This window comes from Castor canadensis, chromosome 2 (assembly GCF_047511655.1).
Source record: "Castor canadensis chromosome 2, mCasCan1.hap1v2, whole genome shotgun sequence".
Taxonomy (NCBI): domain Eukaryota; kingdom Metazoa; phylum Chordata; class Mammalia; order Rodentia; family Castoridae; genus Castor; species Castor canadensis.
Genome location: NC_133387.1, coordinates 175647834 through 175773896, shown reverse-complemented (window position 1 = coordinate 175773896; position 126063 = coordinate 175647834). Strand labels below are relative to the sequence as shown.

General features: G+C 37.0%; 3 protein-coding genes and 2 pseudogenes across 22 annotated transcripts; 2 read left to right on the top strand and 3 right to left on the bottom strand.

The window, feature by feature from the left end:
- Positions 1 to 21587: 21587 nt before the first annotated feature.
- LOC109678184 (olfactory receptor 8C8-like) lies at positions 21588 to 22544 on the bottom strand. Its single transcript, XM_020153833.2, has one exon. It carries the CDS (start codon positions 22527 to 22529, stop codon positions 21588 to 21590), a length of 942 nt encoding a protein of 313 aa, XP_020009422.1. The 5' UTR covers positions 22530 to 22544.
- Positions 22545 to 29018: 6474 nt separating this feature from the next.
- LOC109678172 (sperm motility kinase 2B-like) lies at positions 29019 to 30578 on the top strand. Its single transcript, XM_074059286.1, has one exon. It carries the CDS (start codon positions 29019 to 29021, stop codon positions 30576 to 30578), a length of 1560 nt encoding a protein of 519 aa, XP_073915387.1.
- A 3272-nt stretch (positions 30579 to 33850) lies between these two features.
- Positions 33851 to 89389, top strand: LOC109678242 (intermembrane lipid transfer protein VPS13C-like). 20 transcript variants are annotated; one of them, XM_074066469.1, is made up of 14 exons: positions 33856 to 34246; positions 44212 to 44306; positions 45707 to 45808; positions 50538 to 50607; positions 55195 to 55259; positions 55533 to 55626; positions 75336 to 75484; positions 76600 to 76729; positions 77156 to 77249; positions 81677 to 81818; positions 83210 to 83323; positions 83935 to 84068; positions 84985 to 85122; positions 86629 to 89389. In XM_074066469.1, the coding sequence occupies exon 14, from the start codon at positions 86663 to 86665 to the stop codon at positions 87146 to 87148; it is 486 nt and encodes a 161-aa protein (XP_073922570.1). In that variant the 5' UTR covers positions 33856 to 34246; positions 44212 to 44306; positions 45707 to 45808; positions 50538 to 50607; positions 55195 to 55259; positions 55533 to 55626; positions 75336 to 75484; positions 76600 to 76729; positions 77156 to 77249; positions 81677 to 81818; positions 83210 to 83323; positions 83935 to 84068; positions 84985 to 85122; positions 86629 to 86662; the 3' UTR covers positions 87149 to 89389. The 20 variants fall into 20 exon arrangements, with proteins under 20 accessions (XP_073922585.1, XP_073922587.1, XP_073922588.1 ...); XM_074066473.1 differs by lacking the exon at positions 50538 to 50607; XM_074066484.1 differs by lacking the exons at positions 55195 to 55259; positions 55533 to 55626 and having other exon boundaries at positions 33851 to 34246.
- Positions 66164 to 67065, bottom strand: LOC141416878 (caspase-8 pseudogene; annotated as a pseudogene).
- On the bottom strand, positions 67154 to 67705 carry LOC109678241 (caspase-8 pseudogene; annotated as a pseudogene).
- Positions 89390 to 126063: the final 36674 nt, after the last annotated feature.

The window sequence follows — 126063 nt, the reverse complement described above, 5'->3', positions numbered from 1 at the left end:
TGTTAACTCTTCCCTACCATGTGTCTCCCTCTTACTTTTCCCAATAGTTCTCCTGTATGCCATGCCTCCGGTCCACCTCTGAAAAAGCGCAGAAAAATGCATTTAGAGTGAGGTCATTTTTCTGACACTTCCAATGTAGATTTTACATAGTTCTGTGATCCACATAGATGTGTGAGGCCTGTATCCAAGCTTTGGGATTGGCAAATTATTGCTGTCTGTAAGCAGTTGTTAATTCAATTTTCTGGTGTTTAATGAGGCAATATATTCTAGCATTTTGCTGATGTGATTCTTCTTCAAAGTTCTTGATTTATGGAGGTATAGAGCTGAGTGCTCAAAGATCATTCTATAATCATTTAGGAGCAAATATTAGGAATGCTAGAACAACAATTAGGAACAACTACAATTTAGTGGCAAGTTCAATTAAAGTTCAAAAAGTAAGTTTGTGAGGAAATGGGGGGGAAAAGACGAGAGTCAAAAACATTATACACTATTGATTATTATGTGAGCAATCAGGAAAGATTCTGGACATCTTTGGTAGAGAATAATAGATTTCCAGAAATATTTAATATTTAATGAATGTCTGCTATGAACTGTGTACTGTCATTATCACCAAGAACAAAGTAATAAAAAAGAAAGAAATTTATGTTGTAAACTTATATACCATTTATACAAAAATATGTTATAAAATTTAAAGTTTTCAGAGTAACACATGAATTGAAAAGTTTATTTTTATGATGGACCATTACCAGAAATGTTCGGAACATAAATATGGATAGCCTCCAATTTGCAAAAACCTACAATTTTGACTTTACAACACTGTGAAAGTTACACACACTTAGTAGATACTATCTTTTGATTTGAATTTTGATGTTTTCCTTTGATAGTAACAAGTGGACTGATACACTTGTGGTAGCCAAATGGTTTTTCTAAGTACTGTGAGTACACATTTTTAAGGCAGAGGAGGACAAGCTGTGATATTTGATCAATGAGTTGTATTGAATGCATTTTTAGTTTACATAATTTTCAACTTACACTGAATTAATCTAGACATAATCACTTCATATGTCCAATGGCCCCTGTACTTACAGCAGACATATGACAGTTTCCCTTACACAGTCCATTATTTGAGCCATCTTTCTTATCTTTTTCATTTAAATGTCGCTACTTCCAATGAAATGTATGCTATTTTTACCATTTCTACTTACAAAGATAAACCTGGGCACAGAGGTGTTAAATAACTTGTCCGAGGTATAATAGTTAGGAAAGGTAGGGTGAAGATTTTAAAACATGATTTCTAAGTCTATAACCCCATTCATTTCTATGAGTTTAGAAATTACTAACCTCAACACTGAAGTGTTATATTTAAGGGGTAGTAAGATATTCAAAAATTACCAATAAATGTTAAAAAACACTTTAATATCTATGTAGTGCATTTGGAGTGATATTGTAGATTTATCAGATGAGAAAAGTCCTGAAATGAGTTACAGCACTCCTTGCAAATGTAAGTAAAGATACAAGAAAACCAGGAATTAGCCTCAGTGGAACATTACGAGTAAAGTTGTGGGAACAAAGAAAAAAAGAACCACAACAAGAGATTCCCCTTTAGAGGGCAAGGTGATGGTGAGATGAGAGTTCAATATTGGCTCAAGCCCGTAGGATGTACAATCCTCAAGGACAATGAAATGGCCAAGTGAAATATTGAGTCCCCAAAGGACTTAAGATATACCACGGTTTAGTATGTAAACATAATTGCCTTGTTTCCTTTTTATACGTGGCGTATGTTCCCTGAGGTGAAACAGAGAAAAGCTCTACCTGTTTATATGGCTCTGTAGAGTAATGTGGAGTACTGTAGTTACCCCTTGCAGTTTATAAAACTTTGGTAAAAGTACAGCCCCTGATGATTTATGGTGTTTGGAAAAAGACAGTGAAAGCACAGTGGACTCATTTATACAAGATGAAGAAGATAAAGGACAACTTCAAGAGGCAAATAGTGAGCAGAAGTTAAAACTCAAGCTAAGAAGAAGGACTTTAAAAATAAACTAATGAGAAAATGGAAGGTCTTGCTTGTCCTTCTCTGTTATGGGAGGGCACTAGGAGTATTTAGGCAGTAAAGGATTTCTCTGTGTATGTTATTTGATACTGAAGAAAGGTTGAGCCTAGAAAGCAGGAGGACTTGGTAACAATTAAATCCGTTCACCTATCCTTGGCATTCAAATGCTGTTTCCACATGGGATTTGAGGTATTAAAACCTCATTTTAGCAGGATGTGGGCGCACCCTACTGTACTTTGGAGGTGGAGCAAATCAATCACAAGTTTGAGGCCAACCTGAGCAAAAGTTAAGAAGACCCTATCTCAAAACATGAATGCAAATATTAAGGTTGGGGCATGGCAGCAGTGGAAGAGCAGTTACCTTGCTTGTGCAAGGCCTTTTGTTCAATCCCCTTTACTACAAAATGTAAAATATAAAACTTCATGTTGTAGCTAAGAGAGCAACAAAAATTTGAAAGTTGTACTTTCTAAAGAAAGCAAAATATGTAAAGGTCACTTTGAGATTTGTAAGACAGTTAATTTTGTTTTGAGAAAATATGCAAAAAGTTGCCTATGATTTTGATCTGATACCAAATGACAATCTAAATATTTTCTAAAGTAATAATATATGCTATTTTTTTTTTGCATTTTTCCTACTATCCATTCAATGAAATTTAGCATAAATAGTTTGCTGGCAAGTTTGCTTGTTTTTTGGATGTACACAATTACTAAATGTTTTATATGGTTTGACGTGTTCACTTCTTCTGTAGTCAATAGCTCCAAAATCAACATGCAATTTACTCAATAAGTTCAACTTATATAAAGAGTTAACTTCAGTTAAATCTCTACTTTTCATTTTTGCTTTATGTATTGTTTCTTTTGGTAAAATGTCTTTTTCTTGCTGAATAAATTTTATTTCGATAAGAAAATCATATCTATACTATTTGGTACCCTTTGTAGGTAATGAAGAGTTGGGTTCACTCAAAAATTTCATAACTATTTGAAATAGTCAAGTGTGAACTAAACCTGATTACTAATCTTTCATTCAAGAAGCTCAAAATATAAATAAAATTGTTTCCTTCTCAGAAGGAATATCTTTTACATTTTAATCATACTTTTATCTTATTCTTAAATTTCATTTAAAAATTAAATGTACTATGTAAAAATTCAGGGCAGCAAAATATGAAAAGAGGTAGCAAAATATGCAATTGTTAGCAACATAACCTCTATAAATCTTTTTGGAATTTTTTATTATAAAGGACTAAGTCTGGATGTTTACATATGCCACATAGAGTTACTCATGTTTTTGTTTGGTTTGGTTTGGTTCTGTGAATGGCACTAAAGAAATGATGACAAGAAACAGAATTCTAATGATTGAGAAAGAAAGTTTCCTGATTATACCATGAACTATTTAACAGAAAATTTCTTTAAGCAAGTTGTCATTTTTGCTCAGGATTAGTTTTGGAATGACCTAGATTGGGTGCTATCAGGTTGAAGACAGATAAAGTCTAAAGTAAAGGAGGCTCTGAGTTCTAGTTCTGTTTTCTCAAACTTCTCCCTTCCCAGTATTCATTAAACCTCTCTCTACACTCATCTTTATTCTGAATTTCAATAGTACAACACACACACAAACACACAACCACACATATACACACATACATGCACACATACACAGACTTCCTCTCTTGTGTTTTATGACATGATTACTTAACATCAATTATATTGGAAGGGGCCCTGCTACTCTTCTGAGCAAACTCTTTCTGGCACATGTTTCCAGCTTTCATCACCTGGAAAACAGGACTCAGCAGGAAGTATTTTTGAAATCAGTAAGAAAAAATGTACACAGATTAAATTATTTACTTCTTCAAACAAACACATGCAAAGGCCTTTAGACAGGCATAGGCGTACACTGAATACCCAAGTGTTCTGTAACAGTTAAGTGGGTAGTAACTTGTGGCAATATCCTATAATTCACTAATGCAAGTAAGTAACAGAGGTAGATTTCATAATGTCACATACTAAGAGTTAGGTCCTACATGAGATAAATTCTAAATAGTCTTATAAGCAAATTTACTGTAAATATGAATTTTGTTGTCATAAAATCTGATGAGGACAGATATGGAATTTTTCCATAAGTTCAACATAGTTGGCTTTAGTCTCTACCATTGGGACATTTCACTGTTAATTAAGCTGATCACAATATGAAGGTAATGGTTCATCTCCTGGCCTTGGTTGTATAAAATATTCTCTTTTAAACATTGAAATCTTACACAGTGTGGGAACATTTTACCTTCTGGGGACAGAGCATCAGTCTGCCTCAATAAGTACAAGACTGGTGGAATTACCTGTAATCTCTAAACTCTCCTCTGACATAGGATTGAGTTAGCCAACATCAGCCATTAGTGTAACAATACACAATGAGTATTGTTCTCTGTGAGTAGGTGCTAGCTCAAACATCTGTGGGGATGTTGAAGACAGAGCTTATATACTGCCAACATGCTAATGCCATTCTTCCTGAAAAATTCTTCAGCTATGGAAGAAAAAAGCCCTGTATTCAGAGCTTATTCCAGCACCACGTAGATCACTAAAACAGTGAATATGAGGAAATGCTAGAATATCAGTTAAGAGCCATTACAGTTTTGTATTGAGTTTAGGTAAAACTTGCAAGAACCTGATCTTGTATGAGGGTTTAGGAAAGGATGGAAGTCATTGTATCACATACCCTATTGTTTATCATGTGAGAAATGAGGAAAGAGTTCAGACGCCTTTAGATAGGGAATAATTTGATGAGTGGCCATGCGTTCCTGAGGGCCATGAAGGCCCTCAATCACTTATATTATTTGACTATGGTGCTTGTGAGGCTGAAATAGGACTATCCTACAATAAGGATAAGTATTTAATGAATATTCCTGATGTGGTCTGTACAGTACTTGCCACCAGGAACAAAGTAGTAGGCAAGACAGAGCAATGTATGTTATGAACTATGCACCATTTAAAAAGAAATATAAATTTAGAATTCAGACTTTACAGTGGAACACATACATTAAAATGTGAAAAACTTCTCTTGATTTTCATAATGGAACATACAGTATAAATGATCAGAACACAGATTCAGATGGTCTGAAAACATACAGTGATTCAACGTATTTCACTTTATCTCAGTGTAAAAGTAATGACTATTTAAAAGAAACTACTTTGACTATGAGCTTATCCTTGGTGTGTAAAAAGTAGTCTGATGATTTTATATGACCAACTATAGGTTCATGTAAAATACTGTGAGCACATGTAAGGTAGCCTAGGCTAATATATACTGTTTTTGATAGGTTAGGTATAATAAGTGCATTTTCAATTTAGGCCATTTTCAATTTACCATGAATGAATCTGGACTTGACCCTTTCATAAATTGCAGAGCACCTGTACTCTCAACTATTAGACTATTTAACATACACAGTTCCTTATTTAAACCAACCTTTTTATTGTCTTTCATGTAGCTGCAGGATAGTGCAAAAAACAAGTGAGAGTTTTACCATCCTTATTTTACAAAGGTGTGACACACAGAGATATTAAGTAACTTGTCCAGGTTATTATAATTGGAAAGTATAGGGGGGATTCAAACACAGACCCTGTCATCTATAGCCCTGTTCTTTTCTAAAGGAGTTTATAAATTGCTGACCTCATCACTGAAGTGTTACAATTCAGGACTCAGCAAGATATTCAGACAGTAGTTTGAAGCAACTATTAAGAAAAACGTCAGTAGAAATGCAACCCAATAGAAGTGATTTCAGAGATATCTTAGGTGAAAAATTTCCTGAAGTGAGTTGCAGCACTACTAAGAAAATTTTAAATAAACAGAAAAGGAAGTAAGACCATAGCCTCTGTAAAATATTGCCATTAAAAATATAGGAACAAAGTGCAGAAGATACATCATAGATTTCCCTCAGGAGATCAAACTGGCTGGGATTCACTATTAGCTCAATTATGACAATGTACAATCCTTAAAGAGAATGGAATACCTGAGTAAAATGTTGATTCCTAAAGAACAGAAAGCTCATAATGGTCTACTATGTAAATGCAATCACCTCATTTCCTTTTAATACCTTGATACTGTTGCCAAGGGTAAGCAAGATTCTAGTTTTCTTATAACCAAGAACTTTTTGTCATTAAACCTATAAAAAACACATCTTGGGTTTCATCAAGTGACATATGAAATTATATGGACTATTTATTTTTCCTGCTGCTTTAGAAGACTAAAGTTCTAATTGTAAATAGGATCAGTAGCTCAGAAAAATTTTCTTGGAATATAAATCATTAGATTTGTGCTACCCCTTCTTAGATCTTCATATTGCCCTATCTACCAGGACCACAGGTATAAATCACACTGATAAAGAAGCACCAAAGATTTCTCTCCAAAGGAGGGTAAGTTTTGAAATCTATTTATATTAATGTCTTACATTTTATTTAACACATTAATATATTATTTACATGTAAAAGGCTATATATATGGCAAATAATTTGTTGTTCTGACCAATATATACATTATGAAGTGAGTCAACAATGAAGTTAATTAATAAATCAATCATGTATACATAGTTAAACTCATGTCTCCTTTTGGTATTTGTGTATATAAACAGTGAGAAGGTAATTTAAGTTGTATCTTGTTAGCAAATTCTAGGTACAGCGTTGTTAACTGTTGTTTACCTATTTTATATTAGATGTCCTAAACCTCATCACAGTGCATAAAAGACACTTTTATCCTTTGGAAGCATCACTTGATTTTGTCTCTTACTGGCCCTTCCAACCAATGTTCTTTTCTCTGCTTATGCTCTAGTTTGCACATAGGAGTGTTGTGCAGAATTTCTTTTCTATTGTTTTGCTTATTATGCTTAGCCTATTGTTCTCATATGTTGAGATGAAGTGCAGAACCCTAGAAAGGTGCCATTTTCTTTACTTGTCGAAAAATGCTAATATTCAACTGAATTTGGTAGGAGAATCTCATTGATAGGAAAGCCAAGAATGTCAAGAAAGATGGTGGACATAGGGGCTGCAGTGTCTTAATCAGTAAGTTAACTCTCCAGGGACAAATCTCACACACTCTTATTTGTGCATTTCCTGTGATGTTTGGCACTTATTTAAACATTTCTAGGCTTGGTTTGGTTTCTTTTATTTTAGATTTTAAAAAGTGTTCATAGATCTAGCCTGACCAGAGTTTGATCTGTATTGGAGGTAAGCAGCAGGGGCCAAGGTTTCTACCTGTAATTTCAACATTTAAGGAAGAGATGAAACAGTGAGGAAATGATGAGGTGAGAAGACAAAACTATCCTGTTCCAGTCTCTTCTGCCATCTTCCTTAGTTTTTCTAATATTCATGTGTCTGTAGGATAGCCTGGATGTAGCTCTGAATCTTAAATTCATGATGCCCTTTACTGTACTAATTTTAGGACACTAAGGAGAAAGCGTTGTCACTTGATCTAAAAGTATGAAAGGCTGATTCTCTGGCTGAGACTAGTTAGTTTCAGAAGTTCTTACCGACCCTCATCCTCATGGATACATGTATATTGGGATATTTGGGATATTCTCTCATGTCACCCTTTTGTCTGTGTCTACAAATCTGATTACAGAAGAATGGCTCTTTTGGGACTGAATTCCTTCTGGAAGGCTTAACATATCAGTCTGACCCTCAAATACCTTGTTCTTCCTATTTCTTGTAATATATGCAGCCACTGCACTGGGAAATTTGGGCTTAATAATTCTAGTTTTGCTGAATTCACACCTTCACACCCCTATGTATTTTTTCCTTTGGAATTTGTCTTTCATAGACCTCTGTTATTCTTCTGTGCTTACACCAAAAATGCTCATGAACTTTATATTAAGGAGGAATGTTATCTCTGACATGGGCTATATGACTCAGCTCTGCTTGTTTTGCTTTTTTGTCATTTCCGAATGCTTATGTGTTGACAACAATGGCCTAAGATCGCTATGTGGCCATCTGCAAGCCACTTTTGTGTAACACTGCCATGACTCCTAAAGTGTGTTCCTACCTCCTCCTTGGTTCCTACTTGATGGCATTTTGTGATGCCATGATCCACACTGGGTGCATCTGAGACTGACCTTCTGCAATGGAAATACCATCAAGCACTCATCCCTTTGCTCCAGCTCTCCTGCACCAACACCTTTGTTAATGAAGTGGAGATTTTCACAGTGGGGGGAAAAGACATCACTGTGCCCAGTATCATTGTCTTCATCTCATATGGTTTCATCCTTTCCTCAAAATAAGGTCTACTGAGGGCAGGTCCAAAGCCTTCAGCACTGTAGTTCTCACATAATTGCCATTTCTCTGTTCTTTGGATCATGTGCACTTATGTATCTCAAATCCTCTTCGACTGGGTCTATGGAGATGGAAAAAGCTCATCCGTGTTTTATGTCATTGTGGTTCCCGTGTTGAACCCATTTATCTATAGTTTGAGGAACAAAGATGTCAAAGTGGCCTTGTAAAAAACCCTGAGCAGGAGAAGGTTTTGATCAGAAACTTTCTGTGCCTGTAGTTAGAATGCAGACAGGTACTTTGTGTTTAATTAGTGTATTTTGAGGCAGCTTTCTTATCTCATTTCTTTCTTTCCAAGAACAGAGAATTTGGCATTTGTGTTATTGTAAGATTCTGTTAGTAGTTTTTCTTTATTGCCCCACCTTTTGCAAAATTTCTCAAGTCAGCATTTTATCTTATTAAGAATATCATTAAAGAAGTAATTTATTTTTTTATTTCATTTTCATTATGGACTTTATCCTAAAAATATGAGTGGTCTGCCAGTGTTCAAAAACAGTAACACTAGTTTGTCAGTATGCCACTGTGCAAGGGGAGTTCTTCTTTGCCACTTTGGATGAAGTATAAGTCAGAAAGGCCATCTCGGTTCTTTCCATTAAACCTTTCAATACACAGGAATTGTCATTTTCAGCTTCCAGTCTTTCACAATACAGACATTTCAGCTTAAGTTATTAAATCTATCACACACTGCAGCGGTAAATACTATGCTTTTTCTGTGAGATGTGTTATAATTTCTTTGTGAAGAATAACTAGTACATCCTAAACTGGTAACACATATTTATTGCATTAACATGAGATTAATAATTTACTTCAAGTCACAAAACTCCTTAAATAAAATGTTTAAAAATGCTGCTAATCTCTTGATTTCAAGTCTATTCCCTTTCTAGGATGCCTTTGGCCTACTTTATTGCATTAATTACTTCATTTATGTAATATTTCTACTTTGGAATTTAACCATGCTCTGTCCTAGGTTGGAACGTAGAATAATCTAAGTATTTTTGTTGTAATATTTTTGTTCAGGAAAACCATTAGGTAAGAGGAAGCCTGTTGGACCAATGTAGATGGGAGATGATGAACTCAAGTTTGATTTATTTTTGAAAAATAATTTGAACTGTTTTCAAGGTATTTATTTGAGAGACCAGAAATTTGGGAGAGGACAAAACTCACATACCAGCCCCCTACAAATACAGACCCTAAAAACAAGAAATCTCATTGAGAGAACAATCTTCAAAATTTTAGTGACGTTTTAATCCAAATTTGTGTTCTGTTAGAGTACTTCCACTGGTCATAAAGCTTTGGTAAAACTCTAAGTTAATAATGTTTTCAGGAATGACACTGAAAATTCTGCAGAAACATTTGTGGGCAATGAAGAAAGCAGAGTACTTCAGGAAATTATTTAAGAGAGGTTGAAAAAACAATGGGACTTTGTGATAGTTCTGCTCTTTGGGGGAAGGCCTTCAAAATATGAGATTTATAGGATTCTCCTGTATGACATTGGTTTATGTAATTCTATCTAAAGAAATAAACCCAAAATAGAGTAGGACTTTGAAACAACTAAGTCCATCCTGTTTTCCTCAGTTTCAAAGCTTTTCTTCTATGGAATCTAAAGGACTGAAACCTCAGATTTCAACTGGAAAAGCAGTGAGAATTTGAAAGGTGTATTTGGTGACTCAGACCAATTGTGACAAAGTCTTTTTGAGAGTAGGAGTATTAACTAGTTTTTTCTTTGAGAAAACAGGAAAAATGATGAGTATTGTGAATATTGTTGATTTAATATCAAGTGACACTTAAAATGTTTTCTAAAGTAAATGTAATATTATCTATCATTTCCTTATTTCCCATTTTCCATTCAATATTTAGGTACCGTGAAACTTAGCAAAAATTGTATACCGACTCATTTACTTGTGTTTGAACTTGGTTGTAAGTTTCTTTCTATTTGCTTTAATGTAATGTCCTTGCTGAAATTTTTTTCCTTTTTGAAGACAAATTTATTCAATTAAGAAAGTAATATCTGAACTTGTTGTTATCTTTTGTAGGAATTTCAGGGGTGTGTACATTCCTTATTGATTTCATTAATTATTGAAGTCACCACAACTGTGTTAAAACATACTCTAATCTTTCAATTGAAGAACCACATCATAAAAGAAAGTCTGTTTCCTTTTCATAGATCAACTTCCTTTAAAGTTTAGTTTTATGGTTTCTGTCTTTTTTGTAATATTCCTTTTAATGTGAATTGTAAGGGCAACGAAGTGTGAAAGAGGTAGTTTAATGGCTTTAGTTCACACCACAAACGCTATGTGTCTGTTTGAATTTCTTTTTCAAAGGAAGGATAACCAAGTCTGGCTGTTTACCTGCACTATTTAGTTACCCTTTGGTTTGTTTCATTTTCGTAATGTGAACAGTAGTAAAGAAATTGTTAGAGGAAATTCTACTGAAGTCATAGATGAGAGTAAATTGGAATATATGGGATTCAATTTTCACAGTTTACTAGGTTGGGAAGTTTACACAGAAGTGGGAAAACTTGGGTTTTTTGTTCTGAAACAGAAAATAATCCTCCTAAATAATGATGGGAAAGAAAGTTCCTTGAATATACACTGAATTTGTTTAACAGAGACTTGCTGTAAGCAGGCTGCTATTGCTACTCAGGATTAGTTTTGGAATGCCCATGACCAAGTGCACTATATTTGAAGGCTGATGAAGTCAGAAGTAAAAGGAACATTTTTTCTATACCTTTCATTTCTTCAACCCCTACTCATATTGAATCATCTCTTACCTCTCCTATACTGTTCAGTTCCTGCCCCATTTCTCCTCCACACACAGAAATCCAACTCTGGCATTTTATGTTTATCTCAATGGACCTTGATCATTACATGGCCATTGTAGTCCTTTGCTATAGAAGGTCATGGTGCTCCATCAGATCTGTTCTGTACTATGTGGTGGAAACCTCTGCCCACAAAGCTGCATGTTTATACTCTACAATGCCAATGTCATCAACCATTAATTGCACATCTGTCCACAAGGTAGCAGTTCTCATTGTCATGGCACTAATAATACACTCAAGGAAGATCAAAACTCTTTACTACCTGTAATTCATATATAATTGCTATTTTTATTTTGGGGAATCACCATTTATCTAAAATAAGAACCGAGGAAGTTTCTTCAGTTTTCTACGCTAATGTGGTAGCCACTCTCAATTCTCTGATCTACAGTTTGAGGGACAAGATGTTAAATTTGTACCAAGTACACTTGTGTTTAAAGTTCATGACAGAGACACACTCTAATTAGAAGCAGTACTGAAAAAGGCAAATAAAGAGCCTTAATTATTCCTGGTGTTTTTTATGAAGAGATTTTGTGACTCATATGACTTTTATAATGATGTGTGTCAGTTTATAGACTTGTGCTACCACTTCTCTTATGGCCGATATTGCCTTGTTTCTTGTTTCTATATTTTTGTTACCTCCCAAATGAATCCAAATAAATAAAGTCACGTTCATTAAGAATCACACACTAATGTTTTTCATTACTGTTTTTCAGTCCTTCTTTCTCCTGGGCCATTCCTAATCTGCAACTCTGGTAATTTTTATAGATTGTAAAAAGTTAAAATTCCTGCTTTCTTACACAAACACAGAAGTACCAATTATACAAAAAGCATTTTCATTATTGTCAATATTGTTGCTAGTACAGCTCTTAGTATTTAATGAAACATCATCATTACAAGCTGTATACAGCCTACATGAGAAGCAGAGATCCTTAATCTTCCAACTTGTTTTGTTTTTATTACTCCATTTGTTTCTATTAGCATGATTTTTCTCATTCATTTTAACTCATGGCAGAATGTTTATTAAAAGACAGCAGCTTCTGAGAATCAATCTCAGCCCATTTAACACTGAAGAAAATATATAAAACTCTACCTCCTGTTGATGAAAAGAGGATAATGATAAAATAACATTGATGTGTCCCAGGATTCTTTGAGGGGAATAGTAGCACATGCAATAATTATCTTAAATAACACTAATATTGAGAAAAACATTAAGTTTTAACTGTAATTGTTAGTTTTATTTTTATACTAGTAAGAGGAATTCATTCACACTACATTAGTGAAAATATTTTAGCTGTGTTTTACTCATCCAATGTGGTTGGTAATGAAAAATCAGTGTATACAAGAACAATAAACTGTCATCTCAGAAATGTTGTAGCATATGTCACATTTAGCACATTTGTACACATTTAACATAGAGGCTGTTTCACATAATTTCTCTACTCCTAAATGCTTTTCCTAGCTGCATATTTGAATGTTAAATACATTTGAGATTAAGAAACACCCCTTGAATTGGAGTAGCTTGTTTGGATAATACTAATACAAATTTACTATTATAAACAAAAAATATAAAAAATGATAACATCACTAATAATTTTAAAAAGAAGTTTGGGAGTTAGTTCATGTTTTGGAGTGGACCATGGCTAGCAGAACAAAGCACAGTTCTTGGAAGTCTGAAGCTAATACTTCTTTTGGTACACCAAGTGTTCAGAAAGAGCCAATGTTTTCTCTGAGACTTTGCAGGCAATGACTGAGCATGGTGTGTGGGTCCACTTGAATTTGCAAATTTCTGCCTAATAAAGATTTCTCCTGATAGGCATTATTGTCTTAGAGACTTTCTATAGTCTTGGCCAAGACCTGTCATAACTTTACTCTGATGTCTGAGTTTTTCTCTCTCAATTTTTCCATTTATTATTCCTTTATGAGGTGTCAGACCTCCCTCCTAGTCTAAAGCCTTCATCACTGACTCTTTATGGCTCCCATTTTATCCTTCACAAACATGAACAATAATAGGTATTATGTAAATATCACCATTTATTGTATTCATCTTTCTAAGGGGAACTTCAGTGGCAGAGAGGACATATGTGTAAGTGGTTTTAGAATTAAAGTGATGAGATAATAATCAAGAGAGTTTGCTTTTGTGATCAAGATACCCAAATCCATCAAATGAAATAGAAGACTTGGAAACAGATCCTAATTCATGCAGTCATTGACTTTTAACAATTCAACAAAGTAATTCCATTGGGAAAGGAAAAAAATTGTGTAATTGACGTTACAATACTACACATCCATCAAGAAAACAGTCAAGTTTGACCTTTATCTCCTATCAGGTACTACAATTCTTCTAAAATGGATGAAAACCATGTACAATAACTAAAAGTATAAATCTTCTACATGTAAATATAGTAATCTACTATGATAATGCTGGCTTAGAGTTCTCAGTTATATCCTAGAAAGCATTAGAGCAGGAAAAATAGACTTCACTAAAATGAGAACATTCAATCAATGAAATATTTTTGATAAACCACAGACCAGAAGAATGTTTGCAATTCATATTCCAGATAAAGTTACTGTGAATAGATAACAACTCACTGATATAATGACATGCCAATCATAAAAAGACCACTTAAGTTGACAAATTATTTAAAAGAGATCCTGAAGGGAGGCAATCAAATGTCCAATGTGCACATGAAAGTTTGCTTAAGTTGCTGCAGCCCCTTATTGTATAGACAGTAGTTGAACTCCAGGATCCAGCTCTGGGGGAGTCTCACCCTTCAGTTACTCCAAGCACTAATCCTACCAAGCTCCTCCTGTGGGATTCTATAATCTGGTTATTGCTTCCTTTTCTGATTTTCCCCAATTCCTGGAAATGGCAGCTGCTTTCTCTATTTTATAAAACTTCATAATTTTAAATTTTTGACTTTTCCTTCTTCCCTTCTTCAATATCTGTATAACTATTTCTGTTTTAAACATCTTCTGCTGGAAATACACAGCATGATAGTTGTATTTTGACTGGACCTTACTGTTACAGGGATCATATTTTATGTGATGTTGACAGACTGTCCTCATGTTACAGTTATTTTCTTCTCAATTAACACTTGCATAACCCTGATAAAAAGGATTCATTAGAAATATGTGACTGTATGTCATATGCCCAAATTCTTTTTTAATGTCTTATTTTTCTCTCTGAAGTGAGAATTAAGTCTGAGTATTCTAGTGATCTTATTCAGTATTTGGAAGAGCCAATCTGAGATTAAAACTAGGTAGAACCAATTTGATCAGATATGCAAAAGCAGACACAGCTAAAAACATGACTTGCCCCCATATAGCATATAGGAGCCACTTACATCCTTGAATCATCAGTGTCACACTCCCTTTTGACATAGGGTGCTTTATCTAAGTGTGTTTGACTGGCATGCCTGTCTTTTACTTTGAGGATTTTAACGAACCATATTTGTCTTGATGATTTCCCTTCAAAACTAAGAGTATAAGCTATGGGTTCTGAAAAGCATGTCTAATTTACTGTTCTTTTCAGTTAAAATCCGTAGTGAAAACTTAGGAGAAGGGAAGAAATGATCTACAGAGACACTGGGAATACTATCATTATACATTCTTTCTAGATACAGACAGAAATCACATGTGGGAAAAAGAAAGAATGAAGATTCTTTAGATATCAACATGGAGAGGGCTGGTCTTTGGATGTCATGCTAGGTGTCTTCAGACAGCCCTGAGCTTGGACACCAGACTCTGGCCCTCTTTCTGGCATTAAAGAGGGAAGGCTCATCCTACAGAAAATACCTGTGAAACAAATGACTGGAAAATGATTCTTCAGTGATGTAATTTATTCTTATTGAATTAAGAAACAAACCTGAGCTCCAGCTACCCTTCTTTCTCCTGATCTTTCTCTGAACTACGTAGTCACTGTGGTGGGAAACTTTAGCTTAATGAATCTAATTTCCTTGAATTCACAATTTAATTCATTCGATAGTTTCATTGTTGTCTGTATCTCTGCTATGTGTAAGATCCTGTATATTCTGCAGTGCTGCTTTAGTGGGCATGAATTGCTTTGCTTTTTGTTATTGTGGAATGTTGTTATTTATCCTCATGAAGGATTCCTTTTTGGATATTGTAATAGAGGTTGGCAGCTATTTTCTTTTAGGGCTTGAAACACATTATTTTATGTCTTACTTGCTTTTAAACTTTTGATTGAGAAATTTGCTATTATTCTGATGGATTTGCATTTATAGGTGACTTGAATCTTTACTCTTAAAGCTTTAAATATTCTTTCCTTGTTCTGTGTGCCTACTATTTTAAGGATAGTATAATGTGGGAAGTTATTTTTCTGCATAGAGACCAAAGAGCTTTGTAGATAACAACTTCTTAAGATCTGAGGAATTTTCTGCTGTTATCTTATTGAATATGTTTTCTATGCTGTTAGATTACATCTATTCTCCCTTTAGCCCATGTTCCCAGGTTTGGTCTTTAATGGTGTCTCAGAGGTCTTGCATGTCTCATTCATACTTCCTTATTTTTTTTTCTATTTTTATCTATATCCTCTAATTCATCTACCTTATCTTCAAGCCTTGATATTCTGAATTCACTCTACAGAAAGAGACTATCAACTGTGTTTTTATATCCTACTTGTTGAGATTTTGATTTCTATAATCTCAATTTGCTTCTTTTTCAGAATTTCTGGATCTTTATCATTGTCTTTTTATTTTATTCAGCTTTTCATTCGAACTCCTTAGAAATCATTTATGTATCTACTTGTGTCCTCTTTAAATTCATTGATCATTCTCATGATCATTTTTTATTTCTTTGTCTGATGTATTAAACACTTCACTATCATTAGTGTTTGTTATTTTGGAGTTGAGTTTTAGAGGAGTAATGTTGCTTTTTGTCATATTTCTTGTGTTTCTAACTTAGGATTTGCACATATGAGGCCAAGGAGTTTGGTGGAAATTTTTAAAATAATTTTTTAATTAAAAAAATTTAAAACATTTTGGTGGTATTCAGGGTTGTACTCAGGGACTTTCACTTGTTTTGCAGAAACTGTACCACTGAAGTCATATTACCCAGTCCTTTTTCCTCTTATCATTGGGATAGGGTTCATGTTTATCCCTGGTCTCAGGCTGTAATCTTATTTATCCTTTCTGCATAGCTTAGATGACAGACATGTACCACTCTGCTCAGCTATTTGTTGAAATGGGATTTTACTGACTTTATGGCCCAGGCTGGCCTTAAACCACAACTTTCCTTCACCTCCCATGTAACTGAAATTACATGTATGAGGAACCATGTCCAGCTGGGGGAAGTTTTTTAATCATCTGTGGTCTTTTAGATGAAATATTCCCCATGTTCACACAGGACAGTGTAATGGTGGATTGAGGCACTTTCTTCCCACCAGACTGGGTTATGGCTCAGTAATCCAGCATTGTTCCTCAAGTGAAAGACAACAGACCTAATTCCCAGCACTACTCAGATAAACAAAACTCTCAGAGAAGTGTTGGTTGCTCATTTCTGAACTACTTTCACTCTAGAAGCTTCCCTCCTTCGTGGACTAGGGGAACTTGCTGGATGCAGGGAGATTTATGGCCTCTGGGATGGGCTGTTTCCCATTGTTTTACAAGGCCCTCAGCTTGTGTCTCCAGGAGCATCAAGTATCAAAACCTCATGGTGACAACCAATGTGTGTCAGAGTGGAGGAGCAAACAGAGCACGTATCTCTGCACTGACTTGCTAGTTGCTCTGCCTGCTGATCTGTAAGCTTTCACACATTGTCCAGCAGTTCATCTCCCTGTGCTGAGGAGGATGTTGTGGGAGTCTCATGATCCAGAAGGTCTGGACTCTAGGCTTGGGAGTTTAGTCCTGCCTGGCAACAAACCCATACTGATTTTCAGTTTCTGGAGGCACGACTCATGATTTTATACCCTGTCCTACGGTTCTCCTGCCAGTGTGTGGGAGGAGGTTGTAGAAGTCCTGTGATTTAGAGTGTCTAACCTTGAGGCCTCAGACCACCCTGTCCACTGACATACATTCCTGGATGCCATTTGTAGGGGTAGGATTCAGTACTTTCAGAATCTGCCCAGCCTTTTAGCTCCATTGTGCAGTATGGAGACTGCAGATGAGTCAAAAAGCCTGGGATCTGGGTACTCAGACTCTTCTGGCAGCAAAGAGACACTGGGATGCAGTCATGGTGCTAGTCCTCAGTATTTTCAGACACTGCCCAGAAGTTTGCATACTTCTGACATGGTAGGAAGCAATGGAAATCATGTTATTTGGCTAGCCTGGGGTGAGAGACCCTCTGACCAACTTGGTAGTCAAAACAAGTACCAGGAGGCAGGACATGGAAGCTGAATTTTATGCCAGACACAGGATTGGTGTTTTGTTACCAATGACAATAGTACTCATTTCTCAACACAGAAGATAGAGCCTCTTAGCATCATGCTTTTTGTCACCTGAGTTCCTTACAAGATTACATCAGATACTCTCCTGCTCCATGAACAACTCTTGTGAAAGTCTCCCACCCAGACAATGTGGCACAGTGTCCCAAGACTCATAAGTCATGATTTTTTCTGCTATTCAAGCCCTCACCATAATTCAGAGCCAAACAAAAGGTCTTCTTTCTTTCAAGATGATGTTGTTCTCCAAGAAAAGAAGAATGACAAAATTTCTTCCTTCACTTAGGTTAGTCTTTCACACTGGAGTAGCCAGTGTTTCAACAAATCCCCATATTGGGTTTAATGCTTGTGAAAAGTGTGGACTTAATCTTTCAGCTAGAATTGACAGTGTATTGCCAAGGCCATCTGCTATAACTTACAATTGCATCTTTGACTTCTCTTCCCCCTTCCCAGGGAGTCTGGGACATAATTGGAAATGTTTGTTGCTTTTCTCTGTCTCTTCAGTTTTTCTATGCTGTTCTATTGTTTTACTACCAACTTTGGGATTCCCAATGTTCTTCCTTTCTTTTTCTCTTCAGAGTGTAGTATGTCTCTCCTATATTGTCTGACTCTTCTCATTCATGGAATCAAAATGATGTATGGTCCTAATCCTCTTTTTTGCCCTGCATTCCTTTTAATGGCTTACTGTTCTGATATTTTTACATTTAGACTCCTACACGAACTTTCATTGAGTGCCTTGCTCAGTCAACATTGAGGTTATCAATTTCTTTCATCATAAAAAAGAGTAGAGGCTGTGGTGTAGGAAGGCCTCTTAATCCCTCTTTGTCACTGTGCTTACTAGCTCTAATATTCTCCATGCTTCATGTTCATAAAAATCCACAATACAGAGAGTAATAAAAGCATCTCTTCCTTTGAGTTATTATAACAATTAAAAGAGATATTATAAGTTGAATGTTTAAAACCATTCCTGCAACAAGGTACATAGTTAATAAATGACAGCTGTCATTATGTATTTTTCTTAACTTCTGGTACATTCTCCATCATAACATCCATCAGAGTTTTTTTCTTCTTTTGCTCCTGTATTCCCCTGAAAATTGTAAGTTCTATAAGGACAAAGGTCATGGTTGTTTATTTATTACTTTTGCTCCTGGTGCTAAATACAATAACCACTACATGGTAGGGTCTCTTTAGATATTTATGGAACTTCTCTGGTGAAATCTCAGAACTTTTCAACATTTCTCACATACTTAGAAATAGAGAATAGAATCACAATGACTTCCATCCCTTTCTCCTTCCTACAAACACAGTCATGCACATCTTGTGGTAAATTTCCAAAATAGTTAAATCTTTATACAGGAATAAACTGGTTTCTGCCTAGGTTTTAACTGAACTTTTTTACTAAGCTTTACATTCCAAAAAGAGACCCACACATTTGAAGTCAATTGAGCTCAACAATGATGCATAGGTAATTTAAAATAGAAATTGTCAAGCAATGTGGATGGAAAAATAATATAGCCAAAAACTAATCTCAATCCCTGCATAAAATCATTATTAAAATTTTTCAGAAAATGAATCATAGATGAAAACATTAAACTTCAAGACTTTTAGAAGATGATGCATCTGACTCATGTTTCACTTTTTGTATAAGTACCAAATGTTTACAGAAATGGATGCAAATCCTTTTCTAAACAATATTTAGTGCTATTAAGGAAATAGTGACATGTCTTACAAGAAGGATTGACTCATGATCTTAAGCATTCCCAAAGAATGATCACTATTAGAAGCAGGTCAGGATGAAACATTTCTTTGTAGTCCACACTGTTAGCCCTACTTAAAATTCAGACTTTACAGAGGCATGGGCATTCTTCTAGTTGGGCATCAAAGACTTTGTGAAATCAGAATTTGAAAATAAGAGGTCTCTTAAAGGATTTGTTGAAGTCTAACAGATGCTAGCCAAAGGTAGTAGGACTACTCTTAGGATAAATTCCCTAAGCTGCAAGCAGCACAGTTAGATAAGAGTTGGAAAAAATGTCCATCCTATCCAAGGAGTCAGGAAGTTTTGCAATGAAAATTTGGAGACAAGAAAGTTTATGTCACTTATCCTGAAGCCACATGGTTATAAGTGACAGGGGCAGGACAATGTGTGCAGTGGGAAAAGTCCTGGGATAGGAGGATAGGTCATAAATAGAAGGGTTTTTTGTTTTGCTTTGTTTTGTTTGGCACTGGGGTTTGAACTTGTGGTTTTGCGCTTGCTAGGCAGGTGCTGTAACATGTAAGCAACACTGCCAGCTCTTTTGGATCTAGTTATTTTACAAATAGGGTCTCTCTTTTATTCCTGGGTAAACTTGGACCATGATCTTCCTACTTACACTTCCACAGATGGGATAATAGCATAAGCCATCACACCCAGCTAAAGAGAAAGTTTTGCTAATTCTTGGTTGTTTGGCTGGTTGGTTATAAATTCAAAATGGATGCTATATGGATGCCTAATCTTTAACATACAGAAAAGGATTGTAGAGCATTTTATTACTTTTTCTTTGTTGATTTATGTTGAAGCTATAGTCAAACTCTGTTATCTCTCTTCCCTCTCTTCATTCTGCAGTAGTTTTCACTTAGTTCAGGACATCTCAGAACTCTTTCCTTATCACCTTGTTAATGATATCTGTGCTGTAGGCATCTTGGCTGAGGCCATCATTCCCAAATAATTTCCACTTTTGAACACTTTCCAAAACAAATCTCCTAAAGTTCTCTCTGTTTCTCCAAATTTCTCCTTTCTTTCCTCACATTTCTTCATAGAATGCACCATGCTTCAAAAACCGGGCTCTGCATTAACGATGTATTCTTCAGGAAGACACATTTCCTCACTCAGAGAAAAGGATAAGGAGATAGATATTTAACAGGATTTATAACAAGTGCAGCACATTTGTTATAAATGTGAGATTATTCTTCTAAGAGGAAAAAAGAGAGAAGGAAAATTTACAGATCGAAAGAGGAAATCCCAATTGGACACGATTCATATTATATGTTTTAGTTAATGTTTGTAACCTTCATTTATTTTTGTTTACTAGAGACTGAACCAAAGGTGGTGTACATGTTAGTCAAGTATTGGCCCATTGAGATAACTCCTAAGCATCTTACATGAGATTTTAAAGAAAGAAAATAAACCTTGCTTTGAAAAAGAGAATGCTTTATTTGCAGCTGTAGAAACAAAAAACCTTGACATTACTTGTGACATTTTGCTCTATAGCCAGAAATAAAACTGTGTAGTTTAGAAATGCAATTTTGGCAAACAACCCACAGATACAGGAAGAAATATCTCTATTTATTACCAAAAATCCAAACCAAAACAAACAAAAACGAATTGACCAATGAATTCCTTTTTCAGGTTGAGTTTGGAAAAGTAGGCAGAACTGTAGCTCTCATGTGTCCTCACATGCCCATAAGAATGGAACCTAGTTTCTAAACAATACACAATTTCATTACAAATGGAAGGCTAAATATCTCAGAAAAAAAGGCTGAAAGAAACCCATAACTCTGGACATTTTTTATAGCTTTGTCATTTCCCTAATTTTTATCATCACTTCTGTTTTAAGATAGTTATAAATAATACATTACTTGAAATAAGAAACCTCGTAAAATATTTCACAAAAGCAGAGAATAAATAAACTTATCTGAAAGCACCCACATCCTACTGTTTTATTGAAGATAAAAAAAAAAAAAAACATAAGTAGTGTTATCTTCAGGCAGGAAAAGATAACAGTCCAGGGACTCCAGAAGGCACAGAGAACAAAAGCTAGTTTGCAGTCACTGAGGGACTAAACATAAGCTTGAAGACCAAAAATAGGCCGGCAGTTATATTCCATAGAGAGAGAACACAAGATACCACGGGAGAAATAATGCCAGGATATAAGAAGAAATATGGAGAGAAGATAAGTATAGAATAAAAAGATGATGAGGAAATCAAGAAGGAGAGAAAAGGACTGATGAATGTGGAAAGATACTAAGGTACATCCACTGCTTCACTCAGGTTGTGATTCTCCTCAGAGTTCTCTTCAGAGCAAGTTTGATGTCTTTGTTCCTGAGGCTATAAATGAGGGGGTTTAGCATAGGGACCACAAGAGTATGAAACACTGAGAAAAATTTCCCCTGCCCCACAGACTCTGTAGATGTTGGTTTCACATAAGTGAGTATCCCAGACCCGTAGAAGAGACCAACAGTTATTATGTGGGAACCACAGGTGCCAATGGCTTTGGACCAACTCTTACCTGATGACATATGGATGATATTAAAAAGAATCAAAGCATATGACATTAAGATAATTAGGCTGGATAAAATGACAATTGTACCAACAACAGCAGAAGTCACTAGCTCATTGACGTAGGTGCTGCTGCAGGAGAGCTGCAGGAGGGGGAAGATGTCACACATGTAGTGGTTGATGGTGTTGGCATCACAAAAGATGAGTCTGATCATACACCCTGTGTGGACCATGGCACCAGCAAACCCCATCAAATGTGAACCAAGCATCAGCAGAGAACAGGTCTTAGGGGACATGATGACTGTGTACAGCAGGGGCTGACAGATAGCCACATAGCGATCATAGGCCATGGCTGTCAGCACATAACACTCAGAGTTGACAAAAAAGCAGAAGAAAAATAGCTGAGTCATGCATCCACTATAGGAGATGATGTTCCTCTCCAAAAGAAAGCCCATCAGCATTTTGGGGGTAAAGACAAATGAATAACAGAAATCAAGGAAGGACAGATTGAAGAGAAAAAAGTACATGGGGGTGTGAAGGTGTGAATTCAGACAAATTAGATTCATGAAGCTCAAATTTCCCACCACAGTGACTATGTAGTTCACCAAAAAGAAGAAAAACAGGGGCAGTTGGAGCTCACTTTGGTCTGTTAATCCCATAAGAATAAACTCTGTCACTGAAGAATCATTTTCCATAGCTATTTGCTTCATAGGTGGGATCTGTAAGAACAGTGGTAGAAGGTGACATTAATGCTGCCCCTCCATTTTGACTTCAGAGGAAGAGATGAGTTGCTGGTTACCAAGTTCAGTGTTCTCAGGATATGCACAGCAGAGAGAAAGAGTTTTCATATTGATTCCTGAAAAATCCCCATTTGCTTTTTTCCCACCCATTGTGAGTGTCTCTCTCCAGAAACAATGTTCATGTTATTCCCATTGTCTCTGAATATCATTTTTTCCCTTCTCCTATGTCTTTACTAAGATTTAGAACTGAAAATAATAAGTTAGTAGTGTTCTCTATAACCTATAGCTTACATTATTTTAGCTCTGAACAGAAATTATAAAGACTAAGATTGTTCAATGCTCACCTTTCTTCCTCTAAAGGCCTCATTGCTTCAGGACTTCAAAGCAATTCATCCTCACTATTCTGAGGGGTTCAAATTTCTGATGACTAAGGACGTAATAGCAATCAGCACAGATCTGCCTCTGATCTGCGAGAAGAGGAATAATGGGAAACATATCATGGTTTCCATTCAGTATCTTCAGAAAGTTCACTTCACTTGCAGGAAGGAAAGAAACAATTTATATGAGCCCTGAGAACATCACCTCACTCAAATGAGAGTCTATTTCATGTCCCATAAGTATGGGAAAATGAATTAGATGCCAGAAACTTATTCTGTCCTTTATGATTTCCTCCCAGCTTGGCTGAAAGTTCTCAAATCAATGACCTAATGATACATCTCAAACTCCTAGAAAAACAAGATCAAGCAAATCCCAAAACAAATAGAAGGAGAGATATAATAAAAATAAGAGCTGAAATCAATGAAATAGAAACCAAAAAAACCATACAAAGAATTAATGAAACAAAAAGTTGGTTCTTTGAAAAAATAAACAATATCAATAGACCCCTGGCAAACATGACTAAAATGAGGAGAGAAAAAACCCAAATTAGTAGAATTAGGAATGCAAAAGGGGAGATAACAACAAACACCATGAAAGTCCAGGAAATCATCAGAGACTACTTTGAGAACCTATATTCAAATAAATTTGAAAATCTTAATGAAATGGACAGATTTCTAGATACATATGATCATCCAAAACTGAACCAAGAGGAAATTAATCACCTGAATAGACCTATAACACAAAATGAAATTGAAGCAGCAATCAAGAGTCTCCCCAAAAAGAAAAGTCCAGGACATGATGGATTCTCTGCTGAATTCTATCAGACCTTTAAAGAAGAATTGATACCAACCCTCCTTAAACTGTTCCATGAAATAGAAAGGGAAGGAAAACTGCCAAACACCTTTTATGAAGCCACTATTACACTTATCCCAAAACCAGGCAAAGACACCTTCAAAAAGGAGAACTATAGGCCAATATCCTTAATGAACATTGACGCAAAAATCTTCAACAAAATAATGGCAAACCGAATTCAACAACACATCAAAAAGATTATTCACCATGACCAGGTAGGCTTCATCCCAGGGATGCAGGTGTGGTTCAACATACGAAAATCAATAAATGTAACAAACCACATTCACAGAAGCAAAGAGAAAAACCACTTGATCATCTCAATAGATGAAGAAAAAGCCTTTGATAAGATCCAACATCATTTCATGATAAAAGCTCCAAGAAAACAGGGAATAGAAGGAAAGTACCTCAACATTATAAAAGCTATAGATGACAAACCTACAGCCAGCATTATACTTAATGGAGAAAAACTGAAACCATTCCCTCTGAAGTCAGGAACCAGACAAGGATGCCCACTATCTCCACTCCTATTCAACATAGTACTGGAATTCCTAGCCAGAGCAATTAGGCAAGAAGAAGGAATAAAAGGAATACAAATAGGTAAAGAAACTGTCAAAATATCCCTATTTGCAGATGACATGATCCTGTACCTTAAAGACCCAAAAAACTCTACTCAGAAGCTTCTAGACATCATCAATAGCTATAGCAAGGTAGCAGGATATAAAATCAACATAGAAAAATCATTAGCATTTCTATACACTAACAATGAGCAAATGGAAAAAGAATGTATGAAAACAATTCCATTTACAATAGCCTCAAACAAAATCAAATACCTAGGTGTAAACCTAACAAATGATGTGAAAGACCTCTGTAAGGAAAACTATGCACTTCTGAAGAAAGAGATTGAGGAAGACTATAAAAAGTGGAGAGATCTCCTATGCTCATGGATTGGTAGAATGAACATAGTAAAAATGTCCATACTCCCCAAAGTAATCTACATGTTTAATGCAATTCCCATCAAAATTCCAATGACATTCATTAAAGAGATTGAAAAATCTACCATTAAATTTATATGGAAACAGAAGAGGCCTCGAATAGCCAAGGCAATACTCAGTCAAAAGAACAATGCTAGAGGTATCACAATACCTGACTTCAAACTATATTACAAAGCAATAACAATAAAATCAGCATGGTACTGGCACAAAAACAGACATGAAAACTGCTGGAACAGAATAGAGGACCCAGATATGAAGCCACACAACTATAACCAACTTGTCTTTGACAAAGGAGCTAAAAATATACGATGGAGAAATAGCAGCCTCTTCAACAAAAACTGCTGGAAAAACTGGTTAGCAGTCTGCAAAAAACTGAAACTAGATCTATGTATATCATCCTGTACCAATATTTACTCAAAATGGATCAAGGATCTTAATATCAGACCACAAACTCTAAAGTTGATACAGGAAAGAGTAGGAAATATTCTGGAGTTAGTAGATATAGGTAAGAACTTTCTCAACGAAACCCCAGCAGCACAGCAACTAAGAGATAGCATAGATAAATGGGACCTCATAAAGCTAAAAAGCTTCTGTTCATCAAAAGAAATGGTCTTTAAACTTAATAGAACACCCACAGAGTGGGAGAATATATTTGCCAGCTATACATCAGACAAAGGACTGATAAGCAGAATATATAGGGAACTTAAAAAATAAATTCTCCCAAAACTAATGAACCAATAAAGAAATGGGCAAGTGAACTTAACAGAACTTTCTCAAAAGAAGAAATTCAAATGCCCAAAAAACACATGAAAAAATGCTCACCATCTCTAGCAATAAAGGAAATGCAAATTAAAACCACACTAAGATTCCACCTCACCCCTGTTAGAATAGCCATCATTAGCAACACCACCAACAACAGGAGTTGGCGAGGATGCGGGGAAAAAGGAACCCTCTTACACTGTTGGTGGGAATGTAAACTAGTACAACCACTCTGGAAAAAAATTTGGAGGCTACTCAAAAAGCTAGACATTGATCTACCATTTGATCCAGCAATACCACTCTTGGGGATATGCCCAAAAGCCTGTGACACAGGTTACTCCAGAGGCACCTGCACACCCATGTTTATTGCAGCACTATTCACAATAGCCAAGTTATGGAAACAGCCAAGATGCCCCACCACTGATGAATTGATTAAGAAAATGTGGTATCTATACACAATGGAATTTTATGCAGCCATGAAGAAGAACGAAATGTTATCATTTGCTGGTAAGTGGATGGAATTGGAGAACATCATTCTGAGTGAGGTTAGCCTGGCCCAAAAGACCAAAAATTGTATGTTCTCCCTCATTTGTGGACATTATTTCAAGGGCAAACACAACAAGGGTATTGGACTTTGAGCACATGATAAAAGCGAGAGCACACAAGGGAGGGGTGAGGATAGGTAAGACACCTAAAAAACTAGCTAGCATTTGTTGCCCTTAATGCAGAGAAACTAAAGCAGATACCTTAAAGCAACTGAGGCCAATAGGAAAAGGAGACCAGGAACTAGAGAAAAGGTTAGATTAAAAAGAATTAACCTAGAAGGTAACACAGGAAATTAATGTGACTCAACTCCCTGTATAGCTATCTTAATCTCAACCAGCAAAAACCCTTGTTCCTTCCTATTATTGCTTATACTCTCTGTACAACAAAATTAGAAATAAGGGCAAAATAGTTTCTGCTGGGTATTGAGGGGGTGGGGGGAGAGGGAGGGAGAAGAGTGGGTGGTAAGGGAGGGGGTGGGGGCAGGGGGGAGAAATGACCCAAGCCTTTTATGCACATATGAATAATAAAAAAAAAAAAGAAAATTGGGTCTGAAATCATGTCTGATCTTGATTTCAGAATGGTAGCTTACTGTGAGCAAGTTCCTTAATCTTTCTGAGGGTCAAATGTAACACTGGTAATAATATCCACTCATCAGTTTGTTATAGGATAAAACAAGATAGTGCTTATGAAGTGGTTAGCATAGAAGCAGATGTGAATAATGTCAAATATTATACTTATTGTTATTATGAAAGACAACAAAAGCTCATTAGTTCATTCATTCATTCATTCAAAAGCAGTACATTTGAATCTTCCTGGATTCCAGTCACCATGCTTGGCAGGTGGTCTAAGATGTTCTTGCCCATCAAAAGAGGAAGGAAATGAAGATGACATATTTGAGTTCCACATGGCTGAGGCAGGAGTAAGAAAAGACTTCTGAACCCTATTTTAAATTTGATTTGGCACGCAAGATTGGAGAGTGTCCCTGGGTTTAAAATGACCATGACTAGCTTGTTTTGTTGATGTTGCTGTAGTTGTAGTACTGAGGTTTGAACTCAAAGCCTCACACTTGCTGCGAGGCAGGTGCACTACCACTTGAGCTGCATGCACAGACACGCTTCTTTATGAGTGGGCCTGGTCCTAATCCTCCTATTTAAGTTTCTGTGTAGCTAGGATGACAGGCATGAGTCCTCAGTCCTCACTTATTGGTTGAGATGGGTTCTGGCTAACTTTTTTGCCCTGAATATTCTGGAACTGTGATCTTCCAAATCTCTGCCTCTTGAGTAGCTAGAGTTACAGGCATGAGCCACTATGCCTGGCTCAGCTTCTTTACTTGATATCACACCTATTCCTAAATCTGTGGGAGAAAAATTACCAAATTACCCACTTGAAGGCCATGTGCATGTGCTCTGACTCAACTTTTCTCAAGAGACAAGATGACTTAGCTATGTGAGAGCAGAAAGACCTTGGTTAAAATGATGAGGAGCAAATCAGCGATCACACTGAGAAGTTGTTACTCTGGTTCACTAGCTTGTGTGAGTCCATTGTTAAATGAACATAGTATAGTAATATACACCATACAGAACACTTGTGGTACTTAAAAAGATAAGTGGGATCTGGCAGAGTGGCTCAAGTGGTAGAGTGCCTGCCTAGTATTTGTGAGGTCCTGAGTTCTAACCCCAGTAACACAGACACACAGACACACACAGACACACACGCACAAGAGATGTAGGAACATGCTGAGCAGGTAGCAAGTTCTGGCTCACAGATAGCTGTTATTAATAATACTGGGTGAGGTGTTTTGTTTTGTTTTGTTTTAGATCAAGAATTTAGGGCCAGCCAGGGATATTCCCAAAGAAAATTTTCCAAAGAAGGATGAAGAAGAGGAGGAGGAGAAGGAGGAAAGATCTGCAGTAAATAAAATAAACTCTCACTTGTTAAATTGGGATGGTAGGTGCAAGTATGTCTGGTATATTGTGTTCTTTTGAACACATTAGCCCTTCAACTGTGTGAAGACACAGTCAAAGCCTAGTACATTAGAAGAAGAAATCAAGTCCTTTTCACACACTGAATTTCCTGGGGCCTGATCTTGAGCTTTCAAGCCTCCAAACTTTGAGAAATAAAGTTCTGCTGTTTATACATGACCTCATCTAGGTATTTTGTTATAGCAGCACAAATGGACCTCCCCCCCACAGAAATGCCTTCATCTTTCCCTTCTATCAAAACGATGTTTTCTCTGTATATGGGAGTCTTGGCTGATGGTTTATCATTTTGCATATATCAACCACTGCCTTCTGGGTGCAAGACTTCTGATGAGAAATCAGAGGAGAACCTTTTGAGAAAATGACAGTGAAGCCCTCTTTCTCCCAGGCTCACGTATGTTAATAATATGCCCATGGTGTCTTAGGGACAAAGCATTTTGGTATGGTATCACCATGTGCATAAAGGGTACCATTGTTTGGACACTAATCCAATCATTCTGGGTTTTAAGAGAAAGAAATTGAATATCCTGAGTGTAGATAGAATGAGATGTATAAAATTACATTTTTAAGAAATTTTCAGATTTGCAATGAGAAGCCACTGAATCATGATACTGACTTTAATTTTTTGTGAGTAAATGAGAGTCTCTATTACCAAGCTATGGCAAGAACTTTTGGAGTCTCCTAAAATTAAAAAGCAAAAGCTATTTGCTGCCCAACCGCTGTTCTGTGTACCCAGTTCTGATTGGTCGATTTCTTGCTCTGACCTCAGAAGGACCCATTGTGATGGAATAATAACTGCATGTATATAAGGAGGTGGCCTGGGCTGGATTTTTGCTCATATTATGCAGGGAGCTGGTTTGGTGACCTGCTAGAGTGTGTTCACAGTCTTAGCGTTGGTGTTTGTTCATTGTTCTTTGTTGTGGTGGTTTTGTGTTTTAGTTAGCTTTGTTCCAATGAGTGGTGACTGTCCTAAGGGGCTGACTGGCCTCTTGGTTAGCTCCACTAAGGATGTCCTGACCTCTCGCTATCAGGTCACAAGGAACATCGGTAGAGGCAGCTTCGGGCTTGTAAAATTAGCCTTTCATCGTGACACAGGGACTGATGTCGCTGTGAAAGTGCTGAAGAAAGGAACATTTAATGCTTCCATCAAAAGTGAGGTGTCCATTTTGAAGACGCTGCAGCATCCCAACATTGCTCGTCTCATCGAGGTGAAGGAAACAGTCGAGAGGGTTTATCTCATCCTTGAATACGCAAGTCGGGGGACCCTGCTACGGTATGTTCGAAAGTCCCACCACCTGCAGGAGACCCAGGCCCGTGAATTTTTCAGACAAATTTGTTGGGGATTGGCTTATTGTCACCAGCAGGGTGTCGCACACCTCGACATTAAGCCCAATAACATTTTATTGGATTCCACCTACACAATCAAAATCTGTGATTTCGGAATGAGCACCAGGTTCACGGTAGGAGAGCAGCTGTGTCAGGCAGGCGGCGCTTGGTCACACCGTGCGCCTGAAATGTTTCTTTATTGTAAGTACCATGGCCCCAAGGCCGATGCCTGGAGCTTGGGAGTAGTACTGTACTTCATGACTGTGGGAGGTTTCCCCTTTCAGGGCAGAAACTTTCAGGAGCTTCGCAAGAATATCCTGTGTGCAAAGTACCACCTTCCAAGGCGTGTTTCTGCTGAGTTAAAAAACATCCTAGGTCGTCTGTTGACCCGTGACTCCAGCCAGAGGGCCACGGTGGAGGAGATCCTGGAGCATGCCTGGGCCCACCAAGATGCTCCCAGTCCTCCTGTCCAGACCCTGGCTGCATCCCTGAACCCTGCCATATTATCGGCTATGGTTGCCATAGGCTATGACGCTAGAGAAATTGTACGATCACTACAAAATAGAGAAATAAATGACACCACTGCCATGTACCTTTTGTTTGAACAGCGGGCACGCCAGGATTCTAATTGCCCTATGGAACTTGATTCTATACAACCAGTAGTTCCACCTTGCCCGTCTCCTGCAAGTCTTTCCACCCGTCCCGAGACACTAAGGAGGAGAGCCAGCGCACCTGCAAGCCTTAGCTCTTTCTCCTTCTCAATCCTAACATGGAAATTGAATCTGCCCCAGAATGACCACAACTCAGGAAAGAATGGCAGCAAAAGAATCTTCCTGACCACCAGTCCCCTCTTCACCCCGCAGAGGAGAAGCCCAAACGCCAGCAGAGTCCCCCCACATGCTTGCGTGGAACTCAAAGGAGGCAAGTCATCTGAGCATAAGTGCTCTGCACAAAATGCCCTTCCAGTTGGGCAGCCCCAGGAGGTGATCAGAGGTGCTGAACGCAACAGGAGCAGGGGCTGGAGAGGAGCCGCCAGGAGGATAGTCACCACCCTTCTCAGAATGTGCTGTTTTCCTTCCTGTTCAAACGAATGCCACCGAGGAGGGCAAGCGGATGGTAATGGAGAGCAAGAGGACCTTACCACAGCCTTGAGGAGGGGGATCCCTCCTAGGTGTGGACTGAAATAGTGACAATTGGAGGGGCTGGACAGAAGTTCAGCTAGCCGGTGTCCAGCAAGCCCCAGAACTCACACACTCCGGCGCCAGGTATGCCCAGCAAAGGCATCCAACCCACCTGGGGAAAACTGCAGAAACGAAAAAGGTAGGTGCCCCAAAGTGAGACACCCACTGTACGGGGACCCAACCCTGATGGTCCATTTTGTTCTGTGACCTCAGAAGGAGTCACTGTAAAGGAGTGTATAATGAAGTGGCCTTGGTTCCATTTTTGTTCACATGGTGCAGGAAGCTCTTGCTTGGTGACCTACTAGACACACAGAGCTAGTGTGTTTGTGCTTTTGGTGTTTGGCTTTTAGTTTTGCTTATTTTTCTTGGTTATTTTATGTTTTGTTGTTTGATTTGTTTTTGTTTTTTTTTTGTTTTTTCCGTTTTTTAGTTAGCTTGAATCCTCGACTCCACACTCTGATTTCTGCAAATATCACAGGAATTTCAAAATCATAATGAAAAGCATTTTGCGGTTTCCCAAAAAGGAACCTCACGAAAGTGAAACTCGCAAAGTGGTTTTCTGGCTAGTATTTATTTAGCAAAACAGAATAAAGTAGGGAGGAAAAATAGAATTGGAAAGAGGGGAAGGTCCTGCTGATATGCAGGATTTGGGAGCAGAGAAGTTCCAATAGTATTCTCATCATGCTTTTTTGCTTGGCCAAGGACTAGCTGATTCACACAGTGGTCCTTTAAAAACATTTCTTCTCCCATCCATGCAAAACAGATTTGCTTTTGTTTTAATAAAAACACCTCAGAAGCATTTCCTGTATAATATTCCTTCAAAAGAGTTGAGATGTTCTGTGGCATCTCTGGTGTCCTGAGATCAAAATAAGCGTCATGTCTTACTTAACACAGAAGCATCAGCCACCCAGTCCTGGGAAGACGGTATTCCAGGGCCAGGCCGAGTGCCTGGACTTCACAAATCTACTCAGAGGACGACTGTGGTAGCCATAGGAACATCCAGTAGTGAAGATGCAAATGATTCTGTGAAGTGAACTGAGATTACATTTTGAGGCTGGGAGGTGCTCTCAGAATTAAAGGAAATTGAACACTGGGAAGCAGACTTATTGGGAAGGAAGACTGGAGAAAGCTAGATGATGGGTTCAATGTTTGAAAGAAGCATAAGTTCTAGTGTTCTAGGGTACTGTAAGGCAAATGTAACTATCATGCATGCATTGTAGATCAAATTATCTAGAAGAGAGCACTCTGAATACTTATCACAGAATGATAAATGTTGAAGGTGATGGATACGGTAATTACCTGAGTAAATCCTTATCCAATGTATACATGAATCAAAACCTCACACTTTATTGTACCTAGTTTAAATGTAAAATTATTATGTTTCGGTCAAAAAATAAGAAAAAAGATTTACAAAGTAATACGTTGGAGGGTGAGTGTCAAGAAAAGAAGAGAGTTTACAAGGAATGAATACAACACCAATGTTCTGAATTACATTTCTCATTCAATCCAATTGAGTGTGGTGTATTAGAAAACACAGACCAGGGTGTCAGGTCATTTGTATTTTAGCCCTGTGACTAATTTGAAGGCAAGTCCCTTAGTGCTTTTAGGTATTTAGTGTTTCCTTCTGTCAAATGAGGGAGCTGGGTTAACCAGTTGCTCTGTAAGCTTCCCTGTGCCACTAATACTGTGCTATCCACTTCTGTCTCTTACTTAACTTTCCTTAGTTTTCATACATTTCATGGTCTTATGGCTTATACCTAGCTTTCTCCAGTTGAGTAACGGTGTGTTATGTGGGGGTGCTGGGCATAGTGGGTCACTCTTGTAATCCCAGCTACTCAGGAGGCAGTCCAATGCTGGCCCAGGCAAAAGCTCAGGTCCTTATCTGAAAAAAGAAAAAGAAAAAAAAAAAAGGCAAAAAGGATAGTGGTGTGGTTCAAATTGTAGAGTGCTTCCCATCAAGCATGAGGCCCTGAGTTCAATCCCAGTATTACCAAAAAAATGAAAAGAATTTAAAATTTTTAAAGAATTGTTATTTTTTTAAAAAAAGTCTACTAATTTCTACTTTTTTCTTTTTTGACAGTACTGGGGTTTGAATTCGGGGCTTTGCACTTGATAGACCCTCTAGCACTTGAGCTACTTTACATATCCTTGAGTTGTTTTTAATAGAAATATTTTGCTCAACCATTTATATTGTCCTATCACTCGTTGAAATGTAGTTTTTTCATTGGTTTTGTTGTCCTTTCCCTTGTTCTTAAGCCAGAATGAAGTTAAAAATGATAACTTTTTTTTTCCGAGGCACTGGAGTTTGAACCCAGCACCTTACATGTGCTAGGCAGGTGCTCTACCATTTGAGCTATTCTACCAACCATTTTTCATGATGGGTGTTTTCAAAAAAGCACCTCAAGAACTATTTGCCAGGGGCTGCCTTTGAAATGTGATGTTCCCAATCTCTGCCTCCTGACTTGCTAGGATTAGAGGCATGAGCCACCTTGCAGGCAAGAATGAGAATTTGTAAAATGTTCATTAGTAGTTAGCCTATGCACTTGATGTCTTTCCCATATAGAGCTGTAATTTAGGGTGCTATTAGTGTTTGTGACTATAAGTAACCTTAGCATGTCTCACATGGTCTTATTTGTCAACAGCTTTTGAAACATGTTTAGGAAAATATATCTTAGAAAAGAAAGCCTTCAGTTCTGTAAAGAGAGAATTGGTTTGTCAGCGGGAGGTTCAATTTCACCAGCCTTAAAAGCTCTGATTTGAATGCCCTGCCAGGCAGACAGATGAGGGACAGCGTGCCACGGTCATATAGAAAGAAGAGGTAACTCGCTGTTCATGACAAAAAGGTTGGCCGTTATTTTCATAATGGGTAGAAGATGAAAAGTGGTTTATGAATTAACTAAGAGTGATGTCAGAGGCGGGAGAAACTTTGCGTTTCCAAGGCATCGCATATTGGGGTCCTCTTCTACCTGCCATCTTGAGTGGACTTCCCCCCACCCCGGCGCTTTTCAATGATCGAAGTGTCTTTCTGAGCAGCAGCTTCTGGAACCAGCGGCTTCGTGGCAGGCGGAGTGGGACCCCCGGCAAGGCGGCCAAGTCCAGGTACGTGGGTGGTTGCGCTCTTTTCTCCCGGTGTTGTGAGGGCCACTGCGACAGACCGTGGTTCCGCTGTCATTGGCAGCCAGGGCGGGGTGGGCGGGGTCGGCCGCCCCACGCGCCTGAGCACTGGTGACGTCACGCGCGCGCCAGCCGCGAAGTGTGGTGGGCGGGGCGGCGCCGAGTGATGTGGTTCGCGGGGCGGGTCTCGGCGCTCAGCTACTTGGCTGTTCCGGCCCCTCCCCCTTCTCGCCGTCGCCTGGGTCCCGCCAAAATGCGGGAGTAGGTGGCAGCGGACCTGCGGACCCGGTTCCTGGGGGACTCTGTGGAGAACCTGAACAAGTCCCAGCTGAAGATGGGCATCTGGGGCGGGAAGCGCGAGGGCGCGGGGCCGCCGACACCCGGCCCGCCAGGCCGTCCGGTGACAGCCACGGGCTCCGGAGGAGGCGGGAGCGCGCCCGCGCCACCTCGTCCTCTCCCCGCGTCTCTCCCCACCCGCGATCGGCGCTCAGTAAAGCGGCTCTCAAGAAAAGGAAAGGAAATGGCCTTTCTCACTCATCTTCGCCAGCATCTTACAGCAGGTAGGACCTGGCTTCCTCTTCTGAAGGGCCTGGGAGGGACAGGCAGGGAAGATATCTTAAAAAGTACCGAAGTGGCTCTGTTTTTTTCGCAGTTTCACTCTATGCGAATGGACGAGGGCGTGACTTTTGGGTGTTGGTTGCCTCTGTTTTTAGTCGCAGTTTTGGATTAAGCTTTTTGTGTTCTGTTAAGAACATTGACCCAGGGAGTCAGGAGACGCGGGTTTTATTAGAACTGTCACAAAGTAGTTGTAGCACCTTGGACAAACCACCTCATCACTTTAGACTTCATTTCCTTGTATAAAGTGAGGGAAGGTTAGATTGAAGATCTGTATGGTGCCCAGTGGTGGTAAAATGCACCTTCTGAGTTTCTTTTCTGTTTTGAAAAGAGTAGATTTTTAAAGTCCTGAAATGACCATTTTGCAGTGCCATCTCTTGCATATGTTTTCCCCTGCAGCACTGTCCTTCCTTCTGGTAGTGCTCCTGACATAAGCCCTTGACGCTGCTTTCCTTTTTGCTTAGGCCTGTGTTGTGCTAATTTTAGAAACCCTTTCATTTTTGGATTTTTTTTTCTACATCTCTTAAAATACAGAGATCAAAAGTGGAATCTACAAATACACAGGCCACTCAAGGCTGGTTCTGATTCTTCTTTGCTATTGGTATTTTAATCCCCAAAGGAAGTAAATTTACTGAGTTTAAGTCCTGTACCCTTTCTGTTCTGCTGTTTGGAAGAGAGTGTGATGTTCTGAATACAGCATCGAGCATTGAGGATTGGAGTGCTGACTCTGCCACTTACTAGGTCGCCATAGTATTCTTAGGCCAGTCATTTAACCTCATTAAGTCTCAGTTTCTCTTTTGTAGTAAAGATGTCCTTGCTGCTGCCCAAGAGGCTGTGAGAATCTAGTCATGTAATAGAGCTGAAAATGTTTTCTAAAATACAAGTTTATTTTTATTTACTTTTTGCTGGAGAGTATGCTAGGCAAGACCTCTCCCACTTGAACTATGTCCCCAACCGTTTTGGGTTTTTTTTTGTTTTTGTTTTTTGAGATAGGGTCTCCCTAACTTTGCCAGGGCAAGCCTCAAATTTTTGTTCCTACCTCCCAGGTAGGATCCTGTCTCCCAAGTAGCTGGGATTATAGGTGTGCATACAACACTTGGCCTAAGTTTACATTCTTATTGTAGTTGCTTCCACTCCACTCCAGCATTAAATGCATTCTAAATCAGTTAAGTCATATTGATTGAGTACCTGCTATGAGGAAAAGAAGTAAGGAGTTCACGGTGAGGTTGGGGATATATACAAGGTTAAGTGATAAGTACTGGTAAAGGTACAGCATAAACTGCTGTGGAAATTTGAAGAGATTATTTCTCGTGGGAGGTGTTTGACATCACTACATTTCTTGTGTTCGTTTTGGAGGTTCTTGTTTAAAAGGCATTCTTGGACTTAGGCAGCCATGTTACATGTCAGTTCCATTTGATACATAAATACATTAACTTGTTTGTTTTCTGTGAGTTAGAAACTATTACTTTCTCCTTTTTTCTTTTTAAGATGATTCTAACCCTTGTTGATTCTAACCCTTGTTGTCATTTTGTAATTTAATGGGATTTACAATCATTTCCAACTTCTGGCTTATTAACACAGATTATCAGGTAAATTTTTTTTTTTTTTTGATGGGACTGGGATTTGAACACGGCTTCATCCTGCAAAGCAGACCCTCCTTGAGCCACCCCTCCAGTCCATTTTGTTCTGGTTATTTTAGGAATGGAGTCTTGTGAACTGTTTGCCTAGACTGACTTGAACCACGATCTTCCTGATCTCAGCCTCCCAAGTAGCTAGGATTATGGGCGTGAGCCACCAGTTGGGTTTACCCTTTCAGGGGTATTTCTTAAGTTATCCTTTAAGATCGATGTTATGTGTCACTTTTCAGCAGCGTGTGCTCATCTAAAATGTTTGATCATTATATTGGGGCTTCTGTAAAGCAAGACTATACCTGTAGCTTTCCTTATTCTTAAGGCCTGCCATTCCTGCTCAGGAGACCACAGAGCTTTCCTTCCTGTCCCATACCTTGGTCTCTTTGGACTTTATGAGGTTGAGAGCCACCTGATGGTGGGATTGGCTGTTGTTTCCTTGTTGGCAGTCAGGTGTATCCATCTCCCATCATTAGTCATGTTGACCTCCCCTTTTTTTCTTAAAAGATTAGACACAAATATTTGCTTTTCTGTTTTTTGTAGAAAGTTCCTGTGGCCTTTGTGTAGCTATAACAGTAAAGTTGCTTGTATGTGTATGCAATTCCTATTTTTCCTTGAAGGAAATCTCCTTTTCATACTTGGTTAAATGCAAACCTGTGATCAGTCCCAGCATGGTGGAAGCTGAGGCAGGAGAATGATGAGTTGAGTCCAATCTGGGGTACATAGCCAGACCCTGGTCTCCCTCCCCCCTCAGAAAGGAATTTTGGTATTCATGGGATATGTAAAGAAATTGATGCGTCCGTGTTTGTGAGAATAATTTGTGGTGGAGTGGGAAATACTTGCTTTAGAAGTGCCTTCTAGCTGGGGCATTCATCTGTGAAGTAATGAATGCACTTTAACCTCTTTCCCTGGGTTGGCATTAATCTGAAAGCTGTTGCTATTCCTCCCTTCTCTTTGTATTAGGACTCATGGCTCCTCTTTCAGTGCAAATAATTATAGAATGAGATTGCTGTAGTTACTGTTTGTTAGATCATGTTCACTGTTTTCAGAGAGGAAGTATGCATTTGTTAGACTGTGAGTAGCAGAAATCTTTGTTATTCTTGTGTATGTGTAGGTAAGGTAGATAATAGGTCTAGGAAGAATTTACATAAAAATATTGAGTTCATATTGACTTTACTATTTCCCTTCATTTTATTTTTCCATTTCCCTTATAATTTGTAGCATAATTCCTCATAACAGTTAATATCTGAGACGGGGCATGGTGATGCTTGTCTATATTCCCAGCTACTCAGGAAGTGGAGATCAGAAGTATTGTGGTTTCAGGCTAGCCCAGGCAAAAAGCTATTGAAACCTTATGTCAAGAAACAATCTCGGCATGGTAGTTCATGCCTGTAATGATTTGAACTGGGCCCTGGGGAAAAATGGGACACACTTATCTGAAAACTAACTAAAGCAAAAAGGGCTGGAGGTATGGCTCAGGAGGTAGAATGCCTGCCTAGAAAGCATAAGGCTCTGAGTTCAAACTTCAGTACTGCCCAAAAAGTAGTATATATTATAAAAACTAGAAAATACTGAAAGCCATTAATAAAAAAGCCATTCTCAATCCTGCCACCCAGTGACAGTCACTTGTAATCTCCCTGTAGGTTTTTCTAAATATTCTTCTTTAATATTTTAGCCATGTTGGTAATATTCAGTATTCAATGTATCAAATATCACCTGTTCTTCAAAGAACAAAAGGTCAGTGCAATTGAAACAGCCCTCTTTGTGTAAGGGCATTCCTGATTTGATACTGCACATGTTTGTATTACTTCCTTACCAGCTATTATGCAGATAACTCCTGAGCACTCCTGGCGAACTTGACCCACCAGTTGAGAGTTTCTTGGAGGAAGAGTCAGGACTCATGCATAGGTTTGCAAGTCTCCATATGGACCTTAGGCCTTGTTAACTATTTGAATGGCTTCAAATAGGTATCACCAGCTGTGCAGATCTCTTTTGATATCTTGAACAGAGGTCTCGATTGTAATTTTGTTCAATTCGTTGTGCAATAGAGTCAAACCGGAAATATTTGTCTAATTTTTATAATATTAGAGCATGTAATACTTAAGAATTTTACCCCAAGTGCTGAGCACATGTCAGTCTTCCATGATTACTTTAGTACCCTGACATCTGGGCAGTGATGACATCTGTCAGTTCTGCCTCCCAGATCATTCTGGTTTTTTTTGGTGGGACTGGAGTTTGAACTCAGGGCTTAGCACTTACAAAGCAGGCATTCTACTGCTTGAGCCATACCTCCATCTCCTAGATCATTGTTTACTTTGACCCTGAGCCGCCTTTTAGGTTTTAATTTCTTTTCAGAGTGTTATAGAAGCTGCCAGATTGCATTTTTTACTTTCTCTCTTATCATAATGTTGTTGTGTTTTTTGCCCATTTGTGAGGCTTCTTACCTGCTTTTCTTCCTTTATTGCAGCTTTGAACAACTTATTTTATAAAATTAGAAAATTTCATATTCTCAGAAAACAGCTTTTTGAGCATTATGATGTCTCATCTTACATGTTTTTGTTGATGCTGTGGACACACAAACCCCTTTAATACTGTATAACTCTAGGTGTTCTGTGAATGTTTACCCTTGTCTTTCTACGTTTTTTTGCTCTGAAATATAGGTGTATTATGAAGTCTGCCTTCTCCCTGTACATTTAGTTTTCAGGCCCTTCCTTCACCATGTGTTCTTAGCTCTTAGAATTGTTTTTATAGTATTTGATACTACATTAATGACAGATAAATGGTGTATTAGTGCTGTATTTTTCCTCTTTTTTACAGATAATGTGGCTTTACATAATCTACAAATAAAAGAAAATGCTCTGGCAAGTTTTTTTTCCTAAGTTACACTAAAAATTCAGTTAACTTGGTAAGCTCTTAGAAACCACTGGTTACTAGGCATCTGGTATCAGAAGCCAGATAAAGTGATTGAATCCCTAAGGGAGGGATTATTTAACTATTTGCCATAGGAAAATCTGAGATTAAAGATTCAGAATTTTTTCCTAATGATCAAAATAGTATGTTTTTGAAAATGGAATGTTTTTCTATGACCTAATTTGACTATGTATCTTTGTAATGTGCATTCTTCTGAGAGAAATTTTTTTCAAAATTATCCTTACATGTTTTTCAGGTAAATAAGACCTTTATATTAACAAGCTATCTAATAAATACTTGTACTTTTGGAAATAATGTATGGATAGTCTAACCTTAGAGTATTGTGGCAATATTAAGAGGTAAAACAGAACTTTTTACTCCCACTTCAGTAAGTCATTTCATCCCTTACTACTGAGCTGAAAGCAAAACCACACCCCTCCCCCAGTTAGGTTTACATTTATGCTATTGTGCTTATCTTTATTTAATTTAGTGATGTAAGAAGTCTTTTCATTAAGGTTTCAAGTTTCTGAAAATGAAGGAAATTAAAAATACTGAGAAATTTCCAGTTTCTTAATATTCTTGAGCATCAGTGTAATCATCCTAGAGTAGACTATGCAGCAGCAGTGCATCTGTGACTTTGTGGCTAGACTAATATGACAAGGAGTGCCTGGCACACAGCAGCACTCAAAGTAGTTAACCATTCTTTCCCTCTCTTTGCATGGCATGCCACAGTGTAAAAATTTATCTAAAAATTTAGAAATCTTGCTAGAGATTGGAATAAAGCTCATTTTTCTCAATTTATGATAATTTATAAAAACGTATGAATAGAATTGTAGGGGAAGATATGTATGTGTGTGTGTTTGTGTGTGTGTATGTATGTATGTATGTGTATATATATATTTATATATTTTTTATATGTAACATAGTTAGATGAGAAATTGAACCTTGTACTAGCCAAATTAGAATTTTGGTCATAAAATGTTTCATAATTTATATTCTCCATTCCCCATTTTGCCAGATTGTTGAGATTTTACTTTGATATGTGTTCTTTACATTTATTTGGTGTGGAAAAATTCTTCAGGAGAATAAAAATGAGAATGAGACCAGTGATTTAGAAATAAGCAGTTTCTGGTTTGTCTCCTGTTTTAGGTGAATTCTTTTATATTTATTTTTTCTGCTCTGGGTGGGCAGAGCTGATTTCTTGTTGCGGTTTGCAAAAGACTTTGCCAACAACTATCATTAATTTCTTCCATTCCTGTTCACCTAGAATGCAGGAGTGATCGGATGATTGGGCATACTGATTATTTTAACTAATTGTAACCTAACGCACTACATTTCAGTGGCCAGATTTCCAGAGTGCTCATATACATTAAGGCAGCAGCTAGTAGAAAGTTTACTGACTGGCTAAACTTCTAATAATTCTGAAGACTTAGCTGATCATAGCAAGTACCAGTTACTGTTTAGTACTCTGAATAAAAAGTCACTTGAACTTTCTGGTAGTTTGGAACCTACCTGAGTGAATCTTTTTTGTTGTTGTCCTGTGTCTGTAAGCTAACTAAATGAAATGCTCATTTAGTAAATAACGTGTTGGGAATCGATCTTTTCTTGTTTAACTGATTTATTTGTTCATTTACCAAATATTTTATTTGTGAGGGAATTGTTCAGTTAACTGTTTTCAACTAGTTTGTGTGAAGGACTATTTGTTCTAATGTTTGAGACAGAGTACTTCAGTTCTTGAACTTATGTTTTGATTCAATTTATTACAAGTAATTGTTTTATCTAATAATTTTCTTCACAGATGTTTTTCTTATTTATAATTTTACTTGTGAATTGTTTGTTGCAGAGTCAAAGTTTAATAAAAACAGTTTTAGCTATAAAACATCCTGTATTAGTTATTCAAATACAGACAACGTGTTTTTTGTTCTTCTTTAGAGGTATATTTAAATGATGAATAAAAGTAAGTTTTTGGAGTACTTAATAATTTAAGTTGTCTTTTAAATGTTTTCCTCCTTTTGAAGAGTGAATTAGATGTTCCTTTTAAAGTCAAGGTTGGCTAAATTGGTTAAGTACTTTACTCTTCATTTGAATTTTCCTCAGTCCTTTTAGTTTTTTATTTTACGTGTGCTATTTAATCTAAGAAATCTTTATTCATTTGACCAAAAGTGTGAAAGATTTTTAGGCTATGTTAATTTCAGAGTTTTTAACCTAATATAAATTATATATATTACCTACATACTTCAAATTTTTAAACAAAAGATTAGAAAATTATTCTGTAAAATGAAAGGACATTTGAATCACCGTCATATTCTTCAGGCTTTTTTGTACCACTGCACAAATTAAGTCTTCATTTTCAAAACTGATAACCAAATTTTGTATGCTTTTTCTTTATATCTGAAAGTAGTATAACTTACAAATTTTGTTAACTAATCTTTAAATTAAGCTGATTTCCCTCATGTTTTGTTCAACAACCATTTTCACTTGATATATTATGCAGCAATGTGGTAGGAAGGAAATGTAAGTATAGAGTATTTGCAGCTGAACCCTAAACACTAAGACCATTCCTAACTAAGCATGTATCTTTGCTAGAGAAATTTTTCAATAGGAAATTTAATCTACAAAGTTCTCCTGACTAGTCCATAATACCTGATTTTTTTACTTAAAAAAAGTAGATAGAAAAATTGCAACCCTAGATACCTTATTCTAATGTTGGAGTTTCACTTAGGTCACCTACTTCCTCCTGTCTCCAACACAATTTTTTGGAATTTTATGAGGACTTTCACTAATAATTACATGGATATAACTGTTTAGGTCTATTTTATATTTGTTATGAAGGAATATTTTCATGTTTTTATCACATGAAGTAGAAGACGTTGCCTGAAATTAAAGCATCTCTATCAGATGTGCTCACTGTAGTCACGTGAGCAGTGCTCTAGAAGTATTGTTATTGCCCCACATGCTTAATTGACAGCCTACAACATAGAAGTTACTACCATTCATTCATTGTTTTAGGTCTGAAATATTTATAAGCACATGCCATGTGAAAGACTGTGCAAGTTGCTGTGGGAGAGGCAAGGGCGAATATGATATCTTTGTCTTCCAGAAACTTGTGAAGATTTAAAATTAGGACATAGATTGAAATTCTGTTTCCAGTGTACTGGATGAGTGATAGTAACTAAAGAAATTTTGTATTACACACTGTATTCTTACAAGGAGGTTTATTAATGGCTCAAAATTTGTTCTTTTTGTTTTTAAAGTATCAAAAGGATTTATTAGCTTCTCCAGGTTTACTCACTGAGTTACAAGAGACCCATATCATATAAGGTTGCAAGCATGTTTTTCTTTTTTTTGCCTTTTTTTTTTTAGGAGCATTATATTAGTCATTAGATTTCTGCTGAGGCTGAAATATTATTCTTCACCTGTAGAGTCATTTTGTCTAAGTAAGCTAAGTATGGTTTCATTTTCTAAGTGCTAGCTATATTTAAGGGTGTCCCTGAGTTATCCTTTTACTTAAATTTAAGAAATAGTTCCTGATCTATAAAAGGAGACAGTAATCTAACTAACTTAATTCCCAGACCTTTTTGAGATCTGAGACATAATGAGTTACAGTAAAAGGAACAAAGACAGATGTAGAAGTGTTCTTTTTTTAAAGGAGCATTTCATACTTTTTTAGTCTTATCACTAAAAAAGCCATCAAATAAATTTTGTTAGGCGATGACTACAAATAATATCCACTACAAATAATATCCCATAAGTATGGGTGTTACTCAATGTAAAATCATCAGACTTAGAGGTGACTCTGAAGTATCCTGGTATTACTTCCAGATTTCCCCTGACCTCAGAACCATTTAAGAAACTCAGCAGGTTTATAAGCCAAAGAGAAATTATTGTTATTATTATTATTATTGGTGCTACTGGGGTTTGAACTTGGCCTTACACTTGTTAGGCAGGTACTCTAACACTTGAGCCACTCCCCCAGCTCTGTTTTGTGTTGAACATTTTCAAAATAGGGTCTCACAAAGTATTTTCCCAGGCTGGCTTTGAACTGAGATCCTCCTGATCTCTACCTCAGAGTAGCTTGGATTACAGATATGAGCCATCAGTGCGTAGCTTCCATTCATAAGGGAGAAATAATTTGGTGTTTTAACCCTGGAATAAATTCACAGGTAGCACTGGCTTGGTTATATCGCTATTCAGGTGATCAAAATATCCTCCCTTACATAACATTATTTCTTCTTCAGCTTGGTGTACTATAAATTATGAATTTTGAGGATCTTCATTTAAAAATGCTAGAGATTCTAGTGTGTCTCAGTCCTTCACAAATGAGTTTAATCAGATTATTTTCTCCTAAACATTTTGATCAGCAGCACCAAGAAAACCAAAGCATTAAAAGCATCATTATTTAAAAAAATTATGAGGAAGGGTGGTATTTTAGTTTTGGAACATGGAAAACTTTAGTTGTAGGTAAGGTTTGGGCAGAATTGCTCTAGCATTATTTAGGGCAAACTGGGCCATTAGCTGCCTAGAGACCTAAAAAGGTCACTAAAGATTGGGAAGAGGATAAAGAAAGAAATATCAGAAGAAACCCAAGGCAGATTTTACACATTTCAAAATTGAGTTGTCTTCTCTCTTCTGTCCTGTATTGTCTTTTCTCCCGTTTAATAATATTTGGGCCTTAGTTTATCTATGTTGTGTGTGAAAGTTTTTGTCGGCTCATCTCTGAAGGACCTGACATTAATTCTGTTATTTCTAAGGGGAAAAATGTGTTCTGCTTCCAAGTGATTTATAAATATAACTGACCTGAGTTGCATAACATTATTTACATGACATATATAACATGACAGTACTTGATAGTACATGATGCAAAACAGTATTCTTGCCTTTAGGCTGGCCATTTGCAATTGTGGCAATTTGACTTACTGTCCAAATTCTGGTACTTGAGAATTGGCTTGAATTCCTGGGATCTTGCACAGATATTTACAGGTCATCTCTAAGGTTTTTGTTGGTGGAGGTAGAAGAGCATGTGCAGTAGTGAGGTGTCATGCACTGAGTTCTGGTTCCAGCATCCTCACTGACTTAGTTTTCCTTTTTTTTTTTTCAAAATTGAAATAACAGATATTTTATTTATCTTACAGTTTGGGAATATTAAATGAAGTAATAACTATCAAAAAATTTCAAAATATAACGTGAATATTTATTGTTGACAGTAATGTTCAAAGATCTTTGTAAACTTATTTTAGTTCCTTAATTTTTTTCTGAGTGATACACCTAATGTATTCGTGGAGAGTCTTGTTACACTTTTACTGGAAAGTGAGAAATTTGTAGCCTCTTGAGCAGTAAAATAAGGATATAAAATTCAAATTATGTTTCTTTAGATAAATGAACTTTGAAAATTCCTTGGAAAAACCTTTATGAAGAAGCAGGTGTTGCTACCCTACATGGATTATAGCTGAGATTGTCCCTGGAACAAGTATGTATGTTGCTGTTTTGTTAATCAGTCCTACATCACAGTGAAATTAATTTGTTATCTGGGATAATATTCTAATATATTTAGTAAGAGATGATAATATAAATAAATAAATATACATATATGGAACACATATATATGCATTTTATGTATGTATTCACATATGTTACTATAGCTGCATATAAAAGTTTTTATGGTATTGAAAAGAATAAATTCAACCTATTTTAAATTTATTCTCTATGAGTAATTACTTTGCATCTGAAACTTGCTTTTGAGATGCATTATCAGATTTACTATTAAGGAATGAAAAATAAAGTTTTAAGAATGTACTGATGATGTGGTAAGTTACAGATTTTACTTGGAAAATTAATTTTTTCCTCCTTTTGTTCTGATTTTAAATGAATGTTTCTGTTCAAAAATATGTGTGACATATTTTTTGATGGAAATGATAGTATTTTAATTTAAATGAGTATTTAAAAATATTAAAGTAGTAGCTTCTGTTTTTAATGTTCTTTTCAGTTAGGTGTATTTATCTAACTGATAGGAAAAATTTGGATGTTTTAGGGAAAATTACTTTTAATTTTTCCACTACAATGCAAATATAATTTTTAGTTTTGCATTTTGCTTACCAGTCTTTAGCATTTAAAAAATATATAAAGTAATAGTTACCATATTATATATACATTGATCTGGCTTTATCAAATAATGTATACACTTTTTATATGTTTCACAGTTTCCATGTTGAAGTGACAATTTTATATGGCTATCTGATACTCCACTAAGGGCTACCTACTGTTTTCTGTAGTTAGCAAACCCAGTAAATATCTCCTCTTTGTAGACAATTTTTAGTTGTTTGCATTATTTCCTTAGTATACATTATCAGACATAAGAAAATTAGAGAAAAAAGATTTTATATCTATATTATATATATATATGTACATATATAGCTGATTTATGTGCCTGAACTACTTTCTTAAAGGTTTTTTTTGTCGATGTACATTGATACCAGGTAGTATTCGATGTTACATCATTTTTATACTTAATAAAAATGTCACTACTGAGGTATAATAGCTGTCAATATTCTTGTACATTTTTGTCTTCTTTGTTTCTTGCTTTTAACTGTCTATGTAACCTTCTCCCTCCTTTCTTTTTTCCTGTCTCCAGTTCTCCTTGTAATTTCTTTCCCTTCATTTTTTCCTTTTTGATATAAGCTTCATAAATAAATAGGAATCATTTATTTTTAAGCTTTTTCAAAACTAGTCTAAATAGTGCAGAAGAGTTTTTGGACTGACAGGTAATAACTTATGTTACATGTACATTCTTGTAATGAGGCTAAATTTTTCCCTTCATTTATTTATGTATAATTCTATTTCCTTTTGTGTAAATTAATTATATATTTTTAGGTATTGAAAATGATGCTGAGAAAGAAGAAAAATCCTTACACGATATTAAACAGAAAGAGCTTTCTGGAATTGAAGATGCCCTTCAAAAAGCAGCAGAGAAAGGTAAATAAGTTAGTATTTTGGATTACTTGGATATACCTATATTTTATATCTGTTTAATGTGACTGAAAGATGGTACTTTCATAGGCCTTCTTAAGCTACTAAAGACAGAATCTTTTAAAATCCTCTCTGAAAATATTGATTGTAAATATTTTAGTGACTCATTGCCTTTTTTCTGTGATTGATTTATTTCACTGCCAGTTTGATACTCTCTTTTCAGTTAAATAGCACAGTAAAACTGCTACTTTAGGAGACTTCAAATTCTGTAAGTTCCTGCAGGCCTCTTTGTTTTGGTCAAAAGTTAAGACATTCCTTGTGTGCATTCTTGTGCTTTTGCAAGATAAGAGGTTAAGATATTATTACAGTGAAATGATGTTTGGAGAAAGTGTTGCTGTAACTTTTGTTCTACCTGTTTCTTCCTGTTGTGTAGGATATCTAAAAAATCTTACTACTTTTAGGGCTCAAACGTTTCAGCATCTTCAAGTTTTAAATTTTGTTTTTTATCTAAACATAAATGTGGTGGCTTATTAGTTGAAATTTGATTTTGGTGAGGACAGAATTAGGCATTTGGACTTTTTCTACGATAGGTAAGACTAGGTCATTACTGGTTATTTTAAGAACCCCAAGGACATCAGAATGAAATAGCAGTTGTCAGATTCTTTTAACAGTGTCTTCACTTTTGCTTTAACATCTAACAAAGGATTTATTTTCTCATTTCAAATACATTAAATATTCTGAGTGACGTAAGTCAGTCATTTGCCTAATCTTTCAAAGGAAAAGTTGTTTTGTGCAAATACTGTACCTATGCTTAGTCTAAGTTTGCATGGTGTATGCTTCAGTGTTAATAAATGGTGAACTTGGTTTCTGAAATTAAACTTTTTATTTGTAATTTTCTGAATTTTAAAAAAAACTTTTGGTTGAGAAAGCAAGAACAGGATGAGATGAAAAACAGTAGTCTATAGAGTGATAAGGTGAAGGACTTTCCCAATGTCTGATCTGTTTATCTCTTTTAAGTCAAATCATATCCCAGTTGCTGATTGGAATACAAGAGTTATTGGTATTTGCATCATTTTTGGGTCATTTGTTGGCATGTTAACGTACACCGCTGACTTAGTTGAATTTTTCCCAAGAGAGGATCTCTTTGTGTAGCTGAGGCTGGCCTGGAACTTGAGATTCTCATGCCTCAGCTTCCTGAATGCTTGGATTACAAGTGTGTTCCACTATGCCCACCTCAGAAATCTCTTTTCAAAGTAGTTTCTCAACTCAGTGTGGTGGTGGTAGTTCTAGCTACTTGGAAGGCTGAATTTGAGCCCAAGAATTCACAGCCACCTGGGCAACAAACAGTGCCCTTTATTAAAGTTCTTTAGCACTGATATAAATCCTTTCTGTACCAAGTATATTTGTCTTATGCAGAAATACTCTTTTACAAAAAGTTACTATTCAAAAGCAAAGAGGCTAAAAAAATGGAAGAAATATTTTAAAAGCCTGAACATTTTTTTCCTTTCATTTTTACACTTAAGAATATTTTATTTTTCTACTGAAACTTAAATATCTACATTTTTAGGAAAACAGTTTCTCTGTGCTGCTTTTGTATGCAAAATGAAGCAAGCTGCAGATTTTTTTTAATGGCAACTCATTGTTTTCTATTTGTCTTCATTCAGTTGTGGTTACTATATGTAGAAGGAGGAGCACTGTAGAAATGAGAAAGACTTGGAGAGCAGTAGAATTTTATGTCTTGAAAATCTTCAGATTAAATATATTGCCTCTACATATAATTTTATATATTTATGAGTAGGCATAATGACATATATATGTTGATAAAACAGACATTTATAATTCATATAGTTTACATTCTTTTGATATTAAGTCTGAAAGTCATTTTTTACTTTTTTTGATGAAAATAATTTGTTATTAGAAAATATTTTAGTGGAATGGATGGATGCCAGTGGCTCACACTGTAGTCCTGGCTACTCAGGAGGCAGAGATCAGGAGGATGGTGGTTCAAAGCCAGCCTGGGCAAATAGTTTGTGACACCCTATCTTGAAAAACCCTTCACAAGAAAGGGCTGATGGAGTGGCTCAAAGTTTAGGCCCTGAGTTCAAACCTCAGTTAGTGTTTGAGTTTCTAGTGATTTGTAAGAAAGGAATGGTACAGTTTCATCTGCTTTAATAGTTGTCAGTTTAATTGGCAAAATGATAAGTTGGTATACATTTTGTACTGAATACCTATGAAAATTTTGTTCCCAGGTCTTTAATGCTTGCATTAAGTTAAAACTAACATTCTCATGTTGATCTGCTCTAAAAAATGGATTTATTTTAATTTGTTCCACTCGCTAAAACACGAATTCTGGCCATTAAACTTTGGAACAAATATTGAGATATAAGTATAATTTCATTTCTAGAGAGTTTGCTTAACTGAAAATGTACTCAGATCTCCTTTTTTCATTGGAGTGAGGTTCCCCCCACCCATGAAGGCTATCATAAAATAAAGGGGAATAATAATTCTCTAGTAAGGCCAAAAGATTTCCAAATGCTTGTTTCTGTGCTTAAAATGTTAAGTTTACTAAAGTGATAAAGATGCACACCTCAAAATCAGATAGTTTTGCAGAAGAACCTCTTCTGATGGAAAGTAGAAGTCCCCTGTTGCATACTTTGTACTCTTGGGACCCCCTTGTTAGAGGGAATTGCATTCTGTCATCATCTGGTTCCCTGACCTAAGGCATTCTCTAGGAATTCTTATTATGCTAGGTAAGGACTTTACATCTCTTACTATATCCTTTAATTCTTAATCCCCTCCTGGTTTTTAGCCAATTACTAGTCAATTTTTATATTGCTATGCCAGTATAATTACTGCTCACTGTACAGGTCAGATGATATACTATGGTTATATTTTCTTTAGTATGCAATGATTTGCTTTTCTTGAATTATAAATACGTCTTTTGGCTTAGTTTTTTTTGTAAATTAACTTACCTTTGTTTTTTTTCATGTACTACATGCATTTTGCCTGTTATGCAAGTATTGCTGTTATTTTACTGTTACCATAATCCATCTATTGTTCTTCTTTACTAATCTGTTGTTTTCCTTGGAGTTCTGTCTTTGAACTGTTTTGTTTCATTTTTGCAGTGCTGTGGAAATAAACCCAGGCCACACATGCTAGGCAAGAGAGATCTACAACTGAACTTTTTTTTTAATTAACTGTTCTCTGTGTCCCTTGCTTTTTTTTTTTTGCCCCCCTCCCTCTAGTTTTCCTTTTTTGCTAGATAAAGGATACAGTGAGTAGCTTCAATCATAATTCTGAAAATTCCTCCATGGCTGAATGCCTTGTATTTTACTTCTAGAATTGCTTTGTCTGGCATATACTACTAGGTTTATAATTAGGATTTTGAAGACAATGTCTTCTAGCTTCTAGGGGCTTTTGAAATTTCAAATGTCAGTCTGCTGTGTACATCCTTGGAACAGAAAAATTAGAATATCCTTGAACAGTGTTGTCAAACCCTTCACATTTGAATTGGGCAAGTGAATTGCTTAAGGATAAGCAGGAAAAATTGTTGAGTCCTGTGAAAGAGGTATACAGTATGGGAGCTCAGAATGAACATACTGTGTTCAGCCAAAGAAATCAGGATAGACAATGTGAAGTTACGTATTTCAGCGGGGTGTAAAGAATGCAGAAAGGAGAGGGCATTCTAGGTAGAGGGTACTGTAAAGGAGGAGAAGTGTAGAGCATCTATGGGGAACAGGTGATGACTTGGTAGGTGATAGAGTGTAGTTGGATATAAAGTTAGGAAGCCAAGTTTAGGTCAATTTAAAGAGATTTGAGTGGTTTAATGATGAAGATAATGATAATGACAATGACAGCTGACATTTCTTGAACATTTACTAATGCAAGTCACTGTTCAGAATGCCGTATGTGAATTAACTCATATCACAGTTAGCACCCTATAATATCAGTGCTGTTATTTCTCTTTTACGGTTGAAGAAGCTGTGAATGTCAAATAAGTTGTCCTAGGTCACATAGCTAGAACATGGTAGAACCAGAAATTATATTCAGTCTGGCTCTAGATCCTGTATTGTTAACCCTGTGCTATAGTGCATTTAGTCTGTAGCTGTTGGGGGGTCAGAAAGTTTTCCTTTTTCTTTCGTTGTAATCCAGGGAGTGGCTGATCAGAGCTGTGTTGTATGGAGGTTAAACTCTTAGTGATGTCTAGCTAAGCTAGATTTGGGGAGGGAAATTGTACTTGGTGCTTCTCGTAGTCATTAACAGAAAGGATAGAAAGGTTTCAGACAGTCTGTCTAAAAGGAACAGATCACTCTAAAGTAAGGTGAGATCATTTCAGCCGACTCCAAAATTAGTGTCAAATATCACAGTCAGTTTCTGTAAATGGGCCAAATGACAGGCAAAAAGAGAACCAAAATAGCAGATTTTTGTTCTGTTTGAAAATTTTTCAAAAGATTTTGATGTGTTATTAGCCATAATTGTTTTTGTGCTTTGCTTCATTTGAAATGATTGTTAGAGTTTTAACTCAGAATTTTTGTTTTATGAACTCATATGCTAAAAGAATGGAAATGGAGTCACTGTGAATATTTCATTAGAAATTACTGGTTTTGGCCTCATTGAATTTCAGCTGCATAATATGTCATTTCTAATTCTTTGACATTCAGTTCAGGCATAGTTCACATGTGAAATTGAAGATGTCTTTTAAATGCTTTGCATTTTGGTTACTGCTGCCATGCAGACTGCAGGCGCACATTCCAGGGAGTTCATATATGGTTTGGAAAACTTTGTCTACAAGGACATCAAGCCTGGTGGGTACACATGGTTAATTAAATTCCACTGCATAAATATTACATGCTTGCCTATGCTTGTGCTTTTAGTGGAGTCTATTTGATGTTGTGCTGTCCTTTTGAAAAATATGGAAATGTATTTCATATTTTCCACCTTGACCATCATTTCCTTTTCCCTACCTTCTATAGCCATTTATTCATTCACTAAATGTTTGAGTCTCTTCCTGTGGAAGCACTGTGCTGGGTGCATGCTGTTCTTGGGTACACAAAAATAACTCACTGGCTTTTTGAAGCTCCCAGTTTGATCCATAGATATTTGTGAAGTTTGTACTGCCTTTGGACTTTACTGGTTTTCGAGCACACTAGTAGTTTTTCAAGTAAGCACTTCTTCTCTCCTATATAGCAGTGGTACTGAAACTTGTGTAAAGTAATAATGTGGAATTGTTTTTGGCCAAGCTTTCTTTAGAACTTGATGGGGTACCCGTCTTCATTTCTTCTCATATCTCTGATTCACTCTGTAGCAGCTCTGTAGGCACCTCTAGACCACTATCCTGTATAGCATACTGTGATTTGAAACTTCATAAAGGCAAATTGTAGGCTGTTTGCTTTAGGATTTACAGCAGGATTCTTTTATATGCTAGGAAGTCTACCAAACACAGTAATAACTTTTAATATTATAAATAAGTTTGATTTATTAAATTTTATCCTTTGTATAATTCTTCAGAGCTTGTTATTACTTTAATCACAGTCAGCATTAATTCTGTTAGAGTTATTTCTGATTTTTTTTTTTGTGTGGAACTGGGGTTTGAACTCAGGACCTTGTGGTTGCTAGGCAAGTGCTCTTCCACTTGAGCCATGCCTCCAGTCCTGTTAGAGTTACTTCTGAAGGTAGAAATTTCTTTAGTATGAAAGTTCATATGACAAGTAGAAGAAAAATTTGCATGTCAGATTCCAAGCATTAAGTGGTTATCCTGAAAACAAGTTCTTTTTTTAACAAATCTACCCCTTTAGTAAGTGTGGCTGACTATGTTGATTTGTTACTTTGTTTAATATAAAAGATAGTATCTGGATTCTTATGGGTTACTGTCCAATTTTGGGTGTTGTATTTGAACCAATTTTCTGTTTTTTGGCCAATGGCAATGTTTTCTGTTCCTTTTAACCTACCTCTAAGATACAAATGCATTCCAGTGGCCCATTGGAATATTGCAAAACCACCAAGTCTTATTTTTTCAAGCAGCAGGCTATGGTCACTATAAAGAACAAAATTGATTCAGTTTCCTTTTTTCTTAATGATAATAGTTCTTTCTGTTAATGATATCTTCATTCACTTGGCGAGGAATTAATGTGTCATATTTCCTTTTTTTAGTTTCTGAGAATATCTTCTTTCCTATTTGATGTCAGGTTTTTTTTGTTTGTTTCTGTTTTTTTATTCTTAAGCAGTGGTTCTCAAAAAGTTGTAATAATTGATTCTTCACTGAGTTGACATTTGTGCTGTTGGTGTAAAAGCAGTGGTTTGTGAACTTGCTGGCTACCTTAGTGTGATTCAGTGCAGAGCACCTCAGGGTACCAGTAGTCATTGTTTTCCTCACTACTCTGCACTCAAACAGAAAAGAAAACACAACAATATACAGCAGTTCTATTGAAAATTTTCTTGATGAAGTACTAAATATGAAGTTTTAATAGAGCACCTCAAGTGTATCTCTTTAATATTCTGTGCAACAAAAGACAAAGTATGTATGAAGCATTTGTACATAATGAAGTGTGTTGACTGTCTCACGGAAAATATGCAGTTCGAATTTTGAGGTGAACACATTCTTTTTTGTTTTTTTAATGGAAAATCATCTTTGCTTAAAGAATGATACATTGTCATCATTCAGATTTAGGTGGGTGGTAGATTCTTCATTGAAACAAAGTAAAAGTAGCTATCAGTATTGGGTGTGAATGGTAAAATTTGACCTTGTGAAAAAAATTAGAATTTTAGAAAACTTCTTTTTGCTCCCAAGTACTTAAAGAATTTTCTGATAACATGGGTGGCAATGTTAACAAATGTGACTTTTGATGTTAAATGATGAGATATAACATTTGGGAAATTTTCATAATTCAGTGAAGCAATATTTCCATTTTACCAATGAATGCTTAAAAGATCATGTATGTGTGCAAGGTTTATTTAAAGTGCAGGGGGGACCAACTGATTTTAATTTGGATGAAAAATTTAATAAGATTTCACATTCCATCATGCAACTACTTTATGAAACTCCCAATTGCTGAATCAGGTGTGAATGTTCACAATTCCATGAAAAGGCCATGAAAGTACTCTTCCCTTTTTCAATTGCATATCTGCAGTGAGATCATATTTTCAGAATACACTTTAATTCTAACAGCACATCCCAAAAGAGTGAAGGCAGAAACATTAATGCAGCTGTCTTTTAGGCTAGACATTAAAGGAATTTGTAAGAATGCAAAAACATGTGACTCTTCCTACTACAATTTTTGTTTTGAGCTATATATTTAATTTTCATAAGCATATGCTATGTATATAGTCATATAAGTTTTTAAATTAATTAATAAAAGTTCTTAAAGAATTATCAGTTTTGAATCCCAGATCAATACCAATAGTTATAACCCACATCAATAAAAAGCTCCTTAGAATCCTCAAGCTTTAAATGTGTGAAAGGGTCCGATGCCAAATCTTTGAGAACTGTTTTGGAGTGCAATCGAGAATCAGAAAAACTACGTAAATCTGAAACTGGAGATGTTTGTCATGGTGCATCTAACATTGAGATCAAAGGTAGGACATGGGGCTAGAACAGCTGGAAAATAACAGGTGAGATATGAAGAGAATCTACATCATTCTGAATGCTGTTCTAGCAGCTAGTCTGACTTTATTTCATTCAAATGGTATTTTTTTTTTTGAAAACATAGTCCTTTTGTATGTTTTTAATTTTTTAATGAAATAGGGTCAAGGGCTGTTGCCGTGGCAAGTAACACTAGTATCTGTGCATTGCTAACACAGTTATATATTTACTAAGTGCTTTCTTCTTGAAACTCAGAATTGTATTCTGGTAATCAGAATAGTGTTCCTAATTTTGTAGTAGAACAGTTTGCATATAATGAGCAGATTAGAAATTTCAAGTTAAATTTCACATACATTCTTTTAAATACATATAACATTGAGTTTACATATTTTGTTACAAGATTCAAATGTGGATTTTTTGATTCATTCAAACAGGTAAGTATTGTGTACTTTGTGCCCATAGATTAGTCCTTGTTCTAAGGGAAGGCTCCTGCCAGATAAAACCTCCTGCCTGATGAAAAGAGAATTTCTCTAACACTAAAAATACAGTGTAACCACTGCTAATTGAAATTCTCCATTGGGTTTAGTCCATGGTGCTGCTTAAAGGAGTAAAAAGCAATTATAGAAGCTGTAGTCCTTGTCTTGAGATTGAAAGCCCCTAGAAATTTGCCAGGTAAAGAACTTCATTCACTGAGGGCAACCAAAGGTTAGGGAATGACCTGTATAGAGAAGCTTTAGGCCTTACTTAGAATGTATGTCCTGTTCTGAAATGACAAAGAACATTTCTGTACTTTTCAGTGTAAGGAGATAGAGGAGAACAGGTAGGACCTTCTGTGTCATGCAGACACATTTTGATTTTCTCTGGCATGCTGCACAGCACCTTTAAATAATTGTGAATAGGGGATTAGCAGACTCAGTGTTTTAGAAGACACCAATCTGGTAGTGGTATAGAAGGACTGTTAGTAGGAGATGAGGTTCAGAGGCAAGAGGACTGTGCAGAGACTACTCAAAGTTTGGGCTTGAGGTGATGCCTAATAGGCAGTTAGATTTAAAAATTGCAAAGTTTGGGTAAGAAAGGTGTTGGTTAATGACAAAATGTATTGAGAGAATACCAAATAAAGAGGATGAAGCTTTAAAAGAATTACTGGACTAATTGAATGTACAGTCCAGTGTCCATTTTGTGCTCCTCTTATTTATATACTTAACTCATCAAATGATTTTGTTTGTTTTTTCAAACCCTGGGGTTTGAACTCAGGGTCTTACGCCTGAAGGGCAGGTGCTCCTACCTCTTGAGCCACTCCAGCAGCTCATCAAATGATTTTGTGAGTTGTATCATCAAGTGGACTTCATCTGTCAGCATTTTATCCATTCATTTTATTTGTTCTTATGTACCACACATTTATCAAAACCTTTTCCTGAAAATTTTGTATTGTCATTATTTTATTTCCAATACTTTGGTAGCATTGATGTTAAAGTGAAACTTTGGATTGTAAAGTCATAAATATTATAAAGGACATTGTTTTCAATGTCCTTTTATTCTTTATGCAGAAATTTGCAGATATTTTATGCAGAAAATAATTGCACCCATCAAGTTGTTTTCTAGATTTAAGAAGGTTATTCTTTACTGAAGATTGTTAGTCTAGACTAAACAATATTTGTGACCTTGTGTTTGTATGGAAATAATAGGCCAGGTTAGGGTAACAGTGAACTGAATGAAGATTTGTTGTCAGGAAGAATTCTTATTTTCTTTTCTGTCCTCTTGTCTACTAACTTGAATTTTATTCTTTTCTCACTAAAATGCTTCCACTGAAAAGGGCATAAGTGTAAAAAGCAGAAAAATATTTTAAGAAAAAATTTAAAGGTCTTGATCATTCAACAGGTAAGTGAAAGTAGTTTTTATGCCATGTGTTTTTATACACATTGCCACTTGATTTCCCTCTTGGAAGGTAAAATGAATGTTAGATTACAATTTAACTGCATAAATAAATTTTAAGTTGGAAATGCATACCATAGTCTGAAATAAATCTTTCAAAAAAAAGACAAGAATAGGTGTAATTTCTATTAAGTTAGTACCTCAGCTCTCCTTTGGTCTTTGGTTAAGAGTTATGTGAGAATTTCAGCCCCTGAGCTTTTATTTTTCTACTTTTTGTAGATAAGACAAAAAGGATACATTTTTGGAAAAATTGGCAATTCAAGTAATAAAAAATGTACAAGTAAAAGACATTCATATTAAATATGAAGATGATGTAAGTCATTTTAGTTTCTTTAAGTTAGTAATTAAATGTGTATTTTATGATACTGTTGATTTGTCTATATATGGATTACCTGTACCCAATTTAAATCTAAGGTTAGTGTTGTTTCTTTTCTTTTTTTGATGAGTGCATTACCATATCTCCTTTCCTGTGTTAGGCATCTACAAATGTAACTATAGCATAAAACCACCACATGGATTGTTCTCTTACTCTTTTGAATTTTGCTGTGTGTTAAGGCACAACTTTAAGGAACTAGTTTCCTTTTATATTGACAAAGAGGGACAGTAAACTTCTTGTTACCTGGGTGTAGCCCATGGAGTTGGAATGAATCACCCATAAGTTTTCACAGAGTATTTAGCAACCAAACATCTCTTACAACCACAAGTTTAAACCAGTTGAAGTGTTTTTTTTTTTTGGAATATTAAGAATAGTTTATTATTCAGTTTGTCATGAAATTGATGCAAAAATATTCAATTCAAATTACATTGTCTATGATTTGTGAAATTATAGATGCTTTGCTCCTAATTAACTGAAGATAGTAACATTATACTGTTTTCTTTTTACCTGATTCATTGCCATTAGCAATGTTCCCTCCAACCATTTAAAAGAGTTTAGAATGTCAGTTGTTCAAAATTACTTTCGTTAAAGTTAAAATGTACTTACAGTAACTTATAATGTAAAAAATCAGCAAGGTGATAATATAATTGTTATAATAAAATGAATTATAATAATTATAACAAGTTTATGTGGGGGAAATAAACACTCATGCCTGCACCTATAAAGATAACAGTCTATCAGAGTATGATCCTTGAATGCAGGACTTTGTAGCATTTTTTTTTTTCATTTTTCTTTTATTATTCATATGTGCATACAAGGCTTGGTTCATTTCTCCCCCCTGCCCCCACCCCCTCCCTTACCACCCACTCCACCCCCTCCCGCTCCCACCCCTCAATACCCAGCAGAAACTATTTTGCCCTTATCTCTAATTTTGTTGTAGAGAGAGTATAAGCAATAATAGGAAGGAACAAGGGGTTTTGCTGGTTGAGATAAGGATAGCTATACAGGGCATTGACTCACATTGATTTCCTGTGCGTGGGTGTTACCTTCTAGGTTAATTCTTTTTGATCTAACCTTTTCTCTAGTTCCTGGTCCCCTTTTCCTATTGGCCTCAGTTGCTTTAAGGTATCTGCTTTAGTTTCTCTGCATTAAGGGCAACAAATGCTAGCTAGTTTTTTAGGTGTCTTACCTATCCTCACCCCTCCCTTGTGTGCTCTCGCTTTTATCATGTGCTCAAAGTCCAATCCACTTGTTGTGTTTGCCCTTGATCTAATGTCCACATATGAGGGAAAACATACGATTTTTGGTCTTTTGAGCCAGGCTAACCTCACTCAGAATGATGTTCTCCAATTCCATCCATTTACCAGCGAATGATAACATTTCATTCTTCTTCATGGCTGCATAAAATTCCATTGTGTATAGATACCACATTTTCTTAATCCATTCGTCAGTGGTGGGGCATCTTGGCTGTTTCCATAACTTGGCTATTGTGAATAGTGCCGCAATAAACATGGATGTGCAGGTGCCTCTGGAGTAACAGTCTTTTGGGTATATCCCCAAGAGTTAAACCAGTTGAAGTGTTTAACTCAGTTAATATTGTAGCTTGAGATTAAGATATGTTGTTTAAAACTTTGAAGAATATGTAAGAAAACTTGAATTTTATCATTTACTCAGGGAATTGGAAATATTTTTCCATCTCTTCTACTAATGTATTTGCATTCTATTTTAATTTTCATTTGCCTAAAGTTTGAGCTGAATTAAAGCAATAAGGAAACAGATTTTTCCTTTCCTAAGTTCTGCATGTAACTTAATATTCAGTAGCACATACTTACAGTTTTTAAAAAATATTCCATTTTATGCTGACTTTATCTTTTGGGTTTATAGAGTTACTAATGTGAATTTTAACTAGCAAATAAATGTCCTAAAAAATCTAAGTTATAAATGTCCACATTTATAAAAAACTCAGGAAAATAAAGTGTACTCAACATATGGATTTGAAAAAAATGTTAAAAACTATGTGGAGAAATGGGAACAGTTGCACACTGTAGGTGGGAATGTGAATTACTATAGCTATTTTAGAAAACTGTGGAGTTGCTCTAAAAAACTTGAAATGAAATTAGTATAGGTTCCAGCAATCCCACTTCTGGGTAAATAGTCAAAGAGATCAAAATTAGTATTTTGAAATACATGACATGCAGTCATGTATTCATTGCAGCATTATTCACAGTAGCTAAGAGATGGAAACAGCAGAAGTATCTATCAGCAGATGAATGGATAATGAAAATATATGTATGCAAAATTAAATTCTGTCCAGTCTTAAAAAAAGGAGGAACTTCTCTCATTTTCAACAACATGGATGAAAGTGGAGATCGTTATGTTAAGTGAAATAAGCCAGGCACTGAAAAAAAATTTTTAATGATCTTACTTGTATGTGGTGTCTAAAACAATCAAACACATAGAAATAGAAACTAGAATGATTATAGAAATTGGGGCAGGAAGGAGAGGAAGAAAGTGTCAGACAGGAGCAATTTATTGTGCAGCATTGTCACTATAGGTAATAATAATGTGTATTTCAAAATTGCCGTGAGTTTAGATTTTAAATGTACTCACCATAAGAAAATGATAAGCTTATGAGGTGATGAGTATGTTTTTACTTTGATTTGATTTTCCACAGTTGTTTCCACATACAGAAACATCACATTATGCTAGGTAAATAGATGCAAATGTTATTCACGTCAACTAAATCAGTAAAAACTCACTAATGACATGTGACTGAATGAGAACCTCAGTTTGAGCCTAACTAAGCTTTTTACTGATTAAATACAGTTAGAAAGGCACCTTATTTCTCTTCATTTAATATAAAATAAGAGCCATACAGGAGTGGGATAAATAACCTCAACCATATTTAAATTGATATCAGTGATAAAATAATCTAAAAGAAAGAAAATAAAAAAGTATAGATTCTTGTATCATGTCTTTTTCAATTTGATTATCTTATTTGTATCTAGGATTTGAGAAACAGATTTTATATGGGTAAAGTAATAATTTACCGTAAAAATATTCCTTGGATAATTGCAGTAATTTGGAATTGTGTTTTGTTAAAGATTCTTTTGAAATAGTTACAAATTATTTTAACTACTTGTTTGTAGGTATAAAAGAGATCCATATAGGATAAAAGGAAGTTGTTTTGCCATAAATTATTATATATGATATTAGTTAAAAATAAGGCCCACAACCCTATGTGTGCTTTTCAACTACTCTAGAGCATGCATACGTATACTTCCTGTTTGCGAGTGGTTCATGTTACAAAACTATGGAGTTCCTCTGGATGATTTAGGATATTAGCGTTCCCTCTCCTGAGTTTCCTAGTTTCTGTCATGGCCAGACAATTCTGTAAGACATTTGAACATCTCTAGGATGTCCTAGTCAATGATACTGTGCACATTGTTGAGTAGTTTAAGCTCAGTGTATAAACACAACTTAGGTACTGAAAGTCAGAAGTAGAACAACAGTTTGTCATTGATAGATTTTGGGAAACGAGACTGAGGAAATGAACTATTAAGAATCTGTAGTCAGTGGGGTGGGCTTAGTGCATAAGAATGTGTAGTTTTCGCGGCGAATGCCTTTTGATTCTCTGTATGTTTGCTTAGACTCTTCATTCTGCTTTTTTTCAGTATTACTTTTTACTTTGTCTTCCTGGTAGTTATATTCAGGTTTTCATGCGTATATGAGATATTACTTTTTTTCTCTCATCCTTCTTTTTACTTCCCTTATAGGATTTACCATTCCCTCTTCTGTGTTCTACATTATATTTTATCAAAGACTTGCATGTTTTATTTACCATGTTGATGCTTCTATTTAACTACATTTATTCCTTTGTAGAGAGCTACCTACCTTTTAATGCTTTTGTGATGATTCAATGAGTTAGTCTGGTTAAAGTCCTTGACATACTGTTTGGCTCAATTACTTCTTACTTCAGCTGCTAGAGTGGCTGTTATTACTAAGGACAGTAACAGGAAACCACCTGTCTCTTTTGTGTCTCCACTGTTCTTCCGTCTTTGTGGTTAAAAGCCAACACTTGGAGCTACAGTACTCTTCCACCTCTGATCAGGCTCTTGTTTGCACCTCCCCAGCTTCCTCCCGTTTCCTTCCTTCATCAGTTTCCTTCTCTACCTAAATCTTCACCCCCCTTGCCCTCCTTCTCCCTGTCCTTTTCCCGTTCTCTCCTTTCCTCCTTCCATCCTTCCCTTTCACCTCCTTACAAGCTTTTAAACACTTTTTTAAAATTACTGAATTTGAACCCAGGGCTTCACTCTACTGTTTGAGCCACTCTGCCAGCTCCTTCACCACATTCTGTCTCCCCTTTATAACAAACTTAAAAAGGCTCTTCTTTCCTGTCCCACACCCGACTCAGACTCCATTACTGCTGCCTTTCTCCTTTCCAACCAGACTTGTGAGTTTTCTTTCTTCCCATGCTGTCTGCCTTTTTTCACCTCCTGCTGATTCCCACCCACTGTACTCTGACTGTCCTCCCTCTGAAACTTCTCCAGTAGTTCATCAGTAATGCCCTTGGTGTTAAGTAAGTTTAGTATTTGGCTTGCTGACATGGTAGAGCTATGATTTCCATGCTCTCCTGGTTTTCATCCTACTTTACAGTAACATTTCTTAAGATCTTGTACCCTCTTCAGTAGAGAATATGCTGGCTGGCTGTCTTTAGATAACTAAAAACAGAATTCCTTCCACAGTTCAGACACATAGAAGCCCAATAATTTTCTGAATGAGGGAACTCAGTTTTTCATTGTTCCTTTGTTTATGCCATATAAATATGTAAAGAAACAAGTAGCTGACATTAGCTAGATGTCTTTTATTTTTTTTATTATTTTGCTCCTGTTTAAAAATTTTACAGCACTGTTATGTGAAATTTAGAGCATATTTCAGTTATTCTCCTTAGTTTCTTTTAGACTACAAATGATCACTGGACTCCCTGCATATTAAATGAAGCAGAAAAAATTATATACAAGGTATTATATTTTAGTAGAGTGAAAATTCTGGCTCTTTCCTGGTACAAATACTTAATATACCTTCTTGAAGAAGTGGTGAAGCAGAATGTGCCATTGGTGTGAATTACAAGTCAGAATTTTTGTATTTTTTAAAAACCAACTTGCTCTATATAAAGTTTCCAAATTTCTTTTGTGTAGGTCAATTTTTACGCTTGCATATATATGAAATGTCTGGGGTTAGCCAGGTTAAAGTCAGAATTGAATAGTGAAAGTCGGAATACAATGACCAGAATACCATAGGAACCTCTTGTCTAGTTCTGCCTTGCCCTGAATGTATCATCAATGTGTAGTTTGAGTATTAACTCTGCAGAAGTGTATAGATAGATGTTATTTAAGGCTAACCCAAAATCAATACATCAGAGCTTCAAAAACTTTGGGAAATGGTGATATTAAGTACAAGCTTATAGTAAATGAACTGATTTTTGTTAACTGCTTTGACTATGTAAAATGCTGATATTCATAGGAAACCTGGCCACCTTTGTGTTAGGATAAGTGTCAGGTGTAATGCCAGAAGATAAAGTCTGTTTCAAAGAAGATAGTCTGTCTCAAAAGTGACAAGACACTTATTTTTACTTTTTAAAAATTTAAATATGTTTTAATTTTTAATTGATATGCAGTAATTGTACATACATATGGGGTACAGTATGACATTTCAATACAGGTAAACAATGTTTAATGATCAGAGTAGGGTGACTGGCATATTTAATCACTTCAGACATAAAAAATTTCTTTGGGTTAGTAACATTTAAAATCCTTTTTACTAGCTATTTTGAAATTTAATTCATTCTACTGTGCTAAATAACATTAGAAGGTTTTCCTTCTATCCACCTGCATCCCCGTAGCCATTAACCATTCTGTCTCTTACTCACCCTCCATCTTCCCAGGCTCTGCCCACCACTATTGTATTTTCCAGTCTTTGAGATCAACCTATAGCCTCTGTGTATAAGTAAGAACTTGGCTTTCTATGCCTGACTTATTTCACTAGTGTTCTCTAGTTCCATACATGTTGCTGCAAATGACATAATTTCATTTGTTATGGCTGAATAATATTCTATTGTATATTTACACCCTGTTTCTATCCATCAGTTGATGGACTCTTAGGTTGTTTCCATTTCTTAGGTATTGTGAGTAGGGCTTCGATAAACATGGGAGTGCAGATGTCTCTTTAGCATATTTATTCCCTAGTAGTAGGATTGCTGGATCACATGAAAGTTTTGTTTTTAGTTTTTGTTGCCAGTATTGCAGTTTGAACTCAAGGCCTCATACTTGCTACACAAGTGCTCTACACTTGATGCATGTCCCCTGCCCTTTTTGCTTTAGCTTATTTTTCACATAGGGTCTTATCCTTTTGCCTGGGCCAGCAGACTGTGATCTTCCTCTGCCTCTGAGTCTCTGGGATTACAGGTGTGAGCCATTATGTATGTCCCTGTTTCTGTTTTTTTGAGGATCCTCCATAGTGTTTTCCATAATGACAAGCCCATCTTTTTGCAGTTTCCTTGTGATACTGAGGCTGGAACTCAGCAAACCACAATTCTCTGGTAGCAGCTCCTTTTTATTAGATTCTGCCAATAAGGGGCTCTCAAGGTAGGACCTGGAAAGCAGTCAGAGAATGAAAAGACTTCTTCCTGTTGCTTCCTTTGAACTTGATGCTTGTGGCTCTGGCGATTGCCACACCTTTACTTTTGCAGCAGCAACTTCTTACCAAAGTGGCCCCTAAATCCATTTTTCAACATTTGCAGGACTAGCTTCATTGCCTCAACCCCTCTTCTTCCCATCAGATAAACAAGTATGACCAGTTGCTGATTGGAGCTCATTCTCTGAGATTTGTCTGGTACTTGGCCATGGAGCCCTCCTGTGAGCTGAGAGATATTAGGACCAGTGGATTAGAGGCTATCTTGTGAGAAGTTTCAGCTGTATAGGGCTCTTTATCCAAGAGTTAAATTTTAATAATTCTAACCTTTTTCCTTTTCTTCCTTGACCTGACTTATTTTTCAATGGTCACTGTCAATAAAAATCGATCAATGGTGGATAAAACATTTTGACTTGGCTTCTTCCTGGGGGTCTTTGTAATTACTACCTACTTGGTTTCTTAACTGATTGAGTGAAGAAACTAGATAAAATTAATATTTCCCAGTGGTATTTATGTAGCATTAGGTAATTGAGATACTGTTAGTTATTATAGAAAAAAATATTTTCTCATCAAGTAAGATTGCTTATTAAAGCATTAATTTTAAAAACTGTAGGATTTCACAATACTCTTAACTATGCTTATAAATACCATGAATCTGTAATGGTTATTTATTTAGTATGTAGCTATCCCCACTTTGTTTAACTATAGGTTCCTCTCCATCCCTCTTTTGGAAACAGCCCTTGGTATCTGCTTGGAGCATCATGTCTTTCCTTACCCAGTAAAACATTTACTGGGTCTGTTAATGGCTAAATTCTTTATAAACATTTGATAGTTGAATGAATGAATCTCTTAGAAATTGTGTTCCTGGAAGTACAATTTAGCAAATGCTAAATTTAATATTAAAGCCTTATGAATATATTTTTCTTCACTTTTGCATTATTTTCTTTCCTTTGAAAATTCAGAGTGGCAGTTGGGTAAATTGGGAATATGAGAATAATCTTTTAATGTTGATAATACAGTTTCAATGGGTTTATTGCTTCAACTGCTTTCATTTTTCTTTTGTAGCTGATAAGACTTGACAGTCATAGTGCCTACTGGAATGTAAACTGCTTTATGTTTTACAGGGGATCAAGGGGCCAGATTTTGTTAATTTCAGTTTGTACCTGAAAGAGCTAACTACATTCCGTCAGTGTGCTTGTTAAGACAGGTCCATGACAAGGATAGGATTTTAGACATTTGCTAACCTGTATAGCACTAAATCAGAAGTATCAAATCTGTTGTTTGATTTCAGAGATCTTTATGAATCATTCACTAGTGACATGAGAATCTATTAAAATTTCACTTATAGTCTTTCATACTCATTTTGATGGCGTTCTTGTTAAATTGGGTTATTTTGTAGGAGAATGATTCAGAGTACTATAAGGAAAGATGATACATTTCAGATCTACAGCATTTATCTTTGGCAAATATTTTATTCATGATGTAAATAATGTTCTGTGCATTTTTCTTATGCACTAGTGGTTACAAAGAGTAATAAAGATATTGATATAAGAAGCAAGGTTTTTTGGGGTTTTTTTTTGTAAATGTGGCTGATTATGTGTGTGCGTTTTCTTTTTCATGCTCATATAATTCAAAAATCATTTTTTTAAATTTAGGATCAATTGTAAATTGAAATTCCTTTCTTTTTGTTTTTGGTAAATGGAGTTTATTAAGAGTTAAGAAAGGGAAACACAGAGGGGAGCATGTGGGGCTCAGGGGGAGAGAGAGGGAGAGAGAGAAAGAGAGAGAGAGAGAGAAAGTGAGGGAGCTTCTCTTTCTGAGGTACTTTTAAAACTTACACCAATCTATGGGAAAGGAGGAACCAGGTGATTCCTATCTAATAATCAATGAATGGGGAGGGTAGTGGGCAGTTCCTAGCCAGGTGAGGTGGTATGGGCCGGCCCTGGGCAACTTACATATGTGTCCTGAACTTTCCCTATTTCTTGCATGCCTCAAGTCTATTGTGATAGATCTTTCCTTTGTTTTTATAACCAAAGGATAATTGCCAAGAATGAAGAAGTTTATGAAGGAAGAACTGAAAGGTCGACTTCTGTTATTGTGAGTCTGAGTGTGAATCTGATTTTGTAGAAGATGATAGCTACAAAAGACAAACATAAACAAAAGTTGTTGTCCATAGCTGAAGAGGGTAGGAAACACCATCGCTGTAGGCCCAGGGAACTCCTGAGAAGTTTTCTTGAGAAATGCTTGTGCTGAGTTGAGTTCTTAGGTTACTCTAACTCTATTTTTGTCTTTTCACAGTTTGCTTTGTTCTGAGTGGCTGGGAAATTTTGAATTCTTAAGTCAATTGCATATTTTATCATGACTGTTCATTGATAACTGATGTTCTCTGTGCCTGAAGCTTGGTACACTCTAGATTGCATAGTATTTCTCTTCCACTTTTACAGATTTTATTCGCAAGAGACTTGTTTGTATTGATTGTATTTTGAGCTCTACCTTTTGTCCCCCTAGGGAATTTAGCTAGCAAGACAGATAATTTATTGATTTAATGCCACAACCCTTTTCTCTCATATTTCTCCACCTTCCAATGATGTTCCCTAATCTTTGATTTAGGAAAGTGTCTAATGCTTCCTATTGCCTTCTCTTACCCATCACCAGAATTCAGATGCCCATGGAGCAGGCAATATAATCAAGTGAAGTGGACAGCACCGTCATAAAAGGTCATGGGAGAAGCCTCATTACAGCAGGTTGTGTGGATATAGGGGAGCCAAAGAGAGAAATGGTGAACTCAGAGTCACACTTCATTGATGAAGGCAATTCCCAGACTCATCCAGTTGTTTCAGTTCAGCTGCATGGAGTCAGTGTTGTTGGACATTCTGATTTTTCACAAAAAAATATTCTGGGTTTTATGTGGTAGTTCTCAGTTTTTAAATGTTAACAACAAATGTCAAAAATACAACTGTGGGGGCTGGTGGAATGGTTCAAGTGGTATAGCACCTGCCTAGCAAATATTGAGGACCTGATTCAAACTCCAGCACCACCAAAAATAAATAAATAAATAATACTACTGTGAGAGCCAGCATTGGGTCCCAAGTATGTTATTGTATAAAAATAATTAGCATTTAAAAGATACTTAATTCCTAAAGATTTAGAATGAACTACTCACAGAAAGAAAAAACGGGGAGAGAGAGAGAAAGAAAAGGAAAGATAAGAGTAGTGTTGTTAATGGCAAATAGTGTTTTCAGAAAACCCTGGTTCTTGTGTTCCAGCATGGAAGAATCCAAGCAGAACATGTGTGTGTAAATGGGGTTTATTAAAAGTTAGGGAAAGGGAAATACAAAGGGAGCATGGTGGAATGCAGGTGGAGTCTGCCAGCAGAAAGAGTGTGCTTTTCTGCCAGCAGAGAGAGTGTGCTTTTCTTTTTCAGGTGCTTTAAAACCTACATTGACCTAGGGCAGACCCAGGAGATTCCCACCCAATAATAAATGAGTGGTGGGGGGGCATGGGCAGTTCCCAGCCAGGTGGAGGTGGTCTGGGCCATCGTTGGGAAACCTACATGAAACTCAAACTTTTCCAACTTCTAGCCTGCTTCAGTGTGGTGGATGGTGTGAAGAAGGACCGTGAATAACTTACTAATTTTTAAATATTAAGTTATATTTTTTCATCAAAAGTACAACTAAACTAATATCATTTGTGTAAATGTCTATTAGTAACTGGTATTGCAAAGCCAGAGATTTAGACTTTAATTAATAAAATAATTGAGTGCTCTGACTTCTATTTTCTCTTCCTACCATCCAAAAAAAGGTGCAAAACAGTAACAGATTAGTAAATAATAAATATAGTGTTGTACATGTGGAAAGTAGCATCCTTTAAGAGGGAAGAGTTTTTTCCTTAGTGTGAAGGTAGGCTGTGGCATCTGTCTCCCCATGTTCTTCCTGTTATCTTTATTGCTCACTTCATAGTTTACTTCAGTTAGGATGGTGAGAATTTCATCACCTCGAGGACATCTTTTCTCAGGCTCTGGCAAAGTGATTGGATATACCAGGTTCCCCTCAAGGGGTCTTGGTAGGAAACACAGTTGGCCACAGTGGCCATCCCCAGAAGAAAGTTGGCCTCTTCTGGGATAAACCTCTTTTGAGAAGATGAGTCCATTTATAAAAAGGAGTTCTTCTGCACTGAGTCAGTGTCAACAGGTATAGCTTTATGATAGTTATCCCCTTGACAAACCTAAATAAAAAAGACTTTTGGTTTTCTAGCCAGAGAAGGGCACTTAGAACCAGGGAAATAAGATGTCAGTTCATAGATGGAGGCCTGCTCTCCATGATTGCCATAGACAGTGCCCTTATCTCCATGGGAGAGGATATAGCAGATGAAGCAGTCTTTTGTTATTGTGGCCCGTACTTTGATAGGATTGTAGAACCTCATAGATTTCCTTCACTGTGTAGTTTTTTAAGGTATTATCTCAGAATGAAGCTTCTTAAAGGTTTGGCACAAAATGTCTGCATCCAAGTTTGTTCCTTTCCTATTTTTGATATTGTGATATTTAGGTATTTTTTTTTTTTGTGCCCTACTGTTGAAGATCAAACAGTATCCTCTGGGTTTGTTTTGTTTGGTAAGCTTTATTGGATATCTGATCTGTGACTCCCTGTTCTTGTTCTCTTGGAGAGTCCAACGTTGCCAGCGCTCTGAGAGAACCCTCCCTATTTGAAAATGAATCTGAACATCCTTGAGTGCTCATTTTCTCTCTGTTAGGTTGTCTTTACCTCTGCTCAATTCTTCAGTCATTGATCTTTTCCAGCAGGCTCTTATTGGTTTGTTCACAGATTTTTTTTTTAGGGTGTCTAAGATTGTTTCACCTAGGAGGATTCTCTTCTCCATCTCCATGAAAATATCAAGCAGACTCATGTTATTATCCAGTTTACACTGGGGATCTCATTGTTCAAAAAAAAAAACTTAAAAGGCTTCAATTCTAGCTTGCTTATATCTTCTGAAATTTGAAAAAGCATGACTCTGTAGGCAGAAATCTGGACTTTGCCTGGAATCTGGAGCTCCTTTTCCATCTCTTCCCTGGTTGTGACCAGAAAATTGTTCAGAAGATCCAGTCTATTAATTTGGAAAAGCAGCAACTTCAAGAAGAACAGATTGCCTTCCTCCAACATTCCCTTCTCCTGCAGTCTCTGGAATAACATCAAAGTATCCTTGATGGGCTCTTGTTTCTTTTGTGGGATATAGTCTAGGCTCAGGAATTTGAGAGAGGCCAGCTCATCACTGTCAAGTTCCTCCCCAATTTGTAAAGACACTTACTGAAATCCATTGTAGGCACAAATTAGAAGAGTAGTTATAACCTGCTCCACCCTTTCCCTGCACCATCACAGTCACCAAGTTCCCCTGGAGAACTGAGCCCGAGAACTGAGCCTCATTCCTTGGGCTCAGTTCTCAAGTTTCTCCACTAGAGAAAATCTCTGAAACAAAGATGACTTGCCTCCAGGAGGGAGCTTTCTTTTACTTTGGATCTTTCTGTCATTCCACCGGCTCTTGTGCTGCCTTCAGCTGTCACTTCCTGTTTCTCTCTACCCTGTTGAGAATTTACTCATGCATTCATGAAACCGGGCTTTTTAAAATAACAGGAAATAAAGGAAGGAGAGGCTGTGAAATCACTGTCTTTCAGCAGAAGGGCAGAGTCTGGTCTTCAGCAAGAGAGAAAGAACAAGAGACTAAACTTTTATCTGTAAATTGAAATTCTAACAAGTGCAACTATATTCCCAAACCATAAGTACAGTAAGTACTAGTGAAAGTTGATTTCATGTTATAAAAGGAAACATGGAAGTAAATATTTTAACATGGGTTTTCTAATAAAATTACTGTAGCTTATAGAACACATTAATTTTGTCCCTTAGCTTAATGATATAACATATTTGGATTACAACTAATTATTTAGGACTAGATCATAAACATAGACCAATGTGGGGAATGAGAGAGAAGGGCAGTATAGCTAAGGTCCTTTCCTATAGCTGACTTCCTTTGACATCCATGTTTTCTTCACATCTTGTTACTGCATTTTGTTTTAGGACTTAGATTTTCTTCATTTTTTTCCTTTCATTCTTTTGAAATCTCTGACATCTTGATATTCAGGCTACCCTACCACGTCACTATTGCAGTGTTAAGATAAACCAACCACTCAGACTTTTTTTTAAAGTGATGAATTTTTTAATTTAATGTCTTTATTAACATATATTAGTTGTATGGGGTGAGGAATTTCATTATGACATTTCCATACATGCTCGTAATATACCTTGGTTAGGTTCAACCCCACCATCACTCTCCCTTATCCTCCTCCCCCCCTACTTAAAACAATTTCACAGGTTTCATTGTTCTATTTTCATTGGCCATATTCACCTTCCTTTGCCCCTTCCATTCCTCCTCCTCCTCTCACTAATATTTGCCCCCTAGCAGAACCTGTTTTATAATCCTGTCCTTCATTTTTAAGTGTATATTCATTGTTCAAGGGGGTTTCATCAGGGTATTTCACCTATGAATATACTGTATTTCAATCAGATACCCCCTTTATTTTTCTTCCTTACCGCTTTCCTCTTGTTCTCTTATTATTCACCAGCTTTCAGTGTGTTTGATTATGTTTTCTTCCTATATACTTGTAAATTATTTCATATTGTTCACTCCTTTATCATTCTCTTTTCCCCTCCCTCTCCCCTAGTCTCCACAAACAGTCCTATTATTAGGACTCTTCATACACAAACACACACACACACACACACACACACACACACGTATATATATTATCATGTTTGTATTTGTGTATATGCTTATCTTTTGGATATTCCATATATGAGGAACATGAAACCTTTGTCTTTCTGAACCTGGTTTACTTCACTTAACATCATGATCTGCAGTTTTATCTGTATTATCACATTTTCTTACTCTGTTGATCAGTTGTAGGGCATCTGAGCTGCATAACTTGGCTCTTGTGAATAGTGCTGCAATAAACATGGATGTGCAAGTGTCTGTATTGTAGAACATTTTCTTGGCACCATCTTTTTTTAAAAATAGATCCTAACAAAGCCATCTGCTTATTTATCTGCTTTCTCAGTTTCAGTTTCATTCTAAAGACGTTATCAGCTGTTATTTGTGTCCCCCTTTATAACTGTCCTTGGCTTTCATACCCATGTCCCTCCTTTTCTCATGTTGCTCTTGCTCACAGTTTTTTCCTTCCTATTCCAGTAGGTATTTGCCACTGGGTAATGGTAATTTCTCCTAGGGTCATAGACGCCTCTGTTTAATGATGACAGAGTTTTAAAGTGCTCCCAGTTTGTGAAAGAACTAATTCAGAAAAATCTACCACTTCATTCTTAGGCATTTATGAGTAACCTGTAATCGGTTAAAAATTTTGTACAATCTTATGCAAATTTTAATTATCATAAGGTGTCATTATTTACATAGTTTTAAGACTGTTGACAAAGTTTATCACCTTACTTTACACTATCATCTTCCCTAGTATGCCATTTTTACACTACTCAACCTCAAGAATATGTTCTTTAATTGATTTAAGTTTATATGTCTAATTAGTTTGGAAAACATAAAGTGCTGAGTAATTTTTTCCTGGGATAATTTTATATATAATTCCGTTACTGTATTCTGCCAATGATTAAGTGAGAGGCAATAATTAGATTTCATTTCTTTCCTTGTACTAGTATATTTAATGAATAAGGAAGTTATTAAATGTTGTTCAGCAAGGAACAAGTACATTGTCTCATTATTTCTATATCTTTTAAGTAATTAGAAGTATAAATTTCAAATTAAATAAAATTCATAATATAAAAAGTTAGAAAATATGGTTCAAAGAAGAAAATAGAAATATTCATCTCATATACTCTACTACTTTCACTACTGTTTTAAGTAATTAGAGCAGAAATTTCAAATTATATGAAATTCATAATAACTATAAGGTAGAAAACTAATTATAGACATATAATCTTAGAGTCAATTAAAGAAAATATTCTTGAGGTTGAGTAGTAGTAGTAGTATAAAAAATAGAAAGTCATCTCACATACTCTTTACCTCTCTCAATACTGTTCTTATCTTTCTTCATTCCCTGTAGTCATTTTTATAGTTATATATCTCAACACACACACTTTACTTTATGGTAGTGCTGGAGATCCATCAAACCCAGAGCCTTGCACATGCTAGGAAAGTGCTCTGTCGCTGAGTTATCCTCACAGTCCATATTCATTTTTAAATGCAGTTAAAGCACATACACTTACATTTTATTTCGTGAATACTCATTGAGCTCCTGTCATTTTAGGTTATGGTTAAATGTGTGCCTTGAGGATCCAGTGAATATGGCTGCTAATCCCAGTTTTGCCATCTAGTAATTGTGTACTTTGAGTCTAGGTATTTAGTCTCCTTGTGCTTCATTTTCCTCATTTGTAAAATGGAATTTACTATATCATACGGTTAATGTGAGGAGTACATGATTATCCATTTAAAGCACTTAGATTATTATGTGTCTGGCCCTTTGTAATTACTAAAGAAGTGATGTTTTGCTCCTCATTATTAACATTGGTATTAGCATACAGAACTGAAAAGAAGACCAAGATCCCTTATTTAAATGGTAGTAGGAGAGGATAATATATAATTAATTAAAAATAAAATAGGCAGGAGAGTCCTAGGGCTAGGCAGTGATGATAATTGAGGTTGCAGTTTTATGCTGGGGGGGTCAGTGAAAGCTTCACTATGAAGTAGACATTTGACATTTGAGGGAGTCAGCCAGAAAGATGTGTTAGGGTAAAGTTTAACCAGGCAGAAAAAACAAAGTATAACTAGCTCAGCAGTTTTCACAACGAGAGTTGTATGGGTGGCCAATGTGGTCAGAGAATAAGGAAGTAGAGAGTTGTGGGAGGGATGCTGATGGGATTTGGGAAGATACCAGATTTGGTAGAATCTTATAAGTTATGGTGTGGATTTTGGCCTTTATTTTTGAATTGGAATTCCATTAATAGGATTTGAGAACAGGATTATATGATCTGGTTTGATTATATGGTAGCAAAGGCAAGAATAGAGGTAAGTTAGGATGCTATTGAAATAATTGAGGAAAGACGTCATTGACTGAAAATGGTTGCAATGGAGGTGATGAAAAGGGTCAGATCTGGATACATTTTGAAAACTGAGCCAGTATTTGCTGACTGGTTAGATGTAAGAGAGAGTCAAAGACACTTGGAGGATTTTGGCCTAAAGAAAGTGGAAAGATAGAGTTGCCATCAAATGAGATGGAGAAGACTGGATGGAACAAGCTTGGATGAGGTGGGAGAAGATCAGGAGTTCCTGATTGGATATAGGAGTGTAAATATGGAGTTCAGAAGAGAAGTCTGTGCTGTCTGTGCACATTTAGGAGTAGTCAGCCCATACATGACATTTATAGGCATGAGATTGGATGAAATCACTGAAGGAATTAGAGTAGCTAGAGAAAAGGATCATTCCAAAGTCCAAAGCATTCTGTTGTAACAGTCAGATAAATTGGAAAGATCCAGCAAAGGTGACCATAAAGGAGTTGCCAGAGATGATGAAGGGAAGCTGTATGAATACCTTTGGCGAAAGAATTTCAAGAAGAGGTGATCACCTGTAACAGATGCATCTGTTTGGTCACTTGTGAACTGATCTTTAAATTTACCAAATTTGGGATGTTTTTAGGCATTAGTTTTTCAAATAATTTTTTGGCCCTAATTTCTTTTTCTTTCTTCTCTCCTTCTTAGACTCTTAATTTTATGCACACACACATTATTTATTATATAAAATACATATATGCACATATCTCAATGTATACATATACTATAACTATATATGTATAAATGATGTCTATACATGTATCTATAATATGCACATTATATTTTTGAAGACATGGGTGAAGCTATCATATATGTTATATTTGCATATGTATATTATATATGACATACATGTTTATTAGACTTTCTGATATTGTGCCATAGGTCACTGAACCCTGTTCATTTTTTTTTTATTTCCCAGTCTTTAATCTCTATGCTTTTTAGGTTAGTAATTTCTGTTGATACATCCTCAGGTTCACTCTTTATTCTGTCATCTCCCATCCTAGGAGTTTTAAATTTCAGATTCTGTATTTTTAAAAGGGACAATTCATTTTGAATTTTTTTTAATAGTTTGCATTTCTTTGTTAAAATTCCAATTTAAAAAAAAATTCCAATTTTTTAGCAACTGCACATGTATTTTCCCTTACCTCACATCACACACTTAAAGTGGCTCATTGTTGGCATTTGTTGATATTCTTTTCCATGAAAATCAGTCGTATTTTTCTCATTTTTTAAAATTTGTTTTTGTCTTTCTGTGTTAAATAATTTTGGATTGTATTCTTGACATTACAACTGTTAGAGTATTTAGTCTCTGGGTCCTATTATATAATCCTCTAGATATTTTTCGTATTTTGTGTTAGTACACAGCCTGTTTAGATTCTGATCCTGAGTTGTGTTTTGCCTTGTGTGGGATGGTTCAAGTCTCAATTCAGTCCCAAGTCTTTCTTTTGTAGCTTTGGATCTGTTCTGCACATGAATTTTATAGGGCTTAGTTGGAGACTTGTACAGATGGTTTGTCTTTCAGTTCAGGTCTCTGAATCTTAGCTGCTTTGGTTTGGGTCAGTTTCATAGATGCGAGTTTTGAGTTAGCCAGAGATTTGGATAACTTCCTACACAGAATTGAGAGATTCCCCACCTCTGGTCTTTTCTCTTTGGGATTTCTCCCTATGCCCTCTGCTTCACTGGCCACAAATAGAGTTTTTCTCAGGGTTTTAGCTCCTTGTATAGCTGTCTTTCAAATGCTCCTGTATTCTCCCATGGTGTGGTACTTTTCTATGGCCATGTAGGAAACTTAAGGCTTACAACAATACACTTGTTACCTGAGAGTTTCTGCAGATCTGAGCCTTCTGCTTACAAGCCTCAGCTATTGCAAGATGTTGGCTGGGACCATCATACTCTCCGAAGCATGGCTGACAGAGGCTCCAATTGCTTTTGTAGAAGTTAGCTCCTTGTGGCTTTGGGATGGAAGACCAGAGTTTTGTTGACTAGAAGCTACTTCAACTCCTAATGTATCATCTTTTGTTCCTTTCCATTGGGCCTCCCTACATAGACTGTCCGTGACATGGCAGTTTGCTTGTTCATAGGGAGAAAGAGAGTCCATCAAGAGGACTGCTGCAAACTTACCCACTTAATAAAATGTAGCTCATTACCTATGCCACCTTTTGTTGGTTAAAAGAAATCATAGGTCTGAAGGGAAGACTGAAGGGAAGGAGTAGGAGATCATAGGGCACACCATGTGAGAAAAACTAAAGACATAAGAAACTTATTCCTGTGCAGATTACTTCTCCAGTTTTTACTCCTTTCCACCATCTACTGCTTTACCCACTTTTCAGAGTTTCAGGTAAATACTTTGTATTTTGTCCAGAAGTTTTATTTGTAATTAGTAGAAAGGAAGGACTAAAGAAGACTTTATGTCACTATGGAATGGAAACATTATCTATGAGTGGACTTAGTAATAAAGAGTAATTTTAATCGAGTAGTGGGCAGAAACATGATAGTTATTAGAGAGAATGAAAAATTAGAAACTGGAGACTGTAAGGGGAGCAGATAAATGGAGTGGCAACTGGTGGGGGATGTGGGGCCAAAAGAAGGTGTGTAACTTGTTTTCCTTTCTGTTTAAAAAAATATTGTAATGTTTCATTTCCAATGTCAGTTGAGTTATTTTTACATCATTTTAAACAACCGAATAGTATTCCATTCTGTGTACATACCAGAATTTATTTCATTGTGTCTCACTGTTAAGTATAAGTGATATTATAATAAATAGCTTTTGATGCACATTTTCAGAAGTATCTCTTATGTGCGTAAGGACAAATTGGTCAAGTACAGTTGTTGTATCCAGGAACATGAATATTTTAAAAGGTGTTTGCTACTGCTGTTGATTGTTATCATGAAATAGGGATGAATTGGTGGAGGAAACATGGCTTAATCCCCTTTAAGTAGTTTCAGTTTAATTCTGTGGGTTTTTTTTTTTTTTGGTGGGGGAGGGCACTGGGAATTGAACCCAGGGCCTTATACATTCCATGCAAACAGACACCTAACCACTGAGCTACATCCCCAACCCTTAATTCTGTGTTCTTAAAACCAGTTACAGTTGCTTAAACATTGGCGGAGGATTAATTATTGGACAAAGTGGGCAAACAAGCAAGGATGTAGGAGAAGAGAAAACAATTAGATTCCTCAAAGATTGGCATTTGTTCATTGTGATAGATAGTACATAGGGCTAGAGAGTTTTAAATACAGACTGAGGACTCAAAATATTTGTCATGGACTCTCACCTGGTCATGGAAGGAAATGAAGGCAACAGAGGATTATTTGGGAAAAAGCGAAAGTGTTTTTCATCCATCTTCCTGTTGTTTTAAATGTGTATTTTAATGTAGTTTTGGTCATACATAGGTAAAATATATATATTTTTACTTTGAAATAATTACTATTTCATAGAAAGTATCAAAGATACTTCACAGAAGTCCTGTGTATCCCTCACCCTCTTTCCCCAGTGATTACATCTTACATAATTTATTTTAGTATCGTATCAAAACCAAGAATTTGGTAATATTTTAGTGTATAATTTATGACAGGTCTCATTTCAAATGGTAATTCTTGAATTTTTTAGTGATTGTTGCAAACATATAGAAAAGCTTTAAAAATATTTTTATTTTATTTTCTTCATACACTTTGTCATTGTTTGAAATTATTATCTTTAATTGTGCTTTCATATTCACTTCTGCCTTTTCTCTATTAAGTCTAAGTTTTGAGTTTACTTTGAAATTTCTTGAAATTCGTAACATGTTGATCACACCTTGAATCAAGATTTTAGTGCTAATAGTGGCCTTTTCTTCTTTTTAGGTTTTTTAGATTGCAGCCTTGATTGCACTTTTGTTAAAAGAACTGGTAGTATTCACAGCCTTAAAAGCTCAAGTGGTGTGCGTTTAGTTGAATGTTCCAACAGAGCTCAGTTTCTTCTACTTGTGGCTGTTGAAGCAGGCAGACCCCTGGTATGATGCTCTCTGTTGCTGAAAGAAACTCCTTTGTTGCTATCTCAGGGTACTGAACCATGGCTGCAATTAGAAACCACCTGGGGAATGTTCCTTCACAAAATGCTGAAACCTGGAACCCTGGAGATGGGATTTAAGTGCTATGTACTGGGGCTTTGGCATTTGTGGGGTTTTTTGTTTCCCTTTCAAAGCCTAGTGATGATTCTTATGCACAGCAAAGATTAAACAACACTAAGCTGTGGTATTCATTGTAGTAGATCTGTCCTTCAGTTTCAATTTGCAAATTCAAGAGCTCGAATGTGTGCATTCCTGTGTGGCTTGTGACAAAATGTTAACATTTTCCCCATGCTTACTCTTTACATTCACTAATCAAACCTGTTTTCTCTACTACCGAATTTAATATTTTCTTTTACTTCTCTTTGGGATTGTTTCATTTCTTATTACACACAAAGATTTACAACATATTATTAATTTGCTATCAATTGAAAATACCTGACTTTCTGAGTGGGAACATTAATTGAAGTTTACTTTTTCAGGGAATGAGAACATAAAGTCTAAATTACTTCTCTCCTTTATTTTCTTTATTCCTCTGTTGTTTGCTTTTTGGTTCCTCATCTGAAAAGTAGGCATTGAGAAGGAGCAGTATATAAACAAGTTAGGACTTGAGGAAAGAACTATTCTGTTTTTATCTGTATCTCTTCTTCCCTGCCATGTCCTTTCATTAGTAAGGCAGCAATATCTATGAATTCTAAAATAATGATTGCTTTAAGCTAGTATGTTTTGGATGTGGAAGCATCTTCCAGTTTTGTATCTTTTCATTCTATTAACCAGAAGTTGTAATGGTTCTTAAAAATCTGTGAGTCACAATGCTCAGAAAAATTTTACTTGAAACCTTAACTGCATTGCTGATAAAATGAAGCCTACTCAAAATGCTATCATTACATGTAGTGCATAAATTTTATATATCTTGACCATCATTTCAGGAGGAATTGGCTTCCTTGCCTATTTTACTCTTACTAGTGATTCAAAAAACAAAAAATTGAACATGGCTACACCTGAAAATGAACATAGCACTTAGTCTTGATGCAATTTTTAATTTTTGAAAAAATTTTTAGGTGATTCAGTCTGGACCAAAAAATTAAGGAAAAAGTCTGCTGACACAGGAGGGAAATGTGCCAGGCTGATTTAGTAGGTTTTGGAGAAAGGATTCAAGAAAAAAAGATGAAGAATCATTCATTCCTGAAAGTAAGTACCAAGTCAGGTAATTTGTTGCTTATTGATAAGAAAAAACTGCAGATTATTTCTTAGTCTGCTCAGATATAAGCATATATGGCAAAATTTTCTTTGGGAAAATTTTTTTTGTGCAAAATTTGAAATGTTCTCATCATTTAGCATTCCGTATTATTAACGTTTATGTGAATATTTAATGACAGTTGAGTTTTGACATTTGTAGGGAATTTTAAAATCCTTATGTGTAAACTGAATTTGCTTCATAGTAAACAGGCAAATACAGGATGTGTGAAGTGTATTAGTGGAAACTGCCTAGTGGATTTTGCTTTAGCATTTGTATATTTTGATTTTAGGATACTTGTTACTTTGGTTTGAGTTATTTATATTGTCTCCATAAAGATGAAGAAAATAATTTCTTAAGTTACTGCTTTTTCTTTACAGCTACAGCTGACCTTATGACTCCAGAGGAAAAAGATAAACTCTTTCCTGCTATTGGTTATAGTGAGAACACTTTAACTTAACTTTACCCAAGCAGGTAATTATTAGGGTGGCTTAACAGGCATTTTGATTCATTTTATTGTATTTTGATTGAAGTAAATTTTTGACTTTTAAATGACTAAAGGAAATATTTTATCATTAGTTTCTGCTTTGGCATTTAATTGATGCTTTCAGTCAGGCCTTACCAATTAAAATTCTCTCTTCAACTTTAGATTTAATTACCTTAGTGAATGTGAATCTAACCAAGCAAAAAGTACTTAGAGTGTTAAATCAATTCTTTAAAATTTTTTATTGCAAAGTTTAACTGATATGTAAAAGAGTGACTAAAACTAAAATGTCTTGCTTATTTGATTGATTAAAAATGGAACATTTTGTAATATGTAATTAGTCCTGTGGACGAGCTGCCTAAGTCCTTCAGCTCTGGTCTTCTTTATGATTGCATTATCTCTTCTTGGCTCTTCAAACTTCATTAAGTTTTAGAATCAGCTGGTCAGTTTCTACGAAAAGAATTAAGATTTTCATTGGGTGTTTATTGAGTGTATAAATTAATTTGAGGGAGAATTGATATTTTTATGTCTTTTAATCTGTAAATATAGCATACGCCTCTCTTTATTTGCCTCTTCCATTCCTCTTGGTGAAGTTTTATGGTTTTCTCTAATGTCTTTTTTCATTGTGCTATAAATGTCTTTAAAGTTTGATTGAAGTAGAATTTACAAGCCATAAAGATCACTGATCTGGAGGCAAATTTTGGAAAAGAACATTTCCATCCTCCCCAAAAATTCCCTGCTAACTTTTTCCAGTCATTTTTCTTAACTTGTTTTTAAAAGCAACCACTTTATCACTTCGTCAGCATTGCAACTTTTTCCTGCTCATACTTAGTTTGTTTCTAAGATAATGTATTGGATATTCATCCATGTTTTTTGTGCTTTGTTAGATACTTCCTTTTAATTCTTGAATCATATCTCATTGCATAAATATACCATAATATTCCACCCATGTACTGTATATATTTTTGCTGTTGGCTGTTAATAACACTGTTGTTAACATTCTTGTATAACTTTTTCATGTTTATTAGCATATATTAATTGTACAGGGGGGATTTATGTTGATAATTCCCAATTCTGAATAGCCTTACATTGTATATTGATTAGATGACCCCCACCATTCCTCCTCAACCCCTGCCCCATCCCACTTAAAGCAGTTGCAAGAGATTTTATTGTTCTATTTCACAAGTGTCTTGTATAAGTTTTTTGGGTACATATATTTCCATTTCTGTTTCATAAATACCTAGAAACAGAATTGCTGAGTCATAGGGTAGGTATATGTGTCACTTTTTAAGAAGATGGCAAGTAATTCTCCAAAACTGGTTATAGTGTTTTATATTCCTACCACTCATTCCAGTTCCCCACTTCCTTGCTGCATTTGGTATTTTCAAGCTGTTTACTTTTAGCCATTCTGTTGGGGACGACATGGAACTCTACCATAGCTTTCATTTTCATTCTCCTGATGACAAACAGAGTGCCTTTCTTCATGTCTTACTGACATCTGTCTATGTTCACTTGTGGAATGTCTAGTACAGTGTTTGTTGCCCACTTAAAAACAGAGTTGTTTTCCTTTTATTTTTGTGGAAATTCTTTCCCTATTCTGCTTACAAGTCTTGTCGTATGTACATGTAGAGTTACGTGACATTGTAATTTGTGCGCATATTTCTCAGTGTGTGCCTTGCCTGTTGATTTTCTTAATTGTGGTTATTTATGAGAAAACTGTGTTTTGATGTTTTTCTTTTGGTTGGTACTAACATTAGATCTGTTCAGTAAATCTTTGCTTACCTCAGAATCACAAAGATACTGTCCTGTGTTTTCTTTCTAGAAATGTTATGCTGTTCTGGGTTTTATATTTAGTCTTGTATCCATCTAAAATGACTTTTAGTGTTTAGAGTGGCACCAAGGTCAAGGTTAAGGTTTATTTTTTCCCTATGCCCAGTCAGGTCTTTGAACAGTATTTGCAAGGCTTTTGTGTTTTTCTTGTTGAATCGCATTAGCCCTTTGCTTGGAAATAGTTTGCCTCCATGTATGTGGGTGTGTTGTGGGATTCTCTTTAATTGAACTCTTTTCTACGCTCACACTAATGTCTCCCTTACCCCACCTAGATTATTATAGTTTCTAGTAAGACCATCAACTTGGTTTTCTTTCCAGTTTTTCTTTTTGTAGTGGTAGGAATCGAACCCAGGGCCTCATCCTTATTAGACAAGTGCTCTATCACTGAGCTACATCTACAGGCCTCGGTTTTCTTTCCTTTTTCTTCTTTAAAGGGTGCTTTGACTATTTTAGATTGTTTGAACTTTTAGTTCTTCTTACCTGTGTTTTCAAAAGTACATTCTACAGTTTTGTTAGAAATTACATTGAATGTGGAGATTATTTTTGGGAGAATAGTAATTGTAGCAACTTGGATATTCTAGTCACTTAGTTCCTTTCTGTCTTTCTGACCATCAATCTGTCATTATTTCTGTTTTGTTTGAAGAATGAATGTTCATTATCGCTTTCCTTTTAATGATGGCATACTTAAAATTAGTTTTTGTAATTTTTGTTTTTCTGGAAATACCTATTTTCTATTCTTTCTTGTTGGATATCCCCCCCGCCTCGCCTGTTTAGTATTCTAGGTTGTTAATTATTTGTTGTCAAAGTTTTGAGTATACAATTGTGTTGCAGTTTGGTCTCCATTGTTTCTCTTGTGAGTTTTATTCTATCACTTTGATTATCATTTCCAATCATCTCTGCCCTTTATGGATCTTTAAGGTAATTTCTTTACTGTAGATTTATGTAGTTTTACATAATGTATTCATTTTCGTTTAAATGGTTTGAATTTTTTTATACTGGTAATGCGACCCAGGGCCATGTGCATGCTAGGCAATTGTACTTTACTGAGCTACATCCCAGCCCTTGGCTGGCCAGTTGGCCTTCCTTCTTTTCTTCCTTTTTTTCCTTCCTTCCTTCCTTCCTTCCTTCCTTCCTTCCTTCCTTCCTTCCTTCTTCCTTCCTTCCTTCTTTCCTTCCTCCTTCCCTCCCTCCCTCCTTCCCTCCTTTCCTTCCTCTCTCCCTTCCTTCCTCCCTTCCTTCCTCCCTTCCTTTTCTAGCATGTGTCATGAGGTCTCACCAATTTGGAAAATTTATCACTTCATTTTGTTTCTGTTACATCATTCTTTTCCTCTTTTACTTTTGAGAGTAACAATGTATGTTGGATCTTCTCGTGGTATCTCATGAGTTTCTTGTTTCTTCTTCATCTCCAAGTTACTTATTCATTCTTCATTTGGATAGTTTCCTCCAATTCTCTCTTGGGCTGTTTATTGTTAAACTCATGCATTTAATTCTTACGGGTTTGGGGTTTTTTTTTTTTTTTTTTTTTTTGTATTTTTTAGTCCTCAAATTTCCATTTGTTTCTTTTTTCCTAATAGCTTTGAGATCATGAACTAGAATACTCAGTTTTGTGTCTCATCTCTTTGAACCTAGTAAACAAAGCTGGTGCCTAAGTAGGTCTAAAACTTGATGTATGGAGCTTCTGTGATTTTGCTTCTGGTTTTTGTTATTTCTGTGTGGTTTTCTGTTTATTGAACATACTGAAGTTTGTTTTTATAAATATTGGGCCTGGGTTTTTTTTGTTTTTGTTTTTGTTTTTTTCTGTTGGAGAAATGGAGAAATAATATCTTTCTCCATAATAGATGGAGAAATTAAGCAGAGGGAAATTAAACAGAGATGGTGGCTCTGCAGTACCAGCAAATGGGATCAGAATATCTCATGTTAGGGACTGAGATGATTTGGTGCTATAATGCAGATCTGTGGTCTGTCTGCTTCCAATTCACCTTTATTCCCAGGAGTTAGTCCTTTAGGGTCCCAGCCAGAAGAAAAGAAGTTTTGAGAGTGCCCTTGCTCTTTGGTGGGACTTGGTTTCCAGTTTCTGCACTATGAGTCTCATTTCACAGGCTCAGAGTTGCCAACTCTTAAATTTTCACATTTCTCCAGATCCCAAATTCCAGAGTCATCTCCCTGGTGTTTCTCTGTCTTATCTCCAGTCTTGACTCAGCGATTTTTAGATATGTGTGTGTGTTGTTAATTCTCTAAACAGATAATCTCAAAGTGTTTTTTCTTTTTCCTCAGAGGATTGATCAGAAATACTTAGTTTACTTTAGTGAAAACTGCTGAATTGAATCTTTCTGCCACAAAACGTATTGTTGTCTTTTCATTATCACCTTCAAAACTAAGAGAAAGGAACTTTTGATCTTTTGGAAATGTTCTGTTTGGGATAGGCAGTTTCATTGAGTTTTCTAATGTTCATTTATTGTGAGTGTATGGATACCAGAACCAACGTGCCTGGTTGGATCACCATTTAATTCAACATATTTAATTAAGAAGAAACTATTAAAACAATTATTTAAACTCTAACAGTTTTCATTTATCCTTCTGTATTTAGTATGTTGCCCACATAATGACCCTGAAGTTAGTAAGCGCCTCTGTCACACTCAGAGAAAACAAAAATATTCCAGAAATACTAAAATTCAGATAATTGACCTGGGCACCCATGTATCTCAGCGACCAGGAGCACAAGCTCTAAGGTAAATTTAAAAACTTCAGTGTTTACTTCTAATTATGATTCTAGGCCAAAAATGTAGAACGTTATTCAGCATTAAAAACTGAGTTAGTAATAGCTCTTCTTTAATTCCTTTTCTTGGTGTGTGCCAGGATAGTCTTTTATGTTTTGTTTTATAATGGAACAATATAATTCATGATTTATTCCACCCTTCATCCTTTCCTGCACAACATTTATCATATAATAATTTATGTATAGTCTCCATACCATGAAAACTGTGCATATGTACAGTAAGTTTCTTTTTTCAAGATGTTTATATTGCAGTTGATCAGAGAGGATATATAGAACGTTAATAGTTTAAGAACTATGTAGCATATTACATAACTCAAGTGAATAGGTGCTGTGACATTAAAAATCTCACAGTGCTATGCAGGCTTGGTTGTGAGTGAGAATAACTGAGCCTGGAGGAAGGTTAAGCTAGTGAATGGAAAGCACACTGGGAGACCTAGGGAGGAAGTAGAGGCATGAGAGTGACATGAAAATGGGGACATGTGGTCTGTGACACTGTGACACATGAGCTTTTATGCCTACAGCAGTGATCAGAACTTCTGTAGTGTTCTGGGCTTGGCTAAACTGGGTCTTTCATGTGGCTGATGAGAAGTTAATAACAACAGTAACAGCAGCAACAAAAGCAGATTATGTGCATAAATGAATGCCAGGCTGAGGCAGTGGGCAAACATTTGTCTCTCAAAGGAGTTCTTAAAGGAAAAACTTGGGATTTAATCCATTGCATTATAAAGGATCTTATTGCTTCCCTTTTCTTAATTGGATCATAAAGTAGAAGCAAAATCAGAACACTGATATATAATAGGTTCTGAAGCAAGATATTTACCATCACTTGTAGCTTCAGTTGCCTGATACTGCATTGCTCTTCTTTAAAACTGAGTTTGAAACCAATCCAGAGGGCAGTCCTGCCGACCAGATTCTCATCATTCAGTCTCAGCCTGTTGAGGTTATTTATAATGCTGTAAATGCAAGGAGAACATGACTCTATTAAAATGATTTGTATTTTTCTCTTTTTTTTTTATTTCCTCAAAGTTTCTCCAGTTAATGTTGAGAAGTGGAGTTCTGACTAATCAGAGGTCCAAACTAGACCTCTGTTGCTTTTTCCATATGTCCCTCTGGAGTGTCTCTGCTTCTGTAATCATGTGCACATGCCTGCTCCCCTCCAGCAAGTTTACTTGCCTGTTCCTTTCTCAAGGTTCTCTCACCCAGAGAGGTGCAGTAGGACAAAATATCTTTGCATTCCTTCCTCAGTTCAAAGCCACAGTTGTTTAGAATTGAGGTGAACCATTCCAATTTATAATGGAGAAAGAATTATGTATAACCTTTTTATATTTTATAATTCTTTTATAGACAACCATCAATGCAGTGCTTGAATTCTTTCGATCAAACAAGGGTTTGGATCTTGAGCAAATAACATCAGCTACGTTGACAAAGCTGGAAGAAGTTAAAGCAAGAACAGCTAAGGTGAGTTTGATTGTCTACATAAGCATCAGTTGTAAACAGTATATGTAAAGTAGAATAGGTTGCTTTTTTTCTGTTGTAAACTGGTGTTGTATTGTTCAGTGGTCACGGCTTATTCAAAGTTCAATATGATTGTTGGCCTGAGTAGAAAGAGAATTAACGTGGGTACAGATGATTCTGCCTGCATTACATTCAGGAATCCATGCTTCACAATGAGCTTGAGGTGGAAAACCTACCTCCATTGCAGTTCTTCAGCAGCTGTTCAGCTGCTGAACATGAGTGACTCTAGTTTTAAAGATAAGTGTTTTTGTATTACATGGTCTTAAAACTCAAGCCAACTGTTTTATCTAGTTGCTTAACCAAGGAAATAATAAATCATTCTATCCCTAGGTACAGTACTCTGTTGGGTTTAGTATGTTATGCTATGATGTGATCGTTTTCCATTGATTATATGCAGTTTTCACATTCTGTGCTGAATTGGGATTCTTAATTTGAGACAAAAATTTGTACTCTTCCTTAATATTTTTCAAGGAAAATTGTTACCCTTGTTAATAGTATGATCACAAATTTCAACTTGACTACCTAATCTTATTTTATTTTTTGATCTTCTTTAGGACTTACACATATTATTGAACCTTGAAAAGTCCTTGATTTAAGGGTCAATCTAAAGCCTTGTCTGGTAATTCCTCAGACAGGTTTTCACCAAGAAATGTCAGATATTCTGATTTTAGATTTTGGTACACTTCAGGTAGGTATAGATGCTTTTTTGTCTGCCCATCTTTGACAAGCTTGGTAACTGACTATCTGATACCTTGGTGTTTTTTTTTTTTTTTCTTCCCCAGTTTACTTGAACTAAACCTACACTAATTTTTTTCCAGCTTAGCTTAGAATATTTCACATATATTGTATGTCTGTTAAAACTAACAAAGATACTCCAGAATTTTCTGTAATTGTAGGAGATTTGACATTGAGGACCGGATTGCATCCCTGTTTTCCTAGTTGGAGAGAAGCAGTCTTAGTTTTCATTGTTTACAGTTTATGTAGTGTTAGTTGTTGCTTGTATATTTTGACAATAGAAAACTACACATATGAATATATGTTTAACTGTCATCAGTAACTAAGTACAGTAAGTGAACTCTTTACATTATGGATTTTGTATCTCATGGAATCCAAGCCTCTCTGGAAATTTCTGATGATTTCCAGAAATTTAGTCCTGAATTGATACTTTATTCTGTTGGGAAGAGGGAAAATGAAGTAGAGATTAGAACTAAATTCTAATAGCTTAATAAGTTTCATGGTAAAGGAGGGAAAAGCATCAAAACTGTGCTATTCATAGTAAAGGGTGCAAGGGTAGTAGTAGGGAAGGTGAATCTATGGGTCAGGAAGAGGAAAAGTTGCCCTTCTAGACAGGTTATTTGGGGCAGATAGCATGTGATTCATTGATGAAAGTGTGCAGCACCTGTTACACTAACAGTAAAGATGTATGCTGAAACACTAGTTTCCTAATAAAGTATTTACAAATGATTACCAATAAATTTAGTAAAATGTGTATTCCTTGAGGATAATCTTCTCAGTTTAGATTTCAATAAAAAGCATCTATAGTATGTTGATGTATATACATTTCTGTTAAGAAAAAGATTGAGGCTCTTTTCCTTCCATTTTAGCTCAGCAGTAATGATTGAGGTTTATGGGAGACTACTAATTTATGTATGGAAGAAATAATGAAGCATATGAAAGTTTGATGTGCAGCTTCAAAATAAAGACTGAAATAAAGACTGTGCAGCTTCTCTTCATAAGATCAGGTAAACCAATGTTCAACTTTTAGACGTTCAAATTAGTTTGAGTAGTATTGGTAATATATGTGCATATATTTGCACATGTATATCAACCCTGATGACTATTTTACATACATATCCTGCTGGTCACTTTAGAAAATCAAATGGGGGCGTACCAGTGCAAACACTGTCACCTTTATAGATAGAAATAGAAATTTGGTTATTCATATTAGGGTTCTGGTACCATTTGAATCTAAGCCCACTCATGGTCTGTGTCTTTGTAATGTGACTATGAAACCACTCAGACATAAATGGAAGTCTCAGTTGGTTCAACTACCTCTGTCCTAATCCTTTTGGAATGTTTCTTCCCTCACTGTTTTTATTGTTAAATATTACTATATGTTAGTTTACCCTTTATTTCTGTAGTACTACATTTGCTGTTCTGAGTATGTGAAAAGTGTATCTACAAACTAATACAGGTTGAGCTGCCCTAGTATAGAAATCCTTAAAGTAGTTCCCTGTTCTTTTCATTGTAGTCACCCGCCTTGATCACTAATTCTGGAGTTGAGGTAATAAATTCCTCCTTTGTCTCCCATTAATTTTGAAATGCAAGATACACTATCAATATTCTTCAAATATCCAGTTATTTTTATCAGAATCTTTGACTTCTGTAGATCTGCATTAAAATATAGATTATTTAACTTTTATGCTGAAAGAAGTAAAAGTTGGTATTCATTGAATATGCCTGTTAAGTATTTTCTAGTAATATAGAATAGTTTTGCACAGAATATCTGATTTTCAAAAGTCATTTAGTATTTTAAATTATTTTTTAAGAGAGAAAGTGGAAAATGATGATTTTAGCATCCATCAACTATGCATATATTGCAGCCAATGGATATTCATAGTGAGTTGGCCAAGGCAATGGTAGGAAAGGATATTAAAATGGCCAGGTAATGTATAAGTTCCTTTTATATTAGAAATCAACAGGGTGAACTATATCTGAATCAGTTACTGAGTCTTAAGGAAGCAAAGATATTTGTGGGAGACAAAAATTAATGCTTATTCTCTTTAGAAAAATATATTAAAGAAAATATGTTTTGAGTGATATTTCTTTTTTCTTTATTTTAATCAATACTGGGGTTTGAACTCAAGGCTTCATGCTTGCTAGGTAGGCTCTCAACCCCTTGAGCCACACCCAGCCTGAATGATAATGTTTTTATCTTGGAATTTGTATAATAATTAGTGATCTGTGATTTTGAGATGATGCAATTCAAGGTTCAGTATCATCAATGAGGTAATATAAAAAAATTAGAGGCTCTTTTGGTATGAAACCACATTAAAAACTGAGAGAATTCAGGGCAATAAAAAATAGAAACAGAATTAAATGATTATGAAATATTCATTGTCTTTTTTTTTTTGGCCGTATTCGCATTTACTGGTAGACCTGTGGCTACTGTCAGAGGGTCTGCGGGAGGGATGCAGCCTATCCCATAGGGTCCAGGCGTCCAAACTCTTGGTTTCTGTCCCCCACAGGGGCCCTTCCCCACCACTCCTGGCCCAGCCCCCGATGATGCTGCTGCTGGGGAGACTCCTCTGCTCATCTCTGCAGGCACAGTGTTCATCCTGGCCATTGCCCTGCCCCGGTGTTGCTCAGCTGGACCTGACCTGTGACCCTGCACAACGAAAAGGACAAGGGTGCAGGACACATGGACTGGGACCCCGGATTTCAGGCCATGCTCTCCCTGCCACACCTGCCCTGCATGCACAGCCTAGGGTTCTGTGCACTGCCAGAGAGTCCACACATGTGCTGCAAGGGGTTGCTTTTCCTTTGGGGATCCTGGTGCCACCAAGTTGCCATGACTGCCTCCTGCAGGCACTAATGGACAAGGCAGCAGCCCACTCGTGTCCCAGGCCGCCCCAGGATGCCATTATCACGGTGTCCTGTGGACTGCAGGAGTTGAAGTCTGGCCACGCCTGCTTCGTGTCCAGCTCCGGGCCCGAGCACATGCAGGCGAGGCCACCATTACTCTGGGCTGCCCTGGCAGCGCCCTGAGCCTGGTCGCTGAGTACAGTCGGGGCAGTGGGCACCTCCACCTCCAGCGGCTGCATGCTGAAGGCCGGGCAGGAGGTGCCCTGGAGCCTTGCACCATGGGCTGCTGCCTCAGCCTGGTCCTGCAGCCACAGGGTGCGTGTGGGGTTCTGGGGCAGCTGCAAGGCTTCCTTGGACCAGGACTTCTGCATTGATGGCCTCAGCGAGGAGCAGGTGCACTGCCTAGATGTGTATGTCAAGGCCAATCTCAAGGGCCAGGCCTGGAGTGGGGGGTGCCTGCTGGGCAAGGGCAAGCTGCTGCTGACTGCATCTGATTCTTTAGCATCTGACAGCACCTGTTGTTAGGTCACTGTACAAAATAAATATTTATTTTTATTCATGATCTTCCTTTATTCACGTTTTAGTTTTTGGTCTACAGCTCTGTAGATTTGGTACAGAAGGAAAAAGTAGTGACACCCTCCCCATTCACAGCCCAGATTTCTCTTTCTAGACCAATTTTATTTGGAAAGGTAGGAAGGGTTGGCTTGGGACTAAAAGAGAAAGAAAGTGTTGGGTCTGGAAACCTAAAGAGCAAATGAGTGAGTATCCCATCCTCCATGGAGAGCATTATGATTCCTGCATCCTGAGGAGGAGGTGTAAATCTGCATTCCTGCACCCTGAAGAGGAGATACAGGGTCTCATAGATCTGCCACAGTGCTGATGAGCAAAATGCTCTCAACATTGTTCACTCCTGCCCCCAATAAGGGGCAAACAAACCAGCTCATCTAAGCGCAAGAATCCATGGCCAATGAGAAGAGCCCACCTAACCCTTACCCAAACTCAGAATTAAAACATCCATAAAAGCCCCAGCCTTCACCTGAACAGGGAGCCACTGGTTTCTGGGCTCCCCTGCACTGCTCTAGCTGTAGCCCTTCCTTTCTCTCTAATAAATCTTACTTCGTGTACCAGCTTTGGGTCATCATGAAGCTGCCTTATGAGCCAGTTCTCTGGCCTGTGAAGCCAAGGACCCTCGATCCCAGCCTACAACATTTCTCACCAGCACATAACCAAAGGAGGTCCCCTCATGAAAGGGGCACTATTTCTCGTGCTCCCTCCCTTGCTTGAGCAAGCTTTCTCTCTGGCTCCTTGGTTATTACTGGACCTAACAGGGCTTAACTGGGTATGACTGAAGATTTCAGTGAATTCTTTGTTCAGGGCCCAAGCGACATGGGATAGACAGAAAGTTGGGGTCAGGTGTGTTATACACTTGGCTGGAGATGCACAACCCTTATTGCTGCTTTTCTCTATCTTGATTATTTAAGGCCTTACTCCTTGCAGTTCTTTAAAACCTTGCTTAAAACCTCTTTCCTTAGGCTTGCACTGTCCCATGTTTGCTCTTAGCTTATCTTTAGCTTAATTGCTCTTAAAATCTTTTGCCCCCAACCTCGCACTGTCTTGGTGCTCAAACTTGCAAACAGCCAGACCTATAACATGCATATACATAAGTCTTAAAGTCTCATCTTAGACTTGCACTGTGCACTGTCCCAAATTCTCTTTGGCTTTTCTTTACTTTTCCTAAGGCCTATGTATGAAGTTCTTTCTCAGCTTTGCTTTCTGAAGCCTATGTTAAAGTTCTTGGTACAGATTTTCTATCAACTCCTCTTTAGCATTTTCCCTTTAACAATTCTTTTACCTTCAGCAATTTTTCCTTTCAATAATTCTTTTCCCTTCCAAAAGCTTCCCACATCAAAAGGCCCAAAGTAAAAGCCTCTGTCTTAAAACCCAGTATCCCAGGAAGTGGCAATTTGCATTTCAACTCATCTGGGAATTCCTATTGCAGTGCTAATGAAGAGGAAGATTTGCCTTGAGGCAGGACCTTAAAACATGGGAAGCTGCCAATTAAAACCTGTAAAAGAGGTTACCTTAAACAGGGCCATAAGGCATGAGAAATTGCCAATTAAAACTATACAAGGAAGTTCAAAGCCTAGATAAAGGGTATCATGCAGAAATAATCACGCATTCCTGCCTTCCTTTGTCTCCTCTTGTAAATAAACTTTCCAAAGCAGATCTCCCCTGCTGTTCTTATCTACACCTTAGGTCTCTAACTCACCACTAGCTCATCTACTAACCCCAGCACATTCCTTGTAACCTGATGCCCTGCACTTGCTCTTTAAGTATCCCGTGAATTCTTTGTTCAGGGCCCAAATTATGAATATGAACTCATCTGGGTCCGCTGGTGTAAAATAAAATCTGAGTTCTCCACTTCTCCAAGTGTCACTTTGTTTCTCGTCTGACAATATTTCCACAACACCAGGAGTACCAGGTGACTGCAGGAGAGAGACTCACAGCAAAGGAGGCAGATGCAAAATGAAGGCGGGAATGCCAGACTTTTCTCCTGCTTTTAGTTAACTTGTGGTTTCCAAGTAAGGAGGCAGTGCTTTTTAGCAGAAGCAGTTTCTAAGTACCTGTCATACTTTGAGACAGTCCAACATTTAGAAATAGAGAAGAGGTCAGCGTGTGGGGACAGGGAAGCAACACTGTGATGTATGAGGAAAACCAGCTGACATGGTAGGCAAATGGAAAGTGCTCCAAGAAGGCAATGCTCAAACCACTGACACCCTGCTGGTCAAGAAAGATGAGAACTGGACATGGTCACTGGCATTGCCAGATGAAGGTCACTGGCAGCTTTGACAAGAACAGTCGTGTTCAAGTAAGGGTTTCAGGAGACACACAAGGATGGGTTAATATGTGAAGGAAAGTGAGAAAGTACAAACTGTTGGGTCTGAAAACCTAAGGCAGATGAGTGAGTATCCCATCCCCCATGGAGAGCAATATCATTCCTACATCCTGAGGAGATGGAGGCCTGCATTCCTGCATCCTAAAGGAGAGATACAGAGTCTCATAAATCTTCCACGGGGCTGATAAACAAAATGCTCTCAAGGTTGTCTCCCCCCTCCCATAAGGGGCAAACAGACCAGCACCGCTCTCACTGGCACCAGTCAAGCTAACCTGCCAGGGAAGGCAGTCTGCAGTGTACAGATAACATTGGTCTAACTTTGTCTTCTAATAACAGACTTCCCATGTTTTAAAGGATGATTTTCCTTCATCTCTCATATTCACTGCCAGCCAGGCATATTTCTTCCTTTCTTTTACATATAAGAGGAAATGTGTTGTAAATGAGAATTGCCAGTATTAAAATATCTGGAGCAGTGGTGCCTGCCTGTACTCCCAGCTATTGGGCAAGAGAGATCAGGAGGACCACAGTTCAATGCCAGCCTGAGCAAACAGAAAAATTCTATCTCAACAGACAAGCCTGAGAATAGAGATAGAAGGGTCAAGTTCCACAGCTGGCCCCAGGCAAAAATCCAGTTTGAAAAGTGACTTAAGCAAAAAGAAAAAGGGGGGGGGGGGGAAGGGCAGGGCTTAATTGGCAGAGTGCTGGAGGCCATGAGGTCAAACTTCATGAGGAAAAAGAAAAACAAAACCCAACAAATTAAAATATGTGGCATGGTGTTAACCCTGGCTCCATTACTAGTCTGCATTCAGAGGGTTTTTAACCATCACTGCTCATGAAAAATGCTATTTAGAAAAGTTTCAGTTCAGTGGAGCTATCGTTATCTCAAACTAGCAGTATTGTCATGTTTTTCTTGTGTCTTTTATCTTTTTATCTTCTACAAAATCAGAACAGGAGGATGGAACGGGTCCTCTGTGTGTGTGTGGCGGAGGTGTTGGCACTGTTGTGGAAGTATGGTCAGAGAAGAAACCAAGCCACACTCGGAGAGTGGAGAACTCAGATTTAATTTTTACGCCAGCAGGCTCAGATGTGTACCTGTGTCTGAGCCCCTGAACAAAGGATTCACAAGATATTTAGAAGGTAGTGCAGGGCATCAGGTTACAAAACTGTGCTCAGTTTATGGTGTCCTAACCAGTGAGTTAGATTGTTTAGGTTAATTGGGCTGGTAGCGAGCTAGGGACCTAATGTTGTTTAGATAAGAACAGCAGGGGAGGCCCGCTTTGGAAAGTTTATTTACAAGTAGAGACAAAGAAAGGTGGGAATGGATGCTTATCTCTGCATGGTGCCTTTCATCTCAGTTCTGAACTTTTGCATGGCTCTAATGGGCAATTCCTCCTGCTTTATAGCTCTGTCCTTGGTTACAGCTTTTAATTGACAGTTTGCTGTGTTTTACGACCCTGTTTCAAGGCTATCTTCCTCTTCAGCACCAGTGGGAGGGAAGAGGTGGTGGTGAAATGGGGGTAGAAGAGTGAATATGGTGCATATAATGTGTACACATGTATGTAAATGAAAAAAGTATACCTGTTGAATCCTTCCCAGGAATGTTTCCTCTGGGGGAGGGAGGAAAAAGGAGAGTGGTAGAGGGGGTAAATTCAAGTATGATATATTTGATACATTGTAAGAGTCTTTATAAATACCACACTGTATTCCCACCCAGCACAGCAATAAAGAAAAAAAAAAGTTTCAGTTTTTGTCACAACTCAGATGTAAACTGGGTATCCTAAAAAGGTTTTCATTGAACCATCATGTAGTTATTGATGATCAAGCAAGAAGCTTGCAGTGGTTGGCCACATGAGTGACAGCACATGACACACTAGTCCACATCTGACTTGTGCTTTTGTTTTTTGTGGCACTACAGGTTTTGAACTCAGGGCCATGCACTTGGCATGCAGGCACTACCACTTTAGCTGTGCCACCAGCTCTTTGTGCTATTTTATCTGTTTACCACTTCCTTGGCCCTTAGGCCAATATTTTTTTAATATCTAACTTCATGTAATACTGAAGTAACTAATACCAAAGTCATATACACTGTCCTTTAAAAGAAAAATAAATAGAGCGTGAAACACCTTAGCTGTGTATAGCATCCTTGTGGGGCATTTTTTTCTTTTTTAAAAAATAAAACATTGCTTTGGTAGTTGAAATAGCAAGGCATTTTTCCAGAAATTGCTGTGATCACTATTGTCATTAGATTATATGCATGTCATTTTCCTAAGTAGATTTTTCCATACATTTCAGGGTCATATATTTTCCATGAAATGATAGTGGTTACCTCTAACCAATCTCCATTAATGTCAAGTGGTCAAATAATCTAAGAGCCTAATCAAAAAGATCTTAAAAGGACTGAAGTAGAATTTTATATCATAACATCATGGAATTTGGAGTTGAAAAAAGCTTTAAGAATCATTTTGGGCAAATGTCTGTCTTTTTTTTTTTGCAAATATATATGTCTTAATAATGGACCAGAGTGGCAAATTTCAGATTTCCCCAAAGCATGCAATTAGTAAAAGACGTGAACTCGACCAGTGCTATAGATGTGTGCTGATATGAGATTGTAGTGAAGATTCACATAACAAAATAACTAAATATAGCTGAGAGAAGAAAGTGTAAAAATGACTTTGAAAAGAAGACTAAATTTTTTCCCAGGACAGTGGTCTCTTCATATCCTTAGGGAATTGGCTCCAAGACCCTTACAGGTATCAAAATCTGCAGATGCTAAAGTTTCTTATAGAAAATGGCATGGTTTTTCATATGGCCTACACACATCCCCCAAATACTTTATGTGTCACTGTAGGTTACTCATAATGTCTAATAAAATGTAAATGATGGGTAAACTATTGCTATACCATACTCTTAGGGAGCAGTGACAAGAACAAAGTCTACACATGCTTAATGCAGAGGCAATTTTAACTCATAATTCTGATCCACTGTTGGCTTGATGTGTTAATATGGATCCCAGAGATATGGGGCCAACTATTTAGAGAGTAGAGCAAGGAGTGTGTGTGGCCATGGCATGCTGACTGCAGAATACAGCCTTAAGAGTTCTCATTTGGGCTTTCGGTGTCCCAATATCTACAAATGATTTGGCACAATCCTGACTCTTTGAAGTTTACATGTCTTCACATATTCAAGAACAAAAACCTGCACTCTGAATCAGAAATATGCCAGTTTAAATAGCCTTAGTGGAGTAAAAATTGAAAAATCACTCTTTTGCCACTTCGCTTTACAAAGACAATGCATTCTGTGCCTAAAATACTGCTTCACTGTGGTCCAAGATGTGGTCAAAGATTATTACTTTGATCCTAATGTAATTTTACACACACTTCAATAATTCACAGCCATGGTCTCCATATCCATACCCAGGACATAGGTCCAAATAGTATTTGGGGGCAAAGGCAGTTGAAGTACAAAGCCAAAAGTGGCCTCTATGTGATTTCTATGGTATTAAAGGAAGGAAAATACATAAGTGGATAAAACAGCACAAGAAATGTTCCTTTAGAACATCTGTTATATGATGAACACTGTTCAAGATTCTAGATTTATACCTGTAAATAAGACATAGAAGTCCTTTGCTCTTTTGGAATTCGGAGTTCAGGGCAAAGGAGGAACTAGACAGCAAACAATTTCAGCAGTGTTTCAGAAAATAAAGTGTGATAGTGGGAAAGCCTGTGGCTAGGGGGAGGGAACACCTTGGACTGGGTGATTAAGAAAATCTTACATGAAGATCCCAGCCTCTTCTGTATGTTCATGTGTGTGTTGCTATTGTATTTCAAGCCAGTGTGCTGATTTGGGTACTCCTGCCCTCCCAGGATCACCTGGTAATCTTTCCAAGGACATCTGCTAGTACCTTATTGCTAATGGGGTGTACTCCCCAGTGGAGTGCACTTCTACACTCAGACTTGTGAGTCCAACATACACTAGACATGAAATAAATCCAAGGCATCCCATAATGTTTATAAACCCTGTTTTTACTATTTCACACATGGCCATAGCAAAATCCCATGAGGTAAGAATTTTATTGTGGGTCTGTAATGGCTAAGGTATTCATCTTAGAGGAGGCCAAACTGCTGAAATTAGGTCTTCTTGGGGAAATAGTGGGTAAATAGCATCATGATTTTTCTTTTCTTGTCTTTCTCTTTTCACTCTATGGTTTTCATAGCAAACTTTCATCCTTCACACACTTATGCTTTCTCAACCACTGTTTGAGCTATTCACTTTCTTTGAGTCTGAGATGGATGTTGTACATTGGTTCCTTCAACACCCAGTCCAAGCAGTCAGCTGATGGTAACCTCCTCCTGTGGGCAGATAAGTTGCTTAGGTTTTGAACTTTGGACCTTTGAATAGGTGCTGGCAGGAGTTGAGATTTGAAGGGATTTGGGTATAGATTAATGTGTTTTGCATGTGAGAAGGACATGAATTTTGAGGGATCAGGGATGGAATAAAATGAACTGAATGTCTATGTTTCCCCCAAAGTCATATGTTGAAATTCAACCCCCAAGGTGATGTGATTAGGGGGTGAGGCCTTTGGGAGGTGATTAGGCAGAGCTCTCATGAGACATTAATGCCTCATAAGAGGCATTAGTTAATATTGCAGAGGGATCCCTCTTGCCTTCTAACATGTGAGATTACTGTGAGAAGACCATCTAGGAGGAGGTGGACCCACACTAGACATTGAAACTTCTAGGCCTGGACCTTAGATTTCCAGACATAAGACCTCCAGACATAAGAAATAATCAGCTTCTGTTTAGGAGATATCCAGTCTATGGTGTTTTGTTACAGGACCCTGGAATGAGTGGGAGAGGGAGCAAATTGCAACATGAACCTCTGCATTTTGTGGTTTTCACAGCAAGCTTTCATCCTTTACACTTTTCAAGGTTCACAAGCACTGTTTTGGCTAGTTACTCCCATGTGCCCAAGGTAGATGCAGTAAGTGGACTATTTCAAAACAATTCTTACTGCCTTCCATTCTGAGCTGTGGAGGCTAGAAGACAAAAACTTGGCTTTACAGCTTGGAGTAGCCATGTGCCTCAGCCATGGCCAATGAAACATAGGCTTCCTCATGAAGCCTGCTGGAATATTCACGTAGCTGGAGGAATGGCAACATTGCTAAGGAAGGCAGGATGATCTTGGTTTCTCAGTGATACCACTGATCCTTCACACCAGTTCTGGGCAACCTACATCCAAAACTCATTTGGGTGTAGACGAATGCATCCTTTACCTGGGTTCACACATACACAAACACATTCCTAACTGATACAAGACCCATTTTGCAGAGAACACTTAGATTCAGAAGAGTTACATATGTCAGCTGTGTTAGTCAGTTTTCCATCACTGTGGTAAAAGCAACTTAAGGGAGAAAGATTTATTTTGGCTAACAGGTACGTAGGTTTCAGTCCATGATTGGCTTGCTCCATTATTTTTAGGCCTGTGGCAAGGCAAAACACCATGACAGAAGAGCCTGGTGGAGGAAAGCTGCTCATCTCATGGCAGCCATGAAGCAGAGAATGAGGAAGGAAGGAACCAAGGACAAGATACACCCTTCAAAGGCATGTCTGAAGTAACAGCTTCCTCCAACCAGGCCCCACCTCCTATTAGGCCATTCAGTATGAACTCATTCACTGGTGAAGGTAGCACCCACTGATCTAATCACTTCTCAGAAGTACCACCAGCTGGGGACAAAACCTCAAAACAGAATCCTTTTGGGGAAAACACTTTACATTCAAATGCTAACAGGATGATTATACAGCAAGGAAACCATGAATGTAATTACAAACCTTTCAGACCTCCCTGATCACTGGAATTTCCACATTGTACTCATGTAAGCCCACTTTTTAAAGAGGTTCACTTTTATTTTTAAAAGTATAATTGACATAAATAAATTGCACTTTTTTTAAAGCACACAGTTTGATGAGTTCAGACATACATTTCCTCCCATTAAGCCATCACTTCAATCAAGATAATTAACATATTCATCACTCCTAATAACTCCTAATAGTTTCTTCATGTTCCTTGGTAAACAATCCCTCTCTTATTGCTCCTTACCTCTCATCTCTCATCTGCAGACACCTACTGATCTGCTTTCTGTTACTATAAATTAATTAGCATCTAATAGACTTTTTATTTATTTATTTTTATTTTTTTCATTTTTCTTTTATTATTCATATGTGCATACAAGGCTTGGTTTATTATGTAAATAAATCTGGCTTCTTTCATTCAGCATTATCTTTTGATGTATTGGCATCATTGCCCCTATCAATATTCAGTTCCTTTATATTGATGAATGCATGACTATTGAATTGATAAACCACAGTTTGCCTGTTTGGAACTGTTTTTCTATACCTTGCATCTGTAAATTATTTCTTTGTTTTCTTCTCCTTTTTTATATTCTCAGATTTTAATTAAGCATGTTACATGATTCCATTTTTTCTCTGCATATCAATTATATTTCTTTTTAAAATTTCTTTATTAGTTATTTTCATTTATGTAGTATGCACTTGCAACTAATCTAAATCTACTTTTAAATCACATTATAATGCCTTGTTGTGTCAATGTAAAATAACAACCAGAGAGATTCACGAAAGAGAACATTCATGCCACAATAAACTATGGGCAAATCCAGGGAGGTTGAGACAAAGGAAGTTTTTAAAGGCATAATGAGGAGGATCAAATAAGATCTAGAAACACCAATCCTGGGCTACAAGAATCAGTAACAATAGCATTAGTTCAGTGTTCAATATACAGTTGTTGGGTGATGTCCTCACAGAAGTATATTTGGTGTAAGGCCATATCATATATTATAACCTCTCTGCTTTATTATTTTATTATTATTGACTTAATGTGTCTCCACTCTGATTCTGACAACTTTCACAATGAGTAGTACAGGAATATAGTAACAGAATAGTCCTCATTCTTCTCTTTCATCCTTAAAGTATCATGGTCATTCATTTTACTTATCTGATCTTTGGTGTCTGTCTTTTATTTTGGAAAAATTTGACTCATTTTTATTTCCAATATTTCATTTGCTCCATTCTCTTTTCCTTCTCTTCTTAGTATTTCAATTACTCCTATTTTGTGCCTTTTGTACTTGGATGTTCTTCATCATGTTTTCTCTCATCATTGCAGGTTGGGAAGTTTCTGTGGATTTGTCTTCAAGTGATCATTCCTTGGTCATGCTTCGTATATTAAGGAAGTCATTTGGGGATCCTTACATTTCTCTTGCAGTATTTTCAGTTCCTAACAATTCATTTTGACATTTTTAATGTGTTTGCATCTGTTGACATTGCTCACTGGTTCTTGCATGCTGTGCGCTTTCCCCATTATAACCCTTCACATATAAAGTGGAGTTGTTTTAAACCCCAGGCCCGATCATTCCAAAACCTGTGTCATAGCCATGTGTAGTTCTGATAGTTGAGTCTAGTTTTGATGCTTTGCCTAGTGTCTTCAGTCTTCCTTCTTCTTGTCATTCATCATGCAGTGCAAGTTTTAATGGAAGCTGGACACAATGTACTAGATCATAGGAACTGAGTCACCAGGCCTTTCACATGAGGGCTTGTGTTTATCTTCAGGGGTCACATGTGTTCACTGTTTGCCGCAGGTGTAGTGTTTGAGGCTTTGGTTTGCTTTGGTTGACTGTTTTAATATCCTCTGTTGACTTTGAGTTTCTCTATGAACATCTGTTTTACAGTATTTGCCCCACAGCTGTTCCTGCTGTCCTCCACTGCTGTATTAGAGCCCTGTTGATATGCTGGGGCAGGGAAGCTGCCTGTGATCCTATGATTAAATCTCAGTCTTTTAGTGGATCTTTGTCTCTAGGCTGTGATCTTCACAAATGTCTCTTAGATTACCCCTCTCCTTGCACTGGGGGAAGGCTAGAAGAGTTGAAGTTGAGTAATTGCTGGTCTACCAAGTCATAAGGCTCTGGCAAAGCCCTTTTCTCCTAGGGTAGGATTTTGTTATGGAGAAGGTTATGGCAGGGTTTCTTAATGGTCACTATTGCCCATGTGCCAGTGGCTCACACCTGTAATCCTAGCTACTCAGGAGGCAGAGATCAGGAGGATCACGGTTCCAATCCAGCCTGGACAAATAGTTCCCAAGACCCTATCTTGAAAACACCCATCACACAAAAGGACTGGTAGAGTGGCCCAAGATGTAGGTCCTGAGTTTAAACCCTAGTAATGCAATAAATAAACAAACAAAACAATAACAGCAAAAGTTCACTGCTGAGGCTTAGCTCTTCACCATGAGAACTGATGGGGTTTTGGGGTGCGAAACACATATAAATGTGTGTCACCTACAAACTCCTCTCCCCAACTGTGACTGCGGATCCCAGAGTATCTCTTGGTCACATCAGTCCCTATTTTACTTCCAGCAATTTGTGAAAATAAACATTTAAATATTCCTATCATGTTAGGCTCCCCACACTTCTCCAGGTCAGCTGATCTTGGCTTCATTCTCTACATTAGCCTATCTCCTTCTCCAGATACCAGGACACTGCTTTTTCCTGCTGCCTCAAGTCTTTGATGGATAAAAGAAAACTCACTGGTTTTCAGTTCGCTTGATTTTTCTTACTGTAATAACAGGAGTGACGACTTTCAAGCACTTTACATGTGGAAGCTCATTCTAAGCTTAAAGAAGGGACGCCAACCCCATTCAGGAAGCCAGCCTTCCACATTAGCGTCCATTCACCTACTGGTAGCAATTTAGATTATTTCCAGTTTGGAGCTATTATAAATATTCACATGCAGGACATGGAAATATGACATCATTTCTCTTGGGAAAATCCCTGGAGATGAGCAGCAAATCACCCCATGGTAGGTGTGTAACCTTTAAAGAAGCTGGCAACTTTTCCAAAATGGTTGCTTCATTTTACTTTTTCACCAATAACGTGTGAGAGTTCTGGTTGCCCTATATCCTCACCTCACTCACACTCCCTTCCTTCTGAAGAAATGTGTTTAAAGTTCCCATTTTGCATTGGCACTGTGTTGATTCAACCATGTACTTCAGCACCCTTAAGAATTTTGACCATAGTTTTACTTCAGTAATAAAAAGGAGTGACAACAATTAGACAAAGAACACATTTGGTACATAATTTCATAGTAATCATAGATATCTTATCTTGGTATAAGATATCTATTAAATATGTGGGCTCAATAAAAAATCCTGCAGCTGGCTGGGCACAGGTGGCTCACACCTGTAATCATAGCTATTAAGGAGAAAGAGATCAGGATGATCGTGGTAAAAAACCAGCCTGGGCAAATAGTTCTGGGGACTTTATCTTGAAAATACCCAACATACACACACACACACACACACACACACACACACACACACACACAGGCTGGTAGTGTTAGTCAAGTGGTAGAGAGCCAGCCTACCAATCCAGGGTGAAGCCTTGAGTACCAAAAACCAAAACAAATTAAAATCCCTGAAACTGCTGGGCTTAGTGGCAGAGATAGGAAGATTGAGGTTCTAGGCCAGCCCAGGCAAAAGCAAGCCACTTTTGGTTAGGCATGCCTATAATTCCAATGCCTTGGGAGGTGCATGTAAGAGGATCAGATTTCAAGACCTTCCTCACTAGACCCTATTTGAAAAACAAACTAAAAAAGCAAAACAAATAGAGTGTGGTTCATGTGGTAGAGTGCCTTGCTAGCAAGTGGGAAGCCCTGAGGTCACTCCCAAGTACCATTAAAAAAAAAAAAAATCCTGGGATCAGAGGGATGGCTCAAACAGTAGAGTGCCTGCTTTGCAAGTGCAAAGCCCTGAGTTCCTACATTCAAACTCTAGTCCTATCAAGACAAACAAATAAACAAAAACTATCCTGGAACATTGTGGTTTAAAGATTCTCAATGCTGATTCAAGAGCTTTAAAGTTAAGTAAATGTTTACATGTTTCTTTCCCAAGGTCATTAATTGAGACATTTAAAACAAATGTGGATTAAAAGATCTGTCACAAAGTCAATTGAAGAAGATAAGAATTATATCATTAGAGAGAAGTGTGAATACAGACAGGGCTTAGAGACCCTCTTGCTTGTCTCCCAGGTGGTGAAGAGATCTCTTTGGTCAAGCAGCTGACAACCACTTCTTTCCTTCCTGCATCACCCTGCAGCTGGCAGAACAGGAACATGAGCTCTCCAGGGACATCAGAGCTGGCACACTGCTACAGAGCTGATTTCTAACAGTCACTATTCAAAGGCCCCACTCCATCTACAAATCTGCGATTGCTTGGTGGGCCCTGGCTACTCTGTAGCAACCCTACAGCATTAGTTGTTGATAGCACTTTTTTTCCTGTACTCCAAGGTGAAGGCATTCATTTTTTAGAGAGGAGCTTAAGTTCAGAATCCAAAGGGTGTGAGCTCCACACCTCGGCTGTCTCTGGGTGGTGTCGCTTAGACTTCCTGAATGCCACTTCTCCATTTGTAGAAAACATAGCTTAGCATATGTGAGTTTTGAAGAATGAAGGGACAATGCATTCAAGTCCTCTGCACAGGAACTGGTACTAGAGCCACTCAATAAATACTAGTTCTAGTATTTGCTTCTTCATAATGGATGATGGTACTGGACTATTCTCCAACTTTCTAGCATGTTCTGTAATGTTATTGCTGGGACTCTATATAAATAAGAGTTACTGGAAAAGTTATTTAAGTCATTTGAGAATACAAGGTACTAAAGTGAGTGATTTAAAAAATATACCATGGACATGGGTGCTGGAAAGAAGAATCAGGAAATGAGAATGGTTCCAATATTTATTTGATACCATGTGCCAGGCAATGTACTGTTGTGGCAATATAGTCAGATGAGAAACCAAGCAACACTTTCAGGAGTGGAGAACTCAGATTTTATTTTTACACCAGCAGGCTCAGACATGTACCTGTGTCTGAGCACTGAACAAAGGATTTACAGGATATTTTAAAAGGCACTGCAGGGCATCACGTTACAAGGAATGTGGTTTCCCATCAATTAGGGGCTAGTAGTGGATTAGAGTATTAAAATTTAGATAAGAACAGCAGGGGAGTCTTGCTTTGGAACTTTAATTTGCAAGGGGAGAAAAAGGAATGCTGGAATGAGTGTTTATCTCTGCATGGTGCCCTTTACCTGGATCCTGAACTTTTGCATGGCTCTAATGGGCAATTCTTCATGCTTTACAGCTCTGTCTGAGGTTACACCTTTTAATTGACAGCTTACCATGTTTTATGACACTGTTTCATGGCTATCTTCCTCTTCATTTCCCCCTTTTGATGCTTTTTCCACTTGTGGACAAGCATCAGCAGTAGACTTCAGAAATCTTATAAGATTTTACTTGTCTCAAAGACCTATATTGTTACCAGAAGCTGCAACTTTATCACTTCCATTTGAGAGTTAATGAAGTTAGTTATGGCATTAAGAATGCACATACCACACACAAGTGTCAATAGAAGCATGAGGAGGGGGCCAAATAATGGAATAAGCCATATCTCAGACTATTTCTATCTGCTTTACATAAAACAACACTCTGCGTTTAAGAAGTCAGAGCCCTCCCTTTTTTGGCAGTGAGTAAATCCAACCCTTTCTGGTTTTGGGAGACCACTGATGCTTGAGAGTTCAGTTGGTCCTGCATGGTCACTATAGACCTAGCCACTTGTTCTGTGTCATTTGTTAGGTCCACAGACAATTGATTATAGGAGGCTGCTGATGAGACAGTCCCTCTTATGCCTATTCCTTTCCCAGTCATTATCCCCACTCTGATTAATAAAGGTATGAATTGGATAGCTCTCTTTGACCACATGTGAGCCACATATTGGGGGGAGGGGTCTGATTGTTAGGCACTATGTTAATCTGGGGTGAGGAATGTTAATGTGCAAATGCCCTTCCAGTTAGCTGGCAAGTACTGATAAGCAAAGAAGATGCCCAGGCTGGTGCACCATAGCCTGTCAACTGTACATCTAATGGCGGTAGCTGTACAGTTGAGAGTCCAAGTTAAGGTTTCCTGTCCTAGAAGGAAGCCTTAATGGGGAGTCCTGGTGGTGGCAGATCAATGTCTTTTACAGGCTCATGTCCACCTTGGTAATCACCTTTCAGTGGCCTCTCTATATCTGTAACTCTCCCCTTAGTAAATTGATATGGGGGTGGGGTGGAAGGGTTGGGTGCCTAGACAGAATGAGGTTTATTTCCTCCCCCTGTCATTTCATCATTCTATGCTTTTAAGGGGTCCCTGTCTTTCTGCCAGCAACCCATCTGCCCTATAGTGCCCTTTTTTTTTTGTAGGACCTGGTTATGCCTGTCAGGTTTTTTTTTAATAGTAAATCATCCCTCCCCTGATGCATTCAGAAATTGATATGCTGTACATGTGTGACAGATATTGATAAAAGGTGAAGGCATGCTGCAGTTTTCCCTGGAAGGAAAGTAGCTTTACACAGGCTGAGCAGTCATCCTGGCCTCTGGATTGAACAACTTTAAGATGCAGTAGAGTCAGAAGGCAATACCTATCAGAGACCTCATGCCTGAGACTGGGGTCTGGGCTACAGATAGCACCGAACCGCAGTAAGGCTTCCAACTATGAGGAGATAACAGAAGGCCAGCAGCAATCTTTGGCCTGTGTTTCAATCCTGGGGAGCAGTGACAGCCAGTCCTAATGCAAACAGGTTGCAACAACACTAATCAACATGATAAGGTATGGGTGACAGAAAAGAGGATACATTTGTGTCCTGGTTGATAAATTCTTAGGCTTCTACCATGCATTGACCAACAAGCTTCCAGGATGTGGCTGGGGCAGGGCTGGAGATGTCTCCAGTGATGGCATGCTGTTGTGATGTTCTCTGGAACCTTAATCTGAGGGGGTTAGTTGAGTCATGGACAACCTGTGAGATGCTGGGCTCTGCAGGGGCAGCTGTCTTTTCATCCAGGAGTGATGAATCCAGGGAGTGACACCTGTAACTTTAACAGCCTATAAGAGTTGCTAACATTACTTGATGGGGACCTGTCCAACTGGGTTGAAGTAGTTCCTTTTTAATCTTTTATTTTTCATATCCCTTTTTTTTTAACTGAGTAGAATTACCTTGGCAACAATATACTGTCAGTATGTATGTCCAAGAAAACTCATTATTCTTTTTAAAAAGTTAAAAACACCATCTTTAAGTATTAAAGGACATGTTTAGATCCAGTAAAAATAGTTATTTTGTCTCTATTTTAGTAGAAGACACTGCCTAAACCTATGAGTTTGTGTCTGGAAAAGTTTAACGTCTGATAGGAACCATACCTAAGAACCATTTCTTTAATCCTCTCAGCCTTGATTATTTTTGAGAGGTCTGGCACCAGTGACTCCATTGGAACTTTGTCTCCAAATTGCTGGTCTCTGAACAATCTCTTCTGAAGATCTGTCTTCCATCCAAGTACTAACCAGGACTGACCCTGCTTAGCTTTTGAGACCAGATGAGATCAAGCACATTGAGGATGGTATGGCCATAGACTGAAGATGTTTCTTGATTGGCTGCTTTTTCCTGGATTTTGTTTGTTTGGTTTTGGTCCCACTTTGGGAGGGAATAAAGAGCAGATCAAGTGGGAGTCAGTGCCAACTAGACCATTTTGGTCAAATTTAAGCAACAAAGAGGCTTAGAAGGAGTGGCTCTTAGGCAGTGGACTTTTAGATAAGAACAATACAAAACAAAACCTAACAAAAGCATATGTCTAAAGAGCTAGGTTAACACATAAGCACTTATTAGAATCATTTTTTATGGACTTGCTTGTAAATGTCCCAGGAGGATCCAAACTGAAATGACAAAAACTTGAAAGAGTCATGGTTAAAATTTTGACAGACAATTTAGCAACTAACAGAACAATACATCAGTACCAGTAACTTTTTATTACCATGTTTATCTAAATTTTGTATTATAGAAGGCTTGATATACTTAAAAATATAAATATATTTAATACACACTAACCAGCAACAGCATCACAGCTCTATAGAGGTTAATATACATATTAGTTTAGTTGTTACTCTTGGAGTAAAACTTTAGATTTTTATCAGTTGTAGGGACAAAAACAGTTTTAGGAAACCCAAATAGCCCAGTCACAAACTAGCCCAGGGTACAAACTGTATTAGAATCATCCAAGACAACAGCTGTTTAACCATGAGGTCATCTAGAAAGTTTTACATAACTGTTAGAAAATAAGAGGCATGGAAGAGGCACAGAGACAACTCAAATACTGGTACAGGGTTTATTATTTAGGCAGGAGCTCTGTGGAGGGGGACCCCAGCAAGAAAGCTAGAACACATTGACATACACAGGCTTGGGCTAGATATAGCAGGCAAGTGGAAAAGTACCAGGAAGGTCACTGTCTGCCCAGCTGTCCCTGGTATATATCCAGGACAATAAAGGTGAGCCATCTGCAAGGGGGAGGGGTCTAGTCCTAATATGGCTGTCCTCATTGTTAAATCCAATATAAACCAACTCTTCAACGAACATGACTCAGTTACCTTAGTAGTTAAAACCCTGACAAAAATCACCAGAGGACACAGGTAAATATTTATGGGGATTAAGTGTGGAGATAGGAAACATAGTGGCCAAGATGTTGATAAGGGATCACATTCCAGATTGCTGACATTAACAAATGGCTCATGACATACAGCAGGATCCCATCAACCTGTAGTCAATGGAGTCCCCATAAAATAACAGGCCCAATCTGGTCATCCCAGGGAAAAATTCCCTCCACCTGCCATGTGGAAGGAGTAGGACTAACATCCCCACTCTCTTGTGTCTAATAAAAACTAGAGATCTTGACTTCCAGTGTAGTGCTCTTTTTGGAGTTTGTATTTATTTATTTATTTTTATCCTATCTGGAGAGTGCACTTTGGCTTTACATAAGTAAATTTGTCTTAACCCTCATATCAGTACAGCAGTACTCCCTGTGCTCAGCTGTCTCTTGTCTCTCTGTGTTTTAATAAACTCTTGTTATCTTGACAAATTTATGGATTAACCTGTAGTATCAAAATTTCTGAGTTATCTTGACAAAACAAAACCATTATAAGACAATTTTTTTGTAAATGTTATCTAGACCAATGCAATATTTTTAAGGTAGCCTTGTTGTTAGGAGCTTAGAGAATTAAGTTTTAGTTTAACATCAGTACATTAAATTTTGACCTTATAAAACCTTTAATTAACTGGATTTTAGTTAACTTAATCAGTTATATACCATCTATAAGCTGTATCATTTTATGACAGCTTATTCTGTATCTTTATGACAATTTATTTTGTATCCTCTGGGGAGCTGGTTTTTATCCTCCTCTTTGTCTAAAAGTATTCTTGTAACCCTTTATTTATTTTGGAAAAGCCATATCCTTAATAACTTTTATATATTTTTGTTACTTGTTCAAAGTAACTCATATAATCTTTTAACTTAGAGCTTTACATTTGCATGAAAAAACAAGATAGAAAGCAACCCTGAAATTATTTTTTGTATAAAAGCATTTTATAGAAAAATCATTTGTTAATAGACCCATATACTATAAGAGAGAATTAAATCCCAGATTTTATTTATGACAGATTGAAACAGGCTAAGGTTATTTTAACTACCTAAATTTTAAGATTTTTGTTGTAGACTGTGTCCCTTTTTTTTTCCCTTTCAGGTTGAGCCAGACTGTTAACCCTTGAATGTCTGCATCCTAGTGAGACCTGATTGAAATAAGTTTGAAAACCTGTTTTTGTTGTGTAAAGTAGCAGCAGAACAGAGTAATAACTTTTGCATTTACTCTGTAATAAGAATTGTCTTTAAGATGTTTATGTATTTAAATGTAAAAGCTTAAAGTTTATAACAGAGATCTTTAAAACAAATACCCTGTTTTTTTTTTACCTTGAGTGTCATATTATCCCTATAGTAGCAATTTAAGAACCATTTTGAAGATGTTTACAGACACATGCAAAAAGTTCTGTAAATTAAGCATGCCAGAAAAAATGTCAACTTAAGTGCATAAAATGAGCTGGAATTCCAGGAGCAGATTAAATTTTGCCCATGCTTTAAACAAATTCACACACACAAACATTCACACTGAAGTTGTAACAGTTTTCCCTACCCCCTCTGGGAGAACTCCCTGATCTGTGGAACTCTTCCTGGAGGTTCCCGGGCATGGATTAAGCTCCCCTTCCATCCAGTGGGACAGGACCTGACTTAGGACTGATTTCCTGGGGGTGGTGCTTACCAAGTCTGGAGGAGACTGCCAGATGAGTTGGTCCATTTCTCCTTGGAGTCCAAGCCGGGTCAAGACTGCTCAGAGAGTTGGGTTGCTGGGGCAAAGGAGGACCTGGAATACCATTGCGGTCCCCTGTCCACCATTGCCGTCTCCTGTTCCTCCCCATTCCAATGCAGCCCAACCTCCAGCCAGTGCCTCAAGAGGCCAGTTAGTTGGTATCTTACTGGGGCCTCCAAATGTTGTGGCAATATAGTCAGACACGAAACCAAGCAACACTTGGAGGAGTGGAGAACTCAGATTTTATTTTATTTATTTTTCTTTTATTATTCATATGTGCATACAAGGCTTGGTTCATTTCTCCCCTCTGCCCCCACCCCCTCCCTTACCACCCACTCCGCCCCCTCCCTTCCCCCCCAATACCCAGCAGAAACTATTTTGCCCTTATTTCTAATTTTGTTGTAGAGTATAAGCAATAGTAGGAAGGAACAAGGGTTTTTGCTGGTTGAGATAAGGATGGCTATACAGGGCATTGACTCACATTGATTTCCTGTGCGTGGGTGTTACCTTCTAGGTTAATTCTTTTTGATCTAACCTTTTCAGATTTTATTTTTACAACAGTGGGCTCAGATGTGTACCTTTGTCTGAGTCCTGAACAAAGGATTCACAGAATATTTAAAAGGCAGTGCAAGGCATCAGGCTACAAGGAATGTCCTCTCCCATCAATTAGGGGCTGGTAGTGGATTAGAGACCTAAGGTTTAGATAAGAACAGCAGGGGAGTCCTGCTTTGGAAAGTTTATTTACAAGTGGAGACAAAGGAAAGCTGGAATGACTGTCCAGAACTTTATCTTTTATCCTGAACTTTTGCATGGCTCTAATGGACAATCCTCATGCTTTACATCTCTGTCTGAGGTTACAGCTTTTAATTGACAGTTTACCATGTTTTATGACCCTGTTTCAAGGCTATCTTCCTCTTCAGATGAACAAAGATCTGATTGAACATGCCAACTTCTTTCTTTTTTATACTTCTCAGCTAAGTTATGGACTGGATGTTTATGTGCCCCAGTTTAAATTTGTTAATCCCCAGTGAATGGTGTTTGGGCCTTTTGGGGGTAAATTGGATTAGATTAGTTCATGAGGTGCTGACCTTATGCTGGATTGGTGAATTTATTTATTTCTGACTGGCTCTATTCACCTCCCAAACCCAACGCCATGAACATTTGAGGTACCATAAGAAACTGGCAGTCTGCAGGTCAAAAATAGTGCTCTTACCAGAAACAGAAACCTTAATCTTGGACTTCCTAGACTCCAGACTGTAAGAAAATAACTTCCTGTTGAAGTCACATACTCTATTGTATTTTATTATGGCAACCCAAGCTGATTAAGACTAAGACAGGACATAGAGCCCCAAAAAGTTGAGAGCTAACAGTGCTTGATGAATAATGTTCATTATATTGAGAATTCTCGTCTTTGAGGAAATACACTGCTGATCTCTCAGTAAATTTCTGTTCTTTCAGAGATATTACATGAATAATTATTACATAAGAAGTTTTTAATGAAAAACAAAATATTTTCAAATTTATTTAAAAAAGCTAATAAAAATTAAAAGAAAAATTAGTATTCATGCTTTCTAAATTTACTTATATTCAGATGGAAATGCAGTCTCTAATTCAATGCCTATTTATATTTTTATCAAATCATCTTTGTGTGGTTTTTATTCAACATCCCAATAATATTGTTTCCATCATTCATAAATGATTAGAAAATAAAGATTTGAATTTGGTAGTTTTAAAGAATGCAAATGCATTAGCAATAAAATAAAATTATAACAGATCACCCAATATATGCTCCAAAATGATATTTAGGTTTTGATTTATGTAGAAATAAATTTAGCATATAAATACTTTGAGGTTTTTATGTAAAAGATGAAAAGTAAAACAAAGGAAACTTTTTGAATACATATAACACAGAGATACAAGCATAAAAATAATTGAGTCCCTGCAGGGCATGGGAAGAATAGAAATTGAAAACTTTTTAAAAATATAAACTGGAAAAATCTGTTTTCCAGAAATGCCATGTGGGCTTAAATTATTTTCTTTCAAAAAAGTCTATGCTGTTAGCCTTTGAAAATGGTCAGATATCATTTTTAAACATAAAAACACGTTCCTGGGTTGCAAGCTTGAATGCTTCATAGACCTTTAGAGTCAGATGGCTGTACCTCTTTTTTATTTATGCTATGATTTTATAAAGGATTTGGGGGATAGAATAAATGACAATATTTTCTGAAAGTGACTCCGGGTGGAAGTTGAGATTAAATAGAGTTCTGCTAGCCTTCTTCATGTTTCCATGATATTTTCTACTCTGGTTTAGTTCTTACTCCTCTTCTTCTGAATCATAGTAGGATTTCATTCCCCCACACTGTGAAGTGAGATGCTGCTGCATGACTTGCTGTGACTGATGAAATATGTGTGGAATTGTGGATCACTACCAAGGTGTCAGCACATGACCACATGTCCCCTTACCACTTTCTTAGCAACTACTAACACTCCAAATATTTGATTCTCCATCATCCTGCATTTCTGAGTAGGATAACATAGAACAGAGACCTCAACTGACTCTCCAAAGCCATGTAGAATGAGAGAGAAATAAACTTTTATAATATGAAGCTGCTGATACTTGTTACTGCAGCATATTTTAACTTATACACAAATTGTTGAAGAATACATTGTTATTAAAAATAGAGTGCACAATCTTAGCTTAAAATTTAGCTTTCTGTCAACATGGTAACTGTCATGAGATAAGTGAGGGTGTGATATTTATTACATCCATGCAATTGACCTCAGAAAAGTAACAGTGGAAACTGCCAAGTTTTCCTTATGTCAAGAACACGAAGGAAGATTCAGACAAAAATGCTAAAGACAGCATTTTGCTGTATGAATTTTGGAGGGCTCAAAAGATTGGGGAGAGTAGAAGACACAGAAAAAAGCAAAGTGTGCACCTGAATGGGAAATAAAGCCTGGGAAATGAGGGATAATAACAGTACTAGCATTCATAAAGTATAAATAGAGGAGGAAGACAGAACATTAGGGATAACTCCAGTGGGCCAAGGAAGATAGCCATCCTCTTAGAGACAATGGGAAATTATCTGAAGAAAGATTCCAGCGGTCCATGGAGGATAGTTTAATCGATGCTGTGAGTGTCACCAGAAGGACTGAAGTATTTGTAGCAATATATGGAATTTTGAGATTCACACGACTTCTGCTGATGCAGCATTATCACAGCTGGAGACATACTCCTGCTTTGCAGGCATTTGCTAACACAAAGAAATGGAGAACTTTAAAGATGTGGTTCTATTCTAACTACACCAACTCCTTGTCTTTCTTTGGGGAGCAGTCTTTCACCAAGTACAGGGGCATTCTCTTGACTACAGTTAATTGTGTTTTTGAGATTTTCCCATGTCACATTTCTTTTCTACCTTATGTACTATTCACATACAAGTTTTGTCTCTCTTTATATATACTAGGTTTCTTAAAGGAAGGTCTGTCTTTGATTTATTTTTAAACTTTATGTAGTTATTTTAAGGAGCAAAAATGTGCTAGGCAGAGTATTCATGCATTAATTCAATCAGTAGTAAATCTCTGTTCCGTTCCAAGTACTTTGATAGTCACCAAGAATGCAGAAATGAACAAAACATACTACCTGATTATAATAATAACTAAATGGCTGTCTAGTAAGAAAAAGAGACACATAAAATGCTGTTTACAAAATAGCAAAAACAGGTAAATATGGCACAATAGGCAGACATTGGGAATATATCAACAAGCACAAATGGGTCAGGAAGGATTTCTGAGAGATGAGAGGTTATTAGTAAAATGAGTTGGTATCCTGCCGAATTGTGTGTAGTCATAGTAGTGGCAGCAGAAGCAGCAATGCCAATAGTGACAGTGATATGATAAGACTGATTAACAATATTCTGTTGTGTGATCAGAGACTTGAAGGGCCATAAGCACTGGGCTAGAGTTGAAGGCGGATGTGAGTAAGCGTTCTGTAGTCCTGTTCATCATCAGTCATAATTCATCAGGGCAGGAAGTTAATTTCCCTAAAACCTAAGTGAATTACTTCCATACCTGTAAAATTCCTTCTAGCATCAGTGAAATCTGAACCATGGTCAAAATTTATGCTTATTATCTGCCTTCAAATGGTTGTCAAAATCACATGTAGGCTCTCATTTAAACTGTTAATCTAAAAGACAGGTTATCTGATTTTTTTTCCTGAACCACTTTTTCATTGATTCAAAGAACAAAGTATTATGAAGAGAACTATAAGCAAAAACAATTGATCTATAGCAATATATAGATGTAATGGAGATTATAAAAAAAACTCTAAATGAATATAGCTTAACTATAATTTCCTTGAATGAAAATCAACTTTCTGTAAGAACCCTAAATTAGTCAAAATATTCAGGTTCAAAATATTACTCAGAAAACTGCTTTCTGATTTTCTACAACCTTGTTCAGAATTACTAGATCTGGGCTCTCCTTCTATTTACCTAATATTTTAACTTATGTAGGAATCACCAGGTCTGTGGTTTATTTCCTAAGGATTGGTACATTCAGATGCATAACTGCAAAATAGATTTGCCTGTGGCTGGGAAAAGGTTAGGTATAGTTATTATAATATTGAAAACATACCTTCATCCACAGAACACAAAAGTTATTGAAAAAACTTTTGCATCTAGAAAAAAATCCTATCTATCTGGAAAGGTCTCCCCATGTGTCTTCAGTAATTGGTTGGTTATACTCTAGATTAAGAACCACTAATTCCCGTAAGTACCCTAATACTTGACTCTTAAAGGTATGCTGCTCTTGTGTTCTAATAAGTTATGTTTTCAACAATAACGGTCCAATTCATCCTTAAAGTGAAAGTTGGACCAAATATTCAGCACTCGCCTGAAAAAGATGTAAGGTAAACATTTCTACATCAAACTTTATTACTATCATATGTATGGATGCTGTCTGCTTCACCTCTATTAACCACATTCCTTAATATTTAGTCTTACTGCTCATATAGCATTAATCTACCCATGTATCCAAGTCTTAAGGAGCATATTTTAATCCTATTTTATTTTGTCCATTGAGAAAAATTAGAAAATATATGTCAGTTTCACACACATAATCAGAAAGCATAGGAATTATGTATTTGTGTTCACAAATCACTCTGCCCTATTTCATTAACAGCTCTTTTATTCCCTCTCAGCCTTTTCTTTCTGGTAGCCTTCTCTTAAATAAACAGGCATGATCTTTGAAGGACATGGGTATGCAGAACAGAAAGAAGGCCTTTCACAGGAATGATACACATGGCAGAGCTACAGAACAACAATTTTACCAAAATGTATCATATTATCCAGTTAGTGAAATCATTTTTAAACACTATTGTGTGCAGAAAATGTAAGGTATATATGCACATTAAAACATGTGTATAAAAAATATGAGTACAAAAATTAATACTTTAGAATAAGGAAATTAATTTTACTTACAGGAAGGCTCATTCTAATTTTTTTAAATTTTATTATTCATATGTGCATACAAGGCTTGGGTCATTTCTCCCCCCTGCCCCTACACCCTCCCTTACCACCCACTCTACCCCCTCCCTCTCCCCCCACCCCCTCAATACCCAGCAGAAACTATTTTGCCCTTATTTCTAATTTTGTTGTAGAGAGAGTATAAGCAATAATAGGAAGGAACAAGGGTTTTTGCTGGTTGAGATAAGGACAGGTATATAGGGAGTTGACTCACATTAATTTCCTGTGCGTGTGTGTTACCTTCTAGGTCAATTCTTTTTGATCTAACCTTTTCTCTAGTTCCTGGTCCCTTTTTCCTATTGGCCTCAGTTGGGTTTAAGGTATCTGCTTTAGTTTCTCTGCTTTAAGGGCAACAAATGCTAGCTAATTTTTTTTAGGTGTCTTACCTATCCTCACCCCTCCCTTGTGTGCTCTCTCTTTTATCATGTGCTCAAAGTCCAATCCCATTCTTGTGTTTGCCCTTGATCTAATGTCCACATATGAGGGAGAACATACAAATTTTGGTCTTTTGGGCCAGGCTAACCTCACTCAGAATGATGTTCTCCAATTCCATCCATTTAGCAGCGAATGATAACATTTCGTTCTTCTTCATGGCTGCATAAAATTCCATTGTGTATAGATACCACATTTTCTTAATCCATTCGTCAGTGGTGGGGCATCTTGGCTGGTTCCATAACTTGGCTATTGTGAATAGTGCCGCAATAAACATGGGTGTGCAGGTGCCTCTGGAGTAACCTGTGTCACAGGCTTTTGGGCATATCCCCAAGAGTGGTATTGCTGGATCAAATGGTAGATCAATGTTTAGCTTTTTGAGTAGCCTCCAAATTTTTTTCCAGAGTGGTTGTACTAGTCTACATTCCCACCAACAGTGTAAGAGGGTTCCTTTTTCCCCGCATCCTTGCCAACACCTGTTGTTGGTGGTGTTGCTGATAATGGCTATTCTAACAGGGGTGAGGTGGAATCTTAGTGTGGTTTTAATTTGCATTTCCTTTATTGCTAGAGATGGTGAGCATTTTTTCATGTGTTTTTTGGCCATTTGAATTTCTTCTTTTGAGAAAGTTCTGTTTAGTTCACTTGCCCATTTCTTTATTGGTTCATTAGTTTTGGGAGAATTTAGTTTTTTAAGTTCCCTGTATATTCTGGTTATCAGTCCTTTGTCTGATGTGTAGCTGGCAACACACTCTATGGGTGTTCTCTTCAGTTTAGAGACTATTTCTTTTGATGAACAGAAGCTTTTTAGTTTTATGAGGTCCCATTTATCTATGCTATCTCTTAGTTGCTGTGCTGCTGGGGTTCCATTGAGAAACTTCTTGCCTATATCTACTAACTCCAGAATATTTCCTACTCCTTCCTGTATCAACTTTAGAGTTTGTGGTCTGATATTTAGATCCTTGATCCATTTTGAGTTAACCTTGGTATAGGGTGATATACATGGATCTAGTTTCAGTTTTTTGCAGACTGCTAACCAGTTTTTCCAGCAGTTTTTGTTGAAGAGGCTGCTATTTCTCCATCGTATATTTTTAGCTCCTTTGTCAAAGACAGGTTGGTTATAGTTGTGTAGCTTCATATCTGGTCCTCTATTCTGTTCCACTGGTCTTCATGTCTGTTTTTGTACCAGTACCATACTGATTTTATTGTTATTGCTTTGTAATATAATTTGAAGTCAGGTATCGTGATACCTTCAGCATTGTTCTTTTGACTGAGTATTGCCTTGGCTATTCGTGGCCTCTTGTGTTTCCATATAAATTTAAAGGTAGATTTTTCAATCTCTTTAATGAATGTCATTGGAATTTTGATGGGAATTGCATTAAACATGTAGATTACTTTGGGGAGTATCGACATTTTTACTATGTTGATTCTACCAATCCATGAGCATGGGAGATCTCTCCACTTTCTATAGTCTTCCTCAATCTCTTTCTTCAGAAGTTTATAGTTTTCCTTGTAGAGGTCATTCACATCTTTTGTTAGGTTTACACCTAGGTATTTGATTTTTTTTGAGGCTATTGTAAATGGAATTGTTTTCATACATTCTTTTTCCGTTTGCTCATTGTTAGTGTATAGAAATGCTAATGATTTTCTATGTTGATTTTATATCCTGCTACCTTGCTATAGCTATTGATGATGTCTAGAAGCTTCTGAGTAGAGTTTTTTGGGTCTTTAAGGTATAGCATCATGTCATCTGCAAATAGGGATATTTTGACAGTTTCTTTACCTATTTGTATTCTTTTTATTCCTTCTTCTTGCCTAATTGCTCTGACTAGGAATTCCAGTACTTTGTTGAATAGGAGTGGAGATAGTGGGCATCCTTGTCTGGTTCCTGATTTTAGAGGGAATGGTTTCAGTTTTTCTCCGTTAAGTATAATGCTGGCTGTAGGTTTGTCATCTATAGCTTTGCATTCACAAATCACTCTGCCCTATCTCATTACCAGCCCTTTTATTCCCTCTCAGTCTTTTCTTTCTGCTAGCCTTCTCTTAAATAAACAGGCATGATCTTTGAAGGACATGGATATGCATGGCTACAGTTCTGACTTTGCATTTCATCTTTAGAGATACCAAAATGGTCTACACTGACAAGCAATTTACAGCTCACAGTTAACATACACTCAAGGGAAAGATGTATAGATGTGTGCCTTTGAGCCTCTGGTGTGGTAGCAGAAGACTAAAATCTATACCCCATGGTTTTACAAAAAAATTCCCTGAATATGAGCTGCAATGTTGAAAGTAGGATTCATGAACTGATTTCCAGCCACTGTGCATTTCCTTGGTATGATATGCATTATAATTCCTACAGATTTTAAATACATTTGTGCTATTGGACTCATGTAATTACACCTCACAGGTAGAACTAATTTTCCTAAAATGACACACTCACAGAACACATGCACATTTTCTATGAGCATAGCTGTCCAGATGCTGAGCTGTTTTTTGGAAGTGTCTGTACCTATGTGTGGTTTCAGTAAATGTGATGTGAAGAACCACTCCCAGACATACCACACCTTGACTGTGATCATGGACACATACAGGATCAGTTATGGATATGGTTAATGTACTTCACATATTTTGTTTAAGTCTCAAAATTCTAGACATCAAAGTATATTTTTATTATACTTAAGTAGGAATTTTCAATGATTTTTGTATTCTTCACATAAAATCAAAACTGTTACACCATATCAAATATGATAATAATCTTTTCTGAGAACATGTCAGCACACAGCGTTGATTTCTGTATAGACACACTATATGCATTCTTTTTCATTGGAGCACAGGCCATGGTTAGTATGTACACAACCAAGTTCTCACATATGTTATTGGAACAGCATTTGCTGTCACTAGGAAGTGTCCCAACAAAATTTATTGTAGGAATAACCAGAACGATATGTTGCTGCTTTCATTTTGACATCACCACTTCATAGGTAGGGTATAGTGACCAAATTTCAACAGTGACAAAGAGTGTGGACTTATTCTCAGCCATCATTTTTAAACAGATTATAGTTATGCCATCAGATTGCCTGTTTCTTATTCCTTGACTCTGAGTTAAGATGGAAAAAAGGCACATGCCCTCAATTTTTTGAAATTGTTTAGATGCCAGGCTGTTTTAGAGGTAAAAGTTCAAACTGAGAGACAAAACCCAAATAGAGATATAGACTCCAAAATGATAAAAATGTAATAAAATGTAATAAAAATACATGAATACGTGAATTAATATGATATTAATAGTCTATTAAAAACTGCTGATATTTAAAAGAGTAGACATATGTACAATAGATAATATATAGTCTATTTTACTGATCAGATTGGGCCTCCACAAATGAACAGAAAATCTCTAGAAGTTAAAAAATAAGAGTAGTAATATAAAGTAACTTTTGTCAGCACAAAGATGAAACTTTGAAAAGTAAGTAGCTACATTCAATTAAGGTATGCCTCAGCATTCTTAAATATCCCCTCAAATGAAGAATAGGCATAGATTTTGTAAGAATTTTTGTATGATTTTGAGGATAAAATAATATTCATGGTTTCAAATATTGTGATAATTAGGACTAGTTGTACTAATATTACCTCAACCAGTGTTCTACAAAACTTTGAGACAGCTAATCCTAGACCTTTGTGTTAAGTAAGTCACCTGTGTTAGTCAGTTTTCTATTGCTATACCAAAATAGCTGCGAGATCAATTCAAAAAAGAGGAAAAGTTTATTGTGGCTCAGTTTCAGACATTTCAGTCCACAGATGGTTGGCCCCATTACCTTTGGGCCTGTGTTGGGATAGCAGCTCATGGCAAGAAATCTGTGTTGGAGCAAGATGCTCACCTCATGGAAGCAGGGAAGCAAAGAGAGACAGCACGTGACTAGCATCCCAGGATCCTCTTTGTGTGTGCACAGCCTCCAATTAGGTCCCACCTCTGGAACTTTCTACTACCTCTTAAGTGTATCAATCTTTATCTCTTTCTGAGCACTGAAAGCACAGCCTTTTAAATTTAAGAGTATATTTTAATAAAATAACTGATCATTGGCAATAATGTCATAAATTTTTTAAAGCTGCAGTTTTTATGGTAATCACAAAATTATAGAGACATTAGAAAACACTGGTATCATTTGGCCTAACTCTTTCATTTTTCACTGAAAACTGAGTCCCAAACACAGACAGGATCATAGGAAGAAAGGAGGAAATTTTATTTCATATCTGTGTGTTTTAAAATTATTATGAAGAAAATAGGTTACACTGTATCTAATATAAACCTCATACCAAGTTAGCAAAACAATGTTACCTTGAACATTATGCAAATGAGGAAGGTGCAGTCAGAGAAGGAAAGGAGTCTTGTTCAATGTCATGCAGCCATTTTCAGGGGCAAAACTAAAGCCAGAATCCTGTCTCCCTCCTCTGGGCCTGGTGCTTTTTAACAAAACTGCAATTTCACAGGAAAAGTAGCTGCCATTTTCCTTCCGATTACCTTATGTTTTTAAAATTTTTTTCAATGTCTATGGAGTTATGGTGTACTATACATTCCATAAGGGCACTATTAGATAATGAAGAAAATCAGAACAACTGGTTCAAACTTCAATTCTACTAGTGTGCGACCTTAGAGAAATCACTTACACACTCTCTCCCTCAGTTTCCTCATCTGCAGGATAGAGATTAAATGGCACTGATATTATTAAGATTCAGATGAAGACAAAATATGACAAAGCACAAATCTACCTTACAACAGGGCCAAGCACACACTTACACACACATTTATATGCACATTGTGTGTACTTGAAGAGTTGGCTGGTGTTTTTGTTGCTATTTCTATTTAATGTATTGCTTTGGTTTTTGGAGGTACTGGGGTTGAACTCAGGGCTTTGTACCTCCTAGGCAGGTGCTGTAACACTTGCATCCAAGTCCAACCCTTTATGTTTCTGTTATTTTTGAGGTAGGATCTTGCTTTATGCCCTGGCTGGCCTAGACTGAAATCCTTCTATTTGTGGTTCCTTACAGAGATGGGCTGACAGGTGTGCACCACCATGCTCAGTCACTGCTGGAGGTAGGTTGTCATGAAGGGCTCAAAACTGCCAGGATTGCAGAGGTCCTTGACCTGAAAGGGCTCAAGAAAGCAATGAACAAGACAGGACATTCGAAAGGACTCATCACTCAGGAAGGGAATGACAAAACACATACCGAGAGAGCCAGCAGGCTGATGACCAACTGGCAAAATTTCATTTTTCTCAGCAAGCTTTATATAAAAGAGGAAGAGACTTAAACATCAAAACACTCTGACCTAGTTACAACCTTTCTGTTTTTGCCATCCTGTATTTTTACTGCCAGTGTCCTTGACTAAGTATAAACTTCTTTTCAGTAAAGCGAAACTATTTAGCGTTCCTTCCCACCATGATAGAGACATGGTTCACCTGCAGATTCCAACCTTTTTTTTTTCTTTTATTATTCATATGTGCATACAAGGCTTGGGTCATTTTTCCCCCCTGCCCCCACCCCCTCCCTTACCACCCACTCCGCCCACTCCCTCTCCCCCCAACCCCCTCAATACCCAGCAGAAACTATATTTTTCTTGTCAGAATGCTGCTAAGCCACAGTGACCTTGTCAGACTGTGGCTTTTGGTTCCCAACACAAACCATGATCCTCTCAATCTCTGCCTCCCATGTAGCTAGGAATATATCTTGAGCCACTGTGCCTAGCCCTAAAGGATAAATTCCACAGAATAATCCAAAAGTATTTTTATGCATTCATTAATTTATGTTTTCTGATGACTTCAAGTTTACATGTAATATGTAAAAATGAGATTTATAACATGTTTCATTAATATTCAATTAATTGATATATCAACTGCTATTTTTGGATTATATGAATATTTTCATACATAATATGTAAAATATAGGTGAAATGTTGATACTTGGAGAAAACTTTTCTTCTTTTCTTTTTTTGAAGCTCAATAGTAATTTCTTTAAAATTATTTAAAAAATTGTCTATGGATGATGTATGGGAATACATATTTTAGGTGAAAAAAATAACCACAGGAAAAATTTTATGAATCCTTTCCAGAAAGCACAGTATTCAACTTCAGTTAAATTTTTGTTTCAAATAAATATTTCGAAACTAGGCCACATCCTACAATGTGTTTGCCAAAAATGAAAATTTCAAAATGTAAACTCTTGTTCTTCTTCCCAGGCACACACAGAAATGATCTTACATTTAATCTAGCCAATTTAAAAATGAGTATTATGTCTTTTAGGAAAGGACATTTTCAAAATATGAAGTGAGTGCAAAGTAAACTTGACAATTCAACAATAAATCTGACATGGATGACTGCATTGAGTACCACGAGCAGCAGCGGTGCCACACAAAAGTGTAGAATATGAATTTCCACAGAAGGACCCTGAGGACCCTGTAGCATTTTGTCACCTGCTGGGATTTGGTGACAAGATGCCAGAGGTGTTTTTAAGGGTCAGGAACCAGTGTAAAACAGCTCTTCTTCACTGTCCTGGTCCTAGAAAGGATAGTGCTAATGTTTACCTAAAGAACTCATTAGAGCCATGTGCTTCTCAACCTGTCTGAGAGCCTGGTCCTATGATCCAACAGCTGGACAGGTGGTATCTGACAAGGACACAGCAAGTATGAGATTCAGTCTCAATTTTTCTAATAACAATTGGCTTATATATAGTCTTATTAATATTTCTCTTCATTAACAAGAAATATTGGTCAAGGTAACTGGTAAAGAAAACCAAGATTAAGTAAAAAAAACAAACTCCATAGCTTATATTCTTTCCCCTTCCTATTCCTCCTTCCTCTTTGTGTGTGTTTCTGTGTGTGCGTGTGTATGTGTGTGTGTGTGTGTGTGTGTGTGTGTGTATGTCTGAGGTAGTGAGGTTTGAACCCAAGGCACATGCTTGTTAGGGAGGCACTCTGCCAGTTGAGGCACACACCCAGGACTTTTTGCTTTAAAGTATTTTTCAGATAGGGTCTCATGTTTTTTCCCTAAGCCAACCTTGATATTCCTACCTCTGCCCTCTATGTAGCTGGGATTATAGAAATGTACTGATTGGCTCATCTTTTTTGTTGAGATGAATATCACTAACTTTTTGCCCAAACTGGTCTTTAACATCCATTCTCCTGAATAGCTGGGATTACAGGTGTGAACCATTGTACCTGGCCCTCTCCACAGGCTTTAAAATATATTTCAAATCATAATTGACACATATACTATAATGGAGCAGAGTATAGCATTCAATACATGTATATAGTGTATAATGATCACATCAGAGTAACTGGCATATCTGTCATCTCAGATACATATATATATATACACACATATACAACATGAAGAAAACATATATATAATTCATGTTTATTCATAGACTTTAGCATTACTTCTTGTTTCTGATATTACTTTTGAGTTGTATGAATACATTTTCATTCTCAGAGTCTGAAAGAGCTTCTCTGTGCTTATCACACACACTTTTGTGTTTCCTGGAAACAGTCTTCCACTCTAGAAAACATTTAAAAAACTAAATTCAGACCACTGTTAGATCCAGCCATTATCCTACACCCAACACTGTTATTTCCATCATTATAGCCCTCCCAAAGAGCTCCAGACCCAGGGAAGCTGTGTTTTACTCACACAAACCAATAGCCTTCTCAGTAGACCATACTCTGGGTGCCTGGAATTCCTAACCTTCTCTTTAAATAGCCTTGATGTTACTTTCTGGATGCTTCTTAAGTATATTCTTCTAAGGGAATTGCATTGTCCACATGCATACCATTAGACCCAGGGGAGCTTAATGGCTTGTTTTGTCAGGGGTTTGGAGAGTGGCTGGAGACTGGATGTTCAGGCTGAGATGCCCACCTGAGTGCACATGACTTTCCATGGTGCTTCACAGAATTGGGATGGGACTGAAAAGAAGCAGAACGTGAGCTCCTATGTGAAACAGCTATAGGGTGGCAGAAAATTCTAAATTTGAACTGGCATTTCTAAGTTATCATAAAGCTATAGTTATTAACAGAAGTCACAAATAATGCTTAATTTTTATAGCTTACCAGATTGATTTATAACTTTAACTATTTAGACTTGTAGAATCCATTTGTACTTTTGCACCAGGCCATAACTTATTTAGGACTTAGTTTGAAGAAGTCATAGCTGCATAAAATGTAAATCATGTCAAGAAACCTGTTTTTTCCTCCTTAGCATGTCAAATCTTAACCTTTTCTCTCAAGATTTTACATAAGAAAATAAGACCAGTGTTCAGACCAGCATTGGTCAAATTAATTTGTAAGTTCAGAAAAGCATCACAACTCTTATTAACAATTATTTTGTTGCTAGGTACTTAATATTTGAAAATAAAAGCTCAAATACTACCCTGACTCCATTCTTTCTCTTACCCATTTTCCTACATGCTGCAAGAGTCCAAGCATGTTCTTCATTATATTTTTGTAGAGATCACCATTATGCCTAAGCGTTTAAGTCAATGGAAGCCCTGAACTTAAATGAATCCCATGGGACCTAAAGCAAATTAAAAAACACATTCAACATCAGGAGTAATTTTAGTCACTAAACTTTTAAGTTCCTTATACAACACTTATATGTAAACTTGGTCAAAGGAAATATTGCTTCTTTGATGATTGACTGATCTAATATTTTTGAGTTCCCAAAATATTCTCTGTGCTGATAAGAGACACATGACATTACTCTCTAAGGGGCTCCACTCTAGAGCAAAAATAACTTGGTAACCACTATGAAAAGAAAAACCAACCAACCAGTCAAAACTCACAAAAGAGCCCTTTGAAGTTTATGACAATACAACAATAATTCAAGCCGTTAATCATGTTGATTGAAGACGTTTTCCCCAGTCCTCTGCATCTGACTACATAAAATCATCTGAATGAATAATTAAGAGATTTAACATTTTACTGACCTCAAAAGCTGCTTTAAAGTTTTTAAGTGTTTTTGTATTGGTATTGGTATTGATTTTACAATTGAAATTCATAGATACCTATTCATAGTTTAAATAAAGCAAGGTACATATAAAAGAGTACAAAAAGTAATAAGAGTATGACAAGATATTGTATCCACAGTAAGAGTTCTGAAAGCATTTCAAGTAATTTCAAATACTTGAAGGCTTATACTGTGGGAGAGGTGCTACTTTCAAAACAATTTCAATAAAATCATGCCAGTGGACCCAAATGGTGTCAAGTTACAAACTGTAGTTCTTCTTAACTTACGTATTTGAACAACTAGAGTTATTGAAAATTGGAATAGTGCTTTCTGGATAATCATTATCTAGCAATGATAAATGGAGAGTCACTGAATTGAAAACTGCCAGCCATATTTATAAGATTATATTTCTTCATTAGTTAGGAGGTTGAACAGGGAGATCATGAGAGTTTACATCAATAGATAGGTTCTATGATTCACAGCAAAAGAGTTCCTGTAAAAAGAAAATAAAATTAATTTTCCTTTTTCCAGGTTTGAATTTTCTTTTATACTGACAATTTATATTTTTCTTTCATTCATCTTCCCTATCAATATTTATAGGGAAATAGAGAATATTTGTTTGCCTATATTTTTGCATAGGCTCTGAAGTTCTGGAAAGGAAACACAAATCCATATTATCTAGCATTTTTCACAAAAGATGGCACAAAAGAAAGTTAAAATTTAAATCAGCCATTAAAAGTAGGATTGATGTTGGCAGTTATGGGATATATAAAGAAAAATAGAAACCAAATGCAAATATCAACTTTCTCAAAATGCCCCTTGCCCTTAATGAATAATTGTTCATGCAGCTCTTCCTCATGGCGTGGTGCCACCAAATTTTTTGAGATGAATTTGCTTCTTGGCTTAGGAAAATTTATTGTTAAAGAGAAAAAACAAAAACAAAATCCAACACGCATATTTTAGAAAACAAGACAAGGGTGCTTTCTATGCATATTGTAAAAATTATTAATAATGCAAAATTGCTAATAATTAAATAATTAACTTAGAATTACAATAATGAATTTCACCATTGACCTGATAGCCACCCTCCTGCCAACTGATGACTAGCTAGTAAAGATCAACCAGAGAGTAGAACTGAAGTGGCAATAAATAAAAAATAATAAATAAAATAAAGGTGTTAATAAAAACTTCATGTATCCAGGCCTCTAGATAGTCCAACTGACCCTGGTACACCTTGTAGTATCTCAGCACCTAGCATTAATCAATCTCGAGGCCTCATTTTGAGCTTTTCCATTTCTAGCACCCAGAAATGTTCAAACATTCAGAGAATTTGATGAAAAAGCAAGAGTTTCTTTTGGGACATTCGTTAGCTAGAACCTCATGAGCTTGACATCAATCAGTGAACCACTTCTCATTTCTGGACTCAGCTTTCTGTTCTGTGTAAGAAGTTGGGTTGATGTGCATTACTATGGATTTGTATTTTATGAAAATTTTGGTCAGTTTTAAGTGTTAAGACTTCTCCAATAAAGTGTATTTGTGTAAGAAAAGCAAATTCTGCCCCATACTACAAATATAAACATAAATGTGTCTAATATACAAATTTTAAATAGTTCTAAAATCAACCAGATTCATTATAATAACAATATATACTGATTTATACTTTAAAACAACTATACACAAATACCTACAACTCTGAGTTTTCATCTGTACCATGCATATGAAATGTACACAAAATCTGTGCCCCTAAATTTGCATGTTTTTATATTCTTAAACTTTCAAATTCCTATTGCCACACTAAATGATAGGTAGTAGGTAAAAATGTACTGTTATAACAATTAGTACTCAAATAATATTTATACAATTAAATTTTTAAAGTTTCCCACATAAGTTGTTCACCTTGACAGTGCTTTTCTGAGAAAGCTAATATTTTGTCCCATTTTAAATGCTATAAGTAGTAATAGCCTAGCCTGGAAACTTTGAATTTACTACAGCTAAATTTTGCTATTACTAAGTGTTTTGTATACTGTTAAAATTAGAAAAATAGAAGCTACTCATGTGCCATACCCCTTTCCTTCATTGTATATCTCCTAAGAAAAATCAAAACTATTATTTTCAAATGTATTATGAATACCAAAACTGAGAAAAAAATGGAATTTATTCAGCTTTGGAAACTGCCTAATAAAATATATTTATGATGTAATATGTCACAGCACTTATCACTAAGATATAGAAAACAAAATATTGAATAGAAAAAATTGAAGTCAAAGATTGCAAGGGATGTCTAAAGTGGGTTTCTTTGGAAGTTTACTCAGAGCAAATAGTAATCCCATGAGTTAGTCATGCTACAAGAACCAGAGAAAGAAAGAAGAAAAACCAAGGTCTATTATTTGCATGAGTGAGGGATAAAGTAAATGACAAGAAGGAAATGTTGGATCTGGATACCTAAGGCAGATGAGTAAGTAGCCCATCCTCCATGGAGAGCACTATCATTCCTGCACCCTGAGGAGGAGATGCAGGGTCTCATAAATCTGCCATGGGGCTGATAAACAAAATGCTCTCAAGGTTGTTTCTCCCCGCCTCAATAAGAGGCAAACAGAACAGCTCATCTAAGAGAACCCACATGCAAATACATGGCCAATAGAAAAAACCCACCTAACTCAGAGCTGGGTCACCCATGAAGCCCCAGCCTTCAACTGTGCAGCGAGCTACCTGCTTCTGGGCTCTGCTGCAGTGCTCTAGCTGTAGCCTTTCCTTTCCTCTCTAATAAATCCTACTTTATATACCAGCTTTGGTTCATCATTCAGCTCCCTCACAAGCCAGTTCTCTGGCCTGTGAAGGCAAGGACCCTTGACACCAGCAGGTAATATTTTGGCAATCCACGAAGTGACTTTCTGTTTCTGGACCAAGGCAGGTATGACTTGAGCACCAAACCAACAGGGGCATGCCTAAGGTGTGACCCTTGAGTATCCAGCGCCCTGCTGGATGCTCCTGCGGGAGGAAACCCCTTGCTGAAGATTAGCCAAAAGCAGACTTCCTTGTGCTGCTTACCCTGCCTGTTTCTTCCTATTTTCCTAAGGGACTTTTCCATCCTGGTGTCAAGCAAGCTGCTCCTTGCCAACACTGGCCTCAAGGCCATTCCAACTCTGGGGGAGCTCATGCTCCCTCCCTGAGGGCCAAGACCCAGCCTAGGGTTTATTTGGGTACACCTCATGCTAAGTTGGAGGAGTCCTGATTGGTTATGGCACCTGATGACTCTTCTCTGTTCCTCTGTCTAATGCCCCTTCTGCCTGAGACAGTGACCAGAGAGTGGAGGTTTCCTGTTGCTAAAAGTGTTCTAGTACCACTCACTGGGAGCAACCTAGAAGCACAGGTTTTTACTAATCCCTCAGACATGTGTCATGCCTCCAGGCTCTGCCTTCCCCTATCTTACCTAAGATGTCAGGACACCTTTTCTGCTCCCTCCATGGTCTTGCCATGGGCCCTTTATCGCTGTCTGCTTTCTCCTCCCTGGGCTTACTGGGACCATGGCCTCCCATGAAAAAAACTTGTAACATGGTACCTTATGACTTTCTTAAGTTACTCCTACAACTTGTTTGTTAGTCCCCTTGGTCCAAACCAACTTTAAATCAACTGCTAGGCACTAACAAAGGCACAGGTGCTTGCAAAAATCTGCAGCCACCACACTCACACCCTAACTCCACCCCCACAAGGAGGGGAGGGAAAACAAACAGGAGCACTCCTGCACAGGGATGCCAGCCCCAGGGCACAACAGGAACACCTGCCATAGCTAAGAGAATCCATACAGAGGACTCAATATACATCCAAAGCCACCAGGCACACATGGTGGTGGCTGCAACATGCCACCACTCCTCCTAAAAGGGATGAGAGGAAAAATAAACACATGCAAGTGTGCATACACAGGGAAGGGAAAAGGGCAATGGCTGCAGGATCAGGTCTAGGCAGACAGGGTCACTTGTCCCAGGTGTGTGTGTGGAGGACAACACCTTGTGAAAGCCCCGCTACCTGCCCCACCTCACACCTTGGGCCACCAGACCCAGCCCTTGTAAATCAATTGTTAGCTCAAGGTTATGGTCACAAAAAGCACTAATGTAACCTCCCAGGAACAGCAAAATGGGTGTTACTGTGGTCTCTAAACTTCTCATTTAAAATTTTCTATACTTTTGGCCTCAGCATAAATTTTCCCTCCAAATATTAGTACTAATCATCCCTTGTGGTACTTTATTGTCCTGGGATGCCCTCTGAATGCCCTTCTCTAACTTTACAGACAATATATTCCTTTATTAAAAAGGTAGCCTTTGTTAAAGAGGAGCCTGGCAAGATCCTAGTGTTTTTTTGTTTTTGTTTTTTTTCTCTTCTCACTTCATCAGTCAGGTGTCTAATCTGACCAATTCATTTTCCCTGGTCCTAACTATGGGTGGCAGGGGGAAAGTCACAAAGAAGGCATGCCTGGTCTTTTTAGTAAGGTCATTCCCAGTCAGGATGCTGACAAGAAGGGAACTGACCCAGTTTATTGTTGTTGTCTTTCTAGATGGGACCTGCCCCTTCCAATCTTCTGGCCTCAGTACCCAAGTGATCTCCACTGGCCTGTCTGTTAAAACATTGAAAGGAAATGTTGGAAGATTTGTACTGAGGCTTGGCCTCAGTATACCCTGGGTGACCAAGAGAAGTGGCCTTCACAGGGCTCCTTAAATTTCAATACCATACTCTAATTAAAATTTTTCTGTAAAAGGGAGGAAAAAATGGATTGAGGTCCCTTATGTAAATTTTCTTTCATCTCTGAGACTACCCAGAATGGTTCCATAATTGTTATTTAGATACTCAAACACTGGCTATACTTTTAAAGCCACAGGATGAACATGTGAAATGAGGACCAAAAAAGCCCCTTATCAATGACAAGGCCCATCCCTACTGCTCCACTCTCTGCCCTACCTTCTAAGCCACCCCAATATTCAGAACCTCCTAATGGGTGCT

What these genes read in the sequence shown, in the direction of transcription:
- LOC109678184 (XM_020153833.2), bottom strand. Translation starts at nt 22,529, where the DNA reads ATGAAGCAAATAGCTATGGAAAATGATTCTTCAGTGACAGAGTTTATT.
- LOC109678172 (XM_074059286.1), top strand. Translation starts at nt 29,019, where the DNA reads ATGAGTGGTGACTGTCCTAAGGGGCTGACTGGCCTCTTGGTTAGCTCC.
- LOC109678242 (XM_074066483.1), top strand. Translation starts at nt 86,663, where the DNA reads ATGATGCTGCTGCTGGGGAGACTCCTCTGCTCATCTCTGCAGGCACAG.